Source organism: Abramis brama, assembly GCF_963993115.1.
Source record: "Abramis brama genome assembly, chromosome: 3".
Lineage (NCBI taxonomy): Eukaryota > Metazoa > Chordata > Actinopteri > Cypriniformes > Leuciscidae > Abramis > Abramis brama.
The window spans coordinates 58,005,009-58,149,187 of NC_139965.1; the positions used below are offsets into that span (position 1 = coordinate 58,005,009).

At 38.6% G+C, this 144,179-nt stretch overlaps 3 protein-coding genes across 4 annotated transcripts; 2 read left to right on the forward strand and 1 right to left on the reverse strand.

The window, feature by feature from the left end:
• Positions 1 to 10,518: 10,518 nt before the first annotated feature.
• Positions 10,519 to 20,433, reverse strand: dhcr7 (7-dehydrocholesterol reductase). Its single transcript, XM_084107458.1, has 8 exons — positions 20,317 to 20,433; positions 18,837 to 18,949; positions 17,106 to 17,328; positions 16,932 to 17,022; positions 15,827 to 16,040; positions 14,789 to 14,993; positions 14,027 to 14,158; positions 10,519 to 11,419 (listed from the first exon to the last, which is right to left on the reverse strand). The coding sequence occupies exons 2-8, from the start codon at positions 18,938 to 18,940 to the stop codon at positions 10,955 to 10,957; spliced, it is 1,434 nt and encodes a 477-aa protein (XP_083963584.1). The 5' UTR covers positions 18,941 to 18,949; positions 20,317 to 20,433; the 3' UTR covers positions 10,519 to 10,954.
• A 967-nt stretch (positions 20,434 to 21,400) lies between these two features.
• On the forward strand, positions 21,401 to 40,644 carry nadsyn1 (NAD synthetase 1). 2 transcript variants are annotated; one of them, XM_084108904.1, is made up of 22 exons: positions 21,401 to 21,424; positions 21,507 to 21,600; positions 21,725 to 21,785; positions 22,046 to 22,162; positions 22,255 to 22,308; positions 22,426 to 22,515; positions 22,598 to 22,649; positions 22,786 to 22,874; positions 25,052 to 25,169; positions 25,557 to 25,688; positions 25,776 to 25,847; positions 27,097 to 27,221; positions 28,052 to 28,100; positions 28,257 to 28,359; positions 28,444 to 28,612; positions 31,190 to 31,325; positions 34,324 to 34,430; positions 34,515 to 34,646; positions 35,704 to 35,773; positions 37,609 to 37,737; positions 38,458 to 38,634; positions 38,724 to 40,644. In XM_084108904.1, the coding sequence occupies exons 2-22, from the start codon at positions 21,516 to 21,518 to the stop codon at positions 38,739 to 38,741; spliced, it is 2,085 nt and encodes a 694-aa protein (XP_083965030.1). In that variant the 5' UTR covers positions 21,401 to 21,424; positions 21,507 to 21,515; the 3' UTR covers positions 38,742 to 40,644. The 2 variants fall into 2 exon arrangements, with proteins under 2 accessions (XP_083965030.1, XP_083965031.1); XM_084108905.1 differs by having other exon boundaries at positions 21,424 to 21,600; positions 22,410 to 22,515.
• Positions 40,645 to 42,107: 1,463 nt separating this feature from the next.
• On the forward strand, positions 42,108 to 68,122 carry tpcn2 (two pore segment channel 2). The gene is made up of 25 exons (XM_084108579.1): positions 42,108 to 42,519; positions 45,049 to 45,107; positions 45,216 to 45,292; positions 47,047 to 47,224; positions 48,193 to 48,309; positions 50,678 to 50,784; positions 50,964 to 51,036; positions 52,816 to 52,915; positions 53,235 to 53,300; positions 53,419 to 53,483; positions 54,711 to 54,820; positions 54,907 to 54,988; positions 55,060 to 55,146; positions 57,431 to 57,550; positions 58,426 to 58,485; positions 58,709 to 58,837; positions 58,943 to 58,992; positions 59,082 to 59,181; positions 61,092 to 61,163; positions 61,258 to 61,331; positions 62,068 to 62,167; positions 62,788 to 62,870; positions 64,205 to 64,286; positions 64,748 to 64,839; positions 67,007 to 68,122. The coding sequence occupies exons 1-25, from the start codon at positions 42,381 to 42,383 to the stop codon at positions 67,083 to 67,085; spliced, it is 2,301 nt and encodes a 766-aa protein (XP_083964705.1). The 5' UTR covers positions 42,108 to 42,380; the 3' UTR covers positions 67,086 to 68,122.
• The last annotated feature ends 76,057 nt before the right edge of the window (positions 68,123 to 144,179 follow it).

A 144,179-nucleotide genomic window follows, 5' to 3' on the forward strand; every position in this document is an offset into this window, starting at 1 on the left:
GAGCTTGTGTGTGTTAGCAGCTCCGATTTCCTCACGCAGACATGCACTGAACATTTGAAAAACTTTTAGTCTTTTATGTTCAAACCGGAGTCAGACAGTGATGGAGAGACTCAAGAAGAAGAGACAACATGTAGAAGCAACAGGACATTTCTGAATGGTTAGTTGATGAATTTATGTAGCTGATGTGGAGTTAACTATCTTCAAGTCACTGATTAGCATATTCTGTCATGATAATCTATAAATGCGTTCCCGGGGGGCGGGGTTTATGTAAATTTTAGGGTTAGTGACATAACCAACCCGTGAAGAATCTCATTGTAGTCCCGACCAGCTGTTTGTTGTAGTCCTTAAAAATCGATTTCTTTAAAAGCAAATATCTCCCTTTGCTTTGAACTTTGAGCGTTGTAACTTTGCAGATGTTGTTTATGCTCAAACAGCAACATTACACACTAACTAAAGTTAGAAAAGTGAAATCATAATCAATCACCTCTTTAAATTTTCAAGTATAACCAAATGTTTTGAACCATTAGAGTTTTGGATCTTTCAAAGGGACATAAATCTCTCAGATTTCATTAAAATATCTTGATTTATGTTCCGAAGATGAACAAAAATGGGCTTGGGATGACATGAGGTGAGTAATTGATGACAGAATTAAATTTTTTGTGTGAACTATCCCTTTAAGACTATCATGGGCTTCCTACGCACACAGTCAGGATCACAGCCAAAGTCTGCTATTCTAGGACGTGAGGTGTAAAGACAAGCCCGCTGACCTTTCTGCCAGCTTCCTCTGCCAACCTCCACAAGCGGTCAGTCTCAGTCCGAGACACATTTTCTCTCACCGGCCCATGTGGACAGCTGACCATTACGCCCACACTGCCCATCCCCATAGTCCCCTTCCATTCCTGTGTAAATATGTCTATCAGTCGCCACCACAGATGCCAGCCGACGTCCCTCAGAAATCTCTCCACCTGTTCCCAACTGAGAGAGAAAGAGTGATGGAGGGAGGGGAGATGTAGAAGGAGTGATAAAGAGTGTAGGCTATGGAAAAAGACAGAAATACACAAACTCCCACTGACCGCACCCTGAACGTGACCCTGCGTTTAACACAAAGATGAATAAAAGTCACTCCTCCATATCCAGAACATCGAGTGTGCTTAAAGAAGAGCAACAAAAGGTTACAGAGAGGACATTTTATATACGAATATGTGTTATGGAATCTGTGCGGCCTTTCTAAATGTCTCTTACAATAAGGGTTTTTGACAAAACAACATAGTAATATCTTTGGACACAACCATAATGGTAAAACCATATTCGTTGAATGAATGATGTAAATAATAGAATATGTATTTATTTGGTTTTCATATAGTATGATCGCATATGATGTGACATTTAAACCAGTGACAGCATTATCCAGCAATGTGAAATTTTATGCTCCAATTAAAATAATTACAAATATTTTTATTTTTAAAATATTTTTTTTCTCTTTAGGACTATTGTGGAGAAGATAAGAGAAGAAGATAATTTTGTAAAGAAATTAAGCTCAAGGTGTTAGTTTAAAACGCACACACACACACACACACACACACACACACAAATCTCTTTTCTATATTGTAATATATTTAAAATTTTCATTTATTCCTGTGATCAAAGCTGAATTTTCAGCATCCTAACTCCAGTCTTCAGTGTCACATGATCCTCCATGATTTTTTTTTTTTTTTTACAGGATTATTTTGAATGGAAAGTTCAAAAGAACAGCTTTTATTTGAAGTAGAATTTATTGTTAACAGTGTAAACATTAGCATTGTCATGTTTGATCAATTTAATGCATCCCTGCTGAATAAAAGTGTTAATTTCTTTTAAAAAAACAATGTAATTTCCTCTATTATAATCCAAATGTGTTTGTATGTGTGTGTGTTTGTATGTGTGTGTGTGTGTGTGTGTGTGCGCATGTATGCAGTGTGCATTTTGTGTGACAGGAAAATACCGACACATTTTTGAGAAATATGATGATGTGTTTTACTCCGCCATGGTGACAGAAGCTCACTTTCACCTGTTTGCACAATGTATCTCCACGGATGAGCATGACAGTGAGTCGGCCAACAGTGTGACTTACTGTATCCCAGACCAGATCCAAGTGCCAGGTCTTTATCCGAGCCACATTCCAACCCTCACAGAGACCATCTATTATCATCTGACATCATCTCTGGGTTACTAGTTTACTGACCCACTAACATTCCACACTAAATGCCACATGCCTAAACACTTGACCAGTTACTTGCCACCTAGCAGATGCTTTTTCAAGCTTTCAGTGCACTAATTGTAGGGATAATCCGCCTGGAGCAACCCGAGGGCTAAGAGCCTCACCAAACTGAGGTCTCAGGCACTCTGCTATTCTTGGGAAACACCAGATCAGATGAACCATTGAGATATGCATTACATAATTGATGCAACTGAATTCAACTTTGTAAGATTATTCTTCTAAGATTCCAAAGAAGCTGCAAAAATGTGGAACAGATGTGACAATAGAGCTATAAAATGAATATACTTTAGCTCAGATAAATATACATGGGCTCATTGGAAAACGAGTATCTACCTAAATTCCCAAAAAAGTATCTACATACAATTCAATGCAGTTTCCAGCTGAAATGCGATTGTCCAACACGAGTCATGATAAAAGAGCTCAAATCCTAGACAGCAGCATAGTGTCGGCCCAGATCAGGCCGTGTGGAAGCCATGTGTGCCAGATGTGGGCCGGATCTGGGCCGACACTATGCTGCTGTCTGGGAGGCTTGTAGAAGCAAATTAAAATGGCATGGTTACTTCCGCAAATGTGTTTTCATCTCATGTTTTCTTTTGTTAACACTATCAGTAGGTTTATGGTCGGGTTTAATGTAGGTGGTTAACCTTTTTGTCATGAACCAGGGTTGATCTCTCTCTCTCTCTCTCTCTCTCTCTGTCTCTCTCTCCCTCTCACATGCACACACACACACACGCACGCACGCATACACACACACACTCGCTCAGCTGATCCTCATGTGTTATCCACCGTTATCATCTAATCAGCAAGGTTATTATAGTTGTGCATTTTTAAATTTGTTTTTATTTTAATATCATTTTCTAATTTCCTATAAATTTTTGTTTAGTTTTAGTTAGTTTCATTAATGGTGTTGTTAGTTTTAGTTTAGTTTTTATTTTGTGAACACATTTCTATTTAGTTTTTATATATTTAGTTTTAGTAATTATAGTTTAGCAGAGTTAACAGAACACTTCCAGTTAAAGACATTTAATTTCAGCAAAGTTTAATGTTTGCAGTTTACAGTTAACTCTTGTGAAAACCTCTTAATAATAAAAATAAAATAATTGTTTGAGGATGAACAAAGAACCAAACAAATGCAAATAAAAAGTAAAAATTATTCATACTCATTCATGTTAAAAATGAAATCTTGTTAAACATGGTGTAAAAGAAAAAGATATGCGTATGATTATTCTTTAAGGTTATTTCTATGATTAATCCTTTCAAACATTATTCTTGTATTGATCATTTATGCTTTTTGTCTATTGCATCGTTTAAAAAATACGTCTATTTCTGGGCTATAGACATGCTATTTGTTTTTCCCGTTTTCTGCTCAGTGTGGTATCTTGTCTGATATGTGTGGTAGGCCTATCTTGTTTAGGCTAGTTTGAAATTAGATGGTTATCTTACCTGGAATTAAGGTACCGCTGTATTTGCATAAGGTCTAGACATGATGGAAATACTTAGCCTGTTTGGCAATTTCTGCTTAGAGCTGGTTCACACAGAAAGCGTTTTTTCTTTGAAAAACGGAAAAAAAGACGCGGACAGTGGGGAAAAAGCGCAATGGAAAAACACTAGGGGTGTAACAATATATCGTGTTTCAATAAATCGCAATACAAAAATGCAACAGTATGTATCGTGGATAGTGAAAATATGTATTGTGGATAGTTCACCCAAAATAAAAATTACTGTGCGTGAACAAATTCAAGTTTTCAGAGTTTTAGTGTCAGTACTACCTTAAACTGCTATATATAATGTTGAATATAATCTATAATAATGCAATGGGGGAATATTTGTGGGTCCTGATAATGCCAGATGTCTGATGTTACCAGTAAAAGTGGCCTACAGTACATTATTTTAAATATATCTAGTCAGTGAAAGAGCGCAAGCATATTTGTCTAAAATAATTCTGTTTTCAGCTTCAGAATCATGAATATTGTTATTCTGGTGTCTCTGTTGTCCTGTGCGTTGGGTTTCCAGCACCAAGCCTATGTCCAAGCCTATTCATTTACACACACAATGTAAAACCAAATTTAGCATTTTAATCAACAGTACAAATTTTTATTAACATTTTACTATATGTCTTGGAGTATCGCAATAATATCGTATTGTGAGTTCGGTATCGTGATATGTATCGAATCGTGACGTGAGGGTATCGTTACACCCCTAGAAAATACGCGTCTCGATAAGCATCTTTTTGAGTGCCGCGTTTTTAGAGCGTTGTGTCTCATAGCCATCTATGAAAAACAATTTCGATATTTCACATAGGCTGTGTTCGAAATCGCCCCTATACCCTTAAATAGGGCACTATATGAGGGAACAGACATTTTTAGTGGTGTCCGAAACCATAGTGGACGTTATCGAGTGCACTCATTCAATCCCACAATGCACCGCAATAACAAGTGTACAACCGATGTACGCTCAACCATAGATATTATATGATGTCTATGCGCTCAACGGCTAGAGAATATCCATAATACACTGTGAGAGTTGCGAGGCGAATGAATTCCCGCGTCTCACCAGAAGATGGCGCTCACAACTGAATCATCCATCCATTACAGTTTTTCTCGATTGTTTACACACATTTTCTGAAAGCATCAGTGGCGGAACTAGAGTTTTATACATGGGGTGGCCAGGGGGTGGCCACTGCTACTTGCGGGGGTACACAGTACACACACACACACACACACACACACACACACACACACACACAGACAGACAGACAGTGGAAAAGCTTATGGAAGGAATTGGGTCACTCTGTTTGTGTCTATAAGTGTTGAACATCTTTCTAATTATAATTATTTAATTTATGATTATTTTTTTGTGTTCATTTTTTGGTGAACTATCCTTTTAATCTGGCAAAATCTTCTCAACTTAAATTCCTGAATTTGGTATGTGATTGACTGCCTGTGTCTGGTAGATGCTCTGAGCTGTTGATGGTTCTGAAGTCTGACCACACTGACTCTGACTAGCCAGTGGTGATGCAAGGGCTGGGGTCTGATCTGCCTGTTAGTCCAGTCATTTTAAGCCAAAATGGGGGTCAACCTTGAACAAATTGCAACAGAAGCAAACTCAACTGATTTTGTATCCTCAATATGTCCTGAGTAAGGAAAAACAAGTCCTGAAGAATCCCATTCTGAAAAAGACCCAAATATAGCCTATTCATACGCCTATTCATTCTTTTTCTTACGTGAATAGGGTAAAAATTGTAACCTTTAGATATCACCATGAAAATTACTGAGTTACTTGCATCAAGACAAACAAAAAATGTATTACAAGTTTTTTTTTAAATTGGTTGTTAACATGGACAAATGGTGCATAATCTAATTATGTATGTGATAATTTGCATAAATACCACAACAGGTCTAAACATTGGATATAGCCAGGAGAAAATGTCTTGTTGAATCTTGTTGACATATAACAGTAAAATACTTAATGTTAAGGTCTGAATGGAACCCATTACGGCTACCCATGAACATTAATACATAGAGGCAGGAAGAAGTACTTTAGAAACCAGCCTTTATTAATTATTAAGAGATTGGGTTTGGGGCTGGGTCTGTGGGACTGTGTCTGGGGGACGAGTCTGAGGGAAGAACAGGAGACAATGTTAAGGAAAATGCTGAAGACTAAAGGTAGCCTAGGTAAAATAAAAAGTGAATCCCCAGAAACAGTTTTCAAAACTTTCCCCTAATGGGATTCTTCTGGACTTTTTTTCCTTACTCAGGACATATTGAGGATACAAAATGATTTGAGTTTGCTTCTGTTGCAATTTGTTAAACCTTTTTTCATAAAATGACTGGACTATGTTTGTGCTTATTACTGTAAAAATATTTTTATCTTAACTCTTTCCAGTATAAAAAAAAAAATGGTGTTTTTGGTAATTTTCACAATTTCATGGCACCCCAGAATATTTTGTTGTATGAATATCTGAACATAAGAAAGAACAGACCCTGTGCTTTAAAAAAAAAAATTCTAGCTTCGTGCGTCTTTTTAGCGCAATTTTCCACCGGACAAATTGCGCTGGTTAACTCATGATTTCTGTTCTGTCTGTGCGCACCAATCTTGCACTTCTATCTACTCCTCAACCAGACCACCTAGAGACTTCGGGTTTTCGGCATTATGTTAAGGAAGGTCTAATCTCGGGAACGCACAAAAAAAATCCAGGAAAAGATTTACTATCTCTTAGTGTTGTGATCCCATGAGGTGAGAAAATTGCGCTAAAACACTCACTGAGTTTTTATTAGGCCTACTTGTTTATCAACACTTGAATGTTGGCAAGTTTCATAAAAAGCAACATGAGCAAAAAGCTGAGAAAATCGCATTTTTATCAAAGACTACATCTAGATCAGATTTAATGATGATCAAAACACAGCTCGAGTCCATCAACACCCTACACCCATAAAGCTTCACAGTCCTATAGTAATCGCATTATGATATCGCTTGTTTCTGCTCTTCTTTGCCTGCGTTTTGATCTCCTATCCTCACATTAGCTAGAACATTTGTATACTGTAACGTAGGCTACACACGGCAAGGTAGCCTACTGTATATGCGTGTATTAGGCCGAATGTATTCGGAGCAAACCCCCCTGATGCTAAACCTTAAAAACTTACTTCAAATATGATGTTTTCTTATTCGGTGAAGTTCGGTATCTTGCAACTATCTCTCGTCCTCTGCTCGTCCGTTTGAAAACTGCGCGCGCGCCGCGTTGCCGGCGAACGTAATTTTTTTTTTTTTTTTTTAATCAGCATCAGCAACTGCCAGTAGCAAATAAAATTTTGGGGTGGCACCCGGGGTGGCCAATCGCATGTCAGGGGTGTCCAGTGCCACCCCGGACCCCCCTCTGGCTCCGCCACTGCACACAAATCCAAAAAAACACACACAATGGGCAAATCAACTCAATTCTCCTGCAAAATGAAACTTTACATTCAAAACAATGTTATTTCTTCTCAAAATGGTATTTTGTTTTCAAATGACACACACAAACCATCATATGAATAGACACTTATAAGAACCAGTTGAACACTGATGTGCAGTGTAAAACACTATAATGAATGCAAAACACTTCTTCTCCATTCATCATAATGACTTAGGCCTTTTTTTTGTTCAGTGTTCTCTTACTACAGACAGTACATACATAAGTGTGCTGTAAAATATTTGAGAATATTGTTTTCATACTCAGAACACACAAATACACGGTAACAAATATATTTTATTTTTCCCACAAAAACAATATACACCGTGTACATCCCAACCAACACAAAGTAGGACATACAGTGGTCTACATACAAAACAACAGAAGAATTGACTATACAGTTACAGTAAAAAATAAAATTAAAAAAATCCAATGTTGGCATCCATTGCTCCATTGAAGAGCTCACCTGTTGCTCTTTTATGCTAAAGCTCTGATTGCTAATTGTAAAACTGTGTGACGGGTGTTTGCCCATGTGATGAGTCAGTGTGCATATCTGAATGGCAGTGTGTTCCTTGTGAAAACAAGAGATTTTCTGCATGAAAATAGTGCCAAAAGCAGAGAATTGTGTGTAGTGTTTTGAAAAAGGTGTGTTTTAGAACTGCAATCTGAGTGTAAAGCAGGAATTGTGCTTGTAGTTTAGCAGGATTGGTTCAGGGGGTTGGTGAATGAGTTACATGTTGTGGTCATTGTGTCTCAAGTACCAGAAAATGTGTGTAAACAATCGAGAAAAACTGTAATTCTCCAAACCACTGGTCCAATATGGCTACAGCATAATAACATACAGGTATAAAATCCTTTTTGATTGATTATTAAATAGTTTAATTAAGTTTATGCTAGTTTCCATGACAGAGTTCAGATAAATCTTTTCATTATAGCTGCTAAGCTTCAATGATTATTAAACGACAGCCACAAACTATGCAAAAGCGTCAGTTCTTCCGACGCACTCAGTGTCCGAATTCACTCACTCGTTTTCATTCGCTCCTTCAACTCAACTATATTAGTGCAGTAATGTAGGGAATAGTGAATGAGGGTACAGGGTGGCGATTTCGATCACAGCCAGACTCGTGTGTGTGGTATTGTTTAACACAGGGTGGAGTCTTAGAGGAGCAGTCTGGTGACCTTTGGGGTCATGGTGTCAGGTCTGTTTAGTCTGCCCTTTCTGATCATTCCTCAAGAGATAGACACAGAGCTCGCACCTGACAAAAGCATAGAGAGAGGGTGGACAAAGCATGATGGAAGAGTGGGAGCGTCTGAACGCCACTTGTCAGACTATGAGTAAAGCATTGTCACACATAAGGTGGAGATGGAGGGGATTTTTTGTGTTTGTGTGTGTTGACAATTCAAGGTCACATGAAACCAAATATAGCCAACAACGCCTTCTCTCACACCAGCCGTATCTGTGTGGGAAAATCTCCAGAGCGTGTACACAAAACTATTTTTATTGATCGATTCTCTCTTTAATTTCTCTCTGAAAATAAGCCAAACCACTAACAAGGTTGTGTAAACTCCCACGCACCAAAAAACCCAACCCTCATTTCTTCCTTTCTTTATTAGCTTTCTAACAGATTTAACCTTTGCTCATTGTAACGTGCATGTCAGATAAAAACAAGGAAATAATGTAGTGTTGAAGGGACTGCATTCTCATTGGTCACTCATATATATTTTGCATTTCATCAGAAAATGTCTGCAACAGTTCAATTCCAGATAAATATGAGGTTTTTGAATTATTCTTTTTTTTTTTTAATACTTGACCATGCAAAACGAATGCCTAATGCAAGGGTGTTTTGGGTGGTGCTAGGCAGTTATAATGGGACATTTCTCTTCAACAAGCCGCATGGTTTGAAATATAATTAATAGCAAAATAGTAAATGTGAGCAATAGTAATAGTGAAGCTTGCATTAGACAGCACTCAGTACATGTGCTCAGTTTGGTCTTGTCCATGTTGTCATCTGCTTTTCAAAGACATTCAGGAATCGCCACCACAAGTAAAACAAATGAAGATGTATTTCCCTTCTCTCTGACGCCCATTCATCCATCCATCAACCTCTGCACAGCCATTTCGCCTTCTCTATTGTTCTCTATTAGCTTTGTAAGAAAGATAAAGTGGGAAATCAATGCAAACCCCATTACCATAACATGCTTATGTCCATTATAGTCAGTGTGAAGAATCTTATCGTGTGCTCCACAAAATAACATTAAAACGTTGACTTATTACCTGCACCACAGATACATGTCAGTATATTGACATTTGCAGGGGATTTCTTGTCATTTGGATATTAATATGGAGTTCGATGTTTCGATGGACATTTTTCAAGTATGTCAGGGCTCTGTTCTAAAATATAGAGATTCATGATCCAATTCGTCAAGTACGAGTGTGTAGGAGAGAGTGTATTGTGTATTTATGAATCTTGGTCTGTTTTTTTGTGTGTTTTTTTCAGAGCAGGAGGTGTGATTGATGTGTTTGGGATAATATATTATCCCATTTTATTGGGCTATCCATCCAGGAATGACCGAGCTCATGGTTCAGCGATCAAAATCAATCATTTGCTTGAGAAAGTTCCAGTGGTATATAATTAATGTGAACCTGTTTCAAGTGTATTATTATATGCAAGATAAACTAAATGCCTGTGACTGTGTGTTCTTGTGTCAGGCTTGTATCTGTGCTAAATGAAAGTCTCTGACTCCACCTGCTGCTGTGTCATCATACTTCAACTTAAACTGAGGATGTGTGCATTAACATTTTTTTTTTTTTATGCAAGTAATGTCAACATTTAGTAATTTAATACTGAATGAATTTTAACTTTTGGTAACACTTTACTTGCATTTATATTTAATAATTTAGCATAAGCTTTTATCCAAAGCGACTTACAAATGCCTTGATGCATAATGCATTAAAGGTATACATAATGTACTTTATAATGCATTATATCTTTAATAAATAATTGTGACCAAAGCTAAAATTCATTATAATATATTGCAGATTCGTTGTTACATCTGAAATTGGTTGTTTGTCATGTGTTTTAGTGCATTATACTTTCTAAAGGTGTGTTCAATGAATAGATAAAGTGTGGTTACAATTATTAATGCATTATAAGGTGCATTAAAAGGCGTAATTAATGCATTAAACATAGTTTAGTAAAGCAAACGTGTTACTGAACACTTGTGAACAAATTTACTTGCACTGATTTTTTTATTTTTTATTTTTACGATTTCCACCTTTTTAATAAAAGGTTTTCACCAGGAGAAAAACCAAAGACAAAGTGAGAAACTTTTATTTCAGTAGTTTGGTTGGTAGAAAAAACATGAATAGAAATGATGAGCTGCAGTCCGAGCATTTCTGGACTTATAGACTTATTTACATCCAGAACAATAATGAGCTATCTTCTCTATCTCTCTATCTATCTGAAAAACAGATAGAGCTTATTAATATTTGAGTTGAGAACAGTATCTTTTTCATTCTGTAGTGTCATTCTTTAATGTAGTGTCACCTTGATAATATTATACTGATATAGTAAATGTACACTCACTCACTCACTCACTAAAAGGCAAAATAATCTTTGTAAAACCTTCCACCCACACTCCCATAAAAGAGCTAGCTGTTATAAAATAAGCACAAAGAGCCACAGAAAACAACATGGCGAAGTGCTTTCCTGTACGTGGCTGAAAAGTGATCTGGGATACGGTGGGCCGCACTAGAAGATGTTCGGCAGTAAACGGTAGGGCACAGCGGTGGTGTAGCGCTCCCAGTCCTTGCCGTACTTGTTCCCGCAGCGGTGCTCATCACGAATGCAGCGGTGCACCAGAAGGATGGTCATGTAGACGATGTAAAAATAGGGCAGTAAGTGATCTCCACCACAGGCCATGCAATACGCCAGCGAGCCCATCAAGTCGCCCGTGTAGTTCATGTGGCGAGCCACTCCCCAAAACCCTGAGGTCATCAGTTTGCTCTTGTGAAGGCCACCGTCGGCCGATCGGTAGGAACACTCCATGAAGGTGGGCTTCTTACCCCAGATTTTGCAGTTCCCCTCTGTGCGACGGAAAAGGTCTTTCTGGTGGTTGGTTGAGCGGAAGATGTAGTAGCCCATCAGGCCCAGGATGAGGACACCTGTGGCGTGGGGCGTAGAAAGCTGGATGGGGTTGTAGACCAGGTAAAGACCCTAAAGAACAAGAACATGAATCAAGATCTACATGTCATTACTCTCCTATTGAAGCTGCGTATGAGGTGAAGGATCAGCTAAAATATTAGAGCTGCACGATTAAGCCTTACAAGATGTCGATGGCGATTCAAACACCCATGCGATCTTATTCCTAAATGACAGTGATTCAGCTATGTCTATTAAACCTTTGACAAGTACGAATACAGCGAACATCTGCATTGGCGCTGCCGCTGACTCAGAGAGAGCAGTTGTCCTGAATAGGTAAAAAAAAGATGGACAACTAGCCGTTTTAACTTTTATTAATTTCCAGGATATGAATTCTTGATATCAACAATTCAGTTTTCACTAGTTCAAATTATAGTTATTGATATCAGGAATTAGATTTATACTAGTAACAATGGCAATTTTTGATATCAACAATTACATTTTTACTAGTTAAAATGCTCATTCTAGATATCAACAATTGAATTTCAACTAGTAAAAACTATAATTCTTGATATCTGTGATTGTATTTTCACTAGTGAAATGTCACCATAGGCTGCCATTCAAATTCAATTGTTCATATCAATTGATTTCTTACTAGTTGAAATTCCGAATACACATATCAGCTTTGTATTTCTTACTAGTAGAAATATAATTTTTGATATCAATAATTACATTGTTACTAGTAAAAATGTGAAATCCTGATATCAAGAATTACGTGGTTACTAGTAAAAATGTCTATTCTAGATATCAACAATTGAATTGCTACTAGTAAAAATGTTAATTTTTGATATCTGAAAATGTATTTCTTACTAGGAACAATCACATTAATGATATCAGAAATTTACATTGTCACTAGTGATAATGGAATTATTGATATAAAAAATGAACATTGTTACTAGTAGCAATTCAATTGTTGATATCAAGAATAGACATTTCAACTAGTGACAATTGAATTCTTGATATCAAAAATAAAGGTTTTTACAAGAATTGTATTTCTGATATGTGAAATTGGAATTTCAACTAGTAAGAAATCAATTCTTGATATCAACAATTGATTTTGAATGGCAGCCTATGGTGACATTTCACTAGTGAAAATACAATTACAGATATCAAGAATTATAGTTTTTACTAGTTGAAATTCAATTGTTGATATCTAGAATTAGCATTGTTACTAGTGGAAATGTAATTTCTGATATCAAGAATTAGCATTGTTACTAGTATAAATCTTATTCCTGATATCAATAACTATAACTTGAACTAGTAAAAATTGAATTGTTGATATCAAGAATTCATCTCCTGGAAATTAATAAAAGTTTAAACGGCTAACCATAGTACGACGTGTCTCTACATCCTTACACTGTAGAAAAAAAAAGCCAAAATATTTTAGAAATAAGCGATGACATCTTGAGTCTGAGCAGTGGTAATCGTGAGGTGGTATCGCGGTCCCGCCCATATTCCCGCAGACTCAATCGCATTGGAAAAAGGTTATCGGAAAAACAAACACTTGAACATACTGTGTGAGGTTTGTGTGATGAAAACTACCTTAAATGACAGAAACCATCTTCAGAAAAAAATAATATGAAGTGCAATTTGATTTTTTAGTCTGGCTCGCCCCATTAGATTACATGAAGAGGGCGGGTTTATGCCCTATACTGCAGCCAGCCACCAGGGGGCGATCAAAATGTTTTGTCTTGTGTGCGGCACACTTGATAGGTATGAAACAGCTTCACAAACAGTCTTTTGAACCACACAGGATCATTATTTCTGTTACAATAATACAAATGATCACAGGAGTACTAGGATAAAAGTTATTAAGCATAGTTCAATTACATCTTTTACACCAGTAGGTGGCGACAAGTGACTGTTAAAAAGTGTTTGTCACTGAATCATTATTTCAAGAGATTCGTTCAAAAAATGCTGATTCATCCAGTAATGAAACAAATAATGTGAAGTGAGTCATTGAATCATTCATTCAACCCGATTTAAAAAAAAAAAGAACATTAATTCAAATGAATTAAAATTGCAGGAATTAACATTTTGTCATTTTGTTTAGTCGTCTCTTCAGAATCGTGATCTCTATTTTAAACAAAAACAATTCACCCTTCGCCAAGAGTTTGATTGACAGGCGATCTGACAAATCATAATCTGCCATCCACCAATTTTGTGTCAGACAAAGCAGTCATGAGTTAGTAGATTAACGTCGGTAGACTTGAACTTGAAAAACGGCGTGTATTGACGTCTTTTCGCGGTTGAAACAACATTCCTTCTGATGTTCATTCATGTTTATTTGATGCTATTAAATGAACTAGAAGGAAGAGATGATCGGTTCACGATAGGCGCTACAGCGATACATTAAAGAGCCACAAAAAGGTATTTATTGTTTAAATTTCTTAAAGAAAGGACTACATTTTCTCCACGCTGTATTTTTCACCGCATGAGAACATGATGTGTGGCGTGACAGCGCCATGGCTTGTCGGACGCAGCAACAGTAACTAAAGAGGGCGGGTCTTTTCGAACGGTCAATTGTGATTCTAAATGTATTCAGAATCGTGCAGCTTGATAAAATAGTGAATCCAATATTGTAGACGCCACAACCAACAGAAATCAAGCGCTGACACACACCTGCAGTGTGTAGAGGAACGGGAGCCACACACAGTCTCCCCAGCCCAGGTACCAGCCGAAATGATCATGGCAGATGTCTATAGTCTTGAGGTACCAGGCTTCATTCCAGAAGAAGTCCAATACATAGATGGCCTTAGAGAAGAAAGAGGGCACATTAGTCATATGAGGTAGTGATGGGAATAATATGGATTAAAAAAATAAAAATAAAAACAATTTATGAATCAATACAGAAAAAATGTTGCTAAATCTAGCCATAATCTGATCAATTGTGACTAATTAAATGTTATGCAACACTAAACCTTAGCTAAATTTGAACCCTGTAAAGCCTCCTGTACATTTCTAAGGCCTCTAAATGATCAACATAATCAAAACTTTGCTGAAAAACCTGTTGCACACAATCTACCACATGCTTTTTGTCGACTGATTGATATTTATACTTTTTTAGCAAGTAAAAGGCCTTTTTAGTATACTTTTAAAAACATGTTGTGGTATGCGTGTGAAATGTTGCGGTATGCGTTATGCCGTGAAATCTTTCATAAAGTTATCATCAACTTTGGTTTACTTGATTATCCAAACGTTTTTTTTTTTTAAATAGATGCAAATTAGCTGAATGTGAGAAAGGGGCGGAGTTTAAGCCAACTAAATGAATGCACTTAAGTACAAAACACATCAACTTTTAGTGGTAGTGGTCAAGATTTTGTACTGAAGTATGAGCAATAGTTAAATTGTTTTATAGCGCCACCTAGTGGCTCCATGACTCACTTGCAAAACATTGACCAGGATCATGGAGTTGGTCACGTAACCGTACAGCTCCTGCTGTTTGGCAGCATAGGATAAGTTAATCAGAGTCCACGCCACGATTCCCGGCCGGCCATTGAAGAAGAGCTTGAAGTCGAACCATTCTCCTATACGAGGGTTGAACTCTATTCCCATCATGTAGTTGTAGAAGATGTTGCCTGTGAATTTACTGCAGATCAAACACGAACAAGACGTTTGAACATTTTACTACAAACATCAACAGGAATCAACAGGGTTTCTGTAGATTTTAGGAAGGTCGATATAAGACTTTTTAAAGACCAAGTAAAGAAAATCTAAGGAATAAAGTCGAGGGAACACAACATGTGCTCTAAATGTAAATGTTGAGGGAGAAACCTCAGTATTTGAGGTTCTTCTTCAGTATTTTTATCTTGCTTTCCAGTGCAAATATCTACAGATTCTTAAATCAAGATACAAAGCAAAGTGGTATAGGGTAAGAAGTCGTCTTGTTTTCTGTCAAATTGATCAAAATGAAGTGAGTTTATGATCAATTCAAAACCACTGACAGATATTTGTTTTTGTTTTAAGTGTAAACTCAATTTTGTCTTAATGTCTTCATAACTTCATATCTTAATTTTGCTTCTCCAGTAAATCAATCTTGATTTAAGAATGTTTAGATATCTGTACTGCATGAAAACAAGACACAAAAACTAAAATTAACTTTTTATGAAGTGCATTGAAGCCTTTTGCTCTGATTTAATATGTTTTTAAAGCCTTAAATTGTGGAATTAAGACTTTTAAAGACCCTTTTAAATACTTTAGTCATCATTTAATTGAAGCTGATTAACCCTGAATATTTGTTTTATTACTGAAGCCATGTCTAGTAAATAGCTTACAAAAAACGTGCGCTGTTCTTGTTCTTTTTGTTTTCAATATAAAATTATATGTGAAAAAAGATCCGAAATGATTTTACGTGGATTCATTTGTTGAAGATCTTTGTAGTCTATTGTATGTACAGTAAATAATCAGAATGTGTTTTCTCACCAGTCCTCCGGGTTGGTAGGGAACAGATAGGCCTTTATGAAAGCGAAAGTGGACACGGCGTAGCCGAGGATGTTGGTGCACCATAACAGAGGGATCCAGTTGTCAATGAGGATGGTTGGTGAAAACCAGTGGAAGTATTGAGCGTTAGCTACCCACAAAACATGAGTGATTATCCAGCACTGCAGACCGTTGACCTCGTACTTATTAATCAAACCTGACAATAAGAGAGAACGCAACAATCAATGAAGTGTGAATTAAAGTATTAAGAATAATTACGTCTCTTCTGCTCATCAAGGCTGCATTTATTTGATGAAAAATACAGAAAAAAATATAATATTGTGAAATATTATTACAATTTAAAATGACTGATTTCTATTTGAGTATATTTTCAAATGTAATTTATTCCTGTGATCAAAGCAATTTTCTTAGCATCATCACTCGTCTTCAGTGTCACATGATCCATCAGAAATCATTCTAAGATGATGATTTGCTGCTCGAGAAATATTTCAGATTATTATCAATCTTGAAAACAGTTTTTGCTGTTTAATATTTCGTGGAAGTTGTGATACACGACCATTTAAAAGTCTGGGGAAAGTAAGATCTTTAAAAAATATATAATAAAAATAAATAAATAAATAATGAAATAATTATATAAATATATATATATATACAGTATATATATATAACTTTTATTCAACAGGGAAATTCATGATTCAAGTGACAATAAAGATACATGTTAAAAAAGATTTCTATTTTAAAAAAATGCTGTTATTTTGTATCACAGTTTCCACAAAAAAATTAAGCAGCAAAAACTGTTTTCAATATCAATAATACATATTAGAATGATTTCTGAAGGATCATGTGACACCGAAGACTGGAGTAATGATGCTGAAAATTCAGCTTTGATCACAGGCATTACTATATTAAATTAGAAAACAAATATTTAAAAATGTTTAATCAAATATATTTAGCCTTGGAGGGTAAAATTATTAAAGTAACTATAATTAAAATCTGAATTATTCCAAACCTTTGTCTTCCAAAAGCTAGTCAGTTGAGTAAATGTACATGAATATTTCTGATAAATGAATGATGTATTGTGTATGACCTGCAGGTGTTCGGGAACCGTCCTGAACTCCTCCAGCGTAGCCTGGAAGGATCTTATGCAGTAAATCTGGAACGCACATGTACAGCGCCACCTAGTGTAGAGACAACCGAACCTCACAGTTCAAGGCCTGATCTTTCTCACTACAAGTGGCATTTGTTCTGTAATTCTGCACACCTGAAATGTGACCCAGACTGCGTAGATCTTGGCAGCGGCCCATGTGAAGGAAGGGGCCCGGGTCCAGATGCTGAGCAGGGTGGCGTCACCGTTGTAGAGGTCCAGTAACGGATGGCTGATGGAGCACTGGTACTGATCACACGCCATGATGAAGAAAAACACGATGAAGGGGGCAAAGCACAGCAGCAGGATCACACTGGTCAGAGAGAACCAGTCCACCTCCCTACAGGGATCCACAGGTTATCAGGATATTTCAGGATATCGGATTTTTAGAATTGATAACATTGTCAGAATAATCTGTTACATTTAGGGATGCACGATATATCGGCCACCATATCTGTATCGGCCGACATATGTTCATTTTTAATGTTATCGTTATCGGTTCGATAAGAAAATTTGGCCGATATATTAATGCCAACCGGCATCTAGACCTGCAATATGAAATATAGGCTATATTGTTCTCGTCTCTATTTTTAACTTTTAATTCTATTTTTCTGTCCTAAAAAAAATTATATTCTGATTACCATAGTTGTATGTCATTCTTACTGTTAATTGACATTAACCCCACTTACATTTCAAAATGCGGCAATTTCTGATGTTTTCTACAATATCCCTTTGCGCCACCTGGCGGTCATTTCGCGAATAGCTTTGAAATGCGTCTGGTTTATTTTTGCCGTGGTGGTTTTAGGCATTCTGGTTGACTACCTACTGTATATATAATGTATTATTTCCTTCAGCTGAGACGCTTCAGATGCGCAACTGTGCAACATGATGGTTTTGAACTGCTTGAAATATGATTGATATCACTTTAAAAAGGAAAATATGGTCAAGTGCAACATGCAAGTCTGTCATATAGGCTACATCAAATTATTATAAAAACATTATAATTGTGTGTTTGGGACATGGCTTTTAATGGTGAGACTTTTGTTTTTGCAACCAGGCTCTCAAAAATTATATAAAAATCAGGATTTTAATTTATCGGCCGCAATCGGCTTTCAAATATAAAGAATTATTGTTTTCATTTTCATTTCGGTGCATCCCTAGTTACATTTACTTACAGGTGTTATGTTCCAAATATTCCACTGAAGATTCAACTTTATAACGTAATTTATGCGTCTGAGTTTTGTGTTGCAACCGATTACTGAAGTATAATAAAAATAAAAACATATTTTACATTTTAAAAACACTTTATTTGATACAATTAACAAACATTATTAAATTACATTACACTACGTTATCCATTAGTATATTTTATTATACAGTTATTTAGTTCATTTATATTCAAATTGTCATGAAACCGTGATGCATATAATTGTGTATTTGAATCTACATGTGTCTGGTCTGCTAACAATTGCATAAAGTTTATTAAAGAAAAAAATTACATTCTGTCATTATTTCCTCATGTCTTTTGAAACTTGTATGACTTGTATAACTGTAAATAATGCATTCATAACGCCAGTGTTATTGATTAGTAGATTCCTTGGGGTGGCACACACAAGATTTAGTGACTGAACACAGAAATAGTAGCAAGCTAAACTTCTTTTAACCTAAGATCATGCCTAATTCATGTTCAGAATTCTGGGTTAAATCAGTAATTCACTTCAAAATAAAACTACTATCACATATACATTATAATACTGAACCTGACCAAACGATGTGTTATGCACAGTATGCCTGACTTACTGAAACTACTACTGTCCGTCTACATGCAGTGTGTGTGCAGTGATTTACCATGCTCTTCCCCATTGAGCCGGCTCGCCTCCCTGGTCTTTCAGCCCTGCCTGTGCTCCATTAGAGCTGCCCTTCTGGCGCTTTCTCACAGCGTCGCCTGCCATCGTGGACGTCTGTGGGAGTGAGAATTAGAAAGAGAGAGCATAAGAATAACCTCTGAGATGGTTAACACGTGTCTGGCATAAGTGGAGAACAAAGTGCACTGTAGATAACAGATAACACAATGTAGGTGTTATATATATATATATGTGCTAAATATGATAAGAAATTACATTTGCATTAGCTGAAAAAGTTAATTGGACATTCAATGGTTTTAAATAGCTTAGTTTATCATATAAAATATCAGTTTTAGAGGAACAGGGTTGTTGCAATTAGAGCAGTGACATATAATGTTATCTCTCCAACTGATAAGAGGTTATGAATTGTGTGGTTATGGTTATGCAAGCAAAGGTAGTTCCTCTGTCTCTCTCAATCTTTTTTTTTTTTTTTTTTAGGTTTATGTGTTTGTACTGTAGTCAACTATAAACTTGTCTCGTCTTTTATTATATGAACATCTGCACTGCAATATATATAAATATAAATATAAGTACAATGCAAAAACTTGTATGTACACAATAAGTGCATTGTATCAAATGATGATTCAATTAAATGTTAGTACATAGTAGTTAAAGACACTTTATATGAAATGGGTACAAAATTTAATAAAAAGGTGCATAGGATAATAAAAACAATGCATGTTTAAAACTATGATGATATAAAAAATGATCAAACTCAATTTCAGTTGCGGCAGTTTCCACTACAACAAAGGAAAGTTGCGCTAACAAAGTTTTAATAAAAAGTTACCAAAAAGGCAACATTTTATATTAATGTAAGTAATAAGACAATGCTGAGATGAAATATGAGGCATCAAGGTAAATATCACTTTTGTGTCGTGCAAAAATTGTCAAAATATTACTGTCTATTTAGGACATAAAATGCTAGTTACTACATAGTTATAGGCTATGCATTATTATTATTATTATTATTAAACACAATACATTATTGTAGAGATTTGGTGGAAATGACGTTCATGAAATTTAAAATGTTAGCAAACGTACATTTGATGACTTTTAAAGAGTTTATTGTCAGAAAATCAACAAAGCTGAAAGTGGCCAAAAACAGCCAATCATGTATCACGCAGAGATGACGTCAGGGGTTACCGTGCGTCATTCTTCTGTCAATAAAGATGCTGTGTGTGAGCTTAATCCGCAATAAACCAACCGGATGAAAGTGAAATACGACTCCTGCCCTAACATGCTTACTAAGACTATAGTTATCATATCAATGTCAGTCTCCAATGTGACAGTTGTAATTACCCCATCCATCTATAGTTAAGCGCTGCATACGTACGCAGAAGAGAGATCTGTACATGCAACCTTGAAATAAAACGTAGATTTCAAATGCATAAAAGCAACTGTTCAAGAAGTAAAATAATGCTTACAGTTATTGGGGTGATTGCTGCGCCACTTCACGCTGCCCAGATGTTTACAGGGATGTAACCAACCATAGAGGATGTAACGAGCAAAGGGGAAACTGTAGCCCAATTCAAACTCCACCCATAGTCAAACGCCATGACAGTTGATCCAATCAGAGAGAGACGACAGGCATCCTCTTGTCAGTGATTGGACAAGCGAGACCTGAACCCATGAGCGCCTGATGAGCTCAGCCCATGAAGGGCTTCCAGCTGCACCACATTTACGCAGAAATGATAAATAATGACAAATTGCAATTCGCCAGTTTATAAAAAAGGCGTATTTACAAATAATCAAACATAATTATTGAAACTAAAATATCAGGCCTTTCCTAAACACAATTAAAAAATAATCCTGGTGCTTTTTTTTTATTGAAAAAGCAGCTTGACTCCATTTTATGCGTTTTTGTTTGTTTGTTTTAAATCTTTAAATACGTCGAAACTATATTTTAGGTTGATAGTAGTTTAATAATTTGACAGACCAGATTGCATGTTCTCAAGCAAAGAATGTTTAACCTCAATATATTTAAATAGTTTTACTTAAGCGAAACTTTTATTTTTAAGTGCCTATTGAGAAATGATAATGTCAAATTGTAATTCGTCAGTTTACAACAAGGAGTATTTACAAATAATTTCTTAATAAGGAAAATATCAGCCTTTTCATTAACACACTTAAAAAAACTTTATTTAGTCCACTGGCACATAAGTAGAAGAATTACCGCATAGTGGATGAGCAAAATGGATGTGGATGAGCAAAAAAGTTAATAATAAATGTAACTGCCATTTATTTTTTTAATTTTTTCTTTGGACATAAAATAACAAATTATAATACAACCTATTATTAAATGTATTATTTATTTATTTAAAATGTATTCTGGTGCTTTTTAGTGAAAAAGCAGCTTGACTCAATTAAGTGTTTATACTTAAAAATTCATTTTATTTACACCTTTTCTTGAGCAAAGTATGTTTAACCTCAATATTTATTCCAAAGCACTGCTTCAGTGGAGTTCCTTAGCCTTCCTTAGGCAAAACTTTTATTTTGAAGTGCATGATTGTACAGTCCGGAAATGGAACTACAGTAAGTAAAAGTTTCGACTCGAGTGCTGTTGTGCAACTACAGTCAGGTGCAGTTGTTTTGATACATTTTAAATAATTTCCAGCTGTGCAAAATGGGTCGCAAGGTTACACTAGCGACTTGCTGCTTGAATCAGTGGGCTCTGGATTTTGAAGGGAACTTGTCAAGGATACTTAAAAGTAAGTTCCGACTCTTTATTTGCAATATATCACCAGTAATCCGTTGCTAAAGTACTGCTAAAGTTCTTATGATCTTAAAGTGACCTCGTCCTCATTTTTAAATCTACCTTTGTCTCCAAAACAGGTATTGAGATAGCCAAGCAGAAAGGAGCCAAGTACAGACTGGGACCAGAGCTAGAAATCTGGTAACGTTAATATTGTCTTCCACAGATTGTAAATTTTTAAGTTAACGAATGTGTGATGCATTTATTCTCACAGATGAGAATAACGACACACTGTATTGACATATGCTCATGATATATTGAATTAAAATTAGTATTTTCATGTGCAATCGAAGTATTTTTTTTGTTTAATTAGAGAAAAAATACCTAGAACAACTCAGCATAAAATACAGTAAACAAAGAAGTAATTAAGTAAAATTATGATATACTGTTGTTTGCATCAGTGGCTACGGCTGTGCTGATCACTTCTACGAGTCAGACACACTACTACACTGTTTCCAGGCTCTGAAGTCTCTACTGGAATCTCCTTTGACCCATGATATCATCTGTGATGTGGGAATGTAAGTAAAACATCAGGAAAAAGTCATTTCTTAATATGTTTTAAGATTTCTAATGCATTAAACTTCACTTTTTAAATGTGCTCCTTCCGCAGGCCTGTCATGCATCACAACGTTCGATATAACTGCAGAGTCATCTTCTTGAACAAGTATGATTTTACCACAGCACAGTAGTATAAAGCATTTGCATTACTGCTGCTTTATGATTGTATCATTATGATAACACAATAATATGCATTTATGTCTAAAGTTTTTGTATCCGACAGAAAGATACTGTTAATCCGTCCTAAAATGCTCTTGGCTAATTACGGCAACAACAGGGAATTCCGATGGTTTTCACCTTGGAGTCGACCCAGGTATGCAAAGTATATTTCTTGTTATATTTGTTAAATCTTTTCCCAGCAAAGTCAGCGCTAAATCACAATGACATATTTGCAGACATATTGAGGAGTACTTTCTACCCAGAATGATCCAAGATGTGACAGGGCAGGTAAAGTATGCTTCCTCGTCACTTCAAAAATGAATCAACAAAACATTTCATGAAACTGTGATTATTTAATATTTGCATGCATAAAATATAAATTGTATTAGGCATGTATAGTAATGTCAGCTGTCCTCATTGGTAGACCACAGTGCCGTTTGGAGACGGGGTGCTGTCCACCAAGGACACCTGCATAGGGAGTGAGATATGTGCCGAGCTGTGGAACCCCAGGAGGTATTATTCTGCAAATAATCATCTCATCAATACTATATGAATGGCAAATGAATAGAGATGCACCGATATGAAAATTTAGGCCGATAGCGATAACCGATAATTCTTAAAGGGGTGGTTCAGGATTTTCGACATCGGACCTCATTTTCAAGTGAGCCTGGTTGTTATTCATCAGTGGAGACAATTTTCAAAAAAATTAATCCAGTCCTTACTTTTGGATAGTTTGCCTATTCTAGGCTAGCGCGAGTCAACGGTGCACGTTAGCCTGCCATTAAAAACAGTTTTACCCACTCCACAGTACACCAAAAGCAAATAAATTATAACGCCAGACTATCGATGTAAATGTCTATTGAGAATAATGTTAGAAATCAAAGTACTGTTTGATGAGTGACCGTGGCAGGTAAATACACTTGCGTGATTTTTTTTTTATGTGGACCGGCTCTCTCGGTTTCCTAGGTAACCAAATACGACTCCGCCGCTACTGTAGACTGCGTATAAATACAGGGAACACATTATAACTAATGCAATGTGATGAAAGGGTAGTTTGATTTCTAACATTATTCTCTCAATAGACATTTACATCGATAGTCTGGCGTTATAATTTATTTGCTTTTAATAACAACCAGGCTCACTTGAAAATGAGGTCCGATGTCGAAAATCCTGAACCACCCCTTTAAAGGAACACTCCACCGTTTTTTGAAATGGGGCTTATTCACCATCTTTCCTACATTTAGATAGGTGGGCAAACGCATTTTTGTCTCAGTGCATGCATTGTTTTAGTTTGGCAGCGCCGTCGCTAGCTTAGCTTAGCATAATGAATGGAATCCTTTGTTGCCAGCTAGCATGTCCTGAGTAAAAGTGATAAAAAACAAAAAAAACTAATTACTTCTTGTGGCCTGCGTATTCACAACCAGTACAAATAGCGATGCAGATTAAGACTAGGCGATTTCCTAGGCAGATATTGACTTGGGACTATATTAGGGGGAAGCACAGGCGAAGCACTGCTACTTGGGCGCAGAGATATCACACAACACCTGAAATCCCCCAACTTCCGTCAACATACCGGCGTGAATAGTAGCTGGCTATTTTTCCAATAGTAGACATAGTGAATGGCGATGAACATGGCTGATTTTGTGAGAGACGAAGAGGGTGACTTCTCAGACAGTCAAGATCCAGAACCATACCCCTATGAACCAGAGTTTTCAGAAGAGGAGCTGCATGCTTTGGAAATAGAACGACAGGAGGAGGAGGTTGCGATCGCTCAACAGCCTGAGGACGTGAGGATGAGAGCCAACACGAACTGGTGGTGAGTGTGATATCTCTGCGCCCAAGTAGCAGTGCTTCGCCTGTGCTTCCCCCCAATATAGTCCCATGTCAATATCTCCCATGTCGGAAACCGCCTAGTCTTAATCTGCATCACTATTTGTACTGGTTGTGAATACACAGGCCACAAGAAGTAATTGTTTTATTTTATTTTATTGTTTTTTTATCACTTACTCATGACATGCTAGCTGGCAACAAAGGATTCCATTCATTATGCTAAGCTAAGCTAGCGGTGGCGCTTCCAAACTAAAACAATGCATGCACTGAGACAAAAATGCGTTTGCCCACCTATTTAAATGTAGGAAAGACGGTGAATAAGCCCTATTTCAAAAAACGGTGGAGTGTTCCTTTAATATTTGAAAGCCGATAACTGATATATTTTTATATACATTTTGAGATCCTGATTAGAAAAAAAACGGCCTCGCCTTTAAAAGCCATGTCCCAAACACACAATTATAATGTTCTCATAATAATTTTATGTAACCTATATGACAGACTTGTGCTGCATGTTGCACTAAACACTATTTTTTTCTTTTTTGAAGTGATTTCAATCATATTTCAAGCAATTCAAAACCATCATGGCGAAGGAAATAATTCCTCAGCTGAAGGAAATAATCCATTATTAATCGGCTTTACTATATTGGGCAAATTTTCTTATCGGGCCGATAACGATAACATTAAAAGATATCATATTTCAGCCGATACCGATTTGGTGGCCGAGATTTCGTGCAGCCCTACAAATGAATATTCTTAATGAATTCTCACTAGGTTGTGTTTTATGATATGAAATAAAACAGTTTAGTTTCATAATTGCTTTAGAATGAGGAATTGAAAATTTCTTTTACTTCTTTCTTTAGTCCACATGTTGACATGGGTTTAGATGGCATTGAGATTTTTACCAATTCCTCTGCAAGCTACCATGAGCTGCGCAAGGCTGACCACAGGGTGAACTTGGTCAAATCTGCCACCACAAAGGTATATAGATCTACATATACACATATATTCATATGTGTAATACATGTGACACTGAAGACTGGAGTAATGATGCAGACAAAATTCAGCTTTGCATCACAGGAATAACTTTTTTAAATATATTACAACAGAAGCCAATTCATTTAAATTGTAATAATATTTCACAGTATTACTGTTTTTACTGTATTTTTGATCAAATAAATGAGATTGAGACTACTTTCAAAAACATTAAAAAAACATTAATGTTTCTAAACTTTTGACCAGTAATGTATGTACAGGAAGCCAACTAAATTTCAAGTGGCCTTTGCAAAGACAAATGTGACACTGAACTTTATATATTTCAGCTATTTTTTCAGTTCGTGACGCTCACATGTTCTGAATATGTTTCAGAGCGGAGGGATTTATCTGTTTGCCAATCAGAAGGGCTGTGATGGAGACCGGCTGTACTACGATGGCTGTGCTATGATTGCCATTAATGGAGATATTGTTGCCAGAGGAGCGCAGTTCTCACTCGAGGATGTAGTAAGTGCTTGAATATTGAAACTCACCCAAGAGACTTTGAGAAACATGCTAAACATTTCAGTTTGATGCGTTTCTTCTGACTTGAAGGAGGTTGTCACGGCCACTCTCGATCTGGAAGATGTGCGCAGCTATCGAGGAGAGAGATGTCACCCACATATGGTGAGAGGACATTGAAAGACATGAGATTTGATTTTTTTAAGTAACTTAACTAGCAATCACCATCACACACCTGCAGGTGCGTGGGAAAAAAGACCAAATGAGTCAGGTAAAAAAAACAAGGAACTCCCGCACACTATCAGGCATATATATATATATATATATATATATATATATATATATATATATATATATATATATATATATATATATATATATATATATATATATATATATATATATATTAGGGCTGCACAATTTGCACAATTTGCTGTAATTAATTGCAATTAATTGCATTTCCCCCAAGCTTGTAATTATCAATATTTAAACTTAGAATAACCTAATTAAATTAAACAACACAGGAAAAAAAGGAACAGAAAATAGCCCTATATTAAAATAATATTAAACATCAATATATCAATATATTATTCTTTTTCAATAATCAATCAACATAATCAATTTAACAGATTTTTATTTTATTTTATTTTTTTACTAATTATCAAAATAAAATATAGTCCTACAAAGCTATTATTACCAGAGCATGTGATCAGAGCAGGTCATTTTACCATTGTTGCCCAGCATGACTATACCAGTTCAGTAGGGCTATTGCAAACAGAAGTCTACTACTGAGAAATTTCATGTTATTTGAGCGGACTTTGCTTTTCCAGTGCGTGATCGGTACATGATTGGAGGAGCGTTTGGGCCGTTAACGACAGAGCAGAACGCGCAGCGCAAACACGGAGCGGAACATTGAGCAGAGAGCGCAGCAGCGCGCCAACACACACACACACACACACACGGAACGGAGAGCGCGGCGCACACACGGAGCGGAAAAGACCCGCTCATGAAAGCTGTGCGAGAATGAAACCTGATCGCCGAACACGGAGGGGCGGGACGGCATATTTTCGGCCTTTTCAATAGCAGCCGCAACAGGAAGTCATTAAAACGAGGCAAAAAAAGTGCTGCGTTAATTGCGTTATTTTTTTTAACACGCTAAACATCTCAAATTAATTGCAAAGATTAACACATTAATTCCCCCAGCCCTAATATATATATATATATATATATATATATATATATATATATATATATATATATATATATAGTCATATGCTTGATGAAGGTTGTGAGACCGAAACGTTGCTAATACAATTTTGATACTCATTTGCAAGTATTGATAGTGTGCGGGGAGTTCCTTGTTTTTTTTAGATTTTTAAGAGACCATGCTTCAAATATTTTTCTCACTGTACAGGAATATGAGCACAAACCGTATCAGAGGATGAAAACGGACTTCTGTCTGTCTGACTGTGATGACAGGTGTCTGCCCACGCACCGGCCCGTGGAGTGGATCTTCAACACCCCGGAAGAAGAGATCAGGTCACTTTTCACAGAGAAAAATGAACCTCAGTATATATGCATGACCAGTGGGGTGCAAAAGTCATGATATTTTTCGCCGATTACGTCATTTGGAGCCAGAGTCAAATATAAAGCCAAATATGAAGGTCCCGCCCACACTCCCACAAGCACAGCTGTCAATCATGATGTTACACCCTGTTTTTATAGCATCTATTCTTCTTGGAAAAACAAACACTTGAACATACGTGTGTGTGAAAAGACCTACATGACAGAAACCATCTTTGGGAAAAAAATATTTGAAGTGTGATTGGATTTTTTAGTGTTTCTCGTCCCATTTGATTACATGAAGAGGATAGGGTTTATGACCTATAATGCAGCCAGCCACCAGGAGGCGATCGAAATGTTTTGGCTTCACTTTTTCAGTATGTTTTCAGCACACTTGGTAGAAACAGATGTGTGAGCTTCTCTCTAGTGGAGCTGTACATTAATACACCATCAAACCGAACAAAAAGAGTCCTGTAAACCCAATTATGACTTAAAGAGCAGCCAGTTCACCCAGAATTGCCATGTGGTTTAAATGAAATAACACGTCAAATTAGTGTTCTGGTCCAGAGAGACTATTTTTACTATAGAGGTTTAGGAGTACCTTGTGACACAAATTTATTCCATGATATCTGTTTAGAAACGAGGAGGAGAAACTGAGAAGTGTAAATCCCAAATATGAATCTATTTAAAACACGATACAGTAAACCAGGGGGCACATATATGCACTGTTTGGTGTTATAAATTGATGCAGTATTTATTTAATCAATTATTACTATATTAAATATATATTTTGGGTGTTATTTCAGCCTTGGTCCTGCCTGTTGGTTATGGGACTACTTAAGGAGGAGTGGACAGGTATGTTTTTTTTTTATTCTATGAAGCATGTTAATATGAATGTTTATGTGATTTACTCTTTGTGCTTGTTTTGTTACCGATCTTAGCTAATGTTTATGCTTTTGGCAGTGAATGTGAAGATGTGTTAATGAGGTTTGTGTGTTTTGTTGTTTTCAGGCTGGCTTCCTTCTTCCTCTTAGTGGTGGTGTGGACAGTTCATCCACTGCTTGTATTGTGTACTCCATGTGTGTGCAGATCTGCCAAGCCGTCAAAGATGGCAGTAAGTCCAAAACACACACAACAGCTCTTCAAAACATAAGAACACGCGATCTAGAGGCTTAAACGTGTGCACCATTCATCTCAGATTCTCAGGTTCTGGACGATGTGCAGCGTGTGGTCAACGATTCGTCCTACAGGCCTGAGGACCCGCGAGAGCTGTGTGGACGCCTCTTTACCACATGCTACATGGCTAGTGAAAACTCTTCTGAGGACACACGCAACAGAGCCAAAGACCTCGCTGCTCAGATCGGCAGGTCAGTGGATGACATGGCACACATTTGATTGATACATATATATATATATATATATATATATATATATATATATATATATATATATATATATATATATATATATATATATATATATATATATATATATATATATATATATATATATATATTAGGGGTGTGACGAGATCTCGTGTTACGAGATCTCGCGAGATTAAAACGCGACGAGATTTCTCGTCGAGTGAAATTTTGTATCGTGAGTAAAAAAAAAAAAAAAAACTTTGTCTCGTGAGTTGTTGTGATGTCAGCGTGAGGGTGAAATTTGTATTGAAGATGCCCCTGCCACTTTTAAATCATTTGTGTGCCGGGCCGCTCACTCACTCACTCGCGCGCACACACACGTGCACACACGCACACTCACTGTAACCGCACTCTCACTCACTCTCGCTCACACTCAACCCGTCGTGGAGGACCGTTAAAATTAAACATGCTAGTCTTTCTGTTGTGAAGCATCACAGACGCGTTGTCGCCCACTATGACACACTATACGAAATGAAACGATCGAATCTTGCGTCCCGACGCCCGTTGTACTTTACGAGTCTCCTCGAAACGGATCGTGCCAAAATAGTGTAATCTGAACCAGGCAGGTAATAAACATTTGACCTATCACGCAAAGAACCTATTAAAGCACTAAGACATGGGAACAGTATTGCTAACATTCACATATCACAAGTCATATCGACATCGCAATATTAAACAATGTTATCGCACATCGCAGCTTTTCCTCATATCGTGCAGCCCTAGTTACTGCCCAAAGGTCTCAACTGCTGCCAGAAATCGTCGACATGCTTATATTCTTGAAAAAGAACATGACCATATCTTAGGCTTATCTTAGTTAATTTATCTCTTTTTCATGCTTGAAGAAAAAAATTGTTTCTGTTTGAACTTGTAGTTTTGAGAGAGCAGTACTTTGATTATGGATACACACTTACTGTTTGCATTTAAAGTGTTATTTCAGTTATTTATATTTATTTTATTTATACTGTTTTATTTTTTTATGTTCGATTTGTGGAAAGGAGTTCGATTTCTCATGTGAAATCGTACAGGGGAGAAGCCAGACGGTAGAGTTTATAGCAAAACATTTTGCAGTGTTTGCATGTCCTTTACTGCATAGAATTCATTAAAATAGAAGTAAAATAACATTCATTACAAGTTGATTTCAAAATGCACATAAATTGTTTTGCATTTTGTGATTTTCAGTTGAATAAAAGACTATTTTCCATTCAATTTATTTCATCATTGAGGATTTCTTAAAATTGTGTAAAAATCTCGTCTTGTCTCGTTCTCGTGAACCCAATCTCGTGTCTCGTCTCGTCTCGTGGAGTAAGCGTCTCGTCACACCCCTAATATATATATATATATATATATGTATACACATACACTGCCAGTCAAAAGTTTGGAATAGTTAAGATTTTTTTATGTTTTTAAAAATGAAGTCTCTTCTATGGAAGCTTGTTTCTGGCACAGAATAAAACATTTTAAAAGATAATTGTGACTTTTTATCTCACAATTCTGACCTCTTTTCTCCAGTCCAATTCTAAGGAAAAAAATACTTTTTTCCTCAGAATTGCGAGTTTATATGTCACAGTTCTGACTTTATAACACGCAATTAGCTTTAAGTACCTGGGAGCCATCGTTTCGGATGAAGGATCTAAGCCAGAAATACTCTCCAGGATAGCACAGACCATAGCCGCCATGACCAAATTGAAGGTCATCTGGAATGACAGTAACATCGCCATTGGCTCAAAGATCAGGTTGATGCGTTCCCTGGTCATGTCAATATTTCTATACGCATGCGAGTCATGGACGTTGACAGCCGATATTGAGAGAAGGATTCAGGCGGTGGAGATGAGATGCTTCCGCAGACTTCTTGGCATCTCCTACAGAGATCACATCACTAATGTAGAAGTGAAAGCCCGAATTGAGAACGCCATTGGGTCATATGAAGACCTCCTATCTTCAGTAAAAAAACGCAAGCTGAATTGGTACGGGCACGTCACAAGATCATCAGGACTTGCCCACATAATATTACAAGGCACAGTACAGGGAAGCAGACGAAGAGGTAGACAGAGGAAGAGATGGGAAGACAACATCAGAGAGTGGACAGGTCTAGAGCTGAGTGACACAGTGCGGAAAGCAGAGAACCGGGAGGAATGGAAGAAGCTGGTTGCCAAGTCTTCAGTGGTGCCCCTACGGTCCAAAAGACTACGGGATAAGTGAAGTGAAGTGAGTGAACACGCAATTGCGACTTTAATATCATGCAATTCTGAGATAAAAAGTCAGAACTGCGAGATCATTTGTGTGCCGGGCTCGCAAAACTCGCAATTGTGAAAAAAAGTATGAATTGTGAATTAAAAGTCGCAATTACCTTTTTTATTTTTTATTCTGTGGCGGAAACAAGCTTCCATTCTCTTATGCACACCAAGGATGCATGTATTTGATATGTGTATATATATATATCTTCTTAAGTATGCAATTTAATAGTAGTAATTTAAAAATGTATTATTATGCAATTAAGATTTATATCTGTTCTCCTCTCAGCAATCACCTAAATATCAACATTGACATGGCAGTGAAAGGCATGCTGGGAATCTTCTCCGTGGTCACAGGGAAGTGGCCTCAGTTCCGAGCTAATGGAGGAAGTGCTCGAGAGAACCTGGCTCTTCAGAACGTCCAGGTACAGCACTCGTCGTAGACGCTGATGCTATTATTAAATGCATGATTCCTTTTATTAGGGACTTGTTGCCTATTTTCTGAACCGGATATATAATGCATTTCAGCAAAAATGGTTTGGTTTACCGCCATTAAAGTAGAGCTGCACGATTTTTGCATGATTTTCTGCATGTTTTTGTTTAAAATAGAGATCAAGATTCTCACACAATTATGAATAGAAAATAAAACAAAATAACATGCAATTTTACTAGAGGTTCTAACAAGATACGAATTGCTGCAATCTATTTAAACAATATACATACAGTGTTGGGGGAAAATTACTTTTAAAAGTAGTGCTTTACAATGTTGTGTTATTCCCTAAAAAAATACCTAATTGCATTACTTACAGTAGTTACTTTTTATGGAAAGTAATGTGTTACATTACTTTTGCGTTACTTTTTCTCACCTGGGCTGGGCTTGCTTATTTTGTTTTTTAATAATAACACAATTTTTTTTTTTTTTTTGGCAAATGTAAAGGCCATTTCACACCAAAAGTGAATTGAATAAGCCTCTGAAAGAAATGCAAATTCATGTCTGTACAGTAGAGGGCACAGTTAAAAAAACCTTTCAGCTGTGCTGCTATTCTGGATTAAAGAGGAATAGGATGCAGTTGAAGTTCAACATGCTTTAGCAATATAAAAATAAAAAAAGAGAAACACAAATATGGTTTATCTAAAGTCATTTTTGCTTACTAGTATGGTTGAAGTGGATCATCGAAGGTCAGCAGCAAAGAGATTGGTTAATAAAGTAAGATAAAGTATATTTGTGTTATTTAATATATTTAATTATTGCAGGTTTGCATAATATGCTGAGTTTGCATTTCAATGTTTATTAATTTTGAATAATTCAATTATTTTTTTTTTTTGCAAGTGATATGAGTAAATGCCTGCTCACATTTAGTCCAGAACTACAATAACCATCATGTTCACACATCGCACACACTTCACACATCTGTTCACACATCTGCACTCAACATAGGGACAGGAGCGCGTTCAGTCAATAAATGGAAAAACAAAGTAACTTGCATTACTTAATTGAAAAATTAACTCAGATATTTTGTTGCAAATTTAAAAGTAATTGAAAACTTGAAAAAGTAATCTGATTACATAACTCAAGTTACTTGTAAAGCGTTACATTTGAATGAATTAAAAAAATCATTGGTTTCAATGAATGATTCGCTGACTCACTCATTAATACTTCACTTGTTTCGTTAATGGATGAATCAGCAGTTTTGAATGAATCTCTTGAATTAATGATTCAATGACAAATACATTGTGTAACATCTTCATTCAGAACACAGATATGAATGTTCGCTGTGATTTTGTCAAAGGTTTAATAAACATAGCCGAATCATTGTCATTTAGGAATAAGGTCGCATGGGTGTTTGAATGGAGATCACAGTCTTTTAACAATTAATCGTGCAACTCTACATTAAAGTCTCAGAAATAACCAAAAGCATACTAATAAATGGAAAGCAGCATTATGCAGTAACAGTCCATGAATGTGCAATGCTTAGAGTGTTGCATTTAGTTGCTGGTGGGCATTTTGAATTAAATTATATGGTGATAATTTGTTTTATGTGGCTCTTTTTTATATATATATATATATATATATATATATATATATGACCCATGGCATCACAAAAGTGCGGGCTTGAGAAAGCAGTTTCAGTGAAAGTGATACTTCTGCTGACTTTTTCAATATGCAGTTTGCTTGCATTGTAACACAACCACCACAATTTTCACAAAAAAAAATATTGCAGTTAGTCACCCCAAGAAAGACCTACAAATCTGCTGAGTTTCACTATTTCAAAGCACAAGTAACACAGTAACATCATTTTGCCAGTTTAACACACTCACACAAATATGATGTGTCACAGCTTTGAAAGATGAAAAGGTTTGCAAAGAAATTAATAGCCCTTTTGACTGATGAAGACTAGAAAATTATAAACAAGAGTATAGAAATATAAACATTTCAGTTCATGTCCAATTTATTTAAATTGTTCTTTTCACAATAAATGCTGTTATTGTTCCATAACAGCATTACAGATGTATTGACCAAGACAATGCTGAATAGATAAAACAAATAAATAAAATGGGACAAAACTAAGAAATAAATGAATCCCCAAATTATATATGCATATTTTTTTATTTCTTACTGTCAAAAAACTAGGCCCATCAAAATAATCATATAATCATGATTAGTTGTCATGATTTCTAACCTGTCGTTAGAAAGCTAAATTAAATGGTAACAATATAAAATTTTACTAATTAACTAAATTAACTAAATAGTTTAAATAATTATCTTTTATTTGTTCACTACATTTTTCTGAACCTCCTATTTTGAAAACCCCTTGTAAGGGTAATTGAAAATTATTGCTTTTCTAAAATATTTTTGAAAAAATTCATCCATGGCTATAGTAGGTATCAAAATCTCTGGTCAACGAAGCGTTAAATATTTAAACGTCGGCATTAAACGTAAGTTGCGATAGTCTTTTCTTTTCTATTGTGACGTATATCTGAGTAAAACGGCTTCTCGAACAAGAACAAATGTAGGGCGGGGCTTGATTATGTCCACTGGGAATTGATTGGATGAATGGATGGTTGTGGTTTGCCATTGGTGGATCTCCTGTGAGTGACAGGTTATAGCCCCGCCCTCGTCATCAGAGAAGAGAAGAGATGCTGCATTTTGATTTAAGATTATGAGGAAACATTAGTTTAAAAAAAGATGTGCACAGATCATTCTTTTATAGTAAATACTGCATTATTCCATAAAAAGCAAGAATTGTGATTCATTGATGATGAAATATTGTGTGAATTATGCAATAGATTAGGAATTTCATACCTTTCAGAGCTATTTCACATCTGCATTTTTACCTAAATAGCACATTGTTTTGAACCTGAAAGTATGCTGTAAATGCATGATGCATGTATGTGTGTGTGTGTGTGTTTACTCCACTACAGGCTCGTGTCAGGATGATTTTGGCCTACCTCTTTGCCCAGCTCTGCCTGTGGGCTCAGGGAAAACCTGGTGGTCTCTTAGTTCTTGGTTCAGCAAACGTGGATGAGAGGTGTTCATTTTTTTTTTTTTCTCAGCATCCCAATATCAATAATAATGGAGATCACTTTAAAGAAAGCATTCTCTGACTTTTCAGTTTGACTGGATACTTCACAAAGTATGACTGCTCCAGCGCTGATATCAATCCAATTGGAGGTGTTAGTAAGATGGACCTGAAGTGCTTCCTGCAGTACTGTGTAAAACGCTTCCAGCTCACTGCCCTCGTAAGGTGTGTAATCTTACCTTTTGTCCCACATTTGCTGATCAGATCACTGATCTATAGTTCTGGCCTGGCGGACAACAAAATGAAGCTCCACCTGCCTAGATCTGCTATGGGAATTAATTATATCTATTTATGCAGCAGCAGCATATCTTACATGCTCACAGCAGCGTGTCTGTTTTGTGTTTCACACTTTAAGGGCCCTATTTTAACGATCAGAAATGCAAGTATCAAACGCGAAACGCAAGTAACTTTGTGGGCGGATCTGCAAATCTAAAATGGGTTGGTCTGAAGTAGCTTCATTACTCATAGGTGTGGTTTGGGCGTAACGTGAAATAAACCAGTCAGAGCGACATCTCACATTCCTTTAAAAGCAGGCGTGCTTGTTCCATGGCGGCTTGCTATTATAATGGCGGAGCGGTTCACAGCCGAGGAGACCAACGTTCTCGCCAGGGCCAATAATTTGGGTACCCAATAATTTGGTTAATTAATTTAATTACCCAATAATTTGGGTAAATGTGTAAGCTAGATTTATGCCTATTTTTTCACATTTTCATGGACACCACGATGATTTCCCTCGTGTGGTAATATTTTTCCTTGTAATTATGTATGGTTTGCAAAAATGGCAACTGCTGCATCTGTGTAGAGTAGAGAAGCAAAGTGTATGAGCGTTGTGCACACGCTACATTATGGCCAAGCATGCGCCCTTAAAATAGCATCTGAATACCGCGGAATTGTTTTCTGAAACTGCAAAATAGCACCAGGGAACGTTTGCGCCGGAACACGCCTCCTCTTTTCACTGAACCGCCCCCGGGAGCGCAAGTTCATTTCCTAATTTACCGACGTGCGTCTGTGGAGGGAAAAGTCCGCTGTGCGTCGGGTGCAAAATAGGAATGATACATGCGTCGGTGTACAAAGTCAATTGCGCTGGGTGCAAGATAGGGCCCTATAAGTGTATATGAGCTTATAGCGCAGTAGAAGCAGCTGATTCTGCTAGAACGTCAGGTTGCAGGACTTTGCGAGTCAGAAACAGCAACATGATCACATGTGCCCATCTTCTGTGCAGCATTTTAGATGCTCCACCAACTGCAGAGCTTGAGCCACTGACTGATGGCAAGGTGGTCCAGACCGATGAGGTAAACATCATCAACCTCATTTACTAATACATTTATCAAGAAACGCCACGGAACATTTGCACAGACAGATTGAATGTGTTGTAAACAGTAAAATGTAGCACGTTCTGGGATTTTTTTTTTTTAAAGAAGCACATATTTACATCACTTATTTTTTTATAAATATTCCCAATATGTTTGTGGCAAGGTTAACACACCAGACCCATGATGTTCTGGATGGCGCAAATGTGCTTTGTGTTACATGCATGAATTAAATTAAGAATGTTGTGTTGGAGATGCTTTTTATGTGCGTTTATGCCTATATGGCTTCCGCAAGCAATTTTTTCAGTGGCTTTCAAGAAGTGGTGGAGACAGAATCATTTTTGGCAAAGTGGTATGAACATGCCCCACCTGCAAATGACGACTATGTACAGGTGAAACTCGAAAAATTTGAATATTGTGCAAAAGTTCATTTATTTCAGTAATTAAACTTAAAAGGTGAAACTAATATATTATATAGACTCATTACATGCAAAGTAAGATTTTTTTAAGCCTTTATTTGTTATAATTTTGATGATTATGGCTTACAGCTTATGAAAATTAAAAAAGTTTCTGAGATTTTGAATTTGGTGTTTTCATAAGCTGTAAGCCATATTAATCAAAATTATAACAAATAAAGGCTTTAAATATCTCACTTTGCATGTAATGAGTCTATATAATATATTAGTTTCACCTTTTAATTTTATTACCTTTTATTATTGAAATAAATTAACTTTTGCACGATATTCAAATTTTTCGAGTTTCACCTGTATATTGGTCAAATAGCAATTAAAAATATTTTGTTTGATAATTAACTTTTAATCAGTTTTATTTCAATGAAAAACAAAATATGACTGATATTAAGATGTTTCGGTAATATTTTACAAATTAAATGATCACATACAAACTATACATTTTTCAGTTTTAGGTCAAGTAAAAATATATTTATGCATTAATTATACTATAAATACAATATATAATATCCTTGTTAGGTTTGCAAGATTTGCTTAATGTCTGATATTTTTGCAAAGCACCGTATGCTTACATGCTCTAATTGTCATCAATCCGAACGAATTCAAAAAGTTGTGTTTATATGAACCCTAACCTTTGCAATTCATTCACATTTTTGTTTACTTGTGCATTTATGTATTTCGTACAAAACTTCAGTGCATGCGTTGTACCTAGTCCCCGCTTTCAGAAACTGAGAAAACTATTAGCATAAGTCATTTTGGCCTTAATGACACACCTAAAAGTAAAGCTGGCAAATGTGCCAGAAGACTTTATTATTTCTCCTCCGCTGACCAGTTCATAAGATGTAAATAAACATATGCAAGTTTGTAAGAAGTAAAATATATGTAAACAGAGATTTTATTATATCATAAATAATGATCATATATATATGTTTAATATCATATATAAAAAGGCTCTGATAAATATGCATCATGGCAAAGGTATTTTTGTATCCGATTTAGAAGATAGTCATATTCAAGCATGTACATGCTTAGTTTTTTCTTATTGACTGGATTATTCCAGGTTCTATATGGCACTCTTTTTAATCCAATTAAAATTTCTTTTGGATCAATTAAGGTGTTTGTTTACATGAAGGCTTTTCAATCCGATCACTAACAGACTATTTGCATGTAAACCGCTATGTTTTAAAATCTATATAGGCATTTTGTTCCCTTGTCCTTATTTTTAATAGAGCATGTTTAGTCTGCTGCAAAGCCCTTATGTACTCTTCCCACCACTGTGTGCATGCAGACAGATTGTTTTACAGCACTGAGACCTCACTCACGTGGTTCTGTGTCCCTCTCCCACAGGCCGACATGGGAATGACCTACTCAGAGCTGTCTGTGATTGGCCGACTCAGGAAGATCTCCAAATGTGGCCCGTACAGCATGTTTTGCAAGCTCATTCACTCATGGAAAGAGACCTTCTCTCCCTCACAGGTCAAACAGTAAATACTAATGTTTTATCAAGGCTATTTTAGGGGTAGTGCTTTAGTAGGATAATTGAAGGGTTAGTTCGCCCAAAGATGAAAATTCTGTCATTAATTACTCACCCTCATGTCGTTCCAAACCCGTAAGACTTTCGTTTATCTTCAGAACACAAATAAATATATTTTTGATGAAATCTGAGAGCTTTCTGTCTCTCCATTGACAGTCTATGCAACTATCACTGTTAAAGCCCCAGAAAGGTAGTAAAGACATCATTAAATAATCCATGTGACTCCAGTGGTTTAACCTCAATTTTATGAAGTGACTCGAGTGCTATCATTGTGCAACAAAAAAAACCCAACAACATAATTTACCACTTTATTTACAAAATATGAATCTCCTACACACGTTCACATAACAACGTTCGCTCTTGCTGGCGCTCTCATGATAGTATTTTGTAAATTAGGTGTAAATTATGTTTTTTTGCACTCGGGTCACAATACTACCTTTCTGGGGCTTGAAAGTGGTAGTTACGTAGACTGTCAATTGAGGGACAGAAATATAATCAAAAAGATTTTCATTTGTGTTCTGAAGATGATTGAAAGTCTTACGGGTTTGGAACGACATGAGTGTGAGTAAACAATGACAGAATTTTCAGTTTTGGGCGAACTATCCCTTTAAATTGCCTAACTATCTGCTTTTTGTTGAACACTTTTTATTATTTTTTTGCAGGTGGCTACAAAAGTGAAACATTTCTTTAGGATGTACTCAATCAACAGACATAAGATGACAACAGTAACACCCTCTTATCATGCTGAAAACTACAGTCCAGATGACAACCGCTTTGACCTCCGTCCTTTCCTCTACAACACACAGTGGGCCTGGCAGTTCCGCTGCATCGACAATGAGGTCAGCAGTTCTGCACAACAGTGTGATCTAGTAGAGATGTTTGTCTGGATGTAGTGTTTCTATAATCCACTCTTTATAATGTTGTATAGGTGGCTATGATGGAGTGATATGGAGGGCACAAGTACCAACTTTTATCAGAATCCATTGATCCTCGGTCCAAAGATTCATCTCGGCCACTGATGTGATCAGCAGAGTTTCTTTACACTGGCTCAGTCTCCTGTAGCGAGTTGCTGTTCCATGTCTTAGAGTTATTTATATACTGTATGATACATTACATATGAAGATATTCACATGATTTATGAATATCTTTATTGGCATTCATGGTTCAATAAAGAATGTTTAACATCCATGGACCACAAAAGGTTCTTTATAGTGGAAAACTGTTCTTTAGATTATTAAAATGTTCTTCACACTAAGAAATCATGGTTCTTTGTTAACTGAAAGGTTCTTTGGGGAACCAAAAAAGGTCCTTCTATTTGAAACCCCACTTTGAGAACCAAAATGAGAAGTGAGAAGGGGAAATAAACTTAGTGCCAGATATCCTGTATCTTTCAGGCATTGACTCATTGGGATTCAAGGCAAGTGTCTAAATGACTGCAGCATTTTTTTTTTTTAATCAAGTAAGTACGCAGGCATGCCAATTCAATAACAATGACTGGGTCATTCCTGTTGTGCTGTACCTCATGCTTGTGGTGTAATATTAGAAGTATTTCTATAAAAAGGTATAGCAGATTTCTAGATAAAGACTGTGGTAAACTCAGGCACTTAAGCTTAGTAAATTGTGGCTAGATTATCTGAAAAGTCACAAGAAAACCGGATGGACCGTAAACAGATAGTATAGAAAGTCTTCATTTACTCACCCTCATGTCGTTCCAAACTTGTATGACGTTCATTCTTTTGTGGAACACAAAATAAGATATTTTTATTTTGAAGAATGTTGGTCACAAACCGTTTTGCTTGCCACTGACTTCCATTGTATGACAAAACACAGACGTTTCTCAAAATATCTTCTATTTTCCACAGAAGAACATTTTTGGGTGAACTATTCTTTTAACCTGAAGGTAATTTTTGAAATGGTGAACAAACATGTTTTTTAAAGTGAGACAACAAATACATTAAATCATTGTTTGCTAATGCTACTATGTCTGTTATTGCAAACCCACTGGTTTTCCCAGCAAAAATGATGTAACTTCGATGTTGGAAGAGGCTTTTTGTTTAGATATTACAAAAGACTAATAAGATGGAAAGTGATATTGAGGACAAAAAGGCCATATATTGATTACCAATTAAAACAATATCCCCTAGAAAACATCCTTTAAAGAATACAAATTTCATATTTTGTCCAACATTTTAAAACACACGGCATGCAAATGTAGATATTTGAAAGTTAAGTTAATTCACTGTTGCATGAAGCACGAGGCGGATGTGGATGAGTTTAGGGTTTGAGAAGAAATGACTTCCTCTTTGTATGTGTGAAACGGTCTGAACTTCAGACACACACGTTAGTGCAGGTATCACTCACACACACGCACGCAGTGGTGCTGCTCGTTAACCCACACACACACACACACACACACACACTCGCAGTGGTGTTGCACATTCACCCACACGCGCGCGCAGTGGTGGTGCTGCTCTCTCTCTCTCTCTCTCTCTCACACACACACACACACACACACACACACAAAGTGTGCATTGCTTGTGGTGGAAACTCTTGAGTTTATTCAGAGTGAGTAATGTTATTCATCAGAGTAATGTTTCAGTGTGTAATACTGAATTGTTTCTGTCTTTGTTGGTGAGTTTCCATTTACTGCCATTTTCCAGATGTTGTCATGGTTTTCCAGGCTCTTCTCCTGGCATTTGCTTTATAAATTCAGATATAACAATTCCATTGTAAATGTAAAAGTCATCCATTTTATTATATTCTGTACTTAATAGTATTTTAAGCTTTATATGTTAAGTCAGCACAAAATGCATCTTTTTTTCTAATAAATAAATACATTTGCATGTAAACTGAAGAATGTTGTTTACTTTGAGTGACTTTTTGATTCAAAACCATAATTAATTGCAGCCCTAAATGGTCTCTGATTTAAAGGGGTAAATAAAAAATACAATAAACTGGCATAGAATCCTGCTGTACATAAAGCAAGATTGATTTTATATTGTTTCACTGTCTTTGAAACAACTTGAGGGTGAGTAAATGATGACAGAATTTTAATTTTTAAGTGAACTATTCTTTTAAGTTGAACAAATATTGATTTCATGTCTTTTTTGGTCTATTTGTCATTGTTGAAATTACACTATTTCAGTGTGCAAACCTGATTAAAGATTTATATTAAATTTCAACATTGATTCAATGATAATTTGGTTAATGCATTTAACATTTGATTCAATCGTTTTCAATTGATGCTATCATTCTCTCTCTATCTCTCTCACACACACACATTTGTGTATGTATCTATCTTTGTGAAGACATTCATTGACAATGCAATCTCTAGTTCTTAACCCTACCCATCACAACTAAGCGCCTAACCTGAACCCTTGCCCTAAACCGAATTATAACCTTATCCCTAAAATCAGGTCTTGACCCTCAAACAGGCCTTTAAATGGCTCTCAGAAAGTGAGGACGAGCCAAAAGGTCCTCACTTTACTCTTTTTGTCCTCACTCCACTAACGTTAGCTGGCCTAAAAGTTAAACCAGAGGCCGGTTGCATAAAACATAGCCATTATGTTAAGACCGTGTCTTAAGTTCAAGTATGACCTACTAGCAGTTAATCAGGGGCAGTCAGTCTTAGTTTTGGGTATCAAATTAGGCTAATCTACATTTTTATGTAACTGATTTAAAAAAAGATATGAACAGTCTTAAAGAAAATAATGTTATGTCTAAGTTGTAAGACTGTCAGAGGTTCATGCAACCGGCCCCAGGCCTCACAATTATAGCTGTGCAAGTGCACACACACACATACACACTTTTCATGTTGTTATAATGAGAAGAAAGAAAGATTTTTTTTCACTAATATATTGTAACTGTTTTAAATGCATTAAAACTGTTAGGTCGCCTGTAAATTCCCACACTTGCTCAATGCTTTTGCAGCTCATCATGTTATGACGCAAATGAACTCTAAGGACAAGCTTTTACACTCACATTTCCACCACCGTCCACCGAGACTAAACACTAGCAAACAGAAGCAGACATGTATTTAATCGACGCAGTACGCCATTAACCCAGCAGAGTAAAGTGCTCGTTTTTCGAACACTTGCATTTAAGAACACACTTTGCATCAGCGTTTGGCGAAATCTAATTAAAACATAGCGATACACATCAACATTTCACTAACACGTGCTTTTGGTGATGATGATTGAACAAAGTGAATGTTTGAACTGGTTCATTGTGAAGAATCGTTCGAACCGATTCGTTAAAGTGAAACTCGCCTAATGTCAGTGCTGTGAACCTCTGACACGAGCGAGCAGAAGCTGTTATGTGAGAGAGTTAGAGGATATGGGAGGAGTTGACGTCTCCTAAAAACACTTCGAGCACGGTCGTCCTCCCTGACATGTTTTTACACCGACCTACTGTCCGTGGGAATGAAACCAAGTGCGTCTCCACTATGTTTATTACAGTCGAGACTGTCAGCCTTTTTAACATGGACAGAAGTCTCGTTTAGCTTTGTCCTTCGTCACTACTGACACATTTAACACCCTGTTTGGGATTTATTTGGAATATTTGGAGACTTGTAGCGATTGTCTAGATGGAAGAAGAACCGCTGCTTACGGGCAGCATTAACCGGAGCTCAGGAGATTATGGATCTCATGATAGTGGTCTACATCAACATAAAGAATCATCAAGACGGCTGTCCTATTCAGTGACTGATGACAGTGAAGAGCAGGGTATGTATTTATTCAGTTTATGACCTGAGACAACAAGTGTCCTGGACCATTAAACAATTCCATAACATTGTTCAGGCTTATCTTCTGTCCAGGCTGGTGTCATATTCACCTCAACTTTCTGTTTTTGCTGCCAGACAAACACACCATTGTCTCCTTATTGACTGAGTTGCTCTTTCAGGTCACTTTGACTTCAAATAGGCTGTTATTGAGTTCTAGCATATATCAAATTACAGAGATTAAACATGTGGCAACAGTTTCATTCCCAGTACTCTAATACCCTGGAGATGTTTTTATATAAAGTGTTGCAATATAAAACTCAAACTTTATGTCAGGCTATCCTGAATGCTAAGCTGACAGGTTATGTTTTAGTATGTGGTTTCATATACACCCAGTACAAAGCCAAATGAAACTTTCAGTGGGAACAATAGCGTTATCACTCAAGGATGGTTTGGATTTGCTGGCTCATGTCCTGTTGAGAAGCTCAGGTTTGGCAAAAGATTCCTGGATTCCTGGATTCCTGAAATCTGAGATATACACTACATTCAGATTATGTGTGTGTATATATATATATATGAAGAGTTCAAATGCAAAAGCCTCTAAGTGCCATCTGAAATTCATTCATGCCATCCATGAAAAAATCATTTTTTATCAAGCTCGTATATTTTAAATGGCAATGAAGATTACCTATTAATTGTCATTTAAGTGAAATTACTTAACTTAAATATACAAGCTTTATAAAAGTGATCATTCTAGAAGAAAATTTCAGATGGCACTTAGAGGCTTTTGCATCTGAACTCTTCATATATATATATATATATATATATATATATATATATATATATATATATATATATAATATTAATTCAGAGTACAGGTACCTGCCATCTAATTAAGTTAGTTAAGTTAGTCATCTAATCATCTAATTTTTTTAATCATTTAATTTTTAAGTTAGTCATCAAGTTAGTCATCTAATTTTTTTCTTCAAGACTGGTCATAACTTTTTTTTAAAGTCAGTTACATAAAACTGTGGATTGGTCTAATTTGAATACTGAAAAATAAGACTAGATACTCCTGGGCAAACTGTTAGTTCTTAAAGGTGTAGTAAGCAATTTCTGAGAAACGCTGTTGAAAGTGAGCGCCAAAACACCTTTGTAGCCAATCAGCAGTAGGGGGCGTGTCCACTCGTTATGGGGGAGGAGAGAGTGAGTTTGAAAAAGCATCCTTTTCTCTCCATTTTGGCCGTCCGCCCACATTGAGATGGCGTTTTTGTCAACGAAGACAGAGCTTTTTTGAAAACGCTGTTTTCGTATTGTAGTCTGGACTGTGAAAACGGAGGTATTTGAAAATGATGACACATGTGACGCATATTGTACCCATAAATATATATGGTTATACCGGCATTGTTGTGCCTGCTATTTACTTTCATAGTGTTGCTAAAGATAAATGTTCCTTTGTAGAATCTTCATATTACAGTCCTGCAAAGATGACAATTGCTGTCCTGCGGCAAAACATGATGTCAGTTGCATTTTGGACCATGCGATTTTAAGTGCAACCTGGTGCAACCTTAAGTGCAACTCTGAGTGGTGGGATGTTCTGCTAATAAAATGATCGTGCCAGAAGAATAGCATGAGAACTTGCGTATGCGCAGTAAGGTGATTTAAGCATTTTTAGATGTTTCAATATGGATGAGCAACTTTTGAAAGTGTGGACTTGGAGGGTTTTGGAATGAAAATGCCATTTTCAAATGTAGACATTACAAAAGAGAAAAGGTCAGGGGAATCTCACTGGGAAAAGAAGGGTTATGATTAGACTAGAGCTTTAGGACCCACGTTAGTATTAGAAAAACTTTCCAGTGCTGGAGAGACCCAAGCGGGAACTGCGGGAAGGCCTGTTGATTCTGCTTCAAACGTGAGTAACACTGTTTTTGCTGTTTCACAGAACCAAGATATGCTGTTGCTGTAATATTAGCTCTAGTAACAGGACAGTTTTGAGTGTCATTGTTTCTCTGGAGCTGATGTGCTGTTGGCGACTAACAACAAAGTCCTTAGCCGTTTATTGTCATCTTCACTGTGTTTTTTGCGAAGCATTATTTTGCTTTGCTTCAGCTGTGATATAGAGACATCCACTCTTTTGTTGCACGCTTGTGCATTTTGGGGGCGGAGCAATGAAGGGAGGGGTGTGTTTGTTTGGGGTGATTTCAAATATCAACAGCATTTCTCAGAAATCACTTACTGCACCTGTAAGACACAGTTTTAACACACTGGCTTTGTTTTTGCAACTGGCCCACACACTTTGCTCTGTGAATGGTAAAATGGAGGGCATATGGGAATGATGTTTTTTTGGAGCGATAATCTTTCACTGGAGTTTTTATTTTTGATAACAGAGCTTTTACTATTTTTTACTTTGTTTAATATTACAGGATCTCCAATGCAAAACAATCTTTTAAGGACTATTTTGCAAAAAAAAAAAAAAAAAAAAAATTAGTATATAAGTCAAGCACATGACTTTTTGTTTCTTTCTATGACACAGATGCAGATTCAGACCTCTATATCCAGCAGGCAGTTGTATTTATTGAAGATGCAATTCAGGTGAAAAATATTTCTGCTTTTATTTTTCCACATTTAGGCCAATGTTTTTATATATTGAGTGATTGATTGTCTGTCTGTCTAATTTCCCTGTGTGCTCTTTTCCCACAGTATCGATCCATCAATCACAGGGTTGATTCTGGGTCCTTACAGTTATATAGATGGTATTACTCCAGGATATGTCAGTGGTAAGCAAGCAGAAATAGTTTTTTTTTTAAACAACAATCTTTTGCCAACTATGTCCCATAAACGTGGACAGCTGGTCTGACTGGTGCTCCTAAAAGTTGCCAAAATTAACCTGTATCAGATTATATACAGTTTAAAAGTCTTTTTTTCCTCTGGAAAAACAAACAAAAAATGTATGACTCATCTTGCATCCATGGGCATTTTGTCAAATTTAATCCTGTTTAGAAAGAGAATGTCCCTCTCCCTAATTTCATGTGTCGTAGGATAGCAATAGCTACTGTACCAGCAGATCTTAGTTCACCTTCTGTAACAATCTGTGTTAAAAGTAATGCGTTACAGTATTGTGCTACTCCCTAAAAAAGTAACTATTTGCATTACTTAGCTACTTTTTATGGAAAGTAATGTGTTATGTTAGTTTCATACTCTTTCACAATTGGGCTGGGGTTGCTTGTTTGTTTCTAATAATGAAAAATGTTATATTTTTGGCAAATGTAAAGTCCCTTTCACACCAAAAGTGAAATGAATAAGCCTCAGGCTGAAGGAAATACAAATTCATGCCTGTATAGTAGTGGTCAATAAATGCTAGACTTGTGTTACTTATTTGAAAAAGTAACTCAGATATTTTGTTGTAAATTTAAAATTAATGTGTTACTTTACTCAGTACTCTAAAAAAGTAATCTGATTACTTAACCTAAGTTACTTTTAAGGAGTTACCCCCATACACTGGCTACTTAATCCTTCCTGGTCAATAGTACTATTTTTAATAATTTTGAAAGTCTCTTAAGCTCACCAATAATATTGTTAAATATTAAAATTCAAAATAACTCTTCTATTTTAATATATTCTAAAGTTTAATTTATTCTTGTGATGCAAAGCTGAATTTTCAGAATTCATTACTCCACAGTCTTCATGAAATCATTCTAATATGCTGATTTGCTGCTCAAGAAACATTTCTGATTATTATCAATGTTGAAATCAGTAGGCTACTCAATATTTTTGTGAAAACCAAGATACATTTATTTTGTATCGTGATACTTTTTTTGTAATACAATATTTTTGTATCAATGTAGTCTTTATTGTCCCTTTTGATCAATTTAATGTATCCTTGCTGAATAAAACAATTAATTTCTTACGTTTTTTACTAAATACAGTAAATCACCAAAGTAACTTGATACTTTAAATGACGATTGTATAAATTACATTGTTACACCAGTAGGTGGCGACAAGTGACTGTTAAAAAATGTGTGATTGAATCATTCATTCAATAGATTTGTTCGAAAACTGATTCATCCAGTAATGAAACAAGTGAAGTCTTGTCACTTTATAAGTGAGTCATTGAATCATTCATTCCATTTTTTTCCAATAAGTTATTAAAATTGATTAAATATTTTAAAATAAACTGCAGCAATAAACATTTTGTCAGAACCTCTAGTAAATTACATTTTATATTGTTTAGTTGTCTATTCAGAATCGTAAATTGTAAAAAAAAAAAAAAAAAATTGTGATTCTCAATTTATCCAGAATCGTACAGCTCTAGTACTTAGTTAGATCATGCAACAGTTATAGTTACATCAGGTAAGTGGATCTCGAGGGCCAGAATTGAGAACCCCTGCTTAAGCTGCTTACTGTATGTGGTTATTTGAACATATTTCTTGAACATATATATTTTTTTAAATATATTTCATATCTCATGTTATTGGATCTGCTTTTCCTCTCCCTCTCTCTCTCTCTCTCTCTCTCTCTCTCTCTCTCGAAGGGGTCTGGGGTTCACTATTGCTGTTGTACTGGCACTGGCCTTCATTGAGAGACCCTCCTCTCTAACCTACACTTCGGACATTCGTTTCAAACCCAAGCCCTGGGAGCCTCCCTGTGGATTGACGGAGGGGATTGAGATTGTCTGCCTTTGTATCTTCATCCTAGATGTCACTGTGAAGGTAGACATCCAGAAATATTCAACTGACCACGGGGAGAGCATTAAACGGATAGTTCACCGAAAAATGAAAATGTTGTCATTATTTGTCATTCAAACTTTATTGTGTGAAAAGGGGTCGTTTAGAGCCTCATTCAGACTGACAGTTCAAATCCGATTTTTGTGCATATCCGATTGAAATCTGATCAGATTTAGCAAGTGTGAACGGCAAACAAGCACATGAAATCCGTTTAAGTCTGACTTCTCTGATCGGATTTTGTGTGGTTTAACTTAAACATGTCATGTTGTAAATAAGACAACATCTGTATTGCAAACCCCTCCATGTTGCAGTTGTTGTTGTTTTTGGCATATACTGTACTTACCAGCGCAGCGTCATTGCCATAAAAATCAATGCAGATATCCCGGAAAATGAAAGAGCGGCATGGGACACAAATCGGATCTGAACAGTTGTGATACACAATTAATCATTTTAGATCAGATTCCAATTGGATAGACAAATAATCGGATTTGGACTGACAGTGTGAACGTAGCCTGGGAAAATGTTCAACTTTAGTTTTTTTCCATTTTTGGTGAACTATCCCTTTAAAAGAGTTAAAGTCGGCATGAAACAGAAGTTGCGATAGTCTTTTCTTCTCTATTGTGCCTATCTCCGAGTGAAACGGCTTCTCGAACAAGAGAAAATGTAGGGAGGGAGCTGATTTTGTCCAGGAGGAATTGATTGGATAGTTGTGGTTTGCTATTGGTGGATCTCATGTGATTGACAGGTTGCCCCGCCCCCTCAAGTTATATTGATTCAAGTTTATGAGGGAACATGAATTTTAAATATATAAAACTCAATATTCCATAAAAAATCAAGAATTGTGACTTTAAATTGACCTTTTTAACTAAACTGTTACTATTAATTTTTTAATGTGGCATATGTTGCTTAATGCTGTATTAAGGAACATATTGAATGTGTTGTTTGTTTTGCAGAGCTATCTGATAGGATGGGAGGAGTTTCGTATGAACAAATGGCTGATTGGTTATGTAATAGTGATTGCGGCATCAGTTATTGATTGGATGTTGAGCATTAGCATGATGTGCAATGAGGTGAGTACACATCTGCTTATTAATCGTGCCTAGCCTACACTATAACAGCAGTTTTCAAAGCGTTCCTGGAGCCTTCCCAGCACAGTGTATTTTGGATGGACACACCTAGCTCAGGTCATGGAGGACATGAGTTAATTCAGCTGTTAAACAAACATGTACAGTGCTGCACAGGAGGGACCAGGAAGAGTTTGAAAGCTTCTGCACTGAAAGATTCCTAGTATATTAGTATTATAGTGACACCAAACTTTATTATTGACTATTAGCGTCACTTAAAAATAATATGAAAGAATAAATACATTTCTGTATTGAAAATTTACATGGTAAGTAATTCAATGTTTTTTTAATTGAATAATAATAGCCATGTTTAAAATTATTCCTATTTAAAAATATAGTTAAATGTGACGATAAAGAAATTCATTCGTAAATAACTCTTCAAAAAGAAACAGACCTGTTTAAATTAAATCATTTAATCGAAAGTCCCCAAATGTGATCTGCCCAACTCTGTATAAAATCTTCATTGATATGGATTTTTTTTTTTTCTTTCAATTAAAATTAAACAAGGAGAGGAGCTCGAACACATAGTAGTGGAAGGTTTTTTTACAAAAAATACTTTATTTAAAGGGATAGTTCGCCCAAAAATGATATTTAAGCCATGATTTACTCACCCTCAAGCCGTTCGAGATGCATATGTCAATCTTTTTTCAGACGAACACATTTTCAGTTATTTTAGAAAATGTCTTAGATCTTTCAGTGGTTATAATGTGAAGCAATGGGGTCCAGCTGATTCACGTTCGAAAATGTACATGTATCCTTCTCAAAAATAATCCATCCGGCTCCAGGGGGATAAACGAAGGCCTTCTGAGGGTAATCCGTGCGGTTTTGTCGTAAAAATATACATATTTAAAACTTTATAAAGCGCGTTCACAGAGATGGAAAGCGTCGTGACGTAGAACGAACGTTGAGTTTTGTTTTGCTCTGCTCTCTGGCTGCGCTGTCACGTTCTTTCTACGTCACGACGCTTCCTACAATACGTCATACGTCATACGCCAGCATCCATCTCTGTGAACGCGCACCGACCGCCACCGGAAGCCAGTTATTTTAGTTTATAAAGTTTTAAATATGTATATTTTTACGACAAAACCTCACGGATTACCCTCAGAAGGCCTTCGTTTATCCCCCTGGAGCCGGATGGATTATTTTTGAGAAGGATACATGTACATTTTCGAACGTGAAGCAGCTGGACCCCATTGCTTCACATTATAACCACTGAAAGATCTAAGACATTTTCTAAAATAACTGAAAATGTGTTCGTCTGAAAAAAGATTGACATATGCATCTCGAACGGCTTGAGGGTGAGTAAATCATGGCTTAAATATCATTTTTGGGCGAACTATCCCTTTAAATCCAAAGATAAAACGTTTTCGATTCACATCAGTGTCTTAACAATGACCTGGTTCTTTTTATATAAATTATTTTTACCGTATTACGTCCAATTATAATCAATTCAATAAGTAAGTCAAAAAAGTTGATTAAAAAATATATTGTCTTTCATTTTTAAGCTTGAAAAAAAATTAAATAAACAGTTTTAAATATGCTGATTTGTCAATTTGATGATCACATTTTTATTTTTGAAATCATATACTGATAATTGATTTCTTTATTTTATTTAAGTAGTACTTTACAATCCTCCATACTCTTAAAGGCATAGGCCATGTATTAAAAACTCATAAATTACACTTTTGTAGAATAATTTACTAATTTAAAGAACAGGCCAAAATTGAAGTCCTTCAAATCTTGTCCTCAACCGTCAATTTCAATTCTCATTTACAAATTCACATCAAACATGACTTAAGGGAAATTAAATTAAGTTTCCATTTTTGGGTGATCTATTCCTTTAAAGCAGGTCTGTCCAATCCTGATCCTGGTTGTCCACTGCCCTGCAGAGTTCAGCTTCAACCCAACTAAACCCATCTGAACCTGCTAGTGAAGCTCTTAATAGGCATAATATAAACTTCTAGGCAGGAGCTAATTGAAATATATTCTGAAATATAACACAAATATATGATGTTAAGTGTGAAATATATTTATTGGGCCAATTTCAAATATTTGCATATATTCCAAAATATATACTGAAAATATATTTCAAATATATTTCTTTTGTGTATGGGAACCCATCTGAACCAGCTAGTCAAGCTCTTAATAGGCATACTATAAACTTCCAGGCAGGAGCTAAACTTTGCAGGACAGTGGCCCTCCAGGGCCGAGTTTGGACACCCCTGCTTTAAACACTGAGCATGTCTTAGGAAGCAGGATTGACTCAATCAGCAGTGGACCGATTGTAACATTGCCCTGTCATTCTGTCCCACAGAATATGAGAGTCAGGAGACTGATTCGCCCATTTTTCCTCTTGCAAAACTCTTCCCTCATGAAGAAAACTCTAAAATGTATCAAAAGGACTCTTCCAGAGATAGCAAGGTAATTATATATATTTTTTTTCCTTTGTGGGTTTTTCCCATGTGGGCCTTTTTATAATTCAAGACTTATTTTCACTTCTCAATTTGGATGCCGTCTCATTCTAATATTGCATTTTTAAAATAATGACAGTAAACATTGACCAAAAGTGTTCTCTCTATGTTTCTCTCTTTCTCTTTCAGTGTTGTCCTGCTCCTGGCTTTACATCTCTGCATATTCACCATGATTGGAATGCTGATATTTGCCAAATCAGATGTAATAAGTGCTCACAATATAATCTTTGACAAATAACTCGTCCCTTAAAGGGATACTTCACCGATTAGCATTGAGCTTCGTGTCAGTAGAAACCTGTTAGTATTTTCGAATGACCGTGCTTCCCTCCCTCATGTCCCCCTGAGACGAGAGATTTCTGTATTGTGCGTCTGGAAAAAAACCTCAGATGACACAAAAATCGCCATTTAGCTCATCAGAGTCTTTTCTGTCCAGAGGCGAGAGACTCCAGCCAGTAGGAGGAGCTCGTCCCGCATGTCTTCAACCCGCCCATAGGGGGATCTCACGATAAAACGCTGTCTTTTCAGTTTCGAGTCGACTAGTAGCCTAGTCGTATCATTTCTTCCGATACTGCCCTCTGTAACGGGTAGAAGTGGCTTGGGAGTGTCCTCGTAGGGCAGCGAAGCAAGTGCATTCTGGGAGTTGTTGTCTTTCATCCACATGAGCCAAAAATACATTTTCTGGCTTTTCTCAGTCTAGAAGGCACCAACTTCTAAAATAATTTCACATTTCTACTACATAAATGACCCAATTTAAATACACATTCATCTTTCCAACGGTGAAATATCCCTTTAAGATGCATTTTGGTTGATTGGATCACAAGTAGACGAGGGAGGCAAATTGTCCACTTTCCACCACTTCTGTCCTGATTTCTTCGAGGGGAGAGTCTATGGGTGGGTAAATGTAGGGGCTTTTTCAGATCTTTCAATCTAAGGGACAAAATAAGCTTGTGCAATTTACATATGAACGCGACCAGAGACGACGGAAAAAACATACAGAGAGAAGCAGCTTTAGTTTCTGCTCTGAAGCCGCAAGATCACGCCAAATGCTGTGAGTGTGTGTTAGAAATCAGGAATGGTGGGAGAACATTGTGCAGCCGACAAAGCTTAAATCCCGTCTGGCTAGAGCTCTTCCCATAATGTTCACGTATTAGATCAGTAGACGGACAGAAGACGGTGTTTTGTGGCTGTTTGAACACATTCGACCACATGAACGTTTACACTATGAAAGCAATCCGGTCTAATGTGTTTTCCACTGCCTCTGGAAAAGGTCAAAAGTGGACAAGCTCAAACCGCTTTAGACCCCGTTTACACCTGTATTTAGAGTCGTCCACTTGTGATCCGATCAACCAAATGCATCTTTATACCAGGTGTAAACAGAGCCTAGAATTAATACTTGTGGAGGAGAGGTGTGCTATTACTTATCTTAGCGATTAGACATGAGGTGTCCAACCCAGTCCCTGGAGGGCCATTGTCCTGCAGAGTTAAGCTCCAACCCCAATTAAACACTCCTAAACCAGCTAATCAAGGTCTTCAGGATTAGTGGAAACAGGAGCAGAGTTTGACATGTGAAGATTTTCACTGGGCAGAGAGTGAAATGGGCATTCAACTTACATTTAAAGTCATATCTAGAGTCCAGAATATAGAAGCTTGGGTGTGGGGCTCTTTTGACATGGGCCAGTGAGCCGCCACATGGCAACCATGCAGATCACCCTAGTAGAACAGGGTTGAAACCACATATATAGCTGAACCACACAGCTCAGCAACCACACAGCACTCGTCTGAAACACTGGCAGCGAGAACCACTTTCATTTCCTCCAGTAAAAGTTAAAAATCTACTAAATGCACTATCTGGAATTATTTAATCTGGCTGGTAAATAACATCTAACAACCTTTATATTTTGAACAATTTAGCCGACACATTGGCTTGCAAATAATAAACAATGCAAATTCTCCAGTTGACTTATTCTGTGTGTTTCTGTAGGACCCTAAGAAGAATGGAGAATGGGAAACATACTTCAAAAACCTGCCAAAAGCCCTGTCTTCTCTGCTAGTGCTGCTCACCACCGCCAATAACCCTGACGGTACGTCTTTATGCGACTGTAAAAGTCGCTGAAGTCTCTCAGGAGCTACGACTCTCTGAATGACTCAGTCAAGTGTTAGATGTTCAGTGACACAGATGACATTTTGGCACTGCTGTGTCGAATTCTCTGTCATTTCTGGCTCACTGCAGCAGAAGCTGTGCGTCATTGGCTTTAACCACATGACATGATGTCTTGTGACTTGTCACAACGTTCTGTTAAACTTTCACAGGTATCTGTGTGTTTTAAATGTGAAACCAATGTCCTTCAACCTTCTCTTGTAATCTGTGTTTGTAATCCCAACATGTCTTTCTCTCAACAGTCATGATTCCAGCATACTCTCTGAACCGTGGATATTCGATATTTTTTATAATCTTTAGTGTGTTTGGTAAGTTTTATGACACTTGCGATGAGTTGCACTGTAAATGTAGAGTGCTGTTAATAATACTTGCGTTTATGACTCTCCACCTGCATTAAACATTGACATTTTTTATTGCTTCTGCCAGGAACGTATTTGTTGATGAATCTAATGACGGCTATTATTTATAACCAGTTCAGGGGATATTTACTGGTGAGTGACGTCATCTTAAATAGTTTTTTTTTTTTTAGGAATTTGTGGCTTGTTTATTAGGAATACTTCAGCATTCTAAATTCTGTCATTATTTTCCAAACCCAAATGACTTTTTTCTTCCATGGAGCACAGAACATATTTTGAATGTAATTTCCAATCTCCTTTTTTTCCCTATACAACAAAAGTAGCTATGTTTCCATCCACCTATTTTAATGTGAATTTTGGGATATCACATTAAAAAAAATCTGGATGGAAATGCCAAGATGTGCATACATTCTAAAATTGTGCATAAAAAAACGATAAGAAGACAAACATATGAAATATGATGGAAACACATTTAATGTGAAATAAATGAAAATAAATCCCTTGATGCACAAAAAAAAAAAGTCATGTGACTTTGCCTCAACGGAGTATGTGATTGGACAACTGGACTAAACAGTGGACCAATCATATTGCACAGCATCTCTAATGTTGGTTTGGTCATTTTGAAATGCCTGAGCCAAAGAAGTATTGCCAAGTCTGTGGTTTTCCCATGGAATTGGGTTAATTTTACACTGTTGCCACGGGTTATTTTTCTGCGGGTTGAAGCGAACCACAACACTCAAGATTTTTACCCCCTGGAACGTGATTTTTTTTACCTAGTTTTGGCCATGATTGGGTGGGTTTTGACACGAACCTGGCAACCCTGAGCCAAAGTCTGTCACCAAAATGATTAAGTATAATGTCCTCACAGAAGTGTCTAACACAATTGAGTTAACAAACATCAGGCATCTAGACATAAGATAACGTTAGATAGTGTTTATTGGGTTTCATCTGCATGTTCGGAAGTGCAAGTGATTTATAAAAGAGCCACAGTTTCTTTCCCGTTTGCAGCAACTTCCATTTTTATAACAGATATTCTGCACCAATTTCCCAAGAAGTGACGATTTTGTTCTCTTGAACACATGGTATGGAAACGGTGCTCTATTCGCAGATGTTTAATGCGAAATTCCAAATTTGTGCACGTTAAATGTGCAACTTCAGATGAAAACAGGGGCTGTCAAACTCCAAAAAGTCTTCTGAAGCCATACGTTTTTATTAAATGGAAAAGAGTGGCGTAAACATTCTTCAGAATATCTCCTTTTCTATGAATGTCATTCACACAAAATGAGGGTTAGTAAATGATGACAGAATGTTAATGTTGGGTCAACTCTTGCTTTAATTATTGATGGTATGATCTGTGTTTAGATGTCAGTTCAGACCTCTATAATCAGGAGGCGTCTGGGTATTCGGGCTGCGTTCGAGGTGTTGTGCTGTCCGGGGCGAGGACACACCAGCACTCAGTCTGAAGGCCATGTGTAAGAACACTTCCTTACAGCTTTCTCTGCACACATTCACTCTTATTCCCGTCTCTGATCACATGACTGTTCGTGTTTCTGCTCAGGGAGCGAGTGGCGGTGAACATGTTTCTGCAGGTCATGAGTAGAGTCCACATGAAGTCTTACTGCAGACAAGATATTATTAAGGTGAATACAGATTGCAGAATAGTTTAATAAAGTAGGCAGGATGTTTGTTTGACCTGTCTTGTTTCTCTCAGGCTGCTCAGCAGTTTCCAGACGGCTTCATCAACGGCGAGGCCTTCCAGAGGCTCTTTAATGAGCTGGACAAGGATTTTATGAAAGAGGTGTGTGATCATCTATATGTGGATCAGTTTACATTACAGTGTGAATCCAGATATATATATATATATATATTTTATGAGTTGTAATTTGGACAAGAAGAGGAATTAGTTCATAGAAACTTGACGCAATCACGAAATTAGGAATTTTATTTAGTCCAAAAAAACAACGAAATGGGCAAGAATATACGACATATATAAAGTTTGCATGTTTCATTTTGTTTGGGTCCATTTTGAAAACTTTGGGGTAATTTGGGGACACTTAAAGGATTAGTTCACCTCAAAATGAAAATTTCCTGATAATTTACTCACCCCAATGCCATCCAAGATGTTCATGTCTTTCTTTCTTCAGTGGAAAATAAGTATTTTGAGGAAAACATTTCAGGATTTTTCTACACACAATGGACTTCAATGGCAACCAGAATGTTGAAGTTCAAATCAATGCCGTTTCAAAGGGCTCTGAAGTGCTTCAAAGGGCTCTGCACGATCCCAGCTGAGGAATGGGGTCTTATCTAGCGAAACGATCATTTTCAAAAAAAAAAAAAAATGTATATACTTTTTACCACAATTGTTCGCCTTGTGCTGGTCTGCGACATGCCACGTATTACGTCATCACGTTGGAAAGGTCACGAAAAAAAAGAAGAAAATAATAATAATAAATTAAAACAAAGATGTCAGACGATTTTGAAGTTGGAAGAGAAAATGAGATGGAATTTTTTGCACTTCCCTACCTTTTTGAACCGGAGTACACAGACAAATAACTTAGACAGATGACGTGACGCGTGACCTTTCCAACGTGATGACGCAATGCGTGGCGTGTCGCAGACCAGCACAAGACGAACAATTGTGGTTAAAAAGTATGTAAATGTTCTTTTTTTTTAGAAAATGACCGATCGTTTCGCTAGATAAGACCTTTATTTCTCGACTGGGATCGTGCAGAGCCCTTTGAAACGGCATTGATTTGAACTTAAACATTCTAGTTGCCATTGAAGTCCATTGTGTGTAGAAATTTTTTTTCCTCAAAAAACTTAATTTCTTTTCCACTGAAGAAAGAAAGACATGGACATCTTGGATGGCATTGAGGTGAGTAAATTATCAGGAAATTTTCATTTTGAGGTGAACTAATCCTTTAATAGTCTAGTCAAGTCACCTTCATTTATTTAGCGCTTTTAACAATAATGAATTGCTCCAAAGCAGCTTTACAGTGATAATAGATTGTTCTGGCTTTACAGCAGCTCTAGAATAAAGTTATTGTCCAGCTAAAGTTAGTTTTGATTGATTTCCGTTGCGAAGATCATTATTTATTAACTTAGGGGCCGGTAACACGACACCGTTCTAACAGAAAACCCTTAACGCGCTCCGGCCCGCTCATTCGCACAGCAACAGTGCCTGGTGTCTCGAGAACACACTCCCGGAAACAGGTCCCAAGGTGCAAACGATTATCAGTTATCTCTGCGCAAACACCGACGTCACGCACATGCGCATCACGTGTTCAGTCCACAGGTATGCGCGTTTGAACATATATGTGCGCAGGTGTGTAGTCCTGACATCACTACATTCACATTAGCGTGCATCCCTAATATTCAGCAATATTATTGATCTGACTGCATTGACACCATTATATGAGAACTGAACTTAGCTGGACCATGACATCACGGTTTTCTCCAGAGCTGCTGTATAGATAAATAATGATTAATAACTAGTGATTTTTACTACGTAAATGAATCAGCACTGAACTGACTTAAGCTGGACAATGACACTGTTTTCTTCTAGATCTGCTGTACAGCCGAAACATACTCTGTTGCATTATTTTAACATTAAGTATTGTAAAAAGTGCTATATAAATAAAGGAGACTTGACTTGATTAAGGAAGCATTCTGGAAAATAATGTGCAATTAGGTCCATAAAATGAGTTGAATTCATATAATAAAAAAATATGTAATATAGTAAAATAAATAATATAATAAATTATTATTCAATTAAATAATTTAGTCCAATAATATAAGTAAATAATATACATTGCACAGGAAATGCCCCATATGTTTTGTGTATGGTCATGTTTATTGGGTTTTCATTTTCAAATTAAAAGTCATTTGGATACTGGAGTGTAATATTTAAACTGCACTCACAGCAGAGTTTCTTTGAACTTTACTTCCTTGGATTCAAATATAAATTTCAGTCCTGCATCCTGTTTGCTACAGAGTTGAAAAGTTGAAAAATGAACATTCACTCTGGTTTTAATTTTCGGGTGTCAACAGACATATGAAGTGCTTTTGTCTTTTCCCTGCAGCATCCACCAAAGCCAGAGTACAGTTCTTCTGCCCTGCAGCAAATCCAGTATATCTACAGCCACTATTATATCACAGTGCTGGGAAACGTTGTCGCTCTGGCCAATGTCATCTGTATCTGTGTAAGAAACCTTATTTGCTTTTCACTTGCTTTAATTATCGCATTACCCAATGTACATAAAGAACATCACATACAATTCCAGAATTCAGTCCATTAAAACAAGGTTTTCCCAAATAGTTTTTTCACCACCCAGTGGTTCATGATGGAGCTGCAAGGGGATAGATCTTGTGATAGAAATGGCTAATTCAATTAAATTACAAATTAGAAAATATGAGTTTTAGTAATTTTTACTGTCATTTTTTGTTCTAAACAGGAAAAATATTGACCACAGATTACAAAAAAAAAAAAAAAATCTATAAATTTAAAAGTGATCATACATAACATAAATTATTTCTACAATTCACATAATTTAAAACCTGCATCAGGTTAGAACTTATATTAGCAAAAATAATTGTATTATTCATTTTATTTATTGAAAGATTAGAACATTATTTGAAATCATTGGGGGTAAAGAATTTAACTCACAGAAATACATTACAAAATCTTTGTTGATCAAAATGATATTTCTTTATTTTGTTGTGAAATGGTGCCATCTTGTGGATAGTATATGCATAACAAAAGTTATAGCTTGGACTACAGTAGTCCATCCTGTACACCAGTGGTTCTCAATTCCAGTCCTCGTGACCCACTGCTCTGCACATTTTGTAGGTCTCTCTTATCTGACACACTCAGTTCAGTTCATGGAGTCTCTCCTAATGAGCTGATGATCTGGTTCAGGTGTGTTAAATAAGGGAGACATACAAAATGTGCAGAGCAGTGGGTCACGAGGACTGGAATTGAGAACCACTGCTGTACACTGAACACAAACCGTGCACTTGGTTGCTCTGGCTCTCTGAAACTTGAAGTTCATCTCTGATTTCTGTTGTTTTTCTACAGACCGCCTTGGTTCTGAATTCAGAGAAATCCGCCTCCGAGAGGAATTACTTCTATATGGAGGTGACCGTCTCATGCAATGACAACTATTTATGCTGCTGCAATGATGAAATTTCATTTAGTGTATTGGCTGGTTCATCAAGTGTATTGGCTGGTTCAAAACTAATAAATCAAATCCTTTTGGCTTGTGTTTTTTTATTTTTTAGCAATAGTTGATTTAATGTGTTTTCTGAATTTTGAGTGTGGTTCAATTAATATTAATGTGAATATCTTTTCTGTCTTCTAGATCATCAACTGTGTTTTCATCCTGTTCTATTTAATTGAGATGTTACTGAAAATAGTGGCTTTTGGTTGGAGAGGTTACCTGTCTTTCAGGAATAACATTTTTGATGGATTTCTCACTGTTATTTTGCTGGTAATTTTTGTGATTTATTTCTATTTATAATAATCCTTGGATTTATGCAGCGTACATGCATGCAATAACTGGAGACACGTTGTGTTGTTCTTTTATCCTCAACAGGCTCTTCAGATCGCCATACTCATAACATACAGGAATTCCTCTGAGGAAGTGTGAGTGTGTGGAATTTACAATCATAAGATCACAGAATAAATCTGTTCTCCAAACGCCTTGATCTGATGTTTTCCTCTCATTTTGACAGGGATCCGGTTCCATACCGTGTGATGGCTTTGTGGGAGATGGTGCGATTGGTCAACATGTTGATTGTTTTCCGTTTCCTCAGGATAATTCCAGAAATCAAGGTTGGTGACAGGATACTCGCATTAAACACCTTGCTTCTACAAGCTGAACACACTTGCACCATTGCATTTCTTCATTTTTTTAAATAGTTTCTAGCAGATCACTGTTAAAAGCAAAATATTTGCAGAACACTGCAAAGTACTTAGCTTATTACCCACCGAAAAACATAAACAAATTATTAATTATTAATTATTAGTATTATAAATGGCCTGAACTGTGTTTCCCAAAAGCATTGTAAGCCTAAGTTGCTCGTAGAGATCATTGGTGGCAATTGTTCTGCGATCAACTTTAGGCTTGTGATGCTTTTGGGAAACGCAGCCCTGGACAATTATATATCACCTTATATTTTAATTTTGGCAGCGCAACCTTTAGGTAACATAACTGTACATGAGTGCTTCTAATAGCCATTAATGACGTTCATACAGTACATCTCTATACGGCCATTTGCAAACTACTCAAATTCTCTCTGATTTAAATGTGATTTCTTTCTTCTTTCTGCAGTTTTCGTCTCTTTTCATGGTATTTGGGTGGATTTTAATCTGGACTCATTGCTTGCCACTTCAGAACAGAGACACAGCTTAAATAAAAACTAATTAAACATTAAGGCCCGGTTTCACAGACAGGGCTTAGATTAAGCCAGGATTAGGCCTTAGTTCAATTAGGGCATTTAAGTAGGTTTTATAAATGTGTCTTGGAAAAGAAATAACATGAGACAAAACAAACATATTTTAAGATATGTCAGTGCAAGTTGCTTTCAGTTAAAACAGCTCAAACATGCGTTTGAGTCTGAGACTAGCTAAAGCCTCATCTGTAAATCCAGGGGTAAATATTGTCGTACAAAATATAGAAGTAGTACAAAACAGTCAACCTACTGTAGCAGCAACATAAACACTGCAGATATTTTGTATACCTATATATAAATGAATATCACTATTGATTTAAATTCCAAGGTTTGTCTCTCTTACTGGTTTGCTTTTCTTCCTAATCTTTTTTTTTTTTTTTTTGTACTGTTAAAGGGATACTCCACTTTTTTTGGAAATAGGCTCATTTTACAACTCCCCCAGAGTTAAACAGTTGAGTCTTACCGTTTTCGAATCCAGTCAGCCGATCTCCGGGTCTGGCGGTACCACTTTTAGCATAGCTTAGCATAGATCATTGAATCGGACAGGACCATTAGCATCTCTCTAAAAAAAAATACCAAAGAGTTTCGATATTTTTCCTATTTAAAACTTGACTCTTCTGTAGTTACATCGTGTACTAAGACCGACGGAAAATGAAAAGTTGCGATTTTCTAGGCTGATATGGCTAGGAACTATACTCTCATTCCTGCGTAAGAATCAAGAAACTTTGCTGCCGTACCATGAGTCCAGCAGGCGTAATGATATGACGCAGCGCCTGAAAATAGTCCCCAGCTCAGTAACTTCCAACGTGACCGGGACTAAGTTTGTCTAACCTATTAGACCTATTTTCAGGCGCTGCGTCATATCATTACGCCTGCTGGACTCATGGTACGGCAGCAAAGTTTCTTGATTATTGATTATTTTAAAAGAGGAAAAATATCGAAACTCTTTGGTCATTTTTTTGAGAGAGATGCTAATGGTCCTGTCCGATTCAATGATCTATGCTAAGCTATGCTAAAAGTGGTACCGCCAGACCCGGAGTTTGGCTGAATGGATTCGAAAACGGTAAGACTCAACTGTTTAACTCTGGGGGAGTTGTAAAATGAGCCTATTTCCAAAAAAAGTGGAGTATCCCTTTAACACATTAATGCTCATACTATTTAAAAAAAAATTCATGGGTGCCAGTATTTTTGGCTATGACTATATTTCATATACAGTAGTTGGCATAATTGGTCTACCCCCAGTTGACATGTATGAAGTGCACTAATAATGTTTTGTTCTTTGGGCTTTAGTTGATGGCTGTGGTGGCCAGCACTCTCGTGGACCTGGTGAAAAACTTGCGGGCATTTGCTGGCATTCTGTTGGTGAGTGAGCGACTCGTTTTACAGTGTCACATGCTGTTTCGTCATTATGATGAGGTCAGTCTCTTCACCTGTACATGTGTCGTCTCTGATACAGGTGGTGTACTATGTGTTTGCAGTTCTTGGTATCTGGCTTTTCCAGGGAGCCATAACCCCTCCGCCAAACATGAGGTACTGTACATCAACTGCACATTTAACACAAACATATCTCAATATTACTGGGGAAAACAGTCTCTTATGCGCAACAAGGCTGCATTTATTTGATCAAAAATACAGTAAAAAGTAATATTGTGAAATATTATTACAAATTAAAAATAACGGTTTTCTATTTGAACATTTTAGAATTTAATATATTTTATAATATTTTAAATTGTGCTTTATTCCTTTGATGGCAACATTTGGAATAATTAAGGTTTTAAAATGTTTTGAAAGAAGTCTCTGCATTTATTTGATGTAAAATATGGTAAAGTAATATTGTGAAATATTATTGCAATTTGAAAGACTTATTTACTATTTGAATGTATTTTAAAATGTAATTTATTCCTGCTATCAAAGATGAATTTTCAGCATCATTACTCCAGTCTTCAGTGTCACATGATCCTTCAGAAATCATTCTAATATGATGATTTGCTGCTAACAAAACATTTCTGATTATTATCAATTTTGTTTTTACTGCTTTTTTCACTACCATTCAAAAGTTTGGGTCAATTAGAACTAATAATAACAAACGAACACCAATAATAATATTAGAATGACTTCTGTAGGATCATAAGACAAGAATAATGATGCTGAAAATTCTGGCCAGTAGTGTGATTAGTTATGTGTTGCTATATATTGTGTAAATCCTTGTTGACAACTCTATGCGCTCTACATCTTCTCTCTCTGTCTCTATGCGCTCTCCTTTCAGTCTGAACGCCAGCACAGAGAACGACACGGGTCCCTACAGCATGGATTGTGGCACTTTTGAACAGCTGGAGTACTGGCCAAACAATTTTGATGATTTTGCTGTAAGTTGCACCGAGGTCTCAGTCTCCCATGACACCCTCGCGAATCATACACATCCGAATAGGTTCATGACAAATAGGTTTCTAACAAGTTCCCAGAATGATAAAATGAGCACTTGTGAGGAAGAACTAGTCATTGGATTTGACCAAATTGCAATAATTTCATCAAATTTCATAAATCGTTACTATTGGTCACCATTTTCATCTGTCTAAGTCTAACCAATGAAAAGTATTAAAAAGAGCTTATGACTAAACCTTGTAACTCCATTGGATCCTCAAACTTTCGGTAAAACCTCATAACTCAAACTTAAATGAAATGCCGTCTCTATTTGAGCATGATTTGGGTAAAATGTTAATAATATAGTGACACATACAAGTGTCTGACCATATATTAGGCCACAATATTGACTTTGACGATGCTTTGTTTGATTATTTGTTTTTGGAGGTACAAGGTTTCTGCCCGACAGCGACAATCTATTTCTGTTTTGTTCTTGTATAATTTATTTTTTTAACTTTTCATAAAATTAAGGAAAACATTTTTTAAACTCGAAAATGAATTTAAATGATTGAACTCTTGATACAAAATAAATGTTTTCTGTTTTCTTCATGTTACATGTTTCCAGTCCTCTCTGGTGCTGCTCTATAACATCATGGTGGTGAATAACTGGCACGTTTTCACAGATGCATACACCAGATACACTACAGAGTAAGATACACACACACACAAACACATATACATGCCAATATTACTAACAGGGGACCGTCATTGGACATTGGCCAAGAGTGAACCAGTGTTTCTGGTCATTTTGAAGAAGCAAAAATGACATATGACATACGGTTTCCATTGCCTCACATCACCAAGTACAATACCAAGAGTGGGATGGAGTGGTGCAAAGCACGGCGGGTTGAATTTTATATATAATATATACATTTTTCAATTGTAGTCTTTAAAAAAGGCATCTGAAATAATAAACTAAGTGCGATGTAGTGATTTTTTTATACATATCAGTACTGAAATATCTGAAACACATCCAATACTCATTTTCCCCAGAATAGATAGACGATACCAGCTGTTCTCTCCCTCTCTCTCTCATCTCTCCGACTGCGAGTGACACACAAACCCACCTCTCCTCACTCACTCGTTTCTTTTGATGAATAGTGTTAGTGTTGCAGGGCTTGAATTTCAGCGTGGGATTGCGCATAATTTTACTAATTTCCGTAATACTTTCCATCTTTTTCGCTGCTTATTGCGCTTAAACAGTCAAATACACGCAAAATAACGTCAAAATGCCAGTCTTGGCGAGTATTCACATAAACAATGTTTTAAGTGAAGGAAAACAGTTGAGAAAGAAAATGCATGTGTAACAGTATAATGGATCCTTGCATCAAGTCTTAAAGTGACAGCAGCCTAATATTCCTGCTGCCAATTTATGCGATATTAAAAATATCTGTATGGCAGTTTTTCCCATGGTATCAATGTCAGAATTGTGGCCAGTGAAAATGCTGAGTAACTTTGGAAAACCACTAGCTAAAGTGGCTGGTGAGCAAAAAAAGTTAATGTCATTATGAATGCATTGTGCCAGCTGTAAAGCAACAGAGATTGCGAGCCAAGACTTCTCGTCCAACATCTGTGTCTGACCTCACAAATATTCTATTGAATGAATCTGCAAAATTCCCACAGAAACACTCTAAAATCTCGTGGAAAGCCTTCCCAGTAGAGTTGAAGCTGGTATATCTGCAAAGAGGGGACCAACTCCATATTAATGTCTATGTATTTAGAAAGCAATGTCATTACAGTTGCTGTTGGTGTAATGCTCAGGTGTCCCTTATCACATTTTTCAGCATTGCCATTACATTCATAGATAGACGAAATGCAAGATAATTATAAATGTAAAAGCAATCGAACTGCTATCGCACAATGTTCCCCCTGTTAGTTTGGTACACAAGTACACGCACTCTCTTCTGACTATCTTTAACATATTTGGTTGCTTTGGCTGGGCAGGGTTTTGTAAATTTGTACCCATAACTCTTCCATGCCAGGTGGTCTTTGGTGTACTTTGTGGCCTGGTGGATGACATCTTCAGTCATGTGGGTCAACCTGTTTGTGGCACTCATTTTGGAGGTATGTAGATTGTATGGTTTAAATAATTCAAGATCGACCATACACTTTCCCGGTCTTATTGCGAATTTATCACATGCACATTATTCCAAAGAAAAAATATATATAGCCCTATTATTATCATATGACTGAAATCTGATGAACTACTGAACATATTCTCAATAGCTTGATTTGTTTTAGTGAAGTGCACACCCCACCCCAGGCCGATTGTAAAGACTTCATTGGTCATGTCAGTCACAGTGTTGACTACCTAGACAACGCTGAAATAGGGCTAAGGTCAAATACTAACCTCTAACCTTAACCTTAATGTAGTGTTGGAAGCACACCTTTTTACATAGCATTACTGTTTGTCATAATGAGATCCTGAACTGAATCCATAAAGCCTGACCTTTTCTTGACAGGTTCATAAATCTGTTTCTAAGCATGCTAGTTAACCTTGTGTGTTTTTTTGTTCGTGTGTTCAGAACTTCACCTATAAGTGGGACCGCAGTAATACTCTGTCTGTTGAGGATGTGGAGAGAATCGCCTATCAAAGCACTGTGCAGTTTATGTTCAGGTAAGACTGGGGGAATAAAGCCATCGATGAGTTCCCAGTAACACTTTAAGGTCACGCAGTTACTCGTCACATGTATTTACTATAGCTATAACTGTAAATATGCATAATTGCAAGTAGCTTATCTTAAACCAAACCCTTAGTAAGCACATGTAATTAATTACCTATTTGTGTAATTACACTGTAACAACGTCTCCTCTAAGCAAAGTGCCACCAAGTTCCATCTCAAAGTTTCTTGAGAAATGGGAGAAAACGTGTCCCCCAGTTTTACAGTACATACCACGATATACACCAGGCATCCTCATATAGCGGACCGCGAGACAAAATGACAACTCTAGCACTATTTCATCATTTCTACAGTTTAAAGTGAGCAGCGTGTCAAAACAACAGAGCTGTTCACACCACAAGCACTCAGTCATTTATGGTAATGATAATTATGTGCTATATTATCCTCTAATATTTGTATCAAGAGCCGAACGCGCTTCATTCAAGCCCTTTCTGCTCTGTGTGCGTTGGATTTTGTATCATTATTGCAGTGATTATTATGTTTCTAATTTCTATCATGTGATATGTTTGGCAACAGTTCTTCTAACCCTAATTGATGGAGTGTGTAGCTTCTCATTTCTTAATCAACCATGTATGAAGACACATCATGGCCATATTCCAGGATGACAGTGTCAAAATCCATTAGGCTCAAAACCTCTAGATGGACATCACAAAATGTATCTCCATCAAGAGGTGCATCAGGTTTTGGTCAAGATCTTGTATTGTCAATGCAAGAGTCCAGCACTCTGTAAAGTCTCCTCCAGCACATCCCAAAGACTTTCAATGAGTTTAAAGGGCTAGTTCACCTAGAAATGAAAATTCTGTCAGTAATTACTCACCCTCATGTTGTTCCAACCCCGTAAGACCTTCGTTCATCTTCGGAACACAAATTGAGATATTTTTGATTAAATCTGAGAGCTGTCTCACTCCTCCATAGGCTTCTAAAGACGTTATAACTTGCTGGCCCAGAAAATGTATTAAAGACATCGTTAATATAGTACAAGTGACTACAGTGGCTCAATCTTAAGTTTATAAAGCGACGAGAATACTTTTTGTGCACAAAAACCCCCGAAAATAACGACTTTATTCCACTATTCATTTCTTTCTCTCTGGGCCTCGAGTTTTTTCACGTAGTGTTTTAGCGCAGCGCGTCTGTGTTGCACGTCACCACGTAGGCTCACTATTGGCCGACGCTGGTCATGTGTGTGATGCGTGTGACGTGCAACACAGACGCGCTGCGCTAAAACACTACGAGAAAAAACTCATCGCTTTATAAACTTAAGATTGAGCCACTGTAGTCACTTGGACTATATTAACGATGTCTTTAATGCATTTTCTGGGCCAGCAAATTATAACGTCTTTAGAAGCATATGGAGGAGTGATCCAGCTCTCAGATTTAATCAAAAATATTTTAATTCGTGTTCTGATGATGAACAAAGGTCTTACGGGGTTGGAACAACATGAGGGTGAGTAATTACTGACAGAATTTTCATTTTTGGGTGAACTAACCCTTTAAGCTCTGGCCAATTCATGTGTGAAAATGATTCTTCATGCTCCACCCAACCATTCTTTCACAGTTTGAGCCTGATGAATCTTGACATTGTCATCCTGGAATATGGCCATGATGTGTGTTCATACATGGTTGTTTAAGAAATGAAAAGCTACACACTCCATCAATTAGGGTTAGAAGAACTGTTGCCAAACATATAACATGATAGAAACATAATGATCACTGCGATAATGATCCAATCATAGACTCTTTCACTCTTAAGCATTTGCCTATTTAAATCAGTGCACTACTGCTGCCCAGATGGACATATATATATATATATATATATATATATATATATATATATATATATATATAACTACTCCAAAAAAGTATTGTCTGAACCTACGCTGGAAAGGAAATATAGAGACGGGACCTCTTGGAACTTTAATTGAATACCCCTAATATAAACAATGTAGTAAAATCTCTATCGATACACACTTTTTATCATCACCACGATAGCAGACCTACGCCAAACCCTTTCACTAACTATAACTGTTTAATGAAAGTGAGAGAAAAGTGATAGGTTGATAAGAGTGATTATTTTCTATTATTTTGCCCATCCTCTGTTTTCAGAGAGCATGTCCAAGAGCCGACAGAAGAAGAGTTACTAGCTCAACTACAACAACATCCTCATCTCCACCTCTCCTGGTGACCCTAAACCCCCTCAACTCCACCTCCAAAACAATCCCACAATCCTCCAGGACTCCATCACGTCTGTGTAGGCCTCATGTTTACATATCCATCCGTTTTGGAGGGCCTGTTTCCCATTATAGGATCGGTGTTGCTTCAGGTCGGCCTGGGAAAGGATGTGTGTGTTTTCTAACAGAGAGTCACATGATTAATGTTCAGAGGAACTTCAATTTAAAAAGAAGTTTTAGCTCAAGTCACTCCTGTTGCTGGAGTCCCAGAGTACTTGTCTTACAACCTGTGAATAATAGTGGGATCAGTGCCACCGTTTTTGTCTGAATTGGAAATTCATTTCATAACCAATATTTCTTTATTTATTTTTTGTAAGGCTGTTACAATCGAACAACAAAATAACGATCTATAGATTTTTGTTTAAAAAAATCATGGAAACAAAGGGACAAGACTCATAAATGTATTAAATGTTTTTTAGCTTTGTTTTTTATTAATTCTATATTTCTGACTGTGCCATTATGTTTGTTCAGTGCTTTTATTTATGTTAGATTTGACAGAAATCTTTATGGGTGAATCTCTCAAGAAATGTCCAGATCGTGTTTCACCCCAAAAATTTAAAAAAGAAAAGGAAATTGACACAATAAATATATTGGGTAACACTTTATTTTAAGGTCACGAAGTTACATGTTACTACACGTACTTACTATTAATAATAACAGTAAATTATGCACAAATACAATAAATTAACCCTAAACCAAACCCTAACCATAGCTCTATAAGTACATGTAGGTCATTAATATTACTCCAAACGTATTTAAGTAAGTATAATATAACTGTCACCGTAAAATTAAGTGTAACCATATATTGTATAAGAAAATGACAATTAAGCACATGCCTCATCCAAAATTCTCAATACTGCAATGTGAAAAATACTTATATATTATTTAAATTTCCAAAGTACAATTGTAAGCATACATCATGGTAGTATTTTTTTTACACTGCCTTTAATTTATGCAATAAAAATAATTCAATCATTGTGTCCTGACAGGATTGAGAAGTTGTTTTGTATTATTATAAATAGTAAATTTCTGGTTTATTATCGTGCAAATGTCACCAAGCAAAGTGAAAAATTGTATGTCTTAATTTTCTTTGAAATTTGGGGAAATGTGACCTGGACTGTTAGTCAGTGAATTTCAATGACTTTGCTCATGATTGGGATATGTTCCATGTTTTCAGTATTATCAGAGATGGTGTTTTACTGTTATCAATACATTTGACTGAAAATTGGTTTAAATGGTTGAATAACAACCCTGTAGTTTGCTCTTTCTGTTCTAAGAGCAACTAGTTGATTAAGTGTCTCTGTTAACTGTCTATACAGGCAAATCAGATTTTTATCATTATTATAGTTGTAGCATGCTTTGTATCAAACAAACTTTATATGAAATCACATTTTATAAGAGGACCACACAAGCCTGTGCTTTAGATCTTACACAAGTGTCTAATTTTCAACAGTCAATTTAGCAAGACCATTTTATAGGTGATTATATGGACTTCCTTAGCCTCCAGGAAAGTAGATTAACACACACACACACACTCACTCACTCACTCTCTCTCTCTCTCTCTCTCTCTCTCTCTCTCTCTCTCTCTCACACACACACACACACACACACACACTTTCCACTGATTAGGGGGCTAAACATACACACCCAAAACAGAACGTATGTCTGTCTGACCTTGTGTTGAACACACATCAGAGTGACACAATCATTCCCCTCATCTTCCAAACAACAGAGTTCCCTTACGCTGTTTGTTTACCTTTCCTCTAGATGTGCTGTGAGGGTTTTCAGAAATCCTTCCAAAATCCTTCTAATATTTCGATTTGCTGCTCAAAATATTTGAGTATTATATTTAATATTTCTAATTATTATCAATGTTGAAAACAGTTTTTGCTGCTTAAAGGGGTAGGTACTTCACAGCTAGGCTTTCAAAAAATCTTGGCTGCTACCACCTTGCTTTAGTAGGAAATACTTTTTAGCAAACTAGTAATGGTGTCGACATGTCGGGTGCAAGAATTTAAAGAGTGAACGTTTAGCGTGAGTGAGATTACTTTCGGTTTCCAGTGAAGGGTTAATCGGGTTATGCAAACTTCTCCGTTTTAAGCATATCGCTGTAGTGTAAACGCACCCTGATGCCAAACTTGCGTTCTGACTGCCAACCTCCCGAAGCGAAACGCCGTCATGTACAGGTAAGAAAACTGTTGCCATAGTGTTCCATTTTTACCAGAATGCTGTTTAAAGAGTAGCCTACGAATCAATTTTCAGTGATAAACCTACTCTAACAATAACTGTTCTGTTAATAATCCTGCTGTCCGTGGGTGGGGACACTAAAATGCGGAAATATAGTTTTCACAAAAGCTGGAGCTGTCAAAATTAAATGTCACTTTTGCTGACAAATAAACGTGAATTTCTTGGTCCAGTTAATGCAGAGAACAAGTAAACTTTTTCATTTACATACTGCAGACATTTTAACAATACAAAGCGAGTTGAAAATTGGCGGAGTTACAGTTTATTTTGTGGAAACCATATATTAGGGTAAGCAAGCAAGCCTATTCAGAGCCATATAGAGATAGAGTTGTCACTATTACTATACTAGTACTATAACTATACAACTAATGCGTTTACACCATGCTATTCGTCCACCTATTTCTGTGAGATTGTCAAACTTGAAGAGATATTTCACCGTTGGAAAGATGAATGTGTATTTAAATTGGGTCATTTATGTAGTAGAAATGTGAAATTATTTTAGAAGTTGGTGCCTTTAGACTGAGAAAAGCCAGAAAATATATTTTTGACTCATGTGGATGAAAGACAACAACTCCCAGAATGCACTTGCTTCGCTGCCCTACGAGGCCACTCCCAAGCCACTTCTAAGCCACTTCTACCAGTTACAGAGGGCAGTATCGGAATAAATGATACAACTAGGCTACTAGTTGACTCGAAACTGAAAATACGCCGTTTTATCGTGAGATCCCCCTATGGGCAGATTGAAAACTTGCGGAACGAGCTCCTACTACTGGCTGTAGTCTCCATAGATATCATATAATAAAGGCTAGATGTCTTGTCTGCGCTGCTGGCCAATGGAGGTCGACATCATAGACAGAATATAAACTGGACACAGCGACCCCATAGGTTTCAACGGAGAAAAGTGAAGTCAATTAGAAGCTCTCACTTCCTGATGGTCGAGCGTATACTGCACAGACTCAAACTGAGCTTGACGACGTAGATGTGACGTGAGCAACCCGTCTGTCTTCTAGTAGCTGTGCCAAGAGAAATCTGAATCATTCCCTTCCGAAACTTGCAGAGACAGAGAGTGTGAGTAGGAGGTGTCCATGAGCTAGGAGCAGGAGCAACTTTTGCTAAGTATTCTTATTAATTATTTTGTCATTTTGCCTCCACGTCCCCCCGATTGCCCGCGAGCTTCTCCTCCTGTGCATACGGTAATTTCTCTACTGTGCGACAGAGAGTCGCGTGGTTATGACGCAATCGTTAGCCTATTTTTACAAAAACTGCATCTACGGGGCCATAACGTAAGATACAAGGTAATGGAGCCTTTTATACATTTTCGTGTTTCTTTAGAAATAAATAATGGACAAATGGAGTCTTTAAACGCCTCAGATGTAAAGTTATTCGCTGTCAAAGTGACGCCAAAATGAATGGGAGTCAATGGAATGCTAACAGCAGGTGATGGTCCGCTAATCAATGGCGGTGCCCGGGGAAGCTTCAATGTTTTATGAAACCCTGCCCCCCTGGTCGACATCCGCACACGTCCGCTCGCTCACTCGTAACATTGTGTTTTAATGGTGCATGTACTTTTAAATAGCCATAACTTGCTCAATTTTCTACCAATTTTCAAACGGTTTGGTTTGTTATAAACGTCAGAGAAGTAGTTATGACACTGCATACATATGAATAATTAAGAAAATCTGCAATTTCAACATGTTATAGCCACCTTAATAACGTTTGTAAGAAACCAAACCGTTTGTAAATCCGTCAAGATTTCAGCGAGATAAGAGGATTTGTGTTCGTGCTGATCACTCACCTTACTTCAGATACCACAGAGCTCACCAGAAAGCTTCCCTGTGACAAGGTGGCCGCCGGTGATGCCGTTCGAGACTCCGCCTTAAGACATCTAGCCTTATATGAATATCTATGTTAGTCTCTTGCCTCTGGACAAAAAAAGCCTCCGATGACGCTAAATGACGATTTTTGCGTCATCTGAGGTTTTTTTCCAGACACACAATACAGAAATCTTACAGAAAATACTACCGGGTTTCTACTGATACAAAGCTTAATGCTAATCGGTGAAGTATCCCTTTAAATCAGGACTGTCATTGTCAGAATTGCTTAGATAGCAGGGCTTTCATAAATTCCCTTAAACATTCAAAACTAGATTATTGATCTTTTTGAAGTGTAGTTTACACAGCCTGATTGTGAAGGCTTTAAATAATAAACAAGCTGTTCTTCTGAGGAATGCCTTTGTCAGCTGTGAGGAGATCCATATTGCTCTGGAATGTGTGGAGTTGCCAAAGAGATTTTCAACTCAGTTGTCAAATAACAACTCTTTGCCTAAGTGCTAAATTCAAATTCATTATTTTAAATGAACCCCTAAAGAAATGAAAGTACTTCTGTCAAACAAGCTTAAAATAATGCAAGATAAAGACTCATCGGTGGCTGTTTTCCCATTGAGTATAAACTGCCTTTATTTCACAAGCTAAACATTCATGGCAGCTTCGCAGAGCACCGAAGACCAATTATATATCTATGCTTCTCTCAAGCACAGGTCAACAGGTGGGAGTATAATATTCAGGTGGCAGTATTGTCTTGTTTTATTTTTTGCTGATGTGGGTTATTCGCAACAAACTACCGTATTCTGTAAAACAGGTCGCATTGCTTCTGATTTAGGTCTTTAATGCTGTTAAATATTGAGCTGTTTTACTAAAGAGGCCTTTAAAGGAGCTACCAAAGATGAGCATAACCAATGTCAATCACATATGCCGGTTGACATATAAAAGTTTTCTTCTTCTCACTAACATTCAGATATTAGCCTTTTCCCTCCAGAGTTTTTGAACCAACCACCCCCATCATTTAAAAAAAAATAATAATAATTTTCACAAAAGTTTCATGGCCCCCAGAATATATAGTTGTATAAATATCTGAACATGCAATATAGGCTATAGACCTTATGCGCCAGAGAAACGTGGGCGCCGCCATCTTTAGAATATTGTCTTTGAACTTCTGTTTTTGTAGCCGCTCTGTGTATTTCTATGGCATTGCTGTCCAGGAGTAATTAGCTTTTGAAGTGGATTTACTTAATGTAAAGTTAACGAAAGTTATCATGAGGAATGTAATGTTTAAAGTAGATGTCTTAACAAATGTTAGTCGACCGGGAAGATTTTAAAACGAGTCGTTCATTAATAAACACGCAAAATCGCTGTGAAAATACAGACCGGAAGTCAAAAGACAACGAGCGCAGCGCTGAAAAGGGGCGGGGCTACATAAGATCTATAAGAAAGAGCAGAGCCTCTGCTTTTAGACAACAACAACAAAACAGTTTTACTCTAGCTTCATGCATTCTTTTTCATCGACACTTAATGTGGGTAAGTTTCATAAAAAAGCACCATTTTAAGCAAATCGCATTTTTGTCAAAGACTACGTCCGCATCGTATTCTTAACGAGGATCAAAACACAGACGGAGTAGATTGAGTCCATCAACACCCCCTTTTTTCGCATGTTTTGATCAGGAGATTCTGTACTCTTTCAGAAGATGTGTAATAGCGCCTCCTACCGTATTACAGTGAAAACACGGAAAGCTGGAAAATTCTGTAAATAGCGGGGAAAGAGTTAAAACCAAATAACATGGCAATAATAATAAAAATCTTGCTAAGTTAGTTTATCATCTTAAAAGTCCATAGATATTGCTGTCAATTCATGCTGCTAACACTTTCTCAGACAACCGGATGCAATGAAACCAGTTTTACTGTGACGTTCGGCATAAAGCCTTTTGGGTTCATTATCATACCTCTCAAATGGAGTCAGAGGGGTGGGTTCCCCATCATAAACCCATACAGGTTTGAACAATGTTGACAGCTGTAAAAAGTTATGTCAGGCACATCACAGTGATGTCAGGTATGTGAGCAATGCCACTTTCTGTTAGTTCTCCCATGCTTATCTCGTCTCGGCAACCTGCTTTTTTGATGATTGAGAGTTTTCCCATTACTAGTTCTTTTGAGGGTTTTGCATGTGGAATTTGCAGCTTGTAAGGCCTTGCCTCCCACCGCATTCTTTACTTGCTCACACACAGAGTTCTCATTACACAGTGCTGTATTTTAAGTGTCCTACCCCATTTCTGTCAGCTACAGCAGTCAGTCAGAAATGCATTTCTCACCATGGCTTGGAATTGGTGTTCATAGGGGGTAAACATGCCAATAGGAAGATTATAACTTCATAGAGGTGCTGTAAGCCTGAGTCACCATGCAGATCATTCAGTTTTATCATAAATCCTAATGGTTGTCAGGAAGGTATTGAAGTGGAGCTTGGGCATGTGTTGATCTCATAACGTTGAAGGCTTTAAACTTTCAGCTGTCACCTGTCAGGTAGCCTGGCTTACATTCCTTAAGCTTCAACTTCCACCTGCGGCTGCTGATGTTAGCTAGGTCAACAGAATTATATTGGGCCTTCAGCAGGAGCATCTCACCTGCTTATGAGTGCAGTTAAGGGTCATCAACAGTCTTTTCTTCTTATAGGTGTAGGTTCTGTTTGTGCTGAGACAACAATAAATTAACCATTTGTAGGTCTCCAAAAATTGTAAACCGCTCATTGCTCTGTTTGTTTGAGCAGACCAACATAACAATATTGGCTCATCCAATAGCATGATATTGGGGTGGTATTATCTGTTTGACTGAAAACATTGTAAACGGGAAGAAAAAAGGTCCTTACTTTTTGCTGCCACTACTAACACTAAAATTACACGCATCAGCATTCAATTTTCTTCAATTTATTCGATTGATCTCATTCACTGTATTGTTTGGTTTTGGAATGCATTGATCATACTATAATAAGTGTGCAAAAGATGAAAATTATATTTTATCAATAGCACTTTTTCACTCACAGTACTAATCAGGGCAAATCACATTCTTTAAGTTCATCAAGCTTATTGATTGGCCAACTTGCTGCTATCACTGTCACCCTAACATTTTCAGTATTGCTGGACGCTGGTGTAAACCCATTGTCTGGGGACATTTGACAGTTCTGTTGTCTTCGGCGGGAAGTTCAGCTAAACACCTCTTTAAGCACTAATGATGCCCCTCATTTTCACCTCCCTCTATTTCTGCTCGCTCCGATCACCCGCCCAGCACCTGGACCCCCAAACCCCTGAATACCGCTCCTGAAAACCCGGCCTTGCCATCTTTTTTCAAGCTGTAATTAAGGAGATGGCTAGACAGGCTCTGCTGAAATAGGAGTGAAAGAAATGTCCAACCTCACCCTCTGGCAGGGCATGGTGAAGAAAAGGAGAGGGTGTCTCTGCACCTACACAATGAAGATGGATCAAGGAGGGTCCTCGATTTGACATGTAGAGACTGGACCATCCACTCCTCTTGCTCCTCCTCTATTCTCCTCAACTGCTGCAATTCAACGCCCTCTCCGCACACCTCCCTAACTGTAATTAGGTGGCTGTCCCTTTGACGTTCGGTGTGCGTGGCAGCCCCAGCAGATGCACCTGTCCCCTGTCTTCCTCCGCTCAGGTGAGCGAGGGCAGTTAATCTCCTGCGACCCCTGGCAGACTCTCCCAAACACCTGTCTGCCAGGTGCCGCTTTATCACCTGGCCGCTCCCTGTTCTGGCCTGGTCGAGGATAAGGAGGGCGGGAAATAGTGAGGGACAAAGAGAGAGAAAGTTCAGCACTTCAGCTCCAGCTCAGCCCACACCTTTCTCCTGCTGCCTGGTCTTTTGTGGACGGCAGCTGCTTAGGTGTGTGTGTCTGAGTCTTTGTGTGATCAAAATGTGTTGGAGTGATAAGAATAGTTTGGAATTGGCATTTGAAAAAGACTTTAGACAGTTGTCAGTAGTAGAACTTGTCAGTTAAGTTGTAGCACCCTACTAATGACTTGATTGACGACTTTAATCTGTGATGCTATGTTTAAAGTATGAGAGGCTGTATTCTTTTGTGAAAATAGTTATGGTTGAATAGTGTTGATAAGAGCTCTAGGCTTTCTGAGTATACACAACTGAACATGAAGTATTTAAAACTAAAGCTCTGCATCTAAATATGCCTAGTTCGCTAATACTTCCACACTTTCCTAATAAAAACAGCATGTGAAAAGAATACCCGAATTTATGGTATTCATAAATCTGAAGTGCAAATCTGATGGACACTTTATCCCATGAGGCCACGGGAGAGGAGTTGTGAATGGCAGCAAATGTGTACAGTAAAGACACATGAGAATGACAACATGGGTGGTGTAGTACGTCCAAATGTCATTCATACTACAATCACTCATACTTTATAAAACATACATTTTTAACGGTCGCAGAGTAAGTTCTTCATCAAATGTAGCACCTACTCTGTATGCAATTTCAGATACAAACTAAGATTTTGGTCTTCCATTTTTATTGCTTTTTTCTGTTCTTGAAAGCAAAACCCAACTTTTGAGTGTTCGCATTAAGTGGACCCACCAAATTAGCGCAGTGAACTCAAGGCACATGTCTGGATGTGGCTAGAAAATTAGGGCTGTCTGATGTGGTATGCTCACTGTCCAAAGATAAACACAATTCTTGAATTTACGTGCTTTCCGTTAACATTTTCGTGTATATCACTAAAAATTCAGTCCAGTTTCCTCACATAACTCCTTTAGTGTAGCCTCGAGGTATAGTAAAGTGTCCATCGGGTGCAAAATGTAGAATCTCGTTGGAATCAGTAGGTGTTTTTTTTCCATAATATCTGGATGCAGGCTAAGTCCCTGACATGACAGAACGTTGCTGTGCAAGAAAGATCCGCTATGAGTGCGGTAAACGGGTGTTGGGGATTTGAACATGGCTGGAACGCAATCAGAAGCCAGGATTGCAATTTTTAAGTAATACATTTTTTTATAACTCTTTGAAATACTTCATTTGGATTGGTCATTAATTTTTTGGTCATAATATCCGCTAAACTGTGTAAGTGAATGTTGTCTCTCTTGTGTCATTCTATAGTCTCTTAGCCATGTAATAACTAGGATAACGTGCAGCCCATTGGTCATTATTGCAAAATAAACACCATTCAGGGTAATACAAGACCCCTCCGCCTGGCGTCGCACTAATAACCCTTTGTGTAAAATACAGCGTTCATTTCTTTCTTTCTTTCTTTCTTTCTTTCTTTCTTTCTTTCTTTCTTTCTTTCTTTCTACTCCATCTATGTCTCTCTCTTTCTCAAGAACAGCCCCTTCGCTTCGTTCCTCAGGTTGCCTGCGCTCTCTGAATGGGCACTCTTTAGGGGGAATAGCTGGGGTTCAAAGCGCTGTGCTCTGGCCGACTGAATGGAGTGAAAAGGATCTTTAACAAACATCCCCTGTGTGCCAGGCGCTCCAAACCCTCCAGTAATAAATTAACTTGTGGCCAAAGTGCAGCGAACATTCTGCAGCAGCGGAAGCAATCTGCTGCTATCTCACCCTACCTCTCCCAGATTAATGAAACAGAATGCTGGCCAATTTGCATACAGGTGAGAAGAAGAAAAAGCCAAAAGAAGCAGGTCTAGATAAAGGAAGCGAATGGGGTGATGAGCTTTGAATAGCAAAAGAGGGATACTTTCATGCACGGGGACGGGAGAGAGAGAGAGAGAAAGAGAAAATAAGAAAGAGAGAGTTTTTTTTCCCCTCATCCTCAAAGGCCCGGGTCAGTGCTGGCATTTGAAGAGACTGCGCAGCAGCTGTCTACATAGCTCCATCATTAGCTGCAAAGGGGGCCATTAGTCCTTGTCAACACTGTTGGCTCACACAAGGACAGTGCTGTTTCTCTGGCCACCACTAGATGTCAGTATGCACCGTGTCAGGAGCAACAAGTGTGCGCCAATCAGCCCATGCTCCCTTTGTTCTAAATAAACGTAGAAGTTGTGTGCATGTGGCGGCAGTTGATTAATTGAGCAAGAGCTACATGTCAAAAGACTAGAAAAACTCTTTTTGACTTCTCTCTGCTTTGTTTTGCATGTGCGCACCCTGCTATGTAACAACCCACTGGTGCGGTTCGCATTTGACTCTTGCGTCCTGGCTAAACAAGCCATTTAGCCATACCATGCTGCAAACACAGTCTGCTTGAGAGATAAGGATGCACAGCTGTATAATCTCCACCTATGTAGTAAGACAACAGTGACCTTTTACTGTCGCATCTTCTAATCTTTCGCCCTATCAGAATGAGAGACTTATCTGTCTCCAAGCCGAGAAGCAACAGGTCACATCCGTAGGCCACGCTGAGAAAATTGATGTTCACACCTAGGCCAAGTGATAAAGCCCAGTTGGTCTTCATCATTTGTGTGTGTATGTGTCCTTCAGTTCGTGTGTGTAGATATGGGGGGCAGATTTCTGTGTTCTTGCAGCAAATGTGAGAAGCGTCATTGATACAGCATCTTAAGTTTCCTGGTAATCGCCCTTGAAGGAAGTAATGTGGCTTTCCCACAGAGACAGGACAATAAGCCCAGTCTTGAGCAGTGAAACTCAGCTACCTGCTCTCTCCACTTGCACGGCCCATCCAAGCTTTCCTGGTGTATGGAATGCATGTGTCGGCTCGAATTCAACTTATCGCACTGTATCCAAAGGTGCATAAAGCTGCTACATTGAGTAAGTTTGTTGAAATGTGCTCTGGAAACTTATTGTGTAACTCCCAATCATGGGTTTCAAAACCAGCATGTAAAACACATTGTGTATATTAGCATATTAGCATTTTCAATCACTCCCTCCAGCTTTATTGTTGACTTGGTGCTAAAGGATGTGTAGCTAAAAACGTGGTAGCTTATGCTAAAAACGTGTCTGGGTTGGTCTCTGTGTCTTTGTCCTGTTAAAAGATTGTTCAGTGTAAAGCTAATATCCGAACCGTTTAAGGCTGTTAGTGGTTTAGTTGCGCTCTAGTAAACTCCACCATGAGTGTCAGGTCAGTCTAAGCTCATTACAGTATTTTGAGACACACTGTGTTGGCTAGTCTAGTGACCCCGAAGGGTCAGAGGGGTTATCCTTTTGGGTCAGAGGAAGACTTTGCTGCTATGATGACCATGAGTCAGATTTTATTCTTTGTGGAGAATGTGTACTTTGCTGATGTCACCTCAAGTGTGGATCGATGAAACAAATGGGAATAAACCTTCCAATTTCAAATAAATAGCAAATTAAAACTGCAGAAATTAGATATGGAAAATATGCAGACAGATTATAGAATTGGAATCGAATGGGAATGCGATATTTAGGGTTCAAAAGTTTGTGGTCAGCAGTTTTCAGATTGTTCCCACTCGTTTGCACCGAGTCAGCCATCATTTATCAATTATTTTGGCCATTCATGCCCTATCTTTATCATCCTGTCATTCACTGGTGCTGTGTCCCATTGATGAGACACAGTAAGTCTAGCTTTCGGTCTTCTGACACAGTGTAACCCCCCTGTACAGAGGCCATGGCATCCATGTGTAGTTTTTTTTGTTTTTTTTTGGGATGGCTGTGAGGATATGCAGATGGAGTAAATCTTTGAGAAAAAGATCTGAGAAGGAGATAAGATAATGCTAGTGAAACAAATAAGCCAAGTAAATAGAGAGAATAAAGACAAATAATCTCATAGGAACGGTAACCCCCTCAGACTGGACAGGGCATGAGGGAGGCCGCTCTATTTCCCGCTTGCCTGCTCCATTAGCATGACGCCCCCCGCAACCCCCCGACACGACACATGCATACCTCACACAGTTGCCATCGTTAGTGACCGCAGCCTGTCAGCCGCTGCTGCGTTGTACTGGGCCGTGCTGGGCTGCGCTGGGCCAGGCAGGGCCCCCTTTGTGCCGGAGCAAAGAGGAGGGGGCGAGCGGGCCTTACGGCAGGGCCTTGCAGCTGTCGCGAGGGTCGAGCCATGGACGCCTGTGATCAGCCAGCCGTGAAATCTGCCCTGAACAGAACTGCATTCAGAGCCTGACCCTCTCACACACACTCCCAAACACACACACACTCGCTGCGACACTCCGCTCTCTTTGGTGCTAAATCTTCCCCAGGCTTGTGGAGCTCGTCTGGCGCCAGCTATTCGTTGCGCCCTGCCTGTCGATAACCCTTGCTTCCCCAAAACCCCCACTCACGCCTCCTTGCTCTCCTCTCACACAAACAGACCCTTTCCCCCCCACCTTTTTTTGTGCCAATCTCTACAGTAGATTTAAACAAATCGATCAGCAAGCATTAAGAAATAATGATTTGCCATCAAAATACAGCACGAGATGAAGGATGAGTCATGTTCAGAAGGGTTTTCAGAACCCTTTTAAAGGTTTTTATGCCATGTGTTTTTACAACAGTTATACTCCGAGGACTGTAGTCTACTTTCTTAAATGTAAAATTTAATTCATTATAAATGTTGTATCCCTACAGAAATCAATAGTACTTTTGAAAAATATGTTTAAGATCATCTACACTCATATTAGAAGACTTCAGTCACATCAGTAACCCAATAAAAGTTGTTTTATTTTACATGGAGTGGGTTGCCTCATGGGGGCCGACATATTGAGATCACATGACTAGCTAAATATTACTGTAACAAAGTTCGTTGATAAAGGAAGAAGGAGCCGGGAACTGGTGAATGATCAGAGTAAAGTTTAAATCATAAAATAAGCAAACAACAAAACGAAAGTAAAGCACGGACGTCTGCCGCATTTAGACATAATAAAACACAACATATGATTCTGGACACTTCCCGGTGGACGGCTCCATACTCCTCCATCCCCTCATGGACGGCAGCCACCCCTCATCGCCCCAGGAGCATGGCAGCTAACTCTCCATCCCACCTGTTGCTAAATTGCACTGTGATCCCCTCAGCAACGAAGGCTCTCCGATGCCATGTCCCTCCTTCCTTCCGAGTTTAATAAAAAAACAAACAACAAAACAAAAGTAAAGCGGCAGCCCCCTTATGGACGACTGCCCAATATAAACATAATGAAACGCAACATAATTAGTCCATGCCTGGTCCTCTCTCTTTTTGCACTGTTGTTACTCCTCCTTTTATTCTTCCGGATCTTCCATGAGACTCGAGACCGGTATAGCACGCATGTGACGATCATTAGCACTCGCGCCTCTGGCCTCGTTCCTTTTCCACAGCTCTCGGCCTCGCCCTGCTTGCCACAATTATCTCAGTAACGCCCAATTATTGGACACTTTCACTCATGGAATAAATCATGGCTGACTGCAAATAAAGCATTTCTGCTGTGAAATTGAATTGAAATCTTTTGCTTTTGTGTGATTAGGTGTCAGTGTATATCTAAAATGATTACCATGTCGGCCAGTGCAATATAAACAAAAAAATTGTGCAAGTTGAATTAGGCAACCTTCCTGAACCTTCCTCCCATCTGCCATTAGTCGTTCAAACAGGCCACCCTAAAGTCACGTCATTGGTTGACGTCATGCTTGGTATATCAATGTGGCGCCACAGTGTTTTTTTTTATTTTTTTTTAGGAGAATCAACCTATAGGTTGCTTGCTTATAGCTTTCTCCACATATTAAGCTGTGACGAGAAAAGATCAACATTCAAAATTTATAGAATTACACACTTTACCTCTAATCCTGATCATTTATTTATCCTCAGGTGTGGTTATTGTGTACTTTGGGGGATTTGTATACAGTAACTACTGTATCAAGGTGTCTACACCTCAAGGTGTCTGCCTCTGAAGAACATTTTCAAAACACAAAGGTTAAGATGTGATTTGCATAAAGCAACGGCAGGCACTGATGATTGATAAATACATGCTCCTATTCATCTTACAGTGGGGAATCCCAAAGACTTTTATTAAAAATAAACATCACTTTTTCAAATATATATATATATATATATATATATATAAAGCTTTACTGGAAGGGGTTTTAACAATGTTTTTCATGCTTGATCAATGAACCATAAACAGTTATTGCACATGCACCTGTGGAACAGTCCTTATGACACTAACAGTTTACAGGAGATAGACAATTAATGTTACAGTTCCAATAACTTAGGACATTAACGAGACATTTCTATACTGACTTGGGGAAAAACACCAGAAAGAAATGTCCAGGGTCCCTGATCACCTGCGTTAATGTGCCATAGTCCTGCAGGTGTGGACAGAGCAATAAACTGCAATAAACTGTCTTTCTTCAAAGACAGAAAGGACAGCTGATTGTTTAAAAAATATATATATATTACAATATTGAAGCAAAACACAACAACAGTAAACATGATGATCAGTAAATAAAGATGCATGTAATTATATCAGTTACCATTGTCCACTGTTAATTATCACATTTTATTTTGAGTCATTTATAATTAACCAGCTTTTATTTGATCTTATGTCATTTTGGAGGTATTTCTTGATGTCTGATTTGTACTAGTTCATTTGGAACTGTACCTGTACTGACTAGACTGGCATGAAACCAACGCCTTTAGAATGTGTGATATGAGAGGCTCTTGAACTGACAGTAAACTTCCTTGTCAACTGAGCTGTGCATTAGTGTGCTACTTGCCTTGTAATTTGGCCCAATTATTCCTGTTTAAAAACACGCACTGAGATTAGCGAAAAAGAGTAGCATCTGGCTGCTGAATTGACTGGCCATGAGAAAGTAGCATGGTGTGTATTGCCAGGAAAGCAGTTCAATGGGATACATTTCAGCAAGTTAGCTCTTCATGGATTGGATTACAAGGAATTTATTCCTGATTGAACCCCAAGGTTGGGTAAGTAAACTACACGGTGTGCACTACTTCATATTCATCCAAGTGGTTAAGCACAGAGTTCAGAGTTGTCCATTTTGAAAAGAGTTTCCAACAATCACAATTCACACGTATCTAATATTGACAAACGAGCAAAAATAACACTGAAATGTTTCATTTTAAAAAGTGCTAACTTGCAATAAGGCAATGGAGGTTAAGTGGGAATAGATCAGGATAGCCATGCCCTGATGCCCATTTATCCACAGGGGCCAAAGGCATATGGAGAGTCTGGGTCAGCCCACCCACACTGCTGAGTCAGCCCACATCCTGGGTCCTGTGCCCTCATCTCTTGGCACTTGTGCATGGCTTGGAAAGGAACCAAGATGGCTGCTGCACGTAGGGCCACAGTGGCCCTTTGCTGTCAAGTTCTGCCAGTCGAACTCATGTTCCACTTCCTCTTCTATTTGCTTTCTTTCCTGTCAGACTAAATTCTGTCTCACCCCACTGCCCCCCCCCCCCCACCCCCCGAGTATGAGCTACAATATGAATTCATCACACACATGATCTTTGTCTTTTTATGTGGTCATTTGGGAAATAAAGTTGTGAAGATCACATCCGAAATAGCTGCCATTTAAAAAAAGGGGAAAGCCTCTTTGGATTACTCTTTGTTTATGCAGATTCTCAGTGCTGGTTAGAGTAAAGTCTATATGTATTATGGGAAGATGTGGAGGAGGATATGGAGCTTCTGAATAGGTTGGGTGTGTGTGAAGATCAGTGACTGATAATAGAACAAGCCACTGCAGGCAAACTCACCTTGCCTTGTGCTTCACCTGGAAGCCGACTGCACTTCTGGAATGCAATATTATTTCATTTGACTACTGGTAAATACCTCAGGGGCTGAAGTTAAAATATTTATAATGCATCTTGTTGTAGCCAACAACAAGGCTAAACCTGACACTCTGGTTGTGTATTTAAAAAAGCATTTAGACTTCAAAGTATGTGCAAAGCACCTATTAAAACTGCTGAAGAACAGAAAGCAAGATTTTTTCCCAGTCAAACAGTTGGGATAGTTTTAACTGGCACCTAAACAGGACACTCCATAAATAATTACACTGTGTGTGCTAGGCTGTACTACTGCATTTATGTTCCTCGAACCCTCTGGTTAGGGTTTGTTCTAAACCTCCTAATCGTAAGTATTAATAAATTCAACTTATTTAATTTAGTCTATGTCTTAGTTCTGTGTCAAACTTACTTTTTTTAGTTTTATCATATTTAGTCAACCTTGTCATGTTGCATTCTTTCACACAAGCCAATAATGCCAACTCATATGAATGGTTTATTTTACCTCATCTAGTTTCCTGATCATTTATCATATAGCCTACTATTTATCATATACATTAACACACAAATCTACATTATGAAAATGGGCAAATCAAGAAACTTCTCTCAAAAATGAAAATGGTGAAAAAATTCCTAATAATAATTCCAATAATTCCATATTACATTATAACAACAGCATAAAAGCCTGTATTGTCACACAGACATAGTGTGTTTCTTCATAGTGCATTTATTCAGCATCAACAATGAGAAATATAGTTGAGATTTATGTTTGGATTTATTACAGTTCATCACTGAGAAAGTTTTGATCACAGATTTAGTGTGGCTCATGAAGGAACACAGACTGACTGAACTACACTTTAATTTAGGCAGAAAAACTCAATGAAGATCGCTGAACTCCAGCTTACTTGTTTGTTTGTGTTTTTACATCATCTGCGGTGCTTCCGCATTGTAGAGAGAGCAAGTGCGCATGGTTGCCAGATTGCAAAGATTAAAGGGGGGGTGAAATGCTATTTCATGCATACTGAGTTTTTTACACTGTTAAAGAGTTGGATTCCCATGCTAAAGTTTCAAAAATTTAATTGTACGTTTGAAGGAGTATTTCTGTGCCAAAAATTGTCCTTCCGGTTTGTCACAAGTTTCGGAAAGTTTTTTTCGAGTATGAGCCTGTGTGACGTCAGCTGGGGCGTAATTTCCTTATATGGGTCCTAAGGGCACTTCTCCCGGAATAGCGCGGGCGCGCGCGCACTCGTAGACCAGAGGGAGAAGAGAGCGAAAGCAGTACCTCATCAAAGCGCTCTGCTCGACTTTAGGGAAGTCAATGTCACCAAAGAAGTGGGTTTTTGGTTGCCAGGGCAAGACAACCCTGCACAGATTCCCAAAGAACCCAGCGTTAACCAGTGGATGGAGTTTGTTTTTCCAGAGCATCAACGAAGTTGTGCAAGACTGTTTGTTCCCTGCATTTCGACGATGATTGTTTTATAAACAAAGCCCAGATCGACGGATTTGCAGATCGTCTAATGCTTAAGGATCGAGCAGTCACAATGATAAAGGTTCGCGGTCGTGGAACCGCAGGCGGTGAGTAAAACTGCTTCAAATGTCTCTGTGTGTTGTTAGCTCTGCGCGTAAGCACAGCTTTAGCTTCGCCCACACGGCACGCCTCCAGCCGCTCTGTTTTTTCCGGAAAGACTCGGTACAGCCTATCTTTCTTTTATAAATATAATAAAACTAAAGACTTTTTGGAGATATGAAGGATGCAATACTACTCTATAGGTACTCAAGATTAACAGGAGATTGAGTGAAAATGAGCATTTCACCCCCCCCTTTAAGTAAAACACAGAAATGGCGCTTTTCCACTACACAGTCTTAGCTTGCCTCGCCTCGACTCAGCTTTGTTTGGTTTTCCACTGTGTAAAAGTTGTACCTGTACCTGCTTCCAGGTACTTTTTTACGTACCACCTCCAGCGAGGTTCTAAGCGAGCTGAGGCGATACTAAAATGTGACGTGAAAACACGGCAGACTGCTGATTGGTCAGAGAGAATCGTCACTATTCACTGCGTCATCATTGCACGTGCCAGACGGAGTATCCTGAATAAAAAACAGCAAAAACAGCATACACTCGATTTCCTCCATTGTGTGTCTCGCGCATAGACAGTAAAAAAAAAGGTCTTGCGTAGAAGATTAATAAGTCACGGCAGTTTCCTGCGGCGTCGCTATGACGACCAGGTACTATTGTGGAGGTACTATCTGCAATGGAAAATGGAGCGAAAAGCGAGCCGAGCCAAGCCAAGCAGAGCCGAGACGAGGCGAGTCGAGTCAAGTTGAGCTGGTACTGGTAATGGAAAAGCGCCAAAAATGTATCCTTTTAAGAGAAAAGTTCTGATTGGGGGATTTAAGCTAGTGCAATCTGGCAACCACAAGCATGAAAGCCCTAACCCTAACCCAGGCTTGAACAGCAGTCTGTAAAATTTTTGTTAAAAAAATTTTTGTTAATTTTTTTTAGTTCAAATATATAATTTCTTTTAACTACATTTTAGTCGCGCCTTTTTTCGTCTAGGACATTGCATGTTAATATATTCAGTTTAATGACCTTGGTGTCGTCTTGTCATTGTCTTAGTCATGGAAAAAAACTTGTGTTACGTTCAATACGTGTTTGTTGTTGTGCTTTTGTTTTCCCTCTCTTGTATGCCTCCTATTCGCTCTCAAGTTCCTGTGATAGGCCGTGTCAGCTGTCAATCATCATCAGGGTAGCTCTTCTGCTCTTCTGAAGAATTCAGTTTATTTTCCACTTTTTCTTTTAATAGGTTAAAGGTTGCGGGGAATAGTTGAAGGGAATTATTTTGTTATATTTGGTTCTTTAATTTGGCGCCACTTAAAGCAACACCAAGGAACTTTTCCTCTGCGGTCGCCCTACAGGTTGGAAGCGGAATTGTCCATTACCGCTGTCGTAAATAATTTAGCCTACCGCATCCTACTGTCGCACGCGCACACTCGCTGTTTATCCAGCACAGGCTTTGGATTCAACAATTGTAACGCTTGCCGTAAAGCAAGTCAAATTTGTAGTTTTCTTATGTCTCATTAGAACTACAGAAACACAACCCGATCTGGCAATCTTACATAGCGTGGATATACCAGATAAAGGACCGCAAAGCGGTGGCATAAGTGCCTTTCACCCTGTCACGACTTGATGAACCACTGAAACGATTTTGGAAACATTATTTGAAGGTAAAAAATCCTACTTAGTGTTGCTTTAAGTTCCCTTTCCCTGTAATTATTTGTATGTTCTTTTTCTTTCTGCGTGTTTTCATTTACATTATACATAGCTCACTCACTGTATCTAGTGTCTTCGGCTTTTTGTAATAAATTACCACGTTTCCAACACTTTTTTTCTGCTGTACCCAATCTACCAGCAGTCATGTGAAATCTGAATGTTGCGTTCCATCTCCTAGACCTTTAAAGATCGTAATAACTTGTAAAATACAGTATAATACAATAATGAGAGTATAATACGATGACATCATCATAATATTTGCATACTAAATGCGGATTGGTCTTGTCCTTCTTGCATATGTTTAAACACTATCGCCATGCACTTTTACAGTGATTTTGATGCACATTAAATGTCATCTACTAAAATCTAAGCTTATAAACTTTATTACTTATTACCTTTATCACATATTCTCTGTTTCCTAAAGGAAATGCACATCTAGTAGTGAAATGTTCTGTTTTCTCTCTCTAGCTCTCTCTCACATGAGTTGTTAGATTTTATTGAGCGCTTTAACAATGTTTATATACTACAAATGTGCCCTTGTGCCACTGAATTTGTTCTTCCTGTCCTGCAGTTGCACAGGGGTCCTGTTTCTAAACCTATCACACCCTTACCTGCTTCTGTGTTTCCACAAATGGCTTACTCTATGACTGCACAGACATTTGCTTAAACTCAAATTTCAGGAAGGTCAAAGAGGTTCGAACAGTCAGGAGGTTTTTTGAAGACATGTAGGCCTATTATGATAAGATCTGAAAAAGTTCTTGAACAGATTCATTTGAATATGTGCTTTTAAAAACGTTTAAGGTGGGGCTTCGATAATACACTGTTTATTTACCCCACACACACACATCTGGCATTCTCAAAAGATGTGATGTATCAGTGTTTGCTACACAGGATAGCCCTCAGGCCTTTCAAAACACCACCCAAGTCACTGCATGTGAGAGCAGAGAAATACACCATGTGTTGCCTTTGTTGTAAAGTTTACAGTCCATTTTTATATTATTTAAACAGGATTTCATTAACTGACTGAAGGTATGATGCATTTACCATTGTCAGTGTCCTAGGTCTTAGTTACACCTGAGATTGTAATGGATTCAGACCATATGTGTTCTGTCTTTTCCTTTGGCTCTCGGGTTGAGCTTTTTTGTACTTTACCAATACCATAATTACGATGACTGATTTTTTGATGTCGTTATTGTGCACTGAATTCCTGTTAGTTGTGCAAAAACTGAGGATTTTCATTTTGCCCTCGACCCAGACGCCGGAGGCTCTTCAAACAGGATACAGAGGTAGATGGCAAAAGAGATTTGAAGTGATAGCCCATTTTAGTGGAGAAAAAGGCTCTGATTGTCTCCGCTCCCCATCGCACCCTCCCCGTGACAGCCTCGCATGCCACTGGAGAAAGAAAGGAAATAAAGCAGCTGAGAGAAAGACGGAGAAAGTGAGGGAGAGAGTTAGAGAGGACAGTGTCGCTGTGCAGCTGCTCCTCTGGATGTTTTTGGATTACATCAGTGCTGAGGAAAGAAAGGAGCGAAGGACGGATAGAAAAGGGATCAGAGGGAGAAGGGAGCGGGGCACACTCCACAAATCAGGGCTCTTATTTTGGGAGGGGGTCGGGGCTCGCTCTGGAGTTCTCTAGGACAGAGCTGTCATTGTTAGCAGGTTGAAGTGGGTAAAGCCAGGGCTCAATAGTGTGGCGGGACCCCCCCTCCCACCCCCCGAAACTGTACCCCCTACTACCACATCCTGACAACACAGTAACAGCAACCCAACCTGGCCTTGTCAGCTGCCCGCGCCTGTGGATGGCATGCAGCTGAGATCACATTGCTCTGGGTACCCACTCCTGTCCCCCCTTTGGAATTAATACTCCTACATCTTTGTTTGGCTGGCAATCGCTGGCATTGAAATGGGCAGAGAGAAGGAACAAGCACAGAAGATCAAGGAAAACTGGGGAAAAGGGGGAAGTTGGCATTTTAAAGCCAAAGTTAATCAGCACCTTATAGTTTCAGAATGTTTCCTGCTGATCTTATTTAGATCATTTTACTGCTGTGTCACAGGATCATATGGTATACAATATGTTTTCTTGCTGAAAGAAACCTAATAGAAAATTATGAAGATTACTATAGAAGCATTTTATAACCTAATTTATTTATTCTTAAACTAGCTGGAAATGTAAGTATTAATCCGTTTATTTTAGCAAAATATGTGTGACAATTTAGAGAGATATTTTGTCTGCTTTACATCTGTGTACTTTAATAATACAAACTCACGAACAGGCAATCGGGTGATACATTGACAAACAATACCGGACACTGAACTGAATACAGGCAGGAGCTAAATACACAGTGGTGATGAACACAAACGACAGGCAGCTGTGAGGAAGGTGATCAGTGTCCATGGTAACAGATCGGTGGCGGGAAACAGACAGGGAAACACAGGTGATGAATGAAAACAACTGAAAGTCTATGAACTGAACATAATGGTGACATTACTCCCCCCTCCGGCAAGGCGCGTCCTCGCGCCGTAACGGAACAACGGAGGGGGTTCTGGAGGTGGACGAGGTGAAGGTGACGTGAAGGTGAGAGGCTGGAGAGACCGGATGGTGAAGGGATGACGACGAATCCCTGGTGGCGCTGATGGAAGGGGCCTGGTGGCGCAGACCCAGAGCGGTCCAGTGCCGACAGCCCACGGCGGAGTAGAGGGAGGGAGGAGACCAGGTGGTGAAGAGGCTGATGGCAGCTGGGGGACGACTGACAGAGACTCGTCGGTGGGATTCGTAGGCACAGACGGAGAGCCGGTGGACGCAAACAACGTCGCTGGACTAGGAGATCGAGGTGACGTCGGGGCGACGAGCGCTGGAGGTGGAGCTGGAGTTGGAGTGCCCGAGAGCTGAGGCGGAGTCGGAGTGAGGGAGGACAGAGGTGACGCTGAGGGGAAGGAGGAGCCCGCAGTAGCCGAAGGGGTGGAGGGATGGAGTGTAGCTGACGGACCGTAAGTCCGTGGCGGAGGTAGAGTGACGACTGACCAAGGGGGAGCCAACAGGACGAGGGAACCCGATGTAGTCGAAGGTTCGAGGGTCTCATGTGGAGCTGATGGTGGGAGGAGCCAAGACGGAGCCAGCAGGTCGACAGGCCGAGATGGAGTGCAGAGGACCGAGGCTGGAGGCGGAGCCGTGGGATCCTCATGCACGGGCACTGCGGATGGAGGGCAGACCTGCGGCTCGACGTCAGGGGGACTCCCCAGAGGCGGTGCAGGGCTGTGGACATCCAGCAGCAGCAGGGCTGGAGGACTGGCTGAGCTTGGTGGTAAGATGGTAGGGTAGATGCAGTCACTGGAGTGGTGAGAAAACGACAAAGATGCAGATGACGGGTGGGATAGGGTGGGAAACAATGTCTCTTCGGAGAAGTCGATCAGCCAGTCCTCGTGATCCGTCGATTGGGTTCCCTTGTCTGCAGATGTCGTGGGCTCACACCCCTGGTCAGACTCTTGTTGGAGCTCCTCTTCCGGGGCGGGGATCAGCTCTGTCCTCTTCATCTCGGGCACTGGCTGGCACGTTGGCGCGGGTGTTAGCTCTCCGTCTGCGGAGGGGCACGCACGAGTCCTCTGCGGTCGAGGGTTGCAATCCGGGCTCTGGGTCTGACTGTGTTCTGGATCGGGGTGCGACGCTCTGGGAGGTCTTCAGAACAGGGTCTTCAGGGTTTCGTCATCGAAGGTGCTGGTGACTGCAAAGTAAAAGAAGTTCGTGGCAAAAGACAAAAAATCTTGGCTCTTCTGAGCGAGGAGGATGAAATCTAAATTTTCCATCTTTTGGTCCGGTATTCTGTCAGGGCTCGTCGCAATGAAGAAGAAGATAATTTCAAACGCTTTAATAATACAAACTCAGGAACAGGCAATCGGGTGATACATTGACAAACAATACCGGACACTGAACTGAATACAGGCAGGAACTAAATACACAGTGGTGATGAACACAAACGACAAGCAGCTGTGAGGAAGGTGATCAGTGTCCATGGTAACAGATTGGTGGCGAAAAACAGGGAAACACAGGTGATGAATGAAAACAACTGAAAGTCTATGAACTGAACATAATGGTGACAGTAGTGTAATTGATTCATAATATCCTATGGATCAAATATTGTGCATGGCAAATATTGCATAGTCACTCTGTGTCTTAATCATGTCATTTAAAGGATTTCTGTTTTCAGGTAATCTTGAAAACTTCCTTGTAACTGCAGTTTCTCTCAGTCGAAAATGTAATAAAAAAAATGCAATCATTGAGCTCAATAATTTCTCTCAAAGAAACAGATGTACAACACAGATATGGCATTATAGAGAGCATCAGTGTCATTATGAAAACTGTCAGTGGAATCTATACTGCCATTTCACCATCAAGAGGAAGGGAAAGTTGTGCAGGGAATGGATTGAAGGGACTTTGATAAGGACACTGACTGCAAATATGTGGTTTGTAAGGTGTTGTTTGCAGTGGACTGATACAGTTGTCTTTGTATGGTTATAGCTAGCAGTGTACATGGATTGTGGGCTTAGCCATGGGAGAGTATTCCCTGGAATGTGCTCCTTTGCATTGGCTCTGACCTTTCTCACTGATTGATTGCTGTGCTGTCCATGCTCCAGTGGACATTGAAAGGTGAGAGACCTTAAGCACCACACAATTCTACTTCCACTCTAGAAGGACCAAACTTCAGCTTCCTTTTCCTTTTCATGAATTTAAAGGTTAAAGCATTAAAACTCTCTCATTTGGTGTTGATAGAAATTGGCAATTGTTCGGATCCCGTGAAGCAAGAGCGGGATTTGATTGACTAAAGAGAATGGCGCTATAATTCACACAAAAAGGATAAATATTTATGAGGGGATGTCAAGGCAAGAATGCTCTCTTTTTCTTCTTGGGATGTTTTTCTTCAAAAGGCTTTTGAGAGAATGTATACCTCAATTGAGTTAAGAATAGGGGCATTGTAAGACCATTCCTTCACCCTGCTTCTTTTTTGTTGTCTTGTGACTTATATGATGAAACTACCCCTGAGTTGTTCAACAAAGCTCCAAGTGATCAGCACAAGTGCACCCTGCATTGTGACACTGGTGGATGTGACCCCTTCCCCTCCTTCAGATTCTTAGTGATAGCTTTTAGTGTCTTTTTATTGTTTTATTGGCTTCCAAAGTCAAGGGCTCGTCCTTTGAAATGCCCCACCTCTGTCTCTTCTTGTCCAGACCAAACCATAACATGATGTCAATAGAGGAACCATTTAAAAGTGATTATAAAGGAATGGACAGATTACTTTAAACCTGCAAAGTGATGACCTGGCAGGACTGGTAGACCATTTTGGACTTACAACAACTACTGTCACAGTTGATTAGATCTTCTATTAAATGCCGGTTGTTGTGATGGTTGTTAAGTGGAATTTCTCTTAATAAAGGGTACATTTTCATGGACATAGTGATAAACCTACATATAAACACACAGACATATGCAATATCAAACTCTGGGGAGGGTCTTGGGGAGTTCCAATGTCTTAGTCGTGACCTTTGCTCCATTCTTGCCCTTTCTAGCCTTTTCTGAGTATTTACCTTGCCAGAGGTTCATGGATAGGGTGGTAGAGGCTGCCATAACTGTAGTATAAACTGGGCTCACTGAATGCCACATCACTTAAGATCAGGGTCAATTTGTTCAAAAAGTTTCATCTGGATCAGAATGATCTGGATTTGGAAATCCCATGTTTCCAATCCAGGATCAGGTAATCCATTTTACTTTTGTGCCGGTTTTTCAAAGCAAAATTGGATTGGATCACCCTGATCCAGATTCACACTTTTTCAGATTACCAACTCTGGATTACTAGTGGTCTACGGAGCCTCTAAAGCAGGGTTCACTAATCTCGGTCCTGGAGGGCCGCTGTCCTGCAGAGTTTGGGTCCAACCCCAATTAAACACACCTGAACCAGCTAATCAAGGTCTCACTAGGCATACTAGAAACTTTCAAACAGGTGTGTTGGAGCTGGTTGGAGCTAAACTCTGCAGGGACAGCGGCCCTCCAGGACCGAGATTGGTGAACCCTGCTCTAAAGGGACATGGTGATGGAAAAATATGAGATGAAAAAAAGAATATTTCAATGCTTTTGCTCAGAAAAGTTTTGCGTAGAATTTCCTTGAGAAACTTTGCGTTCGCTCGCTAATAACGTTTGACTGGTTTGTTCTTTTATGATTGTACCAATGTAGTTTACAAACCGTGATTTAATTATTTATTTTTTAAATTAAATATAATATTTTTGTTTGATATTTACTGCTGTTTGGGGATTATTTTATGGAGCCAAAAATGTCTTTTTTACTTTACTGTAGGCTACTGATAGGCTTAATAGGTAGCCTGATGCCTACTTCTAATTTCTTACTTAAACAGTTAAACTAATTAAGAGCTAAATAAAAAATATGTGTGTGTATGAAACAGCATTGACACCTGTCAGCCCACCAAATATTTTAGCAGTGGCGTGTTACGCAGTCACACCTGCTACCCACTTTGGCGGTGTCAGGTTTCGTACAAACGAAGCAGGCAAGAAGAAGTTTGATATTTTAATAGCAGAAAGGATCGGACACAGCGTGAAAGGTGAGTAAACAGGAAGTAGATAATTGGATGAAGCTTAACTGAATGATAACAAAGTCTCTCTTTCTCTTGCAGAAGCAGATGAAGATTCTCTGAAGATGGACTGAAGACAGGCTGAAGAAGATCGGGATCGACCGCAAGTATGCAGGTAGGTGAAGTAGAGAGTCTGTGTGTCATGAATAGACATGTATTGACAAGACCAGACCATGACTGAAGGTTGAGTGCTGAATATAAAGGGGTGAGAAGACGAGGTACAGGTGATGATGATAATTACTTAGAGGAGAGAGAGGAGAGTGAGTGCAGGTGTGCGCCAAGGAGGATTCTGGGGAGTGTAGTGCAAAGACAGATGAGGAAGACAGATGGTGGATGTGACAGGCGGGTAATATACATTTTTCAATTGTAGTTCATTAAAAGGCATCTGAAATAATAAACTGCGCAATGTAGTGTTGTCAAAAATATCGACAGAATAAAATATATTAGATGATATTAATGGCATTTTTTCCCCATTGGTATTGATGTCAAAAGTGTAGCCAGTGTAAATGCTAAGTAGTAACTTTGGAAAACCACTAGGCATAATGGTTGGTGAGCAAAAAAAGTTAATGTCAAGCTCTGGATACAAATGTTTGTATACCTCAACATACAAATGTTTTTGTTTGTTTGTTTTTTTCCCAGTTTTAAAGTTGTATTAATTCTTTGTTCCTGAAATCCACTCTTCTGCTGGGATCAGTATAATCCAGATTTTTTGGATCAATGGTCTCCCAATCTGGCTAAACAACACAAACTGATGATTTGATTCAGATCAAAACCAAGATTGGAGTTTGTGATCTAATCTGATTTCAGAATCCTTTTTATTTCTTTTGAACAGCCCATTTTCAGGGTTTGATCCAAGCCGATAGCCAAAATCAGATTTTGAACAATTGGGCCCTGGTTGTTGAACGTTAAGAAGCAGGAATATTAAGAGACCATGCTGGGGAAACCATTGAACATCAGTAGAAGACTGTAAGGGTCATACTCTTAACAGTTAATTATATCCAAGAATATGATTTACCTTGTCCTATAGATAGAGCCTTCAGCATTCATTATAAATAATGGCTCTGTTGGAGAACAGTGTGGAGTTAGAGACAGGGTTAAGAATGCTTCTCATCCTTCTCCTGTCCTCCAGATTACTTGGCCTCTTAATTAAACATACATACACATTACTCCAGATAAATGGTACAGGCCAGAGGTACTTTTAGATGTGTATTGAGGACAAACACCAACACCAAGATTAAGGATAAGAAGATTTGGCCAGAGTAAATTTAGATAATTGCAGCTTCATTATAGTCTTAACAATTCACACGTACTCAACTTGTTTCAGAGGACCTGACCATTTTTGCCATGTTTTATTTGTTTTAAACATTAATTGCAAATTCGATATTAGTCTTTATCTAGACAACTGAAAAAGTTTTATACCTTTGCCACTTTCTCAGAGTTCGTAATCAATCGTTATCAGTTAAAGGACACAAAGATGAAGACGTACAGTACCTGACCGTGAGAAGACCGATGATCTGTGGTAATCTTTTTACCTTATGTCTTCTGGTCACCCTCACTTCCTTAAATGCTTTCTTGATGTCTTTGTCACCTCTCTGAGTTGTAAACAAACCTAAAAGGGATTCCAGAGATACCAATGCCAAACTGTGTCCAAATGGCCACTCCTCAGTGCTTTGATGATACTGGTGGGTGTAAGTGTCTCCTGCCATGTTTATAAGAGTGGTCAGTGATGGTGGATGTCCAGACTGCAGTTAGGCTTCAGGTCAACTTGGATACCAAGGCCTTAAAAATTGTCAGTAAAACTAATGGCCCCTAATGGGACCACCATGGATAGTAGTTGCCTGTAGCAAAGTCGGCTGGCAACTCCTGGCACACCAGGAACACATGACCAGTCCAGACAATGCTAATGTGAAAGGAATGAGTTTATGAATGAAGTTGAGGCCTCTTTTATTGGACGTAAAGCTGTACACTTCTCAAAGGCCTCTGTTACTTTAACAGCGTCTCTGACCTACTCCAGAAACCATGAACAGATGTAGGCATATCCCTAAAAGCAGTTCAGGGGTAAACAATATGTCGCCTATTTTTCAGAGATATTTAACTGTTTGTTTAGTTTATCCTTTCGGTTTGCTTATCTGCTTGAAAGGGGTCAGGTCCCACCTTGCTTTTCTGCAGGTGATCTTTATCAAAATGACCTAGGCTGTGTAGACTCTTGGTAATTTCAACCTCTAGAGCAGCTGTTCTGGTCAGACACACTATTAACACAACTCAAACCGCAGAGAACCGCTAAAATTCTGAGTCATCTTGTAAGTCCCCAGTTCAGATGACCTAATGGTCAGTTGGCTAATGGTCTCCAAAGAGTCTGGAAGCTAAAGAGTGAGTTATCTGCTAGATACCAATAGATAACATAGTTTAATGCACTTGCATTCTCTAAAATCTCTTAGTGACCTAAATATGTTAAACGGTCTATTTGAACTTTTCATTACCATACCTGACTAGTCATTGCAAATACTTTTTGTTGACTTGTTTTGTCAGTGTCAGAATATCTACTGGTCTTGAGTCAGAGCAAATAGTCTGATGACAGTCATATATTGGTCCATTGGTCAAGTTTGTTTGTTCAAGATAATTTGCTTTGATGCTGGCATATTACTCTGGTGCTAAGGCTATCTGAAATCATCATCAACAACTGTATACAGTAGTTCTCGTTCGTGTGTGTGTGTGGTTAGTCACTTTTTGGAAATCTACTAAAGTATCTGGAATCGATTTAAAAAGGTGCGAGTAAAAGGTGCGTATTGGTAGCTGAAAAAGCATTATCAGATTAGTCAAAATAGCCTATGAAATTGGCTAATAAGTGTAGTAGTTGAAACAGGAAGTTTGGGCGAGACATATCAAAAGATTTGGTCTTTTTTGTTCTAAATAGCAAATAGTCTTTAGTTACATTACAGCTGTGAACCATATATTTTTCCCCCCTCTCTGTTGTTTATTAATTAGTTTTTCATCCTGGCACACAGCTAGAGAGCTCAGTTCTTGAATTACAGAATTGCATCATCCGCCTTCGAAACATGAGAGGAATGGCCCTTGTTTTACAACATTTCATCTTTTTGTGAATGGGAATTCCATCCAGAAGGTGAAAAAAAGGAATCTTCCGGTCCATTTAAGCTGCGTCTGGGAGACCTCTGTGTGAGCACTGCAAGCCGAGAGAAATGTTTATTTAACTTTGATCACTTCCTGCTGCAGTTTAAGACTGCAGGGTAGTGCTTTTGTTAAGGCCTAAATATGTATATATATATTTTAAAAAATAAATAAAATTGAATCCATAATTATGATTATTTTGGTTATAAAAAGCCAACAATTGATGTTTAACAAAGCAATTTTGTGTTTTGTGTTTTCATGATTTATTTAGCTATAATCTTGTCACTTTCCTAGCTAACCAGAAGCGCTCTCTCTATTCTTTTTCGTTTTCAAGGGAACACCCTGCCCTCCTTTTGCCACACCACCCTGGAAGTCTTCATGCATTAGTGCTAAATGCACATTTTTACCATTCCCTTCCCCTCTACCGACTTCTCTGTCTCCGAGCTAGAGGCCTTAATGCCGTAGAACCGACTCTAACCCAAAGAGATCCATTTATGTTCATGTGGGCCGCTCCCCCACCCAAGCCCTGGCTAGGCCTGAACCCCGTGGGTTCCAGCAGTTGAGCTCTCAGTGTGACGCTATTTAAAGCCACATCTGCCAGCGGCCTCCATTTGCATCTCTGAACATATACTCCACAAGGGCTACTCCCTCGCAGCTTAGCATAGCAGAACACCCATCTGTTAAGAAAATATAGACCCTCTACAGCTTTTATTCTTTGACTGTAACTTGCCCCTTATTGACAAAAGCAAGCTTTTGTTCTGCTCACTACTTTTGAAAAGCATTAGTTGTTATAGCATTAGCAGCATTGATATTATAATGTCATGCAACATGTTTTACGGTCACAAATAGGCACGATTACTTAGGTTAACTTAGTACTAGCGTAATAACTAACTAGGATAACTGTGGCTTATTTTTAGCATGTAAAGTAGCCATTCTTTCCAAAGGAGCTATTAGTTCAACTTCCCAGAGTACAAGTTCTAGGAAATCTATAACCTCTGTTTAGTTTGCGTTTGTATTATTTGAATGTTTGATCCTACTTAATTCGATCTGCAAGGTTCGGTTTACAACATTCATTTTCTTCTCTTTATTCTTTTATTTGCATGTACACATGTCCTTTGAACAGGCTATAACTTATCCTTTCACTTACTTTGCCTCTTCCCTTCTTCAGCTGGTGAAAGGAAAGCACTTCTTTTAAAAGCGTACAATGTCTAACCACCCACATTACACAGCCGTGGTAAACTTCTGGGCCTCTTTGAATTCGTTGTGGTGACCTTTGGGATGTAAGAGGCACCAAATCAGTTTATTTATCTGAACTCTGTATCATGCCTAACTTTCAGCTATTCACCAAACACACTGGGCCCAGTTTAGTATTGGGGGCTAAGGGTAGATCGCTTACTTTCACGTCTGTGTGTGCCTGTTTTTGGTTTTCCAAGCCTATAGTTCTCCTACACCTACATTTAAGATGCTTGCATTTTGTGAATAAGTAATTACAGTGCATTGTGCACACTAACTATAGCATGGAGGTTGCCTGTCCACTTGCATTAGAGTAATTTGATTGTGAGAGAAATACAAGATGGCCTTCTTTTTCGCCCATCTTCTCAAGCCTGTCGTAAGATCTTGTGTTTTTCACGAGGTGGTGGCGGGGGTCCTGAGGTTGTTTCTGCTTTTGTTGTTACACGATTGGCCTCTGAATTGAAGCTCTATCAAAAAGAGCATGGCGGATTTACGCGTTCAGCAACTCCCTCTCGTGAAAGCATGCTTGTCTGGTTAGCTGTTGCCTTCATTCAGTCTCTGATGAGACCTCAGTTTCTTTAAATGTGTCTTAGAGTGAAGAAAGCTTTGTGTACGGATTCTGCGAATAGTGCGGGATAAAGCACAGAAGTGATGTCCCTCTTAATTTGTATCCTTTGGAAATTGAATCCTGGTCAGTGCCTTCATTTACCAATGGGTGGCGCTCACTTACAAAAGAACTGCTGTCTCTAATTGTGGAAATTCTGCATGCATCTACTTTATATGTGCTCATATGCTTTCTGTGCTTTCTGATAGGCATTGTCTCATTATATATATATATATATATATATATATATATATATATATATATATATATATATATATATATATATATATATATATATATATATATATATGAAGAGTTCAGATGCAAAAGCCTCTAAGTGCCATCTTAAAGTTTCTTCTAGAATGATCTTGATTTTTATCAAGCTTGTATATTTAAGTTCAGTAATTTCACTTAAATGACAACTAATAGGTAATTTTCATTGCCATTTAAGTGAAATTACTGAACTTAAATATACAAGCTTGAAAATTTCAGATGGCACTCAGAGGCTTTTGCATCTGAACTGTTCATGTACACATACATACATACATAAATACATAAATGTTTGGTATTTTCAAATTTGTTCAACATTTTCTAAATTGTTACTGTCAGACAAACTGTTTCATCTGTACCACTTTTGAAATACTGAAAATTGAAAACACATCTAATTCATTTCGATGGCTATTCTTTTGTCATATACTTCCAAACATCAACGAGGTATCCATCAGGTTAGACGTGGGAAAATTATAACCGAGTCTCTTTTTCCCCAAACAACATTGAGGGCTGATCAAAGTTATCGCATGGTAATTGGTCTCTATTTACACTCCAAAACAAATAGGCATTCTGCTGAGGCGGCTCCGCACTGACGGCACCCTCTAACCTGTGATCACGGCGTGGGCGTCAGAATGCAGTGCAGCACATGTACCTGAGTTTACTGTGGAGCATGCTGACCTGTGTTCATCCTTATCAGCTGACGCACTCTGCCACTTTGTTACCAAATAGCCGTCTTTGTTGATTGAAATAGCCGACAGGCTGCAATCCATTTTAGCATTTTATGGTTACACTACTTTACTTTCACCCACACACTTTTTTTCAGGTCATGTGTGCACTGCTTTGAAGCACTTCATGACAGGACTGAGTGTTTAACATTATGTGATATCTGATAGAATATTGTGATTTTGATAGATTATTCTCACACCATTTCCTCACATGAGTGTCAAACTGGTATCGCTATGTAAAGGAGCTCTCTATTGTGGCATGAAAATCACCACAGTGAGAAAATCGCAATAAGATTAAAGAGGAATGCTCAAACACACTCGCGGGGGATGAAAAAGCATTCATGCAATGCAAGGTATGGTTACAGCCTATTAAAAAACAACTCTAAATGGGTGTGGTTTTAATTTTACATAAGCTTAAAAGAAAATGTATGGTGATCTATTTGCATTCTCTACAGATGTTGAGCTTGATTTATGCGTTCGATCTTGTGTAGTACATCCAGAGGATTTCGTCTGAGTTTTTACCCTTAGCCAACTTAAGCCATCCTCCGGCTATGTGTGGACATTCATGGCATGCTTTAACAAAGTTATTTTACTGGAAGGTATAAGCAAGTTTGCACAGATCCTTCATGTTCATTAACATGAAGATTAAGATCCTTCATTGATTAACAAGTACTCAAGCGAACTGAGCACAGGCAATAAGAGAGAGTCTTAGAAACTAAAGCATTAGAGCCTAAGACAGATGTGCAACAAGTGTCTGACATATTTCCTTTGGAAAGCCTCATGCCAAATCCTGCGCCATATGTCCTTTGGTCCATGCTGGCCTTTTTGGCAGTAGCCTGAGAAAATGACACCTGCACCTGCATGCGATGGTTCTGGGCCTGGGCTCAATGAGCAGGGCCATGGACAGATTGGCCACTTGTACAATAAAAGCTCTCATAATGCATCCTTTATTGCTTGTTATAGATGGAGGACGTGTGCATGTGTTCTGCGCTCCCCGCTGTGTCCATGGCCCAGGGGGACCTGTTTTCCTGGAGTGTAGACAGTAGAGCTGATATGAAGCCACATACTGTACGTTGTATGCCAACAGTATGACCCTGGGGTGTAACATGCTAAACTCAGTCCCCTGGGGTTTCCTGGAATTGTGGAACTGGGTGGTTGGGTTAACAAGGGGGCCTTGTGTCCGGCGCATGGCTGGCCAGTGTGGGGTGGGGTGGGGGGGGGGATGCTCATGCTCGCTGATGGGTCATCAGGGAACTAATCTGACAGGTGCTTCTTTTGTTTCAAGGGAATTGATTGCAGACAATGGCCCTGACCCTGTCGCTGTACTAGCTGATGTGTCGTTTGTGGAGGCCTTGGGCGTACCGGACACAGAAGCTTTTAGAACTGATATAATCTCATGTAGGTGACACCAGAATCAAGTGGATTATGAATGAAAAGAGCCAAATAGAATTAATGTGTTTTTTTAATGCAAATATTAGTAGCCTCAAAAAGGGATAATGTGCCCAAAACTGAAAATTATGTCATTATTTTCTCACCCTTGTATCGTTCCAACCCTGTATGAATTTCTTTCTTCTGCAGAATACAAAATAAGATATTTTGAGAGAAAACACTTTTTGTCCATACAATGGAAGTCAGTGGTCACTAAAACAGTATTCAAAATATTTCCTGTTGCGTTTCATAGAAGAAAGAGTGTCATGCATGTTTGAAACGCTTTAGCCGCACTTCAAAAATGAATGAATTTGTTGGCATTAAATAACAAAATATCAAAGCTCACTTTTCAAATAATCAGTTATTTTGTAAAGTTTGCATATAAAATAATAGATTTATTGTTCGAAATTAACAAATAGCATTTGGACACTTTCTAGTTCAAACATTAAATGAGGTGATGGTCTACACCCTACTTTGCCAGGACACCTGCATGAACTTGAGACGAACTGACTTCATACAGTATAGCCACTAAAACAAAAACTTCACGTCAATTGGTTAAAAGTTCTGTAACTTCAAAATAGCTCAGAAAATATAATTTAGTTCAGAGAATAGCATATTTTGTTTTCAGTAGACTTATATAGTATGCATATAAGTTTGCTATTTATATAAGATATTGCTTATCTTGTTTAAATTTCATTGTAACCTTTACACAGCTCTACAAATCAAGAAAGGCACATTACATGTGCAGGCATCGCCGTAGAAAGTATTTTCCTGCATAACCTAGATGACAACATCATACCTGCATTTGCAGTAATGCACAACCTCGGGTCTTATTGCTGTATGTAATCTTGCACCTGGCTAGATTTATCAGAAACTTTCATCAGGCAGGTGATACTCAAACGGTCCTGTCCACAGATTGTCAAGCTTGTTAAAGGAGGGAAAACGAGTAAAACAAGTCCAAAGTGTCTCTCTCACTGGTAATCCCCCGTCCACTTTCATAATAAGACAGACTCTCTCAGCCCCAATATGCCACTTGATGAGTTTCCTCTCCAACAGATTTGACAGAGCCCAGTGGGGGATCGCGGCCAATGCTCAGTCCAAGATAGTGGCCTGTCAGAACTCCTTAATAGTGGCTCGTCCTGTTGTCCTCATTTCTTGTGCCCCCTTGCCCTTCTAAACACTTACTAGCCGTCTCCCTAAGCCCCGAGTCCCTTACACCAGCTGTAGAAAAATAAAAGTTTAAAGGGAAAGAAAGCCGAACGGGGTGGGGGGAGCGGTGGTGCATTGCATCAGCTGCACTTGTTTTGCGCCTTGTGAGCGCGACTCTTAAATCCTTTATGGACGCGAAGACTGTTTGGGTTGACCACCCGTCCCGTAGTCATTTTGAAGTTTCCACTTCTCATATGTAACATTTGTCAGTTAGGAACCTCTATCACAAGAATATTATAACCTGCTGCGCTTAATTTCTAAAGACACTTTTTTTATTTTGAATGCTTTAGTTTAGTGAGGCACCAGTTCCGAGATAATCCATTGCAGATACGTTTTACTTTGAAAGCCATTACTGTTAGTAATGCTTCAAAGTAAATTTTTTACAACTAAGTGCCCATGAAAAGTTTAACTGTTGCCGGGGGGTTGCTATGCAGTTTAAAAGGAGTTCTGAATGGTTTTAGGATGTTGCTACTGTACAGTATGTAGTTTCTAGGGTGTCACTAAAGTGTTGGTATGTCAATGCGAAAGAGTTACCAAAGAATTCCAGAGTGGTTTTATCATGTTACAGTGTAGTTGTCAGGGTGTGGAATTCTGAATGGTTTTAGCATGTTGCCATGTAGTTGCTAGGGTTTTCTGAGTGGTTGCCAAGGTGTTGCTATGTCATTGCAATAGAGATCTGGTAGTTGCTTCGGTTGTTGGTGTTGGCAAAGGAATTACAAGGCGTTTTAGCATGTTGCTGTGTAGTTGCTAGGGTGGTATGGATGGTTGCTAGGGTGTTCTATATTAATATAAATATGTGGGATTTTTTCCCAGTTTTATAATCCATGTGAAATCCCTTGAAAGAGTAATTTTTCACTTCTCCTCAACCGCCATAGAACAAAACGGTTATGCAGCAAATTTAGTTCAAAACCCAAACTTTAGATAAAAGTGATGGTATAGTGATGCTTGCCTTAGCAAAAACCACTAACAATAGACATATATTTGAGGATTGTCTGCAATTGCCATGCATAGCTTATGCACATACCAAGTTTACCAAGTTTGTATCCATTCAGTGTTTGCCCGACCATGTGGAAAACAAACAACCCTTCTGCCACCTTTTGTGTGCTAATGGCCATTATAGTCAGCGATAAATGGTTCAAAACACAAGTTATCTAGTCATCTTGTCCGCCTGCCTTGTTTACGGTGATGGCAGCCTTTGAACTGTGCCTGAATAGAATAATTGCTGAAGTGCATCTCTGGTTGAGAGGGCATTGCCAGAACGATACAGAGACACTAGCTGTAAGTGTCGGCTGGGGGGGGGGGGGGATGCACACTAGTCTGAAGTGCTGGTAAACAAACGTAAAACAAACACAAGTCCAGTGTCTCACTCCCTCTGCTGCACCCTGGCCCCACCCTTGAGTAAAGATACAAGGACCTCTTTTATTCCAGAACAAATGTCAGCCCCTCAGTACAGTTAGGAGCAACAAAGGGAATCAAAGCTGGTGTGTATGAATGGCCGTGAGGTTCTGGCACGGTTGGCGGGCTGCTGGAGCGTGCGGCCGCAGTCCGAAACAGATGGCAGATGAGGAGAAGGTGGAACAGACACCAGACCGGCCAAGCACCCCTTGTTGGTGGAGGGTCCAGTTTGGTTTGGTCACAGGAGGTGGCAACTCTTCTGGGCGGGCAGTGGCCAGAGTCATTTGGTGTTATGGAGCTCGGAGTTTGGGCTTGCGGCAAAACGAGCAGATGCTTGGCAGGGTCTACAAAGTTAATGAGGGACACGCGCTGGCCTCACATCATGTCAGAGAACTTTCAAACAAAAACAGCATCAGAGAAGTTTGAAGGTGCTCAATTAGTTGGAACTAAGGTCCTTCTGTCCATTGAATGGCTTTCCAGATTGGACCCTAATTGGACCTCATAATATTGGGGAAAAACAACTAGCAGGTTGATCCATGATGGATGCAGTGGATGGGAATTGGGTTTTATATGTTGTAACATTTTAAAAAGTTCTTTGTGCCAGTATATGGAAAATCATTGCGATCACAGGCTGTGAAGCTCAAAAAAAAAAAAAAAAAAAAATGAAGATGAAAATTGATTAAATAATGAGGAATGGAAATTAAAACACCAAAACTTGCATTCCTTAACAACATTTATTTATACTTAAATGTAAAAAAAAAAAAAGTTTGTTATTTGAAGACTTCCACATTTTGTGGCAATAATGTTATTTAATAATTAATTATTTGAATAAATGATAATTGAGAACAGAAAACATTTCTATATTATTATTATTATCATTCCTAGACCAAAAAAGTCTGGACACAGGTTTGAAATTCTTTTTATTTTAAAATCTCTCTCACACACACACACACACAGACACACACACACACAATTGCTACTGCTGGGACATCGTGGGACAGAAAATAAAAATACTCTGCTAATGGAAAGTATTGTATAATAGGGATGTAACGGTACACAGAAGTCCCGGTTCGGTACGTACCTCGGTTTTGAGTCACGGTTCGATAAGAGTTCGGGTACAACAGGAAAAAGCAACAAATCCCCAATGCTAAGTTTCTTTTCATTTATTTTGAACAGACAATAGTCCAAATTACAGTTTGTTCCACCTAGCGGCATTTAGAACCCCTGAGGTAGTTGGTACAGTTCACTTTTTTTTTTTAAACATTTAAGTTAAAATAAATGTTGTTAAGGAATGCAAGTATTGGCGTTTTTATTACTGAACAGGTGAGTAAGGTATTTTATTGAACAGATAAATTGCCATATGTAGCTCTCAAGCAGAATCGCAGAGCTAAAGCACAACCAAAACAATGTTCTTCCACAAAATGCATGCAGTTTTGTTTTTTAACCGCTAGAGGGCCAATAGTTACATTGTGTACTTTTGATTAATTATTAGTTTTGGTTACTCTTTATTTTTAGGTGTTGTTACGGTGTAGTCATATATTTAAGTACTGAGTAATATTAATTAACTACATGTACTTACTATAGGGTTAGGGTAGGATTAGAATTTGGTTGAGGGTTAGTTGCATGTAATTATGCCAAACTGACTGTTATTACTATAGTAAGTACATGTAACATATGTAACAAGGACACTAAAGTAAAGCATTACCTTAGCTTAACCATTTTGGACACCCTGCCTAGAGATTCTTAAATGCTTATCGTTTCCCCGCAACAAATGACAATTCTGTAAACCTGGTCAACAACGGTCTGTGCTCCTTTTGCCCCCGAGTGCTCTTTTGAAGCGGAGCGGTTCAGACAATAGAGGGATCTGTGCTGCAAATCAAGGGTGAATTGAATCGGGTTGACTGCCTCTCCAGGTTCAGAGGCTATGGATGCTTTCAGTTATGGAGAGAGACATTCCTCGTGGATCGTGTTTCCAGGAAAGGAATGATTCCCACCCCACCTCCGCTACCTGCCACTGAAGACAGAGCAGGGATCCGTGGCCCCGTCCTAACCTCCTTTCCCATCGCATGTAGACGATTATGCAATACTTGTGAGTGAGATCACCTTTTTACCTTTCAGTAACGTTCACAGGCCCGAGGCTCACGAGGCAAGCCTGCCGCATGGCGCTTCATAGAGATTTTGATTTATTCGGGACCTTGTACAGTACAGGTTGGTGTGGCGATGCATGATGAGCCTGGCTTTTGTGCTAAGGACAGCTGTGTTAGCAAGCCTGCCTGCATCATGGCAGTTTTATTAATTCTTTTGTAAGAGATTGACGTGAATGTACGACAGTTGTATAGAATGCTGCTTGAAGACGTACAAGTATATGTTGAATATGTAATTCAATTTCAGTTTGAAAATGAGGGCAACATTTCATTATTCTCAACCTTGTCCATTCACAAAAACAAAGGCTTGTCTGACCGTGGGGTTTGTTTGAATAATTTTGACAGCTCCTTTTTACGGGTGCGTTGTCTCGGGGCTACCAAACAGATGACCATTGTTCACCAATATCTGTCCTGGCCCTCGTATTGTCCCCTGACATATGAGTGGCATGCGGCCCCCAATTGCCGACTCTATCCACACGTACAAACACACACACTCACAAATGCAGCAAGGGTACAGCTGGCCAGAAAAGGCGCACTCCGCGGGACTCCTCTCTGTGAGGATCGCTGACATCACGTGTGTGTGTGTGTGTGTGTGTGTGTGTGTGTGTGTGTGTGTGTGTGTGTGTGTGTGAGGCTGTCCTTTTCGAGACATGCCACCTATGAACCACCGCAACCTGTTGATCACAGCCACTGAGCTAGAAGTAATCTTCCATAGCGTGGATCTGGAAATTAAAATGACAATTTGAATTGTGTTGGGGAAAGCGGGAAACTTTGCCCTGTGAATCATTCTCTCTGTCTCTCACAGTGTGTGGTTGAGGTGGCTGAGAGTAAATGAATGTATACTGTAGTTCATAACAGGATTAAACCACCATGATCTGGTCAGCGTTAGGCATTATATTAAAGTCTCTGGAGAGACCAGCACAGTTTGGCATCTGTGTGATTGTGAGTCAGTGGATAGACTTTTTAATGAATGTTTAACAAACTGTTTTTGTACCCTGAAATCTGTGTCGGGGCACTTTTTTCTTCTCCTTACAAATGATAAAGCAGATATATCTGTAATATGCAATTATATGGCTTCAATTTAATTTTTTTATTTTTTGCAGATCAAACACATTTGTTTAATTTATCCAGTTCAATAAACATAGTTATAAAAACAAGAACAATAGTAGACATTGCATTCAGCAGTTACGCAACAAACAAAAAAAGTTGATGTACCGAGAATAGTTTTAGATTAATCTGTTAATTGCATTTTTATCAATCCACTGCGCTACTTTTCCATTGTTTTTCAATATTTTTCATATTTACATTTTGGTGCAACATTCCTGCTTCTTCCATTTTCTCACAAAATGTGTTTTCCTTGCTATCATTCAAGTATGTTCCAGTTTCAAAAAGACTGCATAATGTCAATTGTTGGTTGTTACTAATAGGACTTACTTAAAATTAGGCAAATTATATAAAATCACAATCAATTTCTTTACAGTTTGGATGATGAAGTTGGTTCATCATAACTACAATATATGCATGCATGCATGCATGAATGAATGAATGAATGTATGAATGAATGAATGAATGTATGAATGAATGAATGAATGAATGAATGAATGAGTGAATGAATGAATGAATGAATGAATGAGTGAATGAGTGAATGAATTAATGAATGAATACATTAATAAATGAATGAATGAATGAATGAATGAATGAATGCCATAAGCCTGTGTCAAATTTTTAAACATATCGCATGTAAAATATTTGTGAAAAGGACCTTAAAGATAAAAGCTAACTTTAATATTTTATAAATATCTGACCATGTTGACAAGAGACATGCAAACAAATGTGAAACCATATACATTTTTTTATTATATTTAATAATAATAATTATAAGAAATATTTTGTATATTTATAAAGTATTCAGGTATGGAGTGTTGAATGTCATAACTTTGATAAAGAGGAAACAAAATATAACATGTATGATCACACTAACGATTCATTTCAAGGAGGAATTGCTGCTGTTTTCATAACAAATTGCAGGTAAAATTGTAAGACATGTTTTATCTGATGAATCAGTGTTGTGTCAATAAAGGTGGTTCCTCACAGTTTGCCACACATGCCCATTAAGAATTACCTCCAGCTTATGAATCCAAATGCAGATGCATAAATCCAGATAAGTAAATTCCCAACTGAAAGAGAGACCATGAGTTTAAAATATAAATGTCAAACTCTCCTCTTAACAACTTCATAATTCTACCTATAAGCGCTTGCCATCTGTCCTTTAGTGCCCCTTGAACAGCGGAAGTTTTTAAAGACGTGCTTGCTGAACAAATAAAGGCTGGGAAGCGGATCAACTTTTTTAACAGTCAAAAGGATGTTCAGTAACGCATGAAGGCAGGGAAAAAAAAATCCATATTGAGGATAATTGGGTCATTCTACAAATGTCAATAACTGTAACTCTAAATATCTTCAAAAATTAAATGATTTAAAATATTTAGTAACACTTTACATATATATATATATATATATATATATATATATATATATATATATATAGGCTTTATGCAGTGTTACTAAATATTTTAAATAATTTAATTATATACAAGTATGTTTAATTATATATATATAGTATGTTTAATGCATTAATTATGCCTCGTAATGCATTATGTATTGTTTGGTCTCTTGAATAATTGCAACCACAGTTATAATACATTATAATACTTATCTATTCATTTGCAAACCTTTAGAAAGTATATAATGCATTATAACATATATCACGGATAAAGGCTTTAATAACCTTTTTGATATGCATATGAAAACAATAATCATTATTAATATTATAATCTTAAATAGCAATATTATTTTTTAATTTCAGTGGTTTTATGACAACTCTTTTCTGAGGATGAAGGTTTTTTGCAGTGAGGGGAGGAAACCTGAATTGGAAAAAATTATTTGAAGGGTCATTCTTAGAGGTTATACATGGCGTTATGCTGTTATGTAATCAAAAAATCTCCATCAAAATCTCCTGGAAAGTTTGGTAAATATTTGGTATAGAGATAAATGATAGCATTTTTGTTTTTGTTATAATGATATTCCTTACTTTTAATGTGGTGTAACTCCATATAACACGCGTATAAGAGCATTTAAACAAATGGTACATTGAAGGGATAGTTCACCCAAAAATTAAACTTTATTACTCACCCTTATGTCGTTCCAAACCTGCAAAACCTTTGTTAATCTTTGAAACACAAATGAAGATCTTTTTGATGAAATCTGAGAGTTTTCTGTCCCTCCATTGACAGCAACGCAACTACCACTTTAACACTTCAAAAAGTTCATAAAGAGATCGTAAAACTAAGCCATATGAATTTATCGGTTTAGTCCAAATTTTCCAAAGAGATTTGATCGCTTTAATGATGAACAGATTTAAATATTTATTTTTGAGTGAACTATCCCTTTAAATATAGTTAGAAAATCCTAATTATTTAGTGTGACCATAAAAATAATAATAATAGTTATTATTATTATTATTATCAGATGTAAATGTCACCACAACTATGGGATGACATATTGCTATTGTTAAAAAGCCTTGCTTGTTGAATTAACATATTTGGCTTTGCATGTTTAATGTTTTCTTACAGGACAAATGAAGTTCATCTGTACATCCGGACACAACGGCAGTCTGAGCTGCTCAGGAACCTTCTCGCTGTGTCTACATGCTGTGGGTGAGTTTAGGTCACGACCTTTGACCTGCAGTCTTTCCTGCTCTGGGTCACTGGTCCTCAGGATGGTCCTCTTTCAGACACTGGGACGCATTGCTCTCATTCACTCATGCACTGCTGCGTTTTCTCAGTGAGCCAGCAGGAGGTCAAACTAGATGCTCACTGCATGAGATAAGGAAACAGTTGTTTATTTATTTGATTATATAATGTTGCTTTTCACATTACACCTTGTATTAAGATTTGCATTTTGGTCGATCGGATCACAAGTAGACGAGGGAGACACATTCCCGTTTACACCTGGTGTTTTAATCCGTCTCTTTTGTCCACTTTCGACCACTTCTGTCCTGATTTCTTCAAAGGGAGGGTCTATGGATGGGTAAATGTGTGGGCTTTTTCAGATCTTTCAATCTAATGGACGCAATAAGCTCGGAGACGATGGAAAAACACACAGAGAGCAGCAGCTTTAGTTTCTGCTCTGAAGCCGCAAGACCAGCCGAACGCTGTGAGTGTGTGTTAGAAATCAGGAATGGTGGGAGAACATTGTGCTTGGTACATTTTTCATCTTCAAACCAAACTTGGGTCTTCAGTCGACAAAGTTTAAATCCCGTCTGGCTAGAGCGCTTCCCATAATGTTACGCATTAGATCAGTAGACGGAGAGAAGACGGTCTTTTGTGGCTGTTTGAACACATTCGATCACATGAGCGTTTACACTATGAAAGCAATCCGGTCGAATGTGTTTTCCACTGCCTCTGGAAGAGGTCAAAAGTGGACAAGCTCAAACCGCTTTAGACCCCGTTTACACCTGTATTTAGAGTCGTCCACTTGTGATCTGATCGACCAAAATGCATCTTAACACCAGGTTTAAACAGAGCCATAGTGTCGTATTAAGAGCTCACAATCAGCCTAACGCTGTTCCTCCTCCTCACATCATTTCAAAATATTATTGGATTTTTACATTTTCTAAGGATTTTTACATTTTCATTTTCTTTAATCAGTTGACCCTACAGTACAAGAATAATGTAATTAATTAGATCATACATGAATATTTATGAGGGTTCACCTCAACCTCAACTTCTTGTTTTAACTGGCCCATATCTGAACAGTAATTGGTCAGAAGGTGAGATGGCCATTTCTGGTTCCATTCATTCTGTGGATTCATTCAGCCATTCAATATCATGTGCATATCGAACATTAAACTAATAGCACAGCTGAGGTATATTACATATATGTAACAAGCCATATGTTGCTTTAACTCGTTCTGTTGAGAGTAACTTTAGCGTTTTTATATTTTGGGTCCCAGATGATGTGGTTATTAAAATAATTTATAAATAATTCATCTTTTGTTTTTTGTTTAAAGTTTGACTTTTATTGGTTCCCCTAACCTAATAATCACAGTATACACATATTATTAAAGTTTATGCCTTTGTTTTACTAAAGATAAAACAAAAATGTACAATATACTGAAAGAAATCAACATAAACTCTTGCCAGGTCTGTACTTCTATCTACAGTGTGCACACCGCTCAGAGAATGTTGAAATTATATACATTATTTTTTTATGGAAAAGATCTCCTACAGAAGTAACAATTTGTATGAAGAAAATTAGGGGGAAAAAAAACACAAAAAAAACAAAGCTCCAACCTGATATTATATTTTGAACCATATAAAACCTACTGTATTATAATTAATGCGCAGATTTCTAAAGCTTTTAAATTATAAATGTTATCAACAACCTGTTGTCCACAATCTTCTAAATGTCTTCTGTCATCCGATTGATAGTTTATACTTTTTTAGCAGGTAAAATGCATTTTAGTATAATTGTAAAAATGTTCATGCATCTTTTTGCGTAAAATCTTTACTGATTTTTATTTGGTAAATTTAATAAATTTAATATTGTTAGCATATTGTTGAAAATGGTTTCAGAATCAAGGTTTACTTGATAATCCATACATTATTTTCCATACATTCGTTAAAATGTGAGCATCAAGTATGTACAGAGCCATGGTGATGGAATAAAATATGAGATGGGAGGAACATTAATATATCAAAGCTTTTGTGATCTCTTGCAAAAGTTTTGCATTCCCCCCAAAAACAACTTTTGGTTTTGCGAGCGAATGCAAAGTTTCTCAGGGGAATGCAAATATTTTGGGACAAGAATGCAAAAGCAATGAAATTTTTTATATTTTTAATATTTTTTTTCATCACCATGTCCCGTTTTCTATACTGTTATAAAGATCTCATTGATGTACATTACAAGCTATCAGAATTTCACTTTTTGGCCATATAAATATCAGCAACTGCACCAAATTGCATGCATTTTTTGCTCATCCCCCCAGTATGAGCTCCATATTCTCCTATATCATACTATTTGAGCTATAAAAGCCTGATGTATCATATGACACTCATATGAAAAGATTTTATAAAAAGGTTCATTAAACTGTTCCACATATATGGACTATCATTTCATATGTCAGGCTTTACAGGGTTAAGTATATTTTCCGACCTATTGAAAAAGCCTCTCAGAGTCAGGATTAAGCCTCCTATAACAGAAGGCCTGCAACTTCACTGCCTTTTCCTGGCTTGCCCACGGACGCCTTTTCTTTCTTTTTTTCTTTCTGTCTTTCTTTTTCTTGCCGCCAACGGACAGCTGATGCATTTTGGATGATAAGGTGTATATCGCACAGTCGCATTGTGAAGCTTGAAGTTCTCCACCTACGCCTTTCATCTGGGATCATGGGGCTTGTCTGTGGTATCTCTGGCCCAGAAGAGGGGGTGGTCCATGATTATCAGGTTCTACACATGAACAGCTGGCCATGTGGACCACTTAACTCTGAACATGAGAGGGGTGGGATCTCGACACCCTCTCAATTAGACTCCTTTCATTTCCCTGCTACTTTTATGATTGGTCAGTGGGAAGAACATAATGTAGAAATGGGTAGGTATTACATAAAACGATGTACAAACATTGCTCAAAGGATTCCCACAGATGGCCATCGTGCATTTTTTTTTTCTTGTAATAGGGTTTGACCTCTAGTTATACACCAACCCTTATCTTGGGAGGTTAACCCACCTCTTATTATATGTTAGATGTGAGTTTTTGGATCTTTTGCTGTTTGTCCATCATTGTGTTTCATGCTGCTTAAAAGCAGGTCAGCTAATGACCATTGCTGCAAAAGCCTATGGAATCTACTAATGCGGAGGCATTCACAAAACATTGCTTTCCCCCCCCAAGAGACCTTAAGTAAACAGCAGCTGACAGAAAGCCTTTCTCTCCAAAACAAAGCTTGACTTTGCCCATTTGTCAGTCAGGTTCTTGTCTGGTTATTAGGAGGTTAATGTTCAAACTCAGGGAAAATAAGGCAAAACAAGGTTACTTGTTGCCGTATCTATAAAATGTGATCAAAAGAGTTGTGCACATTAACCCTCAGCCTGAGCGAGGCCGGTGTGAAACGGGGGAATGAAAGTTGCAGGCTCAGGCGAAGCCACGAAAGCCACCGGTCTTTCAATCATTCACTACAGGAATGTCTTTCTTACAGCCGCTGTGTGGTTGTCAGAGCTGTGTGTTTCTCACCTGGCCAGTGAATTCTTGGCTGAACAAACACGGGTCGAAGCTTTCTCTCTCTGCGCTGCGGAAGCCCTTTGCACTTTAATCGGCCGTCTCTGAGTCACTCCCTCTTCTCACACTTCAATGCCTTAACATGAGAACCAAAAATCAACTGGAAATTCATCCATTACCAGTCAAACGTCTGGACACACTAGGTGATGATACACAGGGCAACTTTTTGAGCAATGTTGCCGTCAACGGGCAACCGGATGAGACACAGGGCCCATGACCGATCTAAATTATCCAGATAGAAATTTATTGCCCATTTTCAATGGGAAAGTGCCCAAGCAACAATTGCTCGGCAAGACTGCTCAAAAAGTTGCCCTGTGTATATTATGCCAACTTTAGACACTGTTTCTCATGATCAGTACAGACTTATGATCTAAAGACTTATGCTTAAAAACATGACATTTATTTTGTTGGCCAATGTGAATAGTGCCTAGATGCCTATGGATGAATTTCTTTTTTATAAATTAATAAATTAATTTGATTTATTTTTTATTTAATAGCCACATTGGACCAGATAGTGTCCAGCATACAAAGACACTTTAAGGCAGGGTTCACCAATCTCAGTCCTGGAGGGCCGCTGTCCTGCAGAGTTTAGCTCCAACCAGCGCCAACACACCTGTTTGAAAGTTTCTAGTATGCCTAGTGAGACCTTGATTAGCTGGTTCAGGTGTGTTTAATTGGGGTTGGAGCTAAACTCTGCAGGACAGCGGCCGTCCAGGACCGAGATTGGTGAACCCTGATTTAAGGTGTCCCTATTTGCTATTATGCTATTTTAAAGGTTCCTAATTTTAGTCACCTACAATAGATTTACATGCATCTTAAGTCAAAAAACACTTTGATTTTCTCATAATATACATTGCACATCAACTATTTGCTCAAAGAGTGTGAAAACAGTTCGATGAAGGATTCAGTCTCTCTAAACGCCTCCTTTCCACAAGCCTACTCTGCTCTGATTGGTCAGACGGCCCCGTCTGTTGTGATTGGTTAATGAAACACCTATTACCATATCTGAATTATATCTGAAACAGCTTTTCATTATTTCAACAACATGAACCAAACTCTTCCAGTCTCAGCTACAGTGTTTGACTGCGGGTCAAAGTACAGTAGATGTTGTTCACAGTCAGCCAATGAAGACCACAGGCTGACCTTATGCAAATTTGTTCAATGTTATGCAGTTATGTAACAGGAAGTGAGACTGGAATTGCTGACGACTCATTTTAGCAGTTCAGAATTGAGTCTTTCTTTTAACTTTTTATTTTATTTGTCTAGACATTTTACATTCACAAACAGCTTTATTCCACACTGCATTAAAGGTAATATATATTTTTTTAAACTAAATGGGGCACTTTAATACTGTTCAATAGCATCCTAGGATGCACCTCAGGAAGTTGGTGTTGTGAATATAAGATATTAATGTATGGTTCATTACAATATAATATAACATTAGTTATTGCAATATAGCATAAAATAACAACGAGTAAACTTTTAATGCATGTATTGATCTAATGTTAGTTTCTACATATATACATGAACATTTCAAGATGTGTAAATTAACATTAGTTACTTCATTATGAACAAACTTTAATTAAAATTCAGCAATAGTATGTTTATTTTATTCTTTAGTATACAGTGAGGAAAATAAGTATTTGAACACCCTGCTATTTTGCAAGTTCTCCCACTTAGAAATCATGGAGGGGTCTGAAATTGTCATCGTAGATGCATGTCCACTGTGAGAGACATAATCTAAAAAAAAAAAAAATCCAGAAATCACAATGTATGATTTATCTATTTATTTGTATGATACAGCTGCAAATAAGTATTTGAACACCTGAGAAAATCAATGTTAATATTTGGTACAGTAGCCTTTGTTTGCAATTACAGAGGTCAAACGTTTCCTGTAGTTTTTCACCAGGTTTGCACACACTGCAGGAGGGATTTTGGCCCACTCCTCCACACAGATCTTCTCTAGATCAGTCAGGTTTCTGGGCTGTCGCTGAGAAACACGGAGTTTGAGCTCCCTCCAAAGATTCTCTATTGGGTTTAGGTCTGGAGACTGGCTAGGCCACGCCAGAACCTTGATATGCTTCTTACAGAGCCACTCCTTGGTTATCCTGGCTGTGTGCTTCGGGACATTGTCATGTTGGAAGACCCAGCCTCGACCCATCTTCAATGCTCTAACTGAGGGAAGGAGGTTGTTCCCCAAAATCTCGCAATACATGGCCCCGGTCATCCTCTCCTTAATACAGTGCACTCGCCCTGTCCCATGTACAGAAAAACACCCCCAAAGCATGATGCTACCACCCCCATGCTTCACAGTAGGGATGGTGTTCTTGGGATGGTACTCATCATTCTTCTTCCTCCAAACACGTTTAGTGGAATTATGACCAAAAAGTTCTATTTTGGTCTCATCTGACCACATGACTTTCTCCCATGACTCCTCTGGATCATCCAAATGGTCATTGACAAACTTAAGACGGGCCTTGACATGTGCTGGTTTAAGCAGGGGAACCTTCCGTGCCATGCATGATTTCAAACCATGACGTCTTAGTGTATTACCAACAGTAACCTTGGAAACGGTGGTCCCAGCTCTTTTCAGGTCATTGACCAGCTCCTCCCGTGTAGTTCTGGGCTGATTTCTCACCTTTCTTAGGATCATTGAGACCCCACGAGGTGAGATCTTGCATGGAGCCCCAGTCCGAGGGAGATTGACAGTCATGTTTAGCTTCTTCCATTTTCTAATGATTGCTCCAACAGTGGACCTTTTTTCACCAAGCTGCTTGGCAATTTCCCCGTAGCCCTTTCCAGCCTTGTGGAGGTGTACAATTTTGTCTCTAGTGTCTTTGGACAGCTCTTTGGTCTTGGCCATGTTAGTTGGATTCTTACTGATTGTATGGGGTGGACAGGTGTCTTTATGCAGCTAACGACCTCAAACAGGTGCATCTAATTTAGGATAATAAATGGAGTGGAGGTGGACATTTTAAAGGCAGACTAACAGGTCTTTGAGGGTCAGAATTCTAGCTGATAGACAGGTGTTCAAATACTTATTTGCAGCTGTATCATACAAATAAATAGTTAAAAAAATCATATATTGTGATTTCTGGATTTTTTTTTTTTAGATTATGTCTCTCACAGTGGACATGCACCTACGATGACAATTTCAGACCCCTCCATGATTTCCAAGTGGGAGAACTTGCAAAATAGCAGGGTGTTCAAATACTTATTTTCCTCACTGTATATATATATATATATATATATATATATATATATATATATATATATATATACAGTCGTGCCCAGAATTAATCATACCCCTGGTAAATATGATCAAAAATGGCTGTAAAAAATAAATCTGCATCGTAAAACCTGACGCCTTCTGCTAGAAATCTTATAATGGGCCGTGGTTGGATCTTCCATCAGGACAACGATCCAAAACAAACATCAAAATCAACACAAAAATGTGTTAGGGAGCACAAAATGAAGCTTCTGCCATGACCGTCCCAGTCCCCTGACCTGAACCATATAGAAAATGAGTGGGGTGAACTGAAGAGAAGAAGCACCAACGTGGATCTGGGAATCTGAAGGATCTGGAGAGATTCTGTATGAAGGAATGGTCTCTGATCTCTTGTCAGGTGTTCTCCAAACTCATCAGGCATTATAGGAGAAGACTCAGAGCAGTTATCTTGGCAAAAGGAGATTGCAAAAAGGTATTTAATAAAAGGGTATGAATAATTGTGGCCAACGTGTTTTGGAGAAAAACATTTATTTTATAATGTGATTTCCCCCCCACTTTCAATTCTTTTACTTAAATGAAAGGTTAGGATTTTGCCAATTTTTTGAATGAAAGATCAAAAGGATAAACAATGCAGATTTATTTTTTATAGCCATTTTTGATCATATTTACCAGGGGTATGATTAATTCTGGGCTCGACTGTATATACACACTTTTGGTTAGATTTTTTTGTACATAATTCCAGATATTCCATTTGGGGTTTTCCATAGTTTTGAAGAGTTTAGTTATAAGTATGTGCGTCCAAACGTTTCACTGGTTGTGTGTAAGTGTGTGCAGCTTTGTTTTCTAGGAATCATGTCTGGAAACATTCTTGAGGCCGTCAGCTGATGGAACTATAATTCAGGACTTTTTTGTTGTTGCTTTTAGCGTATGATTATACATCAGGGAAAGAAACCTCAAGCGGTCACTTTACACCAGTCTCTTCTGCCCACCTTCCTGTCTATGACCGTATCACTGCTCTGGAGGAATGAATGGAGGGTTTGCTGACTCACAGTCCCCTTCAGAAAGCCGTCATTCAGAACCGCTGTGTTACCCTGACGGTCATTCCCCTGTGATCGATCCAGCCTGACCGCAAGAGTCTTTGTAGCCCTTCCAGATGTAATGTAGAAATGACAAACAAGAATCGGATCCCTGCTTCCAGTTCACACTTGCTTGAGTAAGCACTCCAAAATACAACATTCAGTCACCAGCTTTTTAAAATAGTCTGACCTTTTTTAAGTTCGAATGTCTCGGAGCATTGTTTTGCAGGGAATGTGTTCCATTGTTAATCTTCCTGTGCGGCCTATAAAGGAAAGTGTGAATGACTCACTCTATTAAAACATGTATCACACCTCATACTTTTGATTCTTTTCAACATCTAAAGTTAGTTAGTAAACACGTTTTTTCAGTCAACAAAAATCCAAACAAAAAGTTTGTATTTATATTTCTGATAAAGTCATTATACTGCAATTTATTTTTGGCAGTGGAATTATTGTATATTCATGTTACATATAGCAAAGATGACTAAATATGTAAACGCTGCACACCGATGGTCCGTTTTACTTTTAGTATGCTTTCTGGGCAAGTAAAGACTGCTGCTTTAATTCCACCTATTTAAACTACCCTTTGACCTAAAATTAACCCAATTTTACCTATTTAACTTGTCAGAAGGCATGTTGCAAACACATCACTCCGCGTTCTTTGTGGAAAATTGATCCATCAGCAATTATTCCAGTCTTCAAAGAATAATAAAAAAAGATACTTAATATAATGTAATTATGCTTTAGTTTTAGTCATGTTAAATCTTATCCTGAGGGGATTTACAAGTGTTTTAAATTTAAAAAGTCTAGGATAGGCAGGGAAACAGCTTCATTGGCTATAGTTCTCCTTTAAAATGATTCATTCATTTGTCATGTTTTTGTTCTTGTTCATTGCGAGGAAGGAAGTTATGACTTGTTTGAGTATGAGTCACAAATTCAAAAAGATTCTTCCATGTGAACCTGTATGGAGATCAAAATTCAGCAGCATTATGAAATAGTGAGATTTGGCCAGTAACCACTGCACAATCAAATACAGTTAGATATTCATTTACACCATCAACAACTCTGTCTTCAGCAGCAGAATGTTGCGACATCCTGCACCTGATACGTTTAGTTTCGTTATTGCAGATTTCACTCTTTTCTCACCGAATGATCGACCTGTGTTTATGATATCTGAGCCACTCACCCACATCTGTGATCATTAACTAACCTTTATAAAAGTCTTTGAAGATATTTATATTATGCGGAAGCTGAAGCTGAAGTGTAAATGACTGACTGGGCTGCTGTGTAAATGTCATAGATTGACGAGTCATGAGTTTGAGCATGTGCTGAGAGGTTGATTGGCTCTGACTTTAGCATAGCAGTGCATGTTTTAGAGGTTCATTTATTTTTTATTTTTTGTAGAACTGGTGGGAGTCTGTTCTGCTAGCGGATAACAGGAAAAATGTTAAAGGGATAGACCAAAAAATGAAAATGCCCGTAAGTCTTTCGTTCATCTTCGGGAAACACATATAGAGATGTTTTAGATGAAATCTGAGAGATTTCTGTCCGTCCATTGACAGCTGCGCAACTACCACTTTGATGCTTCAAAAATTTCATAAAGAGATCGTAAAACTAATCCATAGGAGTTGAGCGGTTTAGTCCAACATTTTCTGAAGAGACTCGATCGCTTTATGAACCTCATTGGTTCTTGCTGAAGCTCAAACGTGCTGCGTAACACGAGAATGAACCTCATTGGTTCTTGCTGAAGCTCAAACGTGCTGCGTAACACGAGAATGAACCTCATTGGTTCTTGCTGAAGCTCAAACGTGCTGCGTAACACGAGAATGAACCTCATTGGTTCTTGCTGAAGCTCAAACGTGCTGCGTAACACGAGAATGAACCTCATTGGTTCTTGCTGAAGCTCAAACGTGCTGCGTAACACGAGAATGAACCTCATTGGTTCTTGCTGAAGCTCAAACGTGCTGCGTAACACGAGAATGAACCTCATTGGTTCTTGCTGGAGCACAAACGTGCTGCGTAACACGAGAATGAACCTCATTGGTTATTGCTGGAGCTCAAACGTGCTGCGTAACACAAGAATGAACCTCATTGGTCACAAGCGAACATAATTGAACTTCTGTTTACCACAACTGATGTGTGAGTTGATGAGTGTTTATAGGTGAATAAAAGGCTAAATCCAATCTGTTCATCATATAAAGTGATCGAGTCTCTTACATTTTTTTTTTTACTTAAACAGCTAAATTCAAATGGATTCGTTTTATGGTCAATTTATAAACTTTTTGAAGTGACAAAGTGGTAGTTGCTTAAACTGTCAATGGAGGGACAGAAATATCTCAGATTTCATTAAAAATATCTTCATTTGTCTTCCAAAGATGAATGAAAGTCTTATGGGTTTGGAACGAAATAAGGGTAATTAATGACAGAATTTTCATTTTTTCATCACTTTAATTTTCATCACTTTAATTACAAATAACGCAGTGCCACTAACCATATAATCATGCATAGTTAGTATAACTAAAGAAATATGCTCATCAACAATTAAAAGAGAGGAGAAAATGCTTCCATATCTTTTGTTTGTTTAAAATCAAAGGTCACAGTCAATCAAACTTTATGGTATTTTGGCACAATTTCATCTGTCATTTGATATGGCTAATATTTGGCCCAGTGTTTGTAAAGGTGAAAATGTGTAAAACAAATCAAAGGTAGCTATATACAGCATAGTGTCACGTTGTGTCAGACTCGAATCATATAATTTTAAATTGTAAATAAACAGACCAAAATACTCATCATAGGAGAGATACAGGAACACACAGTCACACTATTCCAAGTAACCATAGTAACAAACAAGTACATAATAAACAACAAAGGAAACAGAAGTAAACTGCAATGAAGCACAAGAAACAGAAATGAAAAGACAACTAAACCAAACATAACTCTAACACATATTGTACAGATGTTTTTAAAACTCCTGCATTGTGAATAATAAGAGATCTTTAATCACTCCAAATTAATATTTAGGTGCAAGGGAACATGACAAATCATTTTATATTCTGATAAGAAACCAGCTCATATTGATATCACCACTGGATTGATAAGACGATTGTGTAATTTGTCCTACATTGTCAATGTTGTCTTAAAAACAGTTTGCAAATGCTAGAATTTTTTTTTTGCATTTTGCATTTTGCATTTTCTGAACAAAACGTAAGTGGTGCCACAATGTGGTGGTGGTCAAGTGATTGCTAAGACGTTTTGCATGATTTTAGCGCAGTTTATAATGTGCTTTCTGATTAATTTCCAAGTTTCTAGATTTGGCTTGAGTTCTGCAAGTCTATAGAATTTTTGTTGACTGTATTTATCGACTAGTAATACATGAAGTCATACTTTTCTGTGTGGTTTACAGTAGAATATCTTTTCTGATATTTACGCATATCAGTTTTTACGCAGCCTCCCTCTTCTCACCTCTTCTTTGAATGGGCTCAGTTTCTGTTTTCCATGAGACACACTGAGCCTCCTAACACTTGCAGCTAATCTGCATGGGCCTTGACTTGAAACGGAACCGTGCCGTCCTCTGATAACATTAATCTTAAGCCTGGCATCATTGATTATTTACGTGACAAATGAACATTTACTGCTGCTAATTTGTCAATGCTCTATTGTTCTCTTCAGATACCGGCCCCTGTCTGCTTGTCAAGCTAATGAGGAAAACTTGATTAGCGCATAGCCCACCTCTGATGGTTTGTTTCCCAGCTTGTCACTTTGAGGAAAACCTTCCACTCTGTGGCGCTGACCGTTTGTATATTGTTTTTTCAAAGGCAAACTTCTGTCAGCTGACTGCTGGACTGCTTGTGTTGCAATACGCATTGCTATATTTTCTTTTCAGCTGAATTCAGCTGCCCTTAGCTCAGGCCCGATAGGGACTAGCCTTTCATCCTCCCACATAGCGATAGAGCGGCGATGGCCTTTGTTCTCCGAGGTCCTTCCCATTCTGAGGCAGAAAGTAACTTGACAAAACGTCTCCTCCCACAGATCCTGCAATCCCCAAGTGACCGAAGAGGCTCATTTACTTGTAATTATCTAATGGAAAGTGAATAATATCAGTGCAGATAATCTCACTCCAGGTGAAATTATGAGCTCCTATTGAAGTGTATAGATCAAATAGGCATACTTTGTTTTTTTTGCATGGATATATTATATTATATACAGACAGACAAGTTTTTATTAACGCTAGATGTTAAAGGGTTAGTTCGCCCAAAAATGAAAATTCTGTCAGTAATTACTCACTCTCATGTTGCTCCGACCCCGTGAGTGAGCCAGGAGTGAGCCAGGAGTGAGCCAGCTCTCAGATTTCATCAAAAATATCTTAATTTCTGTTCCGAAGATGAACGAAAGTCTTACGGGGTTGGAACAACATGAGGGAGAGTAATTACTGACAGAATTTTCATTTTTGGGTGAACTATCCCTTTAACAAATAACGGCTGGTCAGCAAGTTGAGTCTAATGGTGATTATGATCAGTGTTGGGAACGTTACTTTAAAAAAGTAATTAGTTATAGTTACTCACTACTTGTTCCAAAAAGTAACTGAGTTAGTAACTGAATTACTCTATAATAAAAGTAACTCGTTACCAGGGAAAGTAACTATTTGCGTTACTGTAAAAAAAAAAAAAAAAAAAATTGCTATATGTCAAAGAATTTGGATTTTTTTTTAGCAGTTTTCACAAGTCAGTTGAAATGAGTAGAATAGACAGGTGTTTGTACATAACTTTAGATATTTATTGCACGTTGACAGACAGCAAGAGGTTTATCCTGCACTTCAAGCATTATCTTTGTAAGAAAAGTAAACAGTTACACCATATAAAGTGCATTTAACTCTGCAAATTAAATCAACCTCTCTCAATTTTTTATTAAAAGTTTTATTAATAAAGTAAAGGCATTGAACCAGTTTATTTGTAGTGCACTGACTGTGCACATTATATAACATTATATATGTTTTATATAATTAGTTTATTTATTAAATTAATAAACCTTTGTTTTCCTTAATTTTAATTTGCAGTAACTTAAACACTTTGCAGTTTGAATGTCCTGTATAAACAAAATTACGGATTATGTTTTTATGTTTCCACTGTTCGATCGCGTCCGCGCCACACACACACACACGCACGCACACAAATGTAAACACTTTCCGACTTTTCGATCGCGCCCGCGTCTCTCTTTCTTTCTCTCTCTCTCTCACACACACACAAATGTAAACACTTTGCAACTTTTCGATCGCGCCCGCGCCTCTCTCTCTCTCTCTCTCTCTCTCTCTTTCGGTTCAATACGAATACATGTACCGTTCCACCCCTAGTTCTTGCCTTTGACCTCAATTAATTTGAAGTAGTGCTTATATCTCCACCTTGAAAATGGCAACTTTTCATCGGATTGCTCCTGACTCGCCATCTCTGCTGCTGCTTCATCGAATCTCTGTTTAGCTGGTGTGTGTGTGTCTGTGTGTGTGGCGCGTGTGCTGGCATGTGTGTAAAAACACTGGCTCTGATTGGCTACCATAAAACACATGACTCTGCCTTAGCCAATCATAATCGCTTACCTTGTTATTAACCCACCTCCTCACTCGCTGTGTGAGCCAGGGGTGCGTTCGGATTACACAGTTTATTCAATCAATGCATAGTAACGCACCGCATTTAACGTCCAGTAATGTTAACGGCGTTGTAACGGCGGGAAAAGTAATTAGTTAGATTACCCCGTTACTGAAAAAATAACGTCGTTACCTAACGCCGTTCTTTTAAACGCCGTTATTCCAAACACTGATTATGATTATCAGAAAATGTCTGCAGGTGTCAAATGATAATTGGATGATTGTGAAGGTGTCTGAATAGTAGTTCCTCTAAACGGTGGTGGTAGCAGGGGGTTTACCCGCGGGGGGTAGCCGAGAAGATCAAGGGTAACCCGGGACATATTGGAGGTCAGCGCTCTAACACCCAATCTTGCCAGGCAACCGCTCCTGGAATGTTCTCACGGGCTGCGCAGGGGAAGTCAGGAGCCCCCCACAATTGGCCAAGAGTTAATATTGGCCTTCCGGGCCAAAGGTTAAATTTGGAGAGGTCAGGCAGGAGTGCAGGAATGAGCTGGTTTGTTGAGACGGTGCCTCAGTTTTTATAAACTGCTCCTCAGAAGTGCTGGCTGAAGGGGGCCAGTGTGAAGAGTAATGTTCTCCTGACATCAGAACACCCATTGAGCAACAGCTGGCTGTGGAGTTGGGTTACCTCGTTCATACTGTACAATAGACAAGCCAGCGCTGTCAAGCATATGCAGACAGATGTTCATGCCATAAACACACTCATTTGTTAGTCCTAGACAGGAAGAGCCTCAAACATTTATTTATCGAGGCTCCGACAAAAGATCTACATCTACTCTGCCCGGTTTATTTATTTATTTATATTCATTTTGGATTTATTCATTTTTGTTTGTTTGTTTATTCGGTTCATCTGGATTGCTTGACCTTTCATTCACTTGTCATCCATTAAATTTCATTCATTCATTCATTCATTCATTCATTCATTCATTCATTCATTCATTCATCTGGACTGTTTAGTCTTATATTCATCTTTTGATTAAGCAGCACTCATTCATTCATTAATTCATTCATTTACACACACACACACACACACTCACTCACACACACACACACACACACACACACACACACACACACACACACACACACACACACACACACACACACACACACACACACACACACACACTCATTGAATGTCTGATCATTCATTCATTCATTCATTCATTCATTCATTCAGTTCACCTAGACTGACAAGTCATGTATTCAGTCGTCTACCCATTCATTAATTTACTCATTGAATGTCTGTTCATATTTATTCATTCATTTATTCAATCAATCAATCAATCATTCATTTGTCCATTCATTTGTCCACTCATTTAACTGATTGTTAAACCAGTTATTCACTCACTCATTCATTAAATTGTAATTCCTTCACTTACTTTCACTTACATTCATTCACATACTATTCATTCAGTTTTGCCTGCCTGTTCATTCATTTATTTATTAAATCATTGATTAAATTGCATCTATTCATTCATTCATTCATTCATTCATTCATTCAACTGCACTCATTCATTCAGACTGTTCATTCATTGATGTATGTAAGAATTGTATTCCTATTCAGTCACTCAGTCACTTACTCACTCATGCATTGCCTGATCATTCATTCATTCATTAATTCAGTTATTCAGTCATTCATTCATTATCAGCTCTTAATTTTAGCGGTTGCCCGTGTGATTTTGAGTGTGGATAATAGCCTTGTGCCTGTACAGCAGGATCCTGATCCCTCCCTCTGCCCTTGGCTCATGTTTCCCTAAGAGGCTGGAATGCATGAATGGAGGCCTCTTCATATCAGCAGCTCGCTCTTTCATTCAGAAATGTTTATACCATCAGTCACCTGACCTAAACTGTTCAAACAGGGGCGGATGGCAACATAGAGGAACTTAAACGTTCGGCGCTATTATTAATGTTTGCCTATGGTTCATTTACCACTGAGTGTACCTGATTAACAAAAAAAACAATGTAAACAGCTCATCACTTTCTCTTACACACTCCTGAGGAAACTGAGATGCAGTTCAAATGATATAGGGCAACATCACAGCCACAGCTTTGAACGAAGGCATTGCATATATCTCTTTTAAAAAAAGCCAAGCGTCAATCCTTGAAAGGATTATCTTTAGAATATCCAAAAGAATATCCATAAAAACTTCAATCATATGATAGCACTGTGTGGAGCTTGTTCAAATGCGTATACTGTAGCTTTATTATGAACAAAGCCAGTTTTCTGTGTCTTCTTGGAGGAATGTTTTACTTTGGGGTGTGTTCACACGGAGCCATGTAATTGTGTATGTACAAGTCTGTCTTGAGAGAAAAGAAAATCCCTGTCATATTTACACAACGCATTAATGATGAAGGGGTCTCTCATCACCTTCTCTTGTATTCTTTCACAAGTTGAATGATGATATGCACGTTAAACTCAGCTACGAGTAAACGGAAGGGCAGACCAGCCTAAACAGAACCGGCGGCTTTGTCCATCTCAAAGATCCCTCTTTGACAAATGACTCAGGTTCTTGGTCATGCAAACAAGGGCCTGATCCCAGGTCAGCCTTTAGACCTTCGCTGTGACAGATTGCACCTGGTTTTAGGGGTAAGGTATACCCTCTTCTTTGGTGGCTGTTCATAATTGTATGCAGCTGCTTTTTCCACTGTTGTGTGTCCAGAGGCCCACAGGGTGCTGGCCTGAGGTAAGCCATAACAATCGTGGCAGACAAGTCACCCCTCCCTATCTGGTCCCATACATCTTCCCAAGGTCATGCAGAGGTTTCAACTGTCCCATTGCTCACCGCTAACAGCTGACTCCAAACCAGTGGCTGGCTCATACTCCTCCTTGCTGGATGAGTTGATCCTGGATGGGACCTGTGTTGAGTTGCACACAAAGAATCTGAATTTTGTGACTTGCCACCCAAACATTCATATTTTAGCTTGAAACACTAGCCTCCTCTTTCTCAAAGAGATTAACTCTATAAATCTGACCACATGAACCTTACCATGTGTTCATCACAAGCATTCAACACACACACACACAAAAACACCCCTGTGAATTCCCTTCCTCTCTTCTAGACCAACAAGTGGTTGTTGGGGCTCGGGCTTAAACGACACCCGCTATCTTTTCTTGAATTCGGGGACTGAAAGACAATGGCCTCCAAGTCTTGAGTCTGGGACCTGTCACTTTAAATCATCTCTGATGTAGATCTGATGTGACATCTTGGAAACCATGATAATGAAGAAAGCTTCAGACACCGCTATCAACACTGCGATTCTCACAGCGCCCAGTTCTCCTCGCGCTAAACGCGGACCCCCTCAACGGAGGACATAACATCAGGACATCATTAGTGCAGTGTCACTGTGGACCGTGAACACACCCTTTGAAAAAAAAATGGGTGTGTGATAGTTTGTGCTTATCAGGGAATGGCAGAGCTGAACCTCTTTTTTTATGGTTCTCAAGAAATGGGTTTTCTTATAACATCACAAGACACAAACGTCTTGGATAACAATAAGATGATGGTCATTTCTGTATGATGGATTGTTTCTGAATGCTCAAGAGTAATGATTTGAAAGAAGATATCAGTTGCACATGGTTTTTTTTCCACAATAAGTTTAACCTGCATCATTATGATTGAACAACATCTTACATTGCCTAACATCTCTACAATACAATGCGCAATTATTTCAGAGAATTAAACTTACATAAACCGACACTGACTTTTTATTGACTGTCTTATCTCAGGACCTTGAGTTTTATAGTGTGATAATGAAAGTGAAATTGTTTATATTGTTTTCAGAGAGAGTTATAAACCATGATAATAACTTGATTGAACTGCGAAAGACGTTCAGGTAATTTACATAACCTTTACGTTTTCAAGACTAAACGGATAAGATGATCCCTATGGATTCTTTCTGCACTTAATTTGTGCCTGTTACAATCTTAATGGATAACTTGCTCAAATGCCCTCACTTGCTTGGCAAAGTTGAGTTTGCTCACGGTGAAGTTCATTGTGCTTCTCCAAGTGCCAGATATCATGAAATAAGTGTAGTTCTGCACAAGGTCCTCTAGGTGGTGCTTGGAATCCAGTTGCTCCTATGGGACTTTGAGCGGATGGCTGTATTAGAAGTGCTGGAAGACAGGACACACATTGTAATTGTACACTCAGTGACATCTTGGAGGGGTGAAGTTGGGTGCATTTAGGTGAAGTAGGTCACTTCAATACAGTGAACTGCAAAAGTTGATATCAAATGTACAGTATAAACATGACACTTCATGCGTGTTAGACGTGTGACAGTAATGTGGACATTTTGAAGGGAATTTTTGAGTACTTGAAAGGACGGAGAAGCACACAAAGCCGTGACCTCAAACAGACGCTTCAAACAGTGTATCCACAATACTGACATGTAGTGCAATAAGGCTGCACTCCAGCAATCTCAACAAGATCATCAGTCAGTGCTCCTCAAACAGACTTTGGAATTTAGTTTTCATGAACTCCAAGCTTTAGCCAAACCCAGCTTGCTGCGCTTCATATAAATAGACTTTCCCCTCCATCTCTACCTTAAGAAGCTCCAAATCCGATAGCATTCCAAGCATTGATGTTTCATCAGACAGGAATATCTGCCAAGGAACCGTGTGTTTACCTCAGCGCTGAGCTGGCCTTATTGTCTTATTGACTGCTTTATACACACACATGGCTGTTGTTCAGCAAAGGGGAATCTCCTTATGCAGTTTTCTCATCAATTCTGTTTACTTTATTCTCAAATGCACCTTTCGCTGAGAGGCCTTTCACAGTTTGTGGGTATGCTTGTCTATGTGTGCGTACGTCGTCCCATCTTTCTGTGTGTGTATGTGTGCATGGTGGTGGTGGGGTTCGACAGCATTCCTTGCTTGATGCATGCCTGTCTCCATTTGCCCCTCCTTCGTGTAGCTTGCTTCCCCCGCCTGGTTGTTGCTCCAGGTTCTCATGGGACGGTAATCTACAACAAAGGCTTCCCAGCCCACACACTAGGCAGGGTAATGCTCCCACGTAAGCTCTCCTCTGAGCAATGTGCTCTCAGACCGGCGTACAGCACTCAAACCCATGCTCTAGCTTAGCTACCTATAAGGATCAGGTAATGGTCACATACATGCACATGTGTGTACAGTTTGCTGTTGTGCTAAGAAAGCATCTGGCTAAATGTATTATGTAGGATAAATGTAAGTTAGCAGTTAGCCATCTAACAAACTTCCCCACTTTAGTGTCTGAGAAGTTGAGCTCTCCATGCCTGATTTTGTTTATCTTTTCCCCCCTTTACGACCCCCTTTCCTATGTCTTCCTCCCGGCTGGAAGTTTTGGTTGATGTGAGGAGATATAGTGTTTCTCCACTTTCCACCACAGTGCACAGCAGCAATTCTTTTAAGACCATCAGTTTTCACTCAACAGAACGATTATCACCAAATCTGTCTGTTTTCAAGTGTGTGCCTGCACAAAGTGCAAAAACGTATGTCTTTGTTATCATTCCCCCACAAAGATTGTTCTGTTTTTTTTTAAGCCTCCGCCCATATGAGTCCTATAGATTGCCTCCACTTATGACAGTCCCACAAAGTCAGTCGGCCTTTTTTTTTTTTTTTTTTTTTTTTTTCGGGGGGGGGGGGGGGGGGGGGGTAGGAGGTTGTGTGTTGCACAAGATGGCTAGCCAGTGTTGAGGGAGAGGGCTCCCGTTCTGTCGAGGCCAAACGGAGAGGTCAGATCCTGTTAAGACTATTTGAACCCCCACACTGCTGTCAGGATCCCACATGCATGCAATTTCTTGTGCTCCACTGAGCTCATGTCTACGAAACTTTCACATTTTATGTTTCCTGCGGAGATTTTCCTCTGAAGAAAAAAGGAAAATGAATGGAGAGCTGAATGAATCTTTTTACCCACATGTCGTTCCCAACCATATGATTTCCTTTCCTGGAAAATGAAAGGAGAACGTTTACAAATTGTCCAAGCGGCTCTTTTCGATACAATAAAAATGGATGCTAATTCACACTTACGATATAAAAACACTTCATAAAAGCATCATGATTTGTGCACCTTATTTTCTCCAGTTATACGATAACATTGTGTGTGGAAAAGATTGCAAAGTCATTATTCGCTAATAAGAATCACTCATGCATATTCAAACACGACTCTTGTATAAATGCAGCACAAGGTGCAGCACATTTTGTTTTGTGAAAACGGGAAATTCAGAAACACTCCTTATTGACACAACTTTACCCCAATGCAATATGTTGCATTCATCCTATTAGATGTGATTTAAAACGCTGTCAGTTCTGCAGTAATCGGTTCTGAAGGTGAAAACATGGGTGAAAAGTGCTGAGTTTGATTGCTTGCACAGCTTTTGCTTTTTCACTTCCTGATTCTTTTAAAGTGGTTGCACAATAGTTTCAATGAAGAACAAATGTTGACATGTGAACGGACCCTACAGCATTTTGTGAATGGGGCTGGGGATGAGAAACTGCAGGAACTGCTGGAGAGGAGATGCAGGAAGTTGATTGGCTGCTCTCGCGTACACATGCACTTGATTGGATGACTGGAGAAATATCTGGCCTCGGCCAAAGAGAGGTCGAACTGTTGCTGTGAGTGTTTATGTGTGTTGTCAGTCTTCAGGACTTATGCTACAACCATCATGGGAAATGCTTCCTTTAGTGCTTTCACACATCAGGCTCAGAGGTTCACCATTGAGAGAAAAAAAGTGACTGCTGGGCATTTCTGCTGCTATAGTTTCTGTACATTGAGAAAATAGAAAGAGGAAGTACATTTTGATGCTTCCTTTGTCTGGCCGCATACATGAAAAAGCTTAATTCCCCAATACACGTCTATGCAATGCTCATCTTGTACCATCAAACTTTGCTGTGGCACAATAATATAAATAAAACATGCAACTAAATATATGTAACTTAGTTATGTGGATTTTGGACCATTGAGATTTCACTGGCTATGCCTTGTGCAAAATGTCCTGTCGCTCATGATGAAGAGACATTTAGACAATTTTCTTTCTTTCTTTCTTTCTTTCTTTCTTTCTTTCTTTCTTTCTTTCTTTCTTTCTTTCTTTCTTTCTTTCTTTCTGCAGAATGCAAAATAAAATCTTTCTTTCTTTCTTTCTGCAGAATGCAAAATAAAATATTGTAAAGAATGTTGAGGCCCAAACAAAGACTTTCATTGTACAGAGAGATATAAAAAAATATATAATTTTCTGAATATTTTCTACTGTGTTCCACAGAAGTAGGAAAGTTAAAAAAAAAAGTTTGGAAGGACATGAGGGTGAGTAAATAATGACAGAATCTACATTTTTTGGGTGAACTATATCTTTAATACTCAACTCGCTTTTATACTTTGCAACTTGTTCAGGTATTTGCCAATTACATAATTTGGTAAGTGTCTTAAACACAAATAAGTTATATAAATTGATTCAGTGAGATGCAACATTGCTTGACTGCACATGAAAATGTATCATTGTATCACTTACTGATCCCCTAAAACCAAGAATAATATTAATGACATTACATTTCGGTTCCCAGTAATTCAGTCAATACACATGTTTGTACAGTCTCAGTAGATTAGAGAGGTGGTTTCTGGGTGGGTTTGTTTTGAAGTGTGATAAGACCGATCCAACAGGTCTGCCTTGAATGTGTGTGTTTTAAAATATTGTAGATTTTTTTTTTTTTTCATCTCACGCAACTTCAACAAGATTAGCATGAAGCAGTTGCATATGTGATCAGGTTCTCATACGAGTGTTTTGACAGTTGACAGGGATGTAATAGGTTTGCTCTTTTAGGAAAGTCTAGGTTCAACCTTTCAACTCTCACCCTGTGTTATGACTGAAGTTAAGATTGCAGCGATGAAAGCTATGCTGACTTGTGTCTGAGACAGTCCATTGACGGTGTATAAATGGGACAGTGTCACTTCAGGGTCTTGTGATTGTAATGTGTTTTCACAGACTTTCTGAGATGGGTCCAATGGAAATAGTGTTGAGCGTTCTTCTTCTTCTTTTTTTTTTTTTTTTTTTTTTTTCAAGCATCCTTTTGTCATTTGTTCCAGTAACTATTTCAGAATTGTATGCATTGCTGGTCTCCCTAAATATTACATAACAAGTTCGCTGGGTTGCTTGAAATGATCTGATGATCATGAAGTGTTTGAAAAGCTTGAACATTATAAATATGCATGCTTAAATTACAGTTTCAAAAAGAAAATATGCTAACACTTTATTTTACTGTCATGCATATTACATGTATTTACTATAATAGTGATCATAAACCAAACTCCCTAACCCTATATGTTGTTAATTAATATTAATCAGTACATATTTCTGTAATTACACTGTAACAATGACACCTTAATAAAAATAAAAATAAAACATTTAAAGGAGTCATGACCTGTAATTTTCACTTTTCCACGAGAAAACATGTATGTTATGATTGCCTAATGATTATACACTGGCCGGGAAGCCGATATTTAAAAGTGAAGCGTTTGTTTACCCCTGGGTTCGTCAACCAGCCCACGTGCACTCAAATACGCGATGTTAATTTCTGCGCCGACTTGACGTCAAGTCGGCGCAGGATATACCATATATGGACACCGCAGACCTATGCTGCAGGAAGCCCGCCCTGCCCCTCTCCCCCTCATATTCAGTCGAGCGCCGCCATTACTGAATTCCGATTCGAAGTACACACTCGACCGTGAAAGATGCAGAAACGTTCACAACTTGCGCCATGATGTCATTTTGGAATGATATGCTGAAGCGTTACCTGCGGTGTCAACCCCCCTCCTTCCTGCCACCAATCAACGCGCCCCTCATTTGCATTATTACAATGACCGTCCACGACAGCCAAAATATCGCATCAGATCTCGCGAGACAATAATGCCTTCAGAAATAAGGGTCAGAGGAGCTCTGTGTTTATTTTTTTTCCACTTTTCTTTTTTAGAAGGGCCTGAAAGACTATAATAGAGCGTGGGTATCCAAGGTAATACTAGGTTATGACTCCTTTAAAGGGTTAGTTCACCCAAAAATTAAAATTCTGTCAGTAATTACTCACCCTCATGTTGTTCCAACCCCGTAAGACTTTCGTTCATCTTCGGAACACAAATTAAGATATTTATGATTAAATCTGAGAGCTGTCTCACTCCTCCATAGGCTATAAAAAAAATATTTTGACCAGTAGTGTATATAATATAATATCCTTCTGGCATGAGAAGAGCGCGGAGGGTTCAAGTCCAGGAAACCCAGCTAATGTGGCAAGGAAAGGAGTTCCTCTGCAAAGTGTGTCATCGTTGGCTCCTCATCAGAGATTCACTCGAGTTCACAGCATATGTCCAACATTTGTCCAACTTTTTTGTTTCATTCCTGTCACAACTGTAGGAACAACTGGAAACTGTGGCCTTACATTAGAAATACTTGGTCTATTTTAACATCTTTGGGTAAGAACATCTGTGAACCCAAACCCATTTAAATGCATTTCCATTTAAATTTCCACACTATATTCCCTGTAATGCTTTTTAAACATTATTGTTAAAATCGTCTGTTGTTTTGGGAGGAGGTCACGGATTGAATTATGTATGCACAGATCGGATACAATGGGACATACAATGGGAAAAATCAAATATGCCTACGTAATGGAGGCCCAGCCAAGACATGTTACTATCCTGTGTTTTTTTGCTTTGCTGACCTATATAAAGGCAACGACCTTGCCTTTTCCTTCCTGCTGAAGCTTCTGAGCCTGAAAGAAAAGACATTTGCTTTGGTGTTTTTAAGATACTTGAGTCATGACACATCGTGCTTCTGCAAGCCAGGGACATGCTCTGCCGGGTACTGAAGGGTGTAGCTGTTTGTAGAGCGCTGATATGACTCCTGCAGATACAACAAAGACAAACTGAATTTCTCAAAGAATGCGCGCGCGAGAGACATTCACTCCGACGCATGCAGAGACATTTCCCATCGACGAAACATCGTCTCAGCGCTCCGAAAAAGAAGAACAGAGCAGGGAGGAAAAAACAGAGTGGTTACGAGAGAGGGAGAACGGGAGAGCAAAAAGGCCCTTGTCCAGACGGCAAGCACATGCTCGTGTAACAGGAGTCCTGAATTCCACAAGGCTTACTGATCTTTTATTTCCCATTAAGCAGGGCAGACTGAGAGAGAGAGAGAGAGAGAGAGAGAGAGAGGGTGGGTGGGTGGGTTTAGTGGATGTAAGGTGTGTGTGTGTGGGGGGGGGGGGGGGCAAATCTGATCAAATATCAAGTGAGTGACTTCTACTGGGGAACATCTGATTGGGTCTGATTTCCAGCAAAGGCCCCTCTGATGTGAAAAACGATGACCTGGGGAAATGAGCTGCTTTAGGCCTTTCCTCCAGGAATGTTGCACTGCAGCTCGCGTCCTCAATGTGTCCCCGCTCTTGTTGTTTGTTTGTGTCTTGTGTCTAAGCTTTTGTTGATTGCTGGTCCTTGTCACTGGCCGCTTCCCCTTGTTCTTCTCCAATGACAGCTGCTGTTGAGCTACTGAACACTCTCAGAAAAAAATGTACAAAAGCTGTCACTGGGACAGTACCCTTCAAAAGGGTTCTAATATGTACCATTTAGGTAATATGTACACTTTTGGAACTAATATGTACACTTTTGGTACCAATATGTACCTTTGAGGGACTAATATGCACTCTTTAGGTACAAAGGTGTACCTTTTGAAAAGGTACCGCCACAGTGACAGCATTTGTACCTTTTTTTCTGAGATTGAAGTCTCAATAAGAGCCTGTTCTAACAATCTGCCTATGAAGTTTGAGTTGTTCAGAGCAAGTCATCCACAGTGCAGAAGGTAGGAGACTCCTAGTCCTATAGATGCATTAAATCTTTCCCCTCCATTGATGGAAGTTTCCGGCAATCCATGAATTCACTGTTATACGTTAGGGGGCGCTGTTACCTGTTACGCATCTTCTGAAAGAGTACAGAATCTCCAGATCAAAACACAGGCGAAGAAGATGCAGAAACAAGTGATGGAAAGATTGCTTATGCACATGTCCAGGTTCAGAAAGTAAAAGCTCTCCTCAGTATTTTATTCCAATCACCTGGATTTGCTAATTAGCACAGTTTTTCAGCCAGGAGATCAGCTGGCTGAGTTGATGGGAGGAATAAACATATGGCAGGACTTTTACTTTCTGACCCCTGGATTATACACCTCTGAAAATAACCCGATCTTTCAAACATTATACCGTTTATGAATCAAAAGTGCATAATGTTACTGCTGAAATGTCAACCCAGGACGAGTGATAGGACTGTGAAGCTTTGGGGGTGTTGATGGACTCGATCTACTCCATCTGTGTTTTGTCCCGTTCTGAATCCGATCTGGACAAAAATCAATTTTCTCAGCTTTTTGATCAAAATGTTGCTTTTTTATTAAACTTAATAAAGCTGATACCTTTACCTGGTTTACCCACGGCTTTAGAAACAGCTGAAGCATTGTTTCATCATGTATTCAGAAATTTCGGCATTCCAGAAGACATCGTTTCGGACAGGGGACCCCAATTCATCTCCCGGGTGTGGCACGCCTTCTTCAAGCTCCTCGGGGTCACTGTCAGCCTCTCTTCAGGATATCATCCGCAGACCAACGGCCAGACTGAGCGGAAGATTCAGGAGGACGTTATAGGACGTTATCTGCAAACTTATTGCCACCAGTACCAAGACAGCTTGAACCGATACCTCCCCTGGGCGGAATACGCCCAGAATTCCCTCACTCAGCGTACCACCGGGCTCACCCCCTTTCAGTGCTTCCTTGGATATCAGCCACCTCTCTTCCCTTGGTCGGGTGAGCCCTCGGAGGTTCCAGCTGTCGACTTTTGGTTCCATCAGAGCGAGGGGGTATGGGACTCAGCTCATGTGCATCTACAACAGGCAGTGCGGAGGCACAAGGATCAAGCGGATCGTCTACGAGCCGATACACCCCAATACCAACCTGGTCAGAAGGTGTGGTTATCGACGAGGGACATTCGCCTCCGCCTGCCTTGCCGTAAGCTGAGTCCTCGATTCATTGGACCTTTCACCATCCAGAGGCAGTTGAACGAAGTAACCTACAGACTCAACCTTCCACCTCAGTACAAGATCTCTCCTTCCTTCCATGTCTCTCTCCTCAAACCCTTCACTGACCCAGTCTCTTCTGTTCCCTCAGATTCCACCTCGGATGACGTGCCTCCTCCTCCCGTTCCTGTGGAAGAAGAGGCCATCTACAGAGTTCGCTCCATCATGGACTCCCGGTGGCGAGGTCCCCGTCTGGAGTATCTGGTGGACTGGGAGGACTATGGTCCAGAGGAGCGTTCCTGGGTGCTCCGTGATGATATCCTAGATCCAGCCTTACTCTCCCAGTTCCATTCTGACCATCCTGACCGCCCAGCTCCCAGGGGTCGTGGTCGACCTCGCCGCCGGCAACATCTCTCTTCTTCCCAGCCGTCAAGAGCCGCCTCGGGAGGGGGGGGTACTGTCAGGATTCCATCACCATCTCCTTCCACTCATTCCCTCACTCCGCCCACTCAGTCATTCACACGCTCATTGTCACCTGATTACTAATCACCGTCACCTGGACCTCATCATCAGTTCACCCTTATATACCTGCTACAAACATTCAGTCATTGTCTGATCTCGTCTACACATGACACAGACTCTCTGCCATACTTACCTGTATACCTACCTTCGATCCCGATCTGCTCAGCCAGTCACCATTCCGTCTTCTAAGGAACTCCTTCATCATCATCTGCAAGAGAAAGAGAGAGAGAGACTTGGTTACACTTCAGTTAAGCTATCATCTGAAATTCAACTTACTGTTTACTCACCTGTTTCGCTGTACCGATCCATTCTGCAAATTAAAGCATTTAACTTACCATTCTGTCTGCTTCGTCTATGCCAAACCTGACAGAAATATACTATAATTTTTTCTGCACTATTTTTTTTCTTCAGTGTACCTATATTTTTGAGCATATAATAATAATAATAAATGTCTTTCCTTTGAAAAAAAGTGTTTTTTTAGTCTGAGGAATCATAGGTTTAATCAGCCAGATTCAAAATATTTACTGCAAGAAAGAATTTATATTATATTATATTATATTATATTATATTATATTATATTATATTATATTATATTATTATTTAGAAAATTCCACACATGCACATCTATAGGCCAATTCACACAACACCGACAGACAGCAACAGACACTTTGTCATTTTGGGATCAGAATATCATAAATATCTGATACATCACCAAGCCCGAGACGAAACCCTCACTACACTCATATTTCTGCTATAATAGTTCCTTCCATTGATCTCAGATCTTAAAAACAAGTTGAAACATGGCTGTTGTGCCCTAGGCTTGAATAGCTGCAGACAAACTTCCTTAGCTTGAAGGTATGTGTGCTTCACACAAATTTCAGTTCATTCAGTTCATTATTATTTCTTATTATTTTCCTATTACGTTCACAACCGTGTTTGGACGCAGCTGGTAATGAAACTGGTGAAAGTCTGGTGTGCAGATTTTTTTTTTTTTTGGGAACGTTTGCTAATGACAAAAAGACGAAGTGGACAACAGGAAAAGAAACCTGACATAATTGTGTGTTCAGTGATATCAGAGACTTACAAGTCATTACAGGTTACAGAAATCACTTCTGCCATTGTTTTAGAGAAGCACATTCTTTCACTTTTGCATTGAGCCATTTATAAAGCGTTAATAACTGTTATCATAGTATATTATAAAGGTATTATTTACTTAGATGTGAACAAAATAAAACATGAAGCCAATTAGATAAGATTGTGCTCCTGTCTTATCTTGTAGCAGATTTTTGTCTTTTCTAGTCCATGCATATTTAAAAAAAAAAACGTCCCAGACATTGCGGGCATCAGTTGACTAGTTTTACTTCCGTCTGCAGGCCGCGTCTTCACCAGGTCTGCGCTGTTAGCTGTGTAAAGGAGGAAGGGTTGAGGTTAAAAGGGACAATAAGCACAAAGCCATTGACAAAAATAGCTAAATGTCATTAGGACTCAGTAGGAAATCACATGAGGCCTAAGTGGGAACCAACGACAGACATGCTGACAAAATCAGCCTGGGGAGAGGGAGGTTTGCTGGAGGAAGAAAAAAAAAGAAAAAAATGAAAGCAGCCGCAACTGGTTTCTACCCATCCGGTTTTGTGAATGAGAGCTGTCCTCCCTCGCTCATAAAATGATTAGGTCATTTAGGGTATCCTTGTCTTATCTTGAATCCTGTTTTGGTGTTCAGAGGATGTCTCCCTTTATATCACTCAATATACTTCGTTTTTTTTTTCTCTCAGAAAATGCAGTGGTGCTGGTATAATGCTAAAGAATGAGTTCAGAGGGGAGTTATAAAAAGGACATGTTCAACTGCAATGACTACAAGCTGGGAAGTGCATCCCTATTTGTTTATTCGGTCACACTTTAGAGTCCAATTCTCACTATAAACTAACTATTGAGTTTAGGTAAAGGGTTAGTTCACCCAAAAAGGAAAATTATCCCATAATTTACTCACCCTCTCAAGCCATCCTAGGTGTATATGACTTTCTTCTTTCAGCCAAACACAATCGGATTCATATAAAAAAAATATCCTGGCTCTTCCAAGCTTTATAATGCATTAGGAGTGAATGGTACCACAGATTTTGAAGCCCAAAAAGGTGCATCCATCCATCATAAAATTGATCCATACGCCTCCAGGGGGTTAATAAAGGCCTTCTGAAGCGAAGGAAAATATCCATATTTAAAACTTTATAAGCAATAATCACTGGTTTCTGGTAACGGTGGTATGGGAGTCTAGTTCCGGTGTAACCCCGGATTTCCACCAACTGCGGAACGGCTGCGGATCGGCTGCGTGCTCCGCCGTCCTTCAATACGAATTTACGTATGACCCACCAGGTCCGGATTTGTTGCGGAACAGCTACGGCCATGACTGACAGCTGAAGTCACGAGGACCCACGAGATCTCGTGAATTCACGTATGATCACGCGATGGATGATAACAAGATGTAGTTTCTGTAAACAGAACCACAAAACCAGCAACAGTTTGTTTCCATCCAGAGCAAGCGTGGCGCACAAGCCCTGAAAAGTGAAGCCAAAACGTCTCGATCGCCCCCCGGTGACTGGTCCTAGTATAGGTCATAAGCCCCGCCTCCCCGTGTTATTCAACGGGACGTGAGACCAACTAAACAATTAAATTACACTTCAAATTAGAGACCTGCGCGGGACACAATGTTCAGTCCCGCTCCCGCCCGCTCCCGCAGTGTTCAGTACCGCTCCCGCCCGCTCCCGCAAAGATTTGATACACTTTAACGTTTGCGTCACATAACCAGCTATATGTATGGATTTTCAGATGTAGCTGACTTGCTTGGGAAGCTCAGCTACATTGCACTTGTGAGCACTCGGGTATGAATCCCGTGAAACACGAGACATGACAAAAGAGCTAAAAGACTTGTACAGTAGAAGAAAGCTAAAATGGCATGGTTGCTTCACAAATGCGTTTATCCCACGTTTGCTATTGCTAACACTATTCGGGTGTGTTTAGAGTTTATTGTGGTATGTTGTTTTCAACCGTGATAGAGCGTTAACCTTTTAGCACCACTCACGGGATATTTCAGTTCAGAACTGCCACGATACCTAGATCAACCAACTTAATAAAACATAGTCAGATTCATATTCTTTCTGATAAAACTGATCACGCGTTTAGCACCACTCACTGGACGTTTAGCTTTGAAAGTGTCAGACGCAATGCAATGTCGTTTTACAAAATGTCACCCTTATCTGTGTTTTGAATTATAAATTGCATTGTGTTTTAGGGTTGAAGGAAATGCCCGTAAGCTGAACGGAAAAGCTACTGGTAATATTCTGCCATGACATTATCTGTTTCTCTACAGATTTATTTTTACAGATAACAGTGTAAGAATCTCAGGAAAAACTCATGAAAGGAAAAGAAAGAGGATAAAAATGATGAGCACCGGCCTCAAAGACCGGATATCCCAGGTAATTTAAACCAAAAGACCTTGGGCAGACATTTCTGACAGTAAATCTCCCCAGCTATGAAGTCGACAGCCCTGCTATGCATTATGAACAACCCTGTAATTTAGCCCAGCCAGGCGCTAAGCTGAGAGACACAAACCCTGTTTCATAGTTTAAATCACGAGACATGAAAAATGCCACCTCCCACATTAAAGCTAGCAAGATGTCCAGAACTACTGGACTTTCTGGACTTTTTACTTACAGGCTGTTCAACACACATTCTTTCTACATGTGTGTTAAGGGGATGTTCACAAACATGTGTCCTCGCATTCAGAAACAGATAGACGCCATACAGTGGTGTGGAATAGATGCATTTTACAAATTCATTCATCAGGTATTTATCTCTAAAATATATTTGCATAGAAAAACAATTAAAGTTCCCCTATTATACCAATTTAAAGGTTCCTAATTTTGTTTTTTGGAGGTCTCCTATAACAGGTTTATTACAATACTAATTTCTTCAGAATATACTGTACATTGCACATCACCTCATTTCTCAAAGAGTCTGAAAACGGTCCGTTCGAAGATCCAGTCTCTCGAAACCCCTCCTTTCCGAGAGCCGTCTCTGCTCTGATTGGTCGGACGGCCCAGTCTGTTGTGATTGGTTGACCATTTACAGCAGGGAACGACAACTGGCGGCCCGCGGGCCAAAACTGGCCCGCCAGCAATATTTTCTGGCCTGCTGGATTATTTTGGAAGTCCTAAATGCTGCACAAAACTCTTCCACTACTTGAGAAAAGTATGCAGCGATTTCACCGCTGCATACTGTGTGAAACACCCATAGGGAATCATGCGGCGCGGGATTACATTTTAAAGTATAACTGTGCGTTCACACCGGACGCGAATAGCGCGTCAAATTCGCGCCTGCCGCGTCTAGTTATACGCTTGACCACTTTGTGTCCATTCGCGCGTCAAAAGACGGTAGCGGTCAGAACTCTGGTGTACTTTGGACGGAGCGGGCGGTCTGACTGACAATAGCCCACTCCCGACATCTTTTGACAGCGTATCCGCACTTAATTCTGACCACCTGTACACCTAGCTCTGAGGAGCTGTTTGGTACTGAAACCATTGTCAGTCAACAACATTCTTTTTTTGGAAGGATGTTTGAAATATTTCGGCAGAAAATAGCCTACTTCATTTGTCAGTAGGGCAATATGATTTTCGTTTATGTTGCTTAGAAATTTGAGTGATAGGCTTTGTCCTATTTAATTTATGTTAGGCTATTTATATTTCATAATTTCTTTCTGTGGCATTTTTTTTCCTCTGCTGACAGTAGGCTACAATGTTAAAATAGCCTAATTGACACGAACACAATTTTTGTATAGCATTTATTATAGGCTACTTAATCTCATTCTTTCCGTTAGAGACATTTGAATGTGAGATTATGGAAACGAGATCTAAATTTTGCGGACCCGTCAGGTCGGGAAATAAAGCTGGTGAACACCGAGTGTATTTTAAGCGGTTGCTGAATAGAACCTTGTGGGAGCGGGACGGAAAAAAACAGTCCCGCGCAGACCTCCTTAAACCTTAGGTGTGTATGTGTGTGTCCCGAATAAATAATAATAAAAAAAAGGAATAAAGTTCAAAAGTCGGACGGTAAGCGAATGAGGTATGATTGCTATTCACACCTTTATTAAAATGGCTGTAATCTGTTACCATAGTACTTGATCTGTTTAAAATGATTTCCTTGATATATGCCTAAGGTGTTAAATTAAAAATTAAAAATCAAAATTAAAATTTGTCTAATCCAGTAATTCATTTTTTCTATTTTTGATCTGAGCACAATCAGAAAATCAGAAAACCCGTCGTTATTCGTTTTTTTCATTTTAGTTCAGGAAATAAATAATGGAAAAACAAGTCGTTTTTCATCTTTTTATTTTTGGTTTTAATTTGAAAAAAAACGATTGAACGAATGATCCACGGATGGTGACGGACCCATCATATTCTGCGATTTTAGGCCTATATAAGAGTATTTAATTTGTATCCATAGGCCTACTCTGTGTAGCTGGCCCGCCATCTACTGGCTAAAAAAAATATTGGCCCGCGGCCAAAGTTACTTGACGACCCCTGGTTTACAGTAAATGTCCATTACCATATATGAATTTCAGCTCCGAAGGCTTCCTCAGCACTACATATTACACAGTGAAATGAATGATGGCGTTGGTTTTTCCGTATCAATTCCAGAGCGAGTCCTCGTACTTTTGAAGTGCATGTGAAGTGGATTCAAACCTAGAAAACAACAACAGTGGTTGACGGCGGGTCAAAGTAAACGTCATTCACGGACAGCCAGTGAAGTCCATAGGCTTGCATTATGCAAATTTGTTACATTGTTACGTAGGTATGAAACAGGAAGTGAGACTGGAAGTACTGACGACTTGTTTCAGCAGTTCAGGATCGATTCTTTCTTTTAGGAGACAATAACTTTATTTGTCGTGCACTTTGATCTTTAAAACTTTGCAGACCTTTTACATTCACAAACAAACAGTTCTATTACACACTGCATGAAAGGTAAAATCTCATAATAGGGGCACTTTAAAAGCCAGTGCAGGCTTACACAAGAACTCGGGTGTGAACGGGCCATAACACATTTAAACCAACACTGCAGAATGCCTTTTGCCCCAGTGTGGTAGAAAGGCATTAAACGACGGTCTGGCCCTGGGCTGAATCTGCATGGTATGTGCACTAAGGCGGACCTCATTTCCTTCATTTGTAAAGGGAGGCAGTCATCCCTAAAGGCAAATCAAAGAACACAGTGCTCCTCTAGGAAATATGTAACTTAGAGAGTAATGAGCAATGCCTAATATGCCAAAAATGAGTGTCCAAAACCATCCGTGCCTGATCTCCCCAACAGCATTCACTAAAGCTGCTGAAGCCTGAATGTGTGAGGATTGTACATTCTTGTCACAAGAATAACCCTTGTGTGACCCGGTGCAATGGTCAGCCACTTTCACACCAGAGCTTACCTCCCATCTGACGGCCACCCATATTTTGCAACGTATGGGAGAAAAATGCAGGCATGAAGAGATTCAGAAAATTAATGAGTTGGGTAAATTTAATCTTACCCAACCACTTGGGAATTGAGAGAATTACTTCGCAATCAGAACAGAAGAGAATTTGTTTAAAAAATTGTTGTTGTTTTTTTTTAAACTGGTACCAAATGATTTTCAGTGTCACTGTCATGACGATCAGAAAGTGTCTTAATTTCTGTTGGTTGTGGGGATCAACATTCAATCGTTTATTGTTTCTTATTATATATTCAAGAATTGTGTGCAATTTATTTATCACAAAAAATGTCCCGAAACGTACAAAATTAACAGGATCGTTCTTAAAATTCCATCCCTACAACTAATGATGGTTCTCAGTTGTCTTTAAGGGATAGTCTACATAATGAGCAGTCTGTGGGCTGCACGCCTTTGCCAAAAAATGGAAGGGTGTCTGGCTATTTGCCAACACATTGTAAGCCTTGGCACCTCGTGATGTAAAGTTATGCACGGGTTTGGGACTGAGAATGTTGTTTCTTTAATAACACCCTTCCAGAAGGTTGCTCTTTCATCTCTTTGACCCATGAACCTGACTGTGATGGGCTGGCCTAAACTGAGCTAAATGCAAGGACTCTTTAGTGCAGCCGAATGAATGGAGGAAAAAGACCTCATACTACTGGAGATGTCACTGCAAAGAACTGCAGCAAATAGAAAAGTGGTCCACATTCCTTTAGTTGTAAAATATGCCACTTCCATGGTGTAAAAAATAATAGAATGCATTATGATAATGAGGGCAAATATGATTCATTGTCATGAAAATATTGTCAAATGCATTATTATTTACCTGGCTTTCTGACCAAGATTGTTTTCAAACTGTGCGGTCTAGTTAATCCTCTAGTTAAAACAATATTATCTGACCTAAAAGAATCTTCTCATTTCTCATTCATCTTTTTTTCTTCCCCCAGATTAGTAATAATTCTGTCATTCCGATCGAGTTTTTGGTGACAGAGCCCTGATACTCCCGTCGTCTTGTCTTTGTGCGAGCGTGCATTTTCGAGTTCGCTCGGGCCGTCTACTCTCTTTGGTTCATGTGAGTTGTTCTGTCTGCAGAGTGTGGTATTCGGATCCGTCAAGACCGTAACCAAGCTAAGAATAAACTCGAACCGAAGTGACAGAACCCTGACAATATTTTCTAAAGCTACTCCAGCTTTTATACCACAGAACTTGATTGAGAGAGTTCACTGTCAGAAATAGGGGTACAGTAGGAATCCATTTCTGTCTCCCAAGGTACAATCTACACTAACGTACCCCATAGGGCTTATTATTGGACCTCAAGGTACATATATGTACCTTTTTGAGGGTCAAAAGCATTAAAAGGTACATGTACCGTTTCTTTTAAAGGTTAAGGTACAATATTGTACCCTTGAGGGTACACCCCCAGTGATAAGCCATTGTACCCCTAAAGGTACAATTATGTACTTTATTTATCTGAGAGTGTTGAGACAGTGAGAGTTGTCTAGCAGCACTGCTCTCCATCGCTTGAATGGGAACTACAAGAAGATATGCTTTCATGTATAGACTGTACTCATTTGCTGAAGCTGTGTGAAAATAGCTGTTACTGTGTCGTGCCCCTTGAGATGTTTTAATAGAACCTTGTTAATGTGTGAAAAGTTGCTTTGTTTATAAATGCCCCCCCAAATTCAGGCAGAGTTACTGACTGGAAAATGGCCCTGGACAGGCTGTGATGGATGCTGTGTTTGCTTCATCGCGTTTTAAATGGGAACTCTCTCTCTCTCTCTTCAGGGCAATCTCTCGTGCCAGTGGGAAAGTAGTGAACTCAGTAGGTTACCTGTTGGCAGAACAAACACATTCCTTCAGCTTTGATAAGCATGCATACGCTCGGCTGTTTTTGTCTAATCAGATGTTTACTCAGAAATATGATAGAGATCAATTTATCTAACTAACTCACTGTCTAGATAGAGGGACTTTCTGCTGTCATTTCATTCACAGTATGGTTACACAACAACCAGGCAGCTTGGGGTCACTATTCAAATTGTATGCAAATTATGCAAATATATAAAAATGACATTCCACACGGCGGGCAACAGCATGTTTGAGGGGAAGTTCTAACTGTTTCTCCTTGGCTGAAGGATGTTTTAGGAGGGGGTGTTAAACAGGCTGGTCAGGTGTGAGCGGTGCTGTGAGAACCTGCACTGAAACAGCTGACTTTTGGACAAAGTTACTCCTCACTGTAAACACTGTTTGACAATGGAAGAGAATGTAAAAAAGCTATAGCACATGCCTGTTGAATATTTGCCTTATCTTGGTGTGAGCTGTCGACACGTCAGATCTCGTCACGGTTGTGAATAAAGGCTGATCCTCGAAGCACATGGTCGGCCACAGGTGTCGCACATAAACTGGCTCGATGTTGTTATTTTTAAGGTATTGAGGTTTCGGTGTCGTCGTTTTTCGTCTACTAGAACAGTGATCCGGCTGGACTCAAAGGAGTGTATGGCAGCATGTGTTACTAACAACATTCAGAAGAAAGATAAAATATAATTGAAGGTAATGGATCATGCAGCGACTTCTGGAAACGTCATTTTATTGGTGATTCATCCTAATAAAACAATTGAAACAATATTTATAATGTAATAACTAATGTAATAAATGTAGATGCATTGTCTTGTTTAATAAGAGTTTAACCTTAAGCTGTAAATGTAATTAATCCTTTATTATATTTTTACCTTAAAGTTATATGATTTGTTTTGTTAAATATAATGTACATTTTCAACATAAATTATAAAGTCATTTATACAAATATTAATTTATTAATTTGACTTTAAGTATGATACTAATATTATACTTGAAAGGGGAAAAAGATAAATGGGTCAGCGCCAACCCTCTTTTGGCGTTAAAAAACTACTGTCAGAATTTACTAAAGAAAAATTAGTGAAAAATTAGTCCTGAAAAGGCTTGGACAGGGTTATTTTTGCGGCTGACCTTATTACATATTCATAGGAGTT

Coding starts and splice junctions, on each gene's coding strand:
- dhcr7 (XM_084107458.1), bottom strand. CDS start 18,940: ATGGCAGGCGACGCTGTGAGAAAGCGCCAGAAGGGCAGCTCTAATGGA. Junction 17,329..18,836: donor GCTCAATGGGGAAGAGCATG/GTAAATCACTGC, acceptor GGATCCCTGTAG/GGAGGTGGACTGGTTCTCTC. Junction 11,420..14,026: donor CGTTCCTCTACACACTGCAG/GTGTGTGTCAGC, acceptor CTTGTTCTTTAG/GGTCTTTACCTGGTCTACAA.
- nadsyn1 (XM_084108904.1), top strand. CDS start 21,516: ATGGGTCGCAAGGTTACACTAGCGACTTGCTGCTTGAATCAGTGGGCT. Junction 28,613..31,189: donor CTCGCTGCTCAGATCGGCAG/GTCAGTGGATGA, acceptor TTCTCCTCTCAG/CAATCACCTAAATATCAACA. Junction 34,431..34,514: donor TCAGCAAACGTGGATGAGAG/GTGTTCATTTTT, acceptor CTGACTTTTCAG/TTTGACTGGATACTTCACAA.
- tpcn2 (XM_084108579.1), top strand. CDS start 42,381: ATGGAAGAAGAACCGCTGCTTACGGGCAGCATTAACCGGAGCTCAGGA. Junction 52,916..53,234: donor CACCGCCAATAACCCTGACG/GTACGTCTTTAT, acceptor TTCTCTCAACAG/TCATGATTCCAGCATACTCT. Junction 58,838..58,942: donor TTCTCACTGTTATTTTGCTG/GTAATTTTTGTG, acceptor TATCCTCAACAG/GCTCTTCAGATCGCCATACT.